We start from the raw sequence: 143,409 nt of genomic DNA, 5'->3' as shown, positions 1-143,409 counted from the left end.
CTGGTGTTTTGCGTTTGAGCCTGTATGTCGCTAAGTAGTTTGGTCTTGTGTCCGTTCACAGAGCAGATAGTATCAGCGCAGCAGAGGTGAGCAGGTTCAGCAGCTGAGGTGTTTAGTACACAGCAGCCAAAGGACATCAGCTGGAGGACATCTCGCTTCTACGTCACCAACTCTAGAAGTTGTTGTAGGTTTACCACAGGGTCCACAGACACGATGAAAACAATAATCTAACTGCTGTTTTAGTCAACAGAAATTAGCCCGGTGAGAGAAAAAGAATCATACTGAATATTTATCATATTGAATAGCCCCATTGCCATTCTGTAGGTAAGGTTGTACTGTTCCTCAAAAATCTGGGAACCGATTTCTTTCAAATCTCAAATTAAAATTTACCAGATAGAACAACCCAGGTGAAGGTCTTGTTTTAAAAAAAAAAAAAAATACAATTTGAGCGGCACATTGGATTACACAACGTAGAGGTTCCCTCCACCAGAGCAGAGACCCAGGGTTCAATTCATAGGAGTGGTATTTACCGGTAACTGTTTGCATAATCAGAAACTTGTTCGCTGGTTCTCCCCATTTTTTCCCTCTCTGTCACTGGAATATTTTCTGAGCTGCGCTGTAACTGTAAACATATAGTGGTCAGGATCTTCTTGTGGCTGAAAACAAAACAACTTTTGGGAGTTGGCGGACTAGGTCTGCAACTAATCACATTAATTATTGATTAATATGCCTATTATTTTCTCAATTAATCAAATAATCATCTGGTCTATCATCAGAAAATAAGTAACAATTACCAGCACCAATCACACCATTTACCACCACATTCCTAGAGCACAAGGTGATGTGTTCAAATAGTTTTTTGTGTCTGACCAACAGTCTAAATCTAAAAATATTCCATTGACTATTAAGTAAGACAAGAGGAAGAAAAGCTGCAAACTGCTATGTTTAAGAACCTGAAACCATTAACTTTTTGGCATTTTTGTCTCAAAAATGATTCCAAGGATTAATCAATTACCAAAATAAAACAAATTTTTCAAACTAATCACCATTTTTAAAAAAAAAATGGTATTTCTTTGTAAATACATTTTAAAAACTGAATATAATGAACTTTAGCTGCAGAGAGCTTTGCTCACTGACTTGGAACATAGCTCACGACGGCCGAATACAATCAGATATTAAAGGGTCTCCTGGATACCACACTATAGTACTAGTATAGTACAGTACTGCAAAATCTCTGACAGTAGACAAAATTTAGATTGTCTTATATTGTGACCATGTTTCCTATTCCAACGTGCATTATCCCCAAAATCTTTCAAACTACTGGGAGTCAAAGTCAACAACATGGTTAAGAAAAGGTAATGTCATCCGTATAAAGAGTATACGGATGTGTGTGAGCGTGTTACAAGAGCATGCCTGAGATTGACAGCAGCCAGCCATCCAGAAGAGGTTTAGCATAATGACTGGGTTGGAGGTCTAGGGAAAATTCACCAGAAGAATTCCCAACATCTTCCAATTTTCCGTGTGTCCAAAAGCATTTTTATCCGCTGGCTAATAAAGTAACTGACTAATAAACAGTTGACGGACTGACTCTTAGAGGACAGCACAACACTGAACGCAGCTGCAGCTCTGACCAAAGCCCTGCATCCAGAGCAGTTGTGACTCGGAGAGGTCTGGAGCCGTTTCTGTCTCCGGTGATTCAGTTTTTACTTCCTGGAAAAAAAATTATAATAAAACACTGATGTAGCAACAGAAGACAAAGAAGATGATGATGATTTATGAATTGGTATTAGGAAATACAATGAACCAAAAATTAAAAATACAAAAAGATATCTACCGCAAGTCGAATATTTAAGAATAGCCAAGACTTCATTCACTCCATTTTTCAAAATGGAACCAGCACTTCCATCAGATGCTTTGTACAGTTTTACGACACCAACTGTGACCAAAAGTAACCCTCCGGGAGCCGTACAAGTCAGAGACCAAATAGTAATCCTACAGTTAGACACCCTTTCATACCAAAGAAAAGCAGTATCACAGCAACAATAAGCCCTGAACGAGAGAAGGGTCACAAAGCCAGGTTAGATAAGACATTGGTGACCCATTTAGACACACAGAAAAACGGGTTTATCCAGGGTCACTGCTTTCATCTGAAAGTCATACAGGTGTGATGCTGTCTGAATCCAAGAGGGGCTTGACTGCCAAACAGCTGGCTGGGTGGATACAACTGTGATCGCATCCAGAGGGAGGCAATGGGAGGATGGGAGGATGAGAGGAAGGAAGAGAGGGAGGGGAGAGGAAAGGAGCAATGAGGACAGATTCTGAAAAAACGCCAAGAGGAGGAAGGCAACAACTCTGCGTTTGTGTGTGCATTTGTGAGGGTGTGTTAGTATGACTTCCCCAGAATGAAAGACGTACATGAAGCAGGAGACTTAAGGGTCCACTGAAGACACAAATACATCAGATCTGTGAGGAGCGATGACGAGACTGATACCACCCTCAAATTAGTACATGAAACAAAATAAAAGCCATATTGCGCCTTCTTCTTCTGCATTGGTTTTAATAGCAGTAGACTAGACAATTAGCTCCATCAGCTGTTTATCTCAATGAACCAATTCCTAATATTCGTATAACAGAAGGGATGAAAACGCACATTAAATTGTCTTTTGATAAGATTTTCTGGAAATTCGGTTGAACTTTGCACTAATTTTGGATGGAAACCTGGATTATGACCTATAAGAATGTCTGCTGTTAATTAGGTCAAAAGGAGCCTCATTTAAAGAAATGAAGGGGCTGCCCCCACCACATGCCCATCGGGCATTTCAGTAATTAAATCGAATATTTTAATGGACACAGACACACCTGCTTATACAAAATAAGATTTTCAGTGGAAAGACAAAGAAAGATGGCAAAAAGATAAGAACAGTAGCTTCGGCTACCACTGTGCACGTAGTGTTAATGTTTGGATCTGTTTATATAAACTCATTTTGCTCTAATCTGACTGAAAGCCCGTTCATTCTTGGTGTATCCTGTTACTGCTCACTGTTGCAGAAGCCAATGTCCACACTGGGACCGTTAAAGTTTCATCTAATCCATTATATCTGTTAACTCTACTTGTGTCTCACTCCATCTGCCTTTATCAATGCACTTCCTCCCATCCTATAAAAATATCTCCCTCCTCTCCTATCATTAAACCTCCTCCCAAGCTTCCTCTTTATAGGCTTTCATCTCCTCTGTCCTTCTCTCACACCTCCTTCCTTAATCTCCATCTTATCTTCCTCCCAGTCTCAAGGAGATGTGTGTTAGCACTATTTTGTTAATTAAGAGAGACATCCACCCTCACACATAGGACATAAACAAAGCATTATGGGCTTCAACGATCACTCTCTCAGAGCCAGGATTGAAAACAACATGTTCTGTCACTCACACCTCCAAAAACACCCCCCTACACACACACACACACACACACACACAGAGTTGACAAGCTTGGCCAGAGCGGGTATAACAGCTTGTCATGTGCAGGCCAGTGCCCTCAGCTTCAACATGACTTCATCCACACCCGCTGTGACCTGCTAAGAACCAGAGTGCTGCTCTCCTAAACACCAGGAACCCTCTCAAACCCTCCACTGCCACAGATACACAACAAATGGAGATTCAAAATTTGCTCCGTTTACGCCGCATTGGCAAACATCACAGTACGGCTTCAACTAATGGTTATTTTCATTACTGATTAACCTGCCGATAAGTTTCACGATTAATCGGTTAATTGTTTTGTCCATAAAATGTCGTTATAACTTACCACAACCCACGGAGATGTATGCAAAATGCCAATTTTATTAACCAATACAAAACCCAAAAGAAATTCAGCTTATGATTACTTGACAAACCAAAGCAATAAATCCTCACATTTGAGAAGTGGGAACCAGTAAATTTTATGCATTTTCTTGAAAAGTGACTCAAACCATTAACCGAGTATCAAAACAGTTGCCAATTAATATATTATTGATCGACTAACCGACTAATCGTTGCAGCCCTGAACCAAATAGAGCTGTCAGTGTGTCCTGCATCTTGTCTCTGAAAGCTAAGCCATCTCTATATCAGAGGGATTATTTTAGAAACTAGAAAATAGTCACCACCCACTGTCGTGTTACCTCTAATAAGCCTCTCAAATTTTTATTATTGATTAATCCCTCCTTTTTTAATCATCAAATTACTGACAAGCACACTGGTCTGTAGTCTGGATGAACACCGGGAACAGACAACATCAGAAGTCAACATCAGACCAAAGCTGGTAACAGCATCGGATCGGCAGACATCCAGAGAAAGATCAAGGGTGATTTCACTGGGGTTAAAGCGATAAATCGGCTGATATCAGCTTATCTCAGATGTAACGGTGCTGGTGTATATGTCTGCTGATAAGTAACAAGAAAGTGCGGTGCAAGAATGGCAAACCAGGTTGGAGGTCATTTAGAAACATTAAATATGTTTTCGACCAGACAGCAGTGATAAGCTAATTTTTACTCTGTAAAATGTCCCGCCTAGTATGTATCTAGGTCACAATTTATGAGAAAGGGAAAAAAAAAAAAAATCGAAAGGGCCTATATCCAAAATTGTTTGCTTCTGTTTTTTAACTAGTTTTGGCTGATCTATTTTTTATCTGATTTTTTTAAACTCCTATATATCTGTGTCAACCTCAAAAATACAGTATGGGTCAGGCTACAGCTTTCACATCCAACGCCAAAGACGAAAGGCTGACTGACACTGGTGAATGAACTTCCATGACCTAACCAATTAACTGTTCTGTCCATCAGATGTCAGAGAATAGCGATAGTGAGAATAGCGAGAATTAATATTCAATATACTGGCACGCGCTCATACAAATCTGAGATGATATTCCCAAAAAGTAAGACAACACGATTTGAAAGCAGCACACATGCTATCCTACAGTAAACTACTGATATACTGTAGGCTACTAACAAGCACCCTCGAGCAAAGTCTGACAGCCACCTGATGCCAAGAATACGAACAACCCTCTTGCTTCAAGTATCAAATGATTCATAAATAACCCTGGTACCCTCCTACTGCAACAGCACCTCCACAGGACACCTGAGGGAACACAAACCTTTTTCCAAATCCGCACAACACATGAAGGAAAGAAAAGCAAACTCCTGCGGCCCCTTGATTTGGCAGAGGGTAAGAACCTGCTCACTGCTGAGTTTCAACAACTGATCTACAGTCTCTTTACACTTAACAGCCGACAGACTTCAAAGTAAAATCAAGAGTCTAGCCAGCCGTTTAAGCCTGTCCTCTTTCCTACACCTTTCCATCCTCTATCCCCTTATCCTTGTCTTTCAGTCTGTCCGATCAGAAGAGACGACCGCCTGTCACTCTCTTGTCCTTCAGTCGGACTTGGCTGCTTCACTACGCTGGCCTCCAACTCACCTCAACCAGACAGACCAGAGCACAGCATGGCAGCTTCCTGGCACTAAGCGCACACACAAAAGGCAGACAGAGCTTTAATTCAGACAAACACTTCCTTCTTTATTTGTGTGTCTCGGAGGGCAGGAAGCCAGCGCGGTAATAGGATGTTCCTCGCTTGCTTGTAACGTCTCACAGACCTGGGTTAGAGCCAAAACCATAGACGCAGGGCAAAAGCAAAGGAAACAGGCTATACTGAATATACTAATGCTGTTTTGCATGCTAGATGCATGCTAAAAAAAAAAAAAAGTTCTTTTTTTAAATGATATACTACTGTTTGTAGTGATGCCAAATGTGGACCTACTGAGTACAGCTTATTAATTGATTAGTCCATTGGTTCGCAACATGGGAGCCGGGAAGATGATCAACAGGATTGGAAATAATTCTGCTACATAAAATTATGTCGATTTTTTTTCACCAGACTTTCCTGTAATCTTTGCTTTTTTTCCCCCTTTTGGTTTTATTTGAAAATGTTAAAATAAAAGATAGAGAAAAATCACTTTTTGTTTGGTATTAATGTGACATTATGAGGGTCGGCAAGAAGACATGGCTTAGTTTAAGGGTTTCAAAATTTGGGAATTTAAAGACATCAACATGGGTTCTGGGAAATTTTACATTTTATAGACCAAACAAGACCAAATTATTGTCTGATTAATCGATAATTAAGATAGTCATTAGTTACAGCCCTGACGGAATTAGATACACACAGTCAATTGATGTATATCTAGGATATTGCTACCAAGAACATATATTCTGCTTTATTATTCAGGTGTTGGTCAGTTACATGAAATCAGACAGACGATAATGTGTACCGACTGACATGACGCAGTCGTGTGTAAAACACAACAGCCATTCAACAGTTTGTCATTTTAATGGACTCCTGGACGATAATCTGTAATCTGACATCAGACAGCCAATCATGTGTAATCTGACATCAGACAGTCAGCACATTAATCTCATCTGTGGACCCGGGGGATTATGACGGTCCGTCAGCCGGTGTCTACACTCGGCAGATCACTGCCTGCTTTGGTTTACTGCAGCGCCGACGCAAAGATGGTAAAGAGATTAGTTTTAAACAGTTTGATGAGGGAGTGATTTTCACACTTCGAATTTTAGTTCATCATTTTCCATCATTGAAGTCATTCCTTGGGTTTATTTTATTGGATTTCTGACTGTGGATTTACTGCTGCTGTTGAATTTCAATCCAGTTGTTGTGTTTTTTTGTTTGTACACTTTCTGTAAACTTGAATTTTCTCTCCCAATGTTTCTTATGCCCTAAAACCTTTAAAAGACTGAATGGGATATTGAGTCATACAAAAAACCCCGACCTAAATTACTGGATTCTTCACACTGTGTGAACAAAACATAATGCTTATATTCTTTCTTCTAAGGCAACAGAAGGACACATATTAACCCCAACCATTCCAAAATGTGTAAAGATCTGATGTTTTCATACGTTTCTACACACTCTTAACAGAGGACTGAAACAATTCTGGTAGCTGATCGACATTTGCTGCTTTTCTCTATGTTATATCATTGTAAAATGAACATCTGTGAGTACTTGGACTGTTGGTCTGACATAACAAGCTATTAAAAAAAAGAATTACCTTAATTGTGGGAATGTGTGATGGGTTTTTTTTTCTTTTCTAACTGTTTTAAACGATTAAGTAAAAAAATCAACCCAACAAACTCCTCATACCGAGGACACGTTTAAATACTTTGACTCAAGTAGTAGAAAAGAATCTATCTGTTGTTTTTTCTGATAAATGAGCAGTCTGGGTCCAGTTAAGAGGCTCAAAAATATGCATTCAGTAAATCTAAATGTCTCTGCCAATATTAAACCCATGTTCACTAGCCAGTCTCTCCATCCGTCTAACTGGGAACTGCTGACTGGACTATACCCTAACCCCATAATTTGTACTCAGAAGTAAAGAAAAACTGAATGGAAAACATGAATGGAAGATATGATTTTAAAAAAAAAAAAAAACAAACAAAAAAAACCAAAAAGACAAAACACACAAATCCTGACAAATCATGTCTGTGCTCACGTGTACACTATTTTCAGTTATCTCTGTCTGTGGCAAAAAAAAAAAAAGAAAAGCTTATTCCAACTACAGATAACAGCCACTGAGGTAAACTGGAGGAGTAACATCCTAGGGAGGAAGTGCTCCCTCCACACACACACACACACACACACACACACACACACACACAGGGGGATGCTGCCGGTTGCCTCTCTGGTTACAACAGCTTGTGATGGCCAACACCCCAAAAAACAAGAGGCTGGAGCTCTCACCACCCATTCAGTTATAACTCACGTTTTAACAAATGTTCACTAAAATTAACCCGATGCTGCAACGAACATTTGATTCCCCCCCCCCCCCCCCATAAAAACAAAAAACGGAGACAGGAGCCTGACGCCCGAAGGAGAGATTCATTCACTCCCGATATCTACTGTGCCTGACAAAGAGCAGCGGCGGCGGCGGCGGCTCATGTTTGAGCGACTTGAGTAATAATCTGTTGTGTCCAATTTCGCCACTGCTTGAGTTTTAATGCCTAAGAAAAGGCTAGGGTGTATTATGTAGCGGCTGGTCCAGCTTATGAGCATGTGCCCCCCCGTATCGCACGGAGGTTAAGACAAAAGATCGGACAACTGGCAACAAAGGGACTCGTTATGCCGGTCAGTTAATGAAACATGCGGCTGTGAAATTAAGGGGTCGATTTGAAGGAGACCGAGCCGGAGGGTGATCGCTACCACCACCACCACCACCCCCCCGGATCCCACCGTTTCTCCACCCTGCTACCGGGAATCCCTGCCAGCTTCTCTTTGAAACAGGGTGTGACACACACACACACACACACACACACACACACACAGAAAGAAAAAAAAAACCCGTCAAGATGCAACTTCGTAACTTGCCAGTCAAACAAAAAGCATCAATTCAGCGGCATAGATATTATTAAAGTTGACATGTAGCCGGGGGAGAAGGCGGTGTTCGGACCCCCCTCCGCCCCCCGCTACCCCTTGCTGTCTTGCCCCGGCCGTGTGTCTGCAGTCTTGCCTATCTATTGTTCCGCCGCTGTCACAGCCGTTAAGGTGCACCGCGGATTAGCTTTAGCCTTAGCCTCGCCGGCTAACAGCGCAGCCAGCCAGCCGGCCGGCCGGCTAGCGTTAGCCGCTAAAAGGTAACACGGCACCTTTCTTCCACTCCATTTCCCAAAAGTCGGTGTGTTGTCCTTGCCAAAATAATAATGATAATTAAAAAAAACGAAGCAAACAAGCCAAACGGCCGGCCAGAAAGACCGTTTAAAGAGTTAAAACATACCCAGAGCTCCGTTCCCCAACTCATGTCGGATTCCCCCTTCTGAGTTCTCCCGTATTGGACGCAGTTTTCCCCGCTCAGGAGTCTCCTAAACTGCCGCTGGGACTCCGGTCCTCCTGACTGACTGTCTGCAGACTCAGCCCTACTCCTCCTCCTCCTCCTCCGCCTCCGCCTCCTCCTTCTACCGAATCAGCAGGGCCGCCCAAACCGGGTGCCCTGGACCACAGAGGCCATAAAAATGTTTTATTGTCAGTGGTCATCCAAGTGGTTTTAGAAAGACTGGTAATAAAGGAATGGATCAAATGGAGTAAAAACTGCATTTATTAATAATAATAATAATAATATTATTATTATTATTATGCAGTTTTAGACAGCAGAAAATCTGGCATACCACCTGGAAAGAACAAAAATACCAAAGTACTGTTGTAAATCAATAAAAAAAAGACAGAAAAAGACTGATAATTATACATAGTAATTTTATTTATTACTAATTTAAGTATTAATTGATTTTTTAAAGAAAAACACAGTTTTTTTAGATCTCATCTAAAGAAATGGTTAATTGGCATGTCCTTTCTTCTGGCTTTGCTTTAATTGTACCGGAGTGATTTATGTATTTTATATACTGTATGTGATTTTTATGTCTGTGCCTCTTCTTTGCATATTTCAAGTGTGTCTAATAATGCAGCACAATGTTATCTTATTTGGTCCATATTTCTATTAACGTTTATACTCATTCATATTTCACTGCTTTGTATATCTTGTATAACTGCATGTGCTTCCGTGTTGCATGTTTTAAATAGCACCTGAAAATGCAGTATAATAGTGTTCTGAAATATGTTTTTTTAAAACAAAATTAATAATCTCTTCTCTTTTGTTATTGCTCTCCATGCTTATAAATGATATCAATAACTATGTAATTCTAATTTTCTATTCTTAATTTCTGTATTTAGGGTGACTCCCCGCATTTCTCTTTATCACTTAAAGAGTTTATTATTTTTTTAGTTTTGTCATTCAAGTTATATGGAATTATATTATATATAAGCCTGCACTGTTCCTTCTACTTGAACTGATCAACAGGTTTTTTTTTAGCTCCCCAAAAACAACCAGAGAAGGGGGGGGGGCGTAATGTAAGAATCTACTCTCAGTTTAGGTTTAGGAAGCATGGGTAACAATTTGCCAAATATCTCATTCTAAAGTAAAATATATTCCTTTAGTGCAGCTAAGGTTTAGGTGAAGGTGAATGAGCAGCTCTCTCTAGCGGCCAAGATGTGTCATTACAACTGTAATCAATCACTAAACTATATATATATATATATATATATAGTGCAGGATTATCCATGGACATTACAGCTAAAACAATTAGTCAAATAATCACCTAGTCAATCATTCGATTGACAGATAATTACGTTTTTTGATAATCAGTTAACAATATTTTCATTTTCCAATCAAAAATGCAAAACATTTGATCCTACCATCTTTTCGGGTTTGAGGATTTTAACAAAAATAATTGAATAAATATTGTAAATTTAAATGTAATACTAAATGTCTATGGGGTTGGGCCTTTGGTTGGTGTAAAGATTTTACAGTGGCTGCTCAGAATTTTTAATGGGCTTTTTTTTTCTTTACATTTTATAGCCAAAACAATTAAACAAATAAACGATACTAAATAGAATTAGATTAACTGTTAACATTATCATTGAATATATTTATACTCACGGGCAGTGGTAGAGGTCATAATCTAGAGTTGTGATAGAATAATAGATACAAAGATCACTGAGAAAAAAATGATAACATTTTTACTTATTAGAATACTTAACAGAATGTATGTCCTCCTGTGTATATGCAGATAGTTTAGCAGTCTCTAAAGGAGGCAAAATTTAGCCTCATACAATGTCTTTAAGGGATCATAGCAGCATAGTTACATCATTCAGTAGAAATAGCACTGTAAAAATACTCAATTATAATAAATTTACTTCACTTAAATTGTTTAATTAAGTAAAATTAAACACTGTTAATATTATTAGTAATTTTTTTCTTAAATATCAAAGTAAAAGCACACATAATTCCAAAGAACTGTTATACTATTATATATTATTAGATTGTTATTACTGATTCATTAATGTGTAAGTAGAATTTTACTGTTGTGGTCGGTTGAGGTTGAGCTGAATTTATTAACTAATATATAAAGGGTTGCAACTACTGATTACTGCCAATGTCGATTAATCTGCTGGATATTTTCTTAAATAAATGACTATGTGCTCGGTTAAACCATCAGAAAATAGTGAGACTGGCGGTCGCAATTCTCCAGGGCTTAGAGTGACGTCTTCAAAAATGCTTATTTTTTTCCAACCTATAGTCCAACCCCCCCCCCCCAAAAAAAATATGTGGTTCTCTGTAATTAAAGACAAGGAAAAGCAGCAAAGCCTCACGTTTTTTCTAGTGAGGCTGGAACCATGGAATGTTTCACATTTTTGCCTGGCCCAGTGACCCAAATGATTCATCTGCCTTTTTCAGAGTCGTTGCTCTAGTCCATCAGTTGTTTCACCCCTAGTTTTATATACTGCTACTTTCATCTTCGACAGTAAACACATCTTCATACTTTAAAGGCTCATCGCATATTCGATGTCATGTCTGAATTAGTGGAATGACTGGTAACGACAGACGACAAAATAAATGTAATCGAGTAAAAAGCTATATACTCAAGTTAAGTACAAGCACCTCAAATCTGAGGTTTGTTGTCTTCCTGCCAATGTACACTTCGCCCTCCACGCCTGTAGGTGGCGGTAACGCGTACTGCAGCTGGAAAGCTGCTACACATTAGGGAAGAGCTAGACTTTCCTTTTGTGGGGTACTGAGCGGCGATATGGAGTAGCTCCGTTCCTTTCTGGTCATTCTTTTTTTTTTTTCCCCCTCTCTCTCTCTCTAAAGCTACTAACGTTGTGTCATTAGCCGTGTTAGCTTGGGGAGACACAAACAGACATGTACCGCTGCATGACAAGGTAAGAGGGGTTACGTCTTCTCCGTACGTGAAGCCGCACAATTACTTTTAGCTCTCCCCTTGACCTTTGGCACACATTTCCTACTGTCACCGGTGACCTAACGATTGATCCAGCTCTGAGGATTGTACGTGGGTAAAACAAACAAACGAAAAAACGAAAATCAAAAAAAAAAAACATTTCACTCGTGTGTTCAAATTAATATTAGCAAAATGCGTATGGCTATAACAGGCTGGGGAAGTGGAAAATGAAGGGGGTGCTTCTGCGCTCACCGTCGGTGTAAGTGCACGGCTATGCATCAAAGCTAAACCAGACTCCCAGTGACTGCAGAAGGCAGCAGTTTGACCTCTGAAGACTTTACCGGAGGCAACGACGACAAAGTTTTGGATGAAACACGGCAGGAAAGATGAGATGCCATAGACCTTAGTTCAACCGAAGGTATTGTTAAAAAACAAAACAAAACAAAAAAAACAGGACTCTGGATTCACAGAAGTCTAGAAACAAAATATTGAGGTGAAACCAACCGCTGTGGGCAGAAAAAACAGATAAAATACAGATAAATACTCTGTGTTTTCTTCTTTCCCACGCTTTTGAGACAATACTTAGCAAACTCGTAGGTGCTAAAATTAAACACCAGCAAGTGGAGCCGGGAAGTTACGGGCACAGTGTGTGGACATGTGGACAAATTGAGGAGTCCTTTGGGAAAAATTGGTGGTAAACCTCATTTGATTTATTAATGTCCAGCTCGACACCGAACCTCACTATACCACACTATACTGCACTATACCACTATACCATACTACAACATACATTATTTGTGCAAGTCTGTCATTACTATTGTTATTAATGTACATTATATACCATGGATGCAAGCCAGGTGTTTAGTTCTTGTGGCAGTTGTGTATTATTGCTATTGAAGGAATTGTTTTGTATGAGGCTAACTTGCCGCTTCTCCCAAATTGCATACTGTACATTTCTAAATTATTTTTTCCAAAGTCCAGGCTGGAGTTTATCCCAGCGTGCAATAAATTTCTGTCATGCAGCGAATCTTGAACTGAGAAGCTGGGACTAGAAAATATTTGGCATTTTTGATTAAAAAAACAGCCTGGATAGGGACTTAGTCAGCCAGTTAAAATCCATGCCATCGTGTTCACATGACCCAGCTGGCCGGATCAGATTCCAGCTCAGGATCTCTTATTTGTGAGGTGACAGGTGACTAATGTTACCCTTGTGCCGTCTCTCATTAATCACTGCATTTTATCCTTCACCAGTCATAATAGACACCATAAGATTAACAACTGTAATGTGATCTGTGTCTGTATGGCGGTGTGGAAAAGTTATGCACGGTTGAAGATCCACCTGTTTTTGTGTGTTCATACCTCTCTGTCTCTCTCTCTCTCTCTCTAAAAGGAGTGTGTGTAGTGGAGGAAGAGCGTGTCCTGCCTTGGTGCCTCCTCACACTCAGTCACCATTATGGATGTTAAGAAACACAACAGAGGAGAGACATCACAGGTGACTGCATCACACAAAACTCCTGGACTGTAGACTAAATGACAACCTAGTTACAGCAGATTATATGCTGGGGATTGGAACAAATATGTGACACACAAATTCAGCGACCAAAAGGGGTCAGAGATCTCAAATGTAAAGTCTAGTTAAAATAAAGAATAACACGGTTGAAGTTTTAATTTCAATCAGTAGCTATCTGATCAAAGATTAGGTCAACAAGATTATACATCTTAAATTTGATATTTACCTGTAGTTTTCCGTTCTTAACAGTTTTCGATACTCACATTTCAAGTACTCCTCTGCGGTTGTCACATCCTTTTTTTTTTTTTTTTTTTTATCATGTTGTGAACTAGCTGCGAACATGCTTGTCTTGTATGAATCTTGTGTGACAGGTTGGCTGAGCAGCGTTGGAAGAGTTCAGTCCGCTGTATGAGCTCTGCAGCCAGGAAGAGGAGACCTCTGCGCAGTGCCTTCCCAGTGCTGGAGCAGCCCCTCCAGCCCATCCACCAGCACGTGTATGAGGCTAACCTCCGAAACAGCAACGCCTGCCATAAGAAGTAGGTCCTGTCAACCGATTTCCCCCCAACTGCATAGTTCATTATGTAGATTCATGCCATTTATTATGTCTGTCTGTCTGTGTAAGGTTCATAGAGTTGGCTGAGAAGGTGAGGAAAGGTGGAGGGGAGAACAGCATCGCCAGGCACACAAAGAGAAACAAGAAGTTGCTGGTCAGGGATCGTCTGCGCCTTCTGCTGGACGATGAGGACTTTCTGGAGCTGTCACCATTCGCGGGTCTGGGTCTGCCCTACGGGGACATCCCTTCAGCCGGCTGCCTGACAGGTCAGAAAACACTAACTACAGTCCTGTATCTCTGGTACTAACTAAAAACTGTATGATCTGACGTCCTTTAATTGCCTCCAGTTTACTCACTTTACTCCACTTACTTCATTTATATCAGACATTTAGCAATTTATTTCCTACCTTATAATGATCTAAGTGTAACACACATAGCTTATGAACCTTTGTGCTATATGTGATGGTATGCGTATCCATCCAGGTATCGGCAGGATCAGTGGTCTGTGGTGTGTGTTCATTGCCAACGATGCCACAGTGAAAGGCGGAACAGCGTATCCAATCACAGTGAAGAAGCAACTAAGAGCGCAAGAAGTGGCGATTCAAAACCGCCTGCCTTGTGTTTACCTGGTCGACTCTGGGGGAGCTTTCCTACCACTGCAGGTTGAACACACACACATCTCGGGTTTAATAAGTGCGCGGAGCCAGAGGGGTCTCGTTTCAGGAGATGAATGTGAGTTGAATCCTCCTGACTGCTGTTGTACTTCGTAATTCCCTGTTTGTGTATAAACATCCAGTCAGAGATCTTTCCGGATAAGAACCAGGGAGGAAGGACGTTCTATAACGAAGCCATCATGTCTGCCATGAAGATCCCGCAGGTAAAGAAACCCGGGCAACTGGATGAATGTCAAACTGGCTGTGAATGAGTACATGGAACTGTAATGTATGCAATGTTTTCAAGTTCATTTGTTCTTGGGATAGTCAGGTTTAAGGTTCTCTCTATTGTGCAGGTTGAGCGGCATCAGATGTCCCAATAAGCAGAGTTTTAAGTACAAATCAAAACAAATTGAGTTCCTCAAAGTGAATTACTGTATATAGATGAAAAGCTGATGGAAAGCTTTAAAATTTTACCCACCAAGACCCAAGGACCAAAATGCTATTGATAAAGAGAGTACAAATAATCAATAGTGTGAAGGATTCTTTGATTCCCTGTCAGCCACATTTTTGATCCTATGACCTGTTACCGTTGCGATATAAAATGTAAAAGTGTCAGTCTTAAAATCTGATGTCCAGACAGAGAAGAGACAAATCTGCATTAGAGTTTGATACAGTCACAGCTCTAGCAGTTATAAAAATTGCACTCTTTCAAACTGCAGTGTCTATATAAAAACAAATAATGATCCTAAAGGTGTCAGTGGTGTGTGGGTCATGCACGGCGGGTGGAGCTTACATCCCCACGATGGCAGAAGAGACAGTGATGGTGCACCGGATAGGGACGATATTCCTGGGGGGGCCGCCACTTGTCAAGGCCGCCACAGGAGAGGAAGTGACACCAGAGGACCTGGGAGGAGCCAGGCTTCATGCTGAGTAGGTCCATAAATCAAACCAATCAAGCCTGTGGGAGGCAGATCAGTCTTGGTGCAGGATGTCAGATTGAGATTATCGTCTTTGGAGGTCTATGTTTGCAAAAAATAAAATGAATAACTAACTTGCACAGTTATAGAAGAAATAACCAAATAAGTTGGATATGAATAGAGTGACAAAAGCAAGTCAATTCATCTGCTGCTTTCAGAGTGAGTGGCTGTGTGGATCATTTCGCCTGGGAAGAAAAGGAGGCGTACGATTACACCAGAAACATCATTTCCACCCTCAACTTCCAACTGCCTGAGGAAGAGGAGGAGGATGAGGAGCGGACGAAGAAGAGGACAGCTGAGGAGCAGCCACTGTACAGTTCAGAGGAGCTTCTGGGCCTCGCTCCGCAGAGTTATAGCTACAGTCTGGACGTTAAAATGGTACAAAATGCACAAACACGAATTCAGTAGTAGTAATAGTAGTAGTAGTAACATTCAGGGAGAAGAGTGTCGTGTACATGTGACTGTCAAACTTCGGTCCATTCCGAATTAAACACGAAAAAAGACAACACAGTTTTTGACACAGTGGTTTCATGACGTGTTCTCTGGGGAGTCCCAACAAAACAGAAATGAAGGATTTTTTTAGATTATCGCTCCAACGCTGTTGGAAATTAATGACGGTTCATGCGTGGTTGGTTTGCAGAGAAGTTGTGTTCCTGTCATGGCTGTCTCGCCACTGTCCGACTGAACAATAATAACACGCAGTTGGTTTTTTTTTCTGTCCGTCTGTCCAGGTCATCAGTCGGCTGACGGACGGCAGCCGCTTCCAGGAGTTTAAGGCTCGTTACGGAACCACGCTGATCACTGGTTTTTCAAAGATACACGGGTAAAAGATAAAAAACAGACGCGCACGCGCTTTGGACACGAGGGCAGAAAAAGTCAACTTTTCAGCCAACAAATGAAAGGAAAAGTTTGTTAGTGATACTACAATAATGATTAAATTATGAATAATCGTTATCTATTTAGTTATTTATTTAAAAAGTTAACATTGTGAAAACACATATGAGCACATTTTGCCTTTTTTTTTTTTTTTTTTTTTTAATCTTGATAATTTTCCCGTCTTCTATCACTAACCCAGCAGCCACGGCAGCATGACTCCGGCTGTCGTCATGTGCCACAGCCTAGCATGGCTCATGATCTAAATTTCTGTGTTTTATGTGCTGCATTAGCCACCTGGTGGGAATAGTAGCCAACAACGGAGAGCTGTCACAGCAGGCCGCCCTGAAAGGAAGCCATTTTGTCCAGTTATGTGACCAGAGAGACATCCCACTCCTCTTCCTCCAGAACACAGCACCCACAGCAGCACCAACACTCTCCATAACACAGGTATCCACTGCCAGTGAAACACATCAAGGCTGTTTAGGTCTCTATGTGAACATTTTGAAAATACATCATAAAACTAAAACACCTGACCGAATGCAGCAGTATTTATCCAAAAGCATCGCACTAAGTTTTTCTACAGTTGGTATGGGACATCAGAGACATGACAGATGTCATGGTAAGATCCTGAATAGTGCTTCATGAGGTAGCGTACGCACGGCCTGACATGGTATCAGGCGCGTAGGCAAAGAGGCAAAAACAGCTGCGAGGGGGGAAGAGGCAGCAGCGCACTGAGTAAATGCTCCCAAAAAGACAGTTTATCAAGAACAATCACAACAGTTGAAGGTTACAATAATCATCACTTCAGCGTGTGGGTGTGTCTTCTTTTTTCCCCCCTAAGATTATGGATTGCCCTGAACGGCACGATGTTAAAACCTAATCTTGGTCAAATTGACTTTTTAAATGAGTTTTTGTTTTATACCTGTATTATACTCTCTCTCTGTGTGTGTGTGTGTGTGTGTGTGCGTGTGTGTGTGCGTGTGTCTCTTCCAGGCAGAGATGAACAGTAACCGTCTGAAGGCTCAGGGTTCAATGCTGTCCGCAGTAGCGTGCGCCTCCGTCCCCAAAATCACTGTGGTGGTTGGTGGTTGCCACGGTGCTGACAGCTACGCCATGGTGAGAGTCCCAGTAAACACTGCTGGAGTTATGTGATCATCTCTTTAAGAAAAACTTTGCCCACCTGGACTTTAAAGGTGGTCTTATCCTCAATGCAGAAATTTAAGTGTAATTGTCTCAGGGGACGTGAAGCGTATTGAAAATGTCTTTTTCCAGTTCTTTGTATGACAACATTGTTTTGTTTTTTTTCTGAACCAGCTGGATTTTCAAAGAAAACTTTACTAGTTTGTCTGTGTTTTTTTTTTTTTAAATCTTTTTAACTAAGAGCATCTGTCACGCTGTGGTTGTATAAGGTTTTTTTTTTGTTTTTTGTTTTTTTGGTTGCTGTTTGTTTCATAGTGTTACTTGAGTACCACTCTGTTCTCTACTTTATTGGATTCCTTAAAGAAATACTCCGCCGAAAACTCCAGCCAGTTTCACAGAAAAAAATCAAAATTTGCACAGGATTTTTCTTTTTTTTTTTTTTAACCAAAATATGCCTGAATGCGTAGTTACAAGTGCGGTCTCCTGAACTAGCAGACTGCTGGAGAAATTTTCCATATACATGCAGTCCTCACTATTCCGCAGTATTATCCCACAGTTTACTCGTGTGGGATTTAGGGTGCAGGGTTAATCCCGCAACAATTTGAGCCTTGTTTCCTTCTCTAGTGCGGACGGGCCTTTGACCCCAATTTCCTGTTCCTGTGGCCCAACGCCAGAGTGTCGATGGCGGCTCCGGGTCACGCTGGCTCTCTGCTTCCCCCCGACAGTGAGCTGGAGGAAGAGCAGAAGCAGCAGCAGGAGGACAACTTTAACAGGAGATTAAAAGAAGAGAGCTCAGCTTTCTTCTCCTCTGGCAGGCTCTGGGACGATGGAGTCATTTTGCCCCAGGACACCAGGAAGGTAAAACAGCACGCTGTTTTGTTCGGACCGTCTGGACGCACCTGACAGCCCTCACTACATGAAAACACAACAGTGGGCAATATGATTTGGACTTAACCTTTTCTCTTCCTTTTATGTTGTTTTTTGTATGAATGTCTTTCTGTCTGCAGGTTCTCAGAGACTGCCTGGACATCATCAAACAGCAGCAGTGTCAGCTTTCCACAGAAAAACGGCAATCAGCACTTCTACGTATGTAGAGGCCTCTCCTCCTCACTTTTTTATGGACACTACCAACATCTGTCCATCAGCGAGATTTAACGGGTGTCTTTCGTTCAGTCTGGCTGCTGTGGCCCACTGGTCACCTTCACCAGGGTGCGCTAAGAGGTTTCACACCGAGCTCCGGCCCGTATTCAGCATGACTGGAAATTGCAGGTGTCGGAATTATAGTTGCACTTGAAGAGAATCTTAACACCTTAAATAACACAGATTTAGTACAACGGTTGGACATGCCGAATACCGACATGTGTGTTTTTCAGACTAGACAGAAATTTCATTGCCAGTCCTCCTAAGGTCGTATTTGGGAGGGTGGCTAACGGATCAAACATCCTGTTTTAACCACAATGATGAACAACTCTCTTGGACTGGGTACAGATTATAGGAGATGAAGAAGATTATGCTTTATAAACTGTACGCATGTGATAATTTAATGTCTGCCGCATTTTTGCCCACAACAACCATAGTACCGTCAGTGCATGTTTGTTTTTTTTTCATCTCCAGAAACCTAAGCTTGACCCCGTGCACGCTGACTTTTTATTTTTATTTTTTTTTAACAATATTCACCACTCTTCTAGTTTTTGGGAACATCAGGAACTCCGACATCAAGACTTGCACTCACAGAACAGTCAAAACAAATTGACTGAAAGACGAAAGTTTATTTACAGCATTTACTGACTTTTTACTGTTGACGTGTTGTCAAAAATGATTACTAGAAGGAGAACCAAGTGCACTGCATACGCGGGTGGAGTAGTTCTCCCAGTTTTGTTGGCCTCTTGAGCAAAGACACTCTGGAAAGAGTCTCGACGGCTCAGCATTATTGCCTCATCAGGTTTTTTTATTCTCGCTTTCACGTCATGTCGACAGTTGAATGTTGTCATGTGGGTATCACCTACAGCAGCCCACTGGTGTGGTTCAGACTTAACCCAGCTCAGGAGAAAGATCCTATTTTTGTTTTTTTTTGTTTTTTTGTTTTTTTAAACAGATCTTCACGTGTCAAAAAATTAAAATCTGCCGCCCAAAAGCACCTTATCGGAGCTTTACCACACAACACTGATTATACCTGTAATCATGTAATTACAAATGTAAATGACTGTTATGTAGTTTTTTGTTTTTTTTTATTTGTATAAAATAAGATAAAAAATGTAAATACATTTTTAAATTGCAAAACTACTGTGTTTGTTATTAATTGTAGCTCAAGCTTCATAATGAGGACCCCACAAATATTACTGATGACGTGTTGAATGATGAATTCAAACATTTCCACTGCGGTGGCGATTCTCGGGTACTTTTACGAGGTGTGAGCCGCGGTCATGGCTTGTACATGCCGTGCAACGTCACGGGGATGATGGTGTCGACCGCCGCCCTGGCCAGCTCAGTCAGTTTCATGGCGTCCAGCACCAGCAGGAAGCCTGGTCTCTCTGCGCCCGGCTTCACCACGATACTCAGCAGCACACCTGCAACACCGAGGCACAGGGGGTGGATATGTGCGTGCTTCCATCACAGACATGCTCAACAATCGGTAGAGTTAACTTCAAATGAGGAGTTTGATTTACGTTCTATCAGAGCGTAACTCAAACTATGTGCTCAAACTCGGGATATTTTTCTTCTGCATCATTTTTGACCATTTTTTGTTAAGACTCCGCCTCTTACAAATCCCCAGGGGTTGACGGAAGTACGATACCAGTGTAAATCTCTCTAGTGCCCCTCTAAGTTGGAATTTGATCAGGTGCAGATTAGGCTAGGGGTTAAGTCAACCTTTTAACTTTTCGGTTTTTGCCGGCTTTTCATTTTTTTTAACTCTCTCATTTGTTTGATAACATGTTTGAAGCAGATATGAGAGGAGAAAAAAAAGAGAGAATTCAGATTCTACAATCTTCTCAGTGCATCATTTCGATTTTTATGTTCTGTTCCCAAGTGACGTGGCCTCTCTAAATAGGATCTGGTGTCATAAATGTTACAGTCATGGCTGCGGCTCCTTTATTGATAAGTTAGTAATTAATAATTATGTGCCACATAAGCACAAGCTGAACTGAAATAATACAGTGCGTGCGTGCGTGTGCGTGCTCGCGACCGACCATCGTCCTCCTCTGTAGCTCCAGGTGTTGGGACAAACAGCGGCTCCGATGGGTAACACTCCTCCTCCTGCCACACCCGGGTCTCTTTGGTCTGCACGTTCAGCTTGACTATCTACAGCAATGAACAACCGACAGCTTTAATCAACAAACGCATGAACACTGTCACACACTGTGTGGGCCGGGGAGCACGTGCGGCACGTGACTGTCCCGACGCTTGTCCTCGTCCTCCTCCTGTGAGTGAAACGAGCGCTCCTACCCTGTCAGGGATGAAGTGGTTGAGTCCCAGGCCGTAGGCGAAGGAGTACTTCTTCCCACGACACATGGAGTAGTTAATCTGTGGAAACTCAAAGGCTGAGAGAGAAGAGAGAGAAAGAGTACAGTGAAAAGAGAAAGTCGGCCATATGAGAATATTAAAACAAAGTCATCCACCGGTGATATAGAACACTGTGTGCCCTTTGGAATAGATACAGTGGCTCCAGAAAGTATTCAGACCCCTTCGCTTTTTGCACTCTTCACTGTGTTGTAGATTTATTTGTAACTGGATAAAAGTCCCATTTTTGCTCATCAATATACACTCATGTCATTAATGACAAAGCAAAAGCATGTTTTGAGAATTTTTTTTTTTTTTTTTTCTTTTGCAAATTTTTAAAAAATCAGAAACCGAACCCCCTCGTTTACAACCGTATTCAGACCCTTGGCTCAGTAGTTTGCAGGAGCCCCTCTGGCAGAAACCACAGCTTACTCTCTACAAGCTTTGCGCAGCTGGATTTTGGCAGTTAATCCCGTTCTTCCTTGCAGATCCTCTCAAGCTGGGAAGCGTCTGTGAAGCCGCCGCCGTTGTCAGGTCCCCCCCACAGATGCTCTATGGGGTTTAAGTCCGGGCTTTGGAAGTGAAGGGGGTCTGAATAGTCTCTGAAGCCACTGCGTATTTGCTCACTAACTACTCTGTATAAAGCCTATAAGATAAAGTACAATGTGTGACATCTGCGTAAAAGTGACCATAACCAGACAAAGTCAGACTTGAAGAGTCTATTGGCAGGTCGATAGGTGATTGCGTGTGGCGGTTAAAGGTGCATACGTGTGTGTGTGTGTGTGTGTCCTTTGCCAGCTCGGTGCTTGGGATCGGGTCGCCAGGAGAAATGTAACCCGAGCAAGATTTTTACTTGTTCCAAACTGATACTCAATAAATAAACCTTGGAATGAAAAAGACTCGTGAAATCAGCGTCTTCTTTTAAATCAGACACTTCTATCGAAAGGCTTTCGAACAACCTCTTTTAAATAGCCATGTCCTCTTTCATGTTTCCTCCGAAAGTGTATTTTTTAAGCATTTTTATAACCTTATTCAGCTGTGGTCAATTGGTCTGCATGTGTGTTTTTATAAATACGTATGCAAGTTGGATCATATGTTTTATGTTTTTCTTTTTTCTGTTACTTTTTTTTCGTTTTGTCCTTGTGAAGCACTTGGTCATTTCCGGTTTTGATAAGTGCGCTATAAATAAACATCATTATTATTATCATCCAAATTTTATTGATCATTGATTTTTTTTTTTTTTTGATTTGTAATGGGAAGACTGATGTCATCAAGAGACTGAGTCCTATCATTGCAAATCCGAGTGAGACTGCTTGTATCCGTTGCAGTGCGCCGCGTGGATGTACGCGTCTCACCCTGTCTCGGTCCAGAAAAGAGGACTTCAGGTTCGAGCCAGATGGTGCCGTCACTGTGAAGAACAGCAGTAGCTGTGGTGTAGGACAGCGATACCAGATTCTTCCCCTGCTCCTCCTGAACACACACACACACACACACACACACACACACACACACAGACATGAATACACACTCCAGTACGTAATACAGGAGAGTAAGAAAAGTGTGGTTTATCTGCATCTTTTATCTGCTCCTCCAATACCCTTGTCAGAGCCTTATCTGTAGGTTCTTTTTTTTTTTTTATTATCGGCTGTTTTATGATTCTTAATTTGTGATTTAGATAAAAAAAACAATAATCCCTACAATGATTTATTAAATAGATAATTTTACTGACATTTATGTCAAATTTTTGTCAATACTTCCCAGCTGTATGTAGTATATAACTCCTAGTAATATGATCAGTTAAGGTGACCAGGACCCATGTATGGAGTTTTGAACAGGCCTACAGGGCACAGGCCCAGGGGCCAGAGCCTCTGTATGAAGAGACTGTTAATATTTCTTGTTTGAAAGTCACAGAGCTCAGTTACAAAACTCAAAGGGCAGGAAAAGCTTTCCCTAAGAGACAGAAAATGACCACAAAGAGACGGAAAACAACCATAACTAGACACAAAGCAACCACAAATAGCTGCAAAACCATCCCTAGGAGACCCAAAAATGAAGACAAAAAAAAACAACCACAAAGAGACTCACAACGAACACACATAGATGCAAAGCAACCACAAAAAACTTGCGTGTGCGTGCACTCACCCTGTGTATGTCCAGCGGCAGTACGTATCGTCTGACCTCGGGCTGAGGAGCCCTCATCGCTGCTTTCTTCACCTCCTCCCACTCCTCCTTCAGGTTGGCCAGGTACAGGTAGTTATACACAAAGTCATGACTGCAGCGAGAGAGAGAGAGAGGTCAGAGCGATTACACGTCGAAACGCTCACACGGACACGCCCGCGGGCTCATACTCACCCTTTCCACGTGCAGAGGTCGACGACCAAGAATCCCTGGTCTTCATAGGCGTTGATGTGGTGGAAGAGGTTGAAAGCTGATGTTCTGAACTTGTGGCTGCTCAAATAACCCGCCGGCTCTTTGGTGGCCAGGTGGAACCATGTCTACGAAAACCAGCACATGCACTGAACAGCAATGCATACGAACAGAAGTGAAACGGCAGTCGCATGTAATAGATCAGACATTCGCTGCCCTTCCCGCCCCAGTCTGGTGACTGGGGCAGCAGATACAAAGAGGACGGCACTTTTGCCCCCGCCCTCCGCCTACCCCCATGCTGTCGTTGGATTCGAAGCAGTCCATGTACGTGGCTCCTCTGACGCTCCACGCCGACAGGAACTTGAGCAGGTTGATCTTCACCGGCTGCTCCACAAACACAAAATAGTTGTCTGTCATACCGAAACTACGGACAAGACAAGCAAGCGGAGAGATGGATACATAAACATAGAAAGAGTGCACAGTTTGTAAAAAGGTGAAGCACCACAGGGAGAGAGGGTGGGCTGCTTAGCTGGGTCTGGTGTACTGGTGAGAGAGCGCGGTACCTGTGCATGTAGGAGGGTTTTAACCTCTCGCTGCTGGGTAGCTGAACCAAGACCTGTGATTTCTCTATGGGATCTGATTTGTCTGGAGACACACAGAGACACACGGAGTCAGTGAGACACCGGAGGAAGCGACATTCACGCCGAAGGGTCGATATTAGCCGTGTCTGGTTTTCCCTCCTCCCAACAAAAGCTGCCTCCTAACGAGATAAAATGCCCAAACCCTCCCGTGGTTCGCTCCAGTATTCAGTTTCTTTCTGGTTGAAAAAAACCCGTCCCATGCAAGGTCCATTTAGTATCTGTTCTGGAGCTTTCAGGGGTATCACACAATCTTCATCAGCAGATTGGCCTTGACGCCTCTTACAGTTGTTGGCCTCTTCCTTTCCATCGGTTCACCCATCAATGTTTCTTTCTTTTTTCGGTTCTTTCCACCCTTCCATCTATCCGTTTCTCTTTCGTGGGCCAAACTCACCTTCCTGGGCAGGTGGGATCTTGACGATGTTATACGCCAGACTCATGTTCTTGCCGAAACAGTTGCCGATGTTATAGACTGTGCCGTCGGGGTCGGTGTGGGGGTGGGCAGTCACCCCGTTCACTGACAGGTACTTAGACAGGTCCACCTGATGTAAGTCCGCACACACAGGACAGAGAATGAAGGGAAGAAAGAGTCAGGGCCCGCTGTCGTGAGTTCGCCAAAAACACCCTTAAGGTGTACGAAGTAGTTTTAAATGGCAAAATTACATAAAAACATAACTACTGTAAACAAATAAAACCAAGGTGGAGCTCATCTGCGGCCTCTAAGTTACATCTGAACTATATTAAAGTGTTCTAATATTTACGTATGAGCTGAAATGGCAATATTTTACTCAATTTAAAATGTTAAAAATGTCATTTATCATTTTCAGCATTTAGAAAAAAACAAACTTTTAGCCCCCAGCAAAACAAGAGCTCAAGAAGAACATTGAGAAAGGGGGGGTCAAAAAATCCAAAGAAAACCAAATGAAACTTAAATAGAGAAATTTCACCAAGAAGCTTTAAAAAGTCAACCCAGTCAGCTCTCACCTTCTTTAACGTCTCCAGCGAATCGGGATCCACCTTGGTGATGTAATTGGTCTCCGTGACAGCGTAGAAGTCTTCGCCGATTGGGTAGACGTTCACCAAACAGTTATCGGTCACTTCAATGCCCCTGAAGTAGGTAAAGAATCTGAAGGGACACAAGTACGAGGGAAACCGACGGTTAGCCGACGTCCCAGAAACGATTCCCAATGAGCGGAGCAGTGTATTAATAACACGGCACAATAAAACCGAGGCGACGCTGGACCTTTTTATACCGTATGCACATGACAACACAGCTAGGCTATGAACATCGCCATCAATGCTATCCACAGACTCTGCCGAAAGCCCGAATACACACGGTAAACAAACACGCATTGTGATTAACTCGAAGGTTTGTAGCATAACGAAGTTCGGGCCTCCGACAAACAGTTGTCTTCATCATTGGTCCAGCTGGCTTTTCCTCACTCAGCCGATTAATAGTTGGGGCCTTAAAACGTCGGGCAACAGTCAAAAAACACAATTTCCCAGAGTGCGACCAGCAGTCCAAAGCCCAAAGATATTCACTCTGATATCATATCGGGGGGGGGGGGGCAACTAATGTTGGTAACAAAGACTGTTACAAACAAACAGATGTCTGCATCCAGAGTCCACTGTTTGAAACTTGATGAAGACTTTGTTCGGACTCTGTCACGTTAGGTTGGTTAATGACCAAAGCTGTGAAACCAATCAGTGATAAATCCACGCAGTTTTCTGCAACGTGGGAATTAAGTCTGCGTATGTAAAGTTCTTTTTAATCTCCTTCATAGATACCTACGTTTACTTAACCATCTTATTTGCGACTTGCGTTCAATCCTAGTGTCTTTTTAGGACAACATCAGCTGTAGATATCAACTGTGCGTCCAATGTTTTCTAAACCCAACACCGTAGTTGGCGGTGCCCGTTCTTCTCCCGGAGTGCTCGCGTCCACGGCTATTTCCTTGCTCTCCTCTGGACTGCGGTGGCCCGGCGGAAAGGGGACAGTGTTTAGAGAGGTTTTCGTAGGGAACTCCACCTGCAACACGTGTCAGGCTTCCATCTTCTCAAATGGGAATGTGGGATTTGCCGCTTTTTCTTTGCATCATTTGAATCATTTTATTTACGTTGGTTAATATATTTTGAGGATTGGACAAAACCAGTATTGTGCCACACAGCTGACAGACGGGGAAACAATCATCAGATCAGTCCGGAATGACGATAATCGTGAGTTGCAGCCTTACAGAAGATTTTTTTTAAAAATCAGCTGCACCTTGACCAACTACAACAGTAAAATGCTGCTCACACCTTAATGCAGCAGTCATAACAATCTAATAATATCATTCCCTACTTCTCTGCATCGAGTACTTCTACTTTTGTTGCTTTGAGTACATTTTGCTGATTATACTTCACGTACTTTTGCTTTAGGAACATTTTCAACGCAGAACTTTTACCTGCAATGGAGCCTTTTTAAAGCGAGGTATTCACACTTTTACTCAAGCAAAAGATCTGATTACTTCTTCCACCACTGTTGGAGAGTGAGATGCGAAGACCGATACCACCCGTTACACGTGAAGCCAGCGCCAGGAGGTGATTAGCTTAGCTTAGCATAAAGACTGGGGGCAGAGGGAAACAGCTGGTCTGGCACTGTCCAAAGTTTAAAAAAAAAAAAATCCGCCCGCCAGCATTTCAACAGCTCCTTAATTAACACATTATATCATGTTGGTTGGACACAACTGCGCCCGGCCAAGGAGCGCTCCCCACGGGCAACTCCAGTGCTTCCGGCACCGACGATATCTGGTAAAACAAAAACTCTGCTGGAAACTTCCTGAGGTGCTATTGGGAGTCAGGGTTCTGGGTTACCTGGAGAAGATGTTTTTGCAGGGGTCTGGGTAGGCTGCTGTGCCAAACTCGGTGATGACCACTCTGTTTTCAGCCATAGCACGGACGTACGCATCCGTCCTGATGAACCTGGGCATGAAAGATCACACACGTCACTCGCCGGAGAACCCCAAAGCCACGCGAAACCCCTTTCCTATCCGGTCTGTTGTCTCTGTTGTTCTGTGAGACACGGAACTGACTCTGCTCAGTTAAAAAAAACAAAAGAAAAAACAGACTTCTTGGAGTTCGACAAAGGATTTTTGTGATCTGTAGCGGCTGTGTGTCTGATTATTGTTTTTGTCTCCTCTCCGGCAGCGTGCCAGTTTGGATGAATTTTATTGTTTTCCTCGGCTGCACAGAACCGAATACCTCCCTGCCATAACAAAAACTGAAACTCTGCATCTGGGTTTGGATCTGCATCAAAATAATGAAAGTCAAAAACAATGGGATACGCGTCGAGCGAAGAGAAGAGAAAAAAGTGAAAATGTTCCCGAATGCCCAACATGGCAGAGTTAACAGATCCCTTAAAATTTCCTGGACCTGCACCTAGATCCAGATCCATGCAAAAAAAAAAAAAAAACTAATTTGTGGAGAACTTTTCAAAATAGTTTTTTATGTGTCTCACAGAACCAGACAAAAGAGAGGGAGAGATAAAGAACGGACGAGACTGGAAAATGTAAAGTTATCACCTCAGGATAAGATGAACCAAATGTGTCTTAAAGATGCGTTTCATTGGAAAAAAAAAAAAAAAAAAAAGTGCTCTGATTTTGTAAGGTAATGTGCAGCGTTCTTACTTCCTGTAGTAAGTCACCTGCCCGTTCTTCAGGTCAAACTTGTGCAACAGAGCCTGTCCGTCAAACAGGTGGTGGAAGGGTTCATCCCCCACCTCGAAAAGACCTGGCCCCATCCTGAGGAGACTGCCGCCCAACCACGATGGCATCACGCCTGCACACACGCGTCACACACACACACACACACACACACACACACGGGGTGGCACATACCGGTGTTTTATAGCTCAAACAAAACAGGGAGTTTTCTGATGATTATAACATTTTTTAAAAATTAACTCAGTATGGAAACAAACAAAAATCTGTACGTATGATGATTATTTGTGAGCACTGCCGTGTGTCTGAGCCTGTTTGTGTGTGTGGAGGCCCTCGGTCACTTTATCCTACCGGTGATCTGAGCAGGTATCGGTTCATCCAGCTCCTCCACCGTCTCAAAGATCCTCCTGTAGCCTGCAGCGGGGTGCTCTACGCTGGAGAGGACGAAATCAAATTCCGAATTAAAGGAGAGAAATTCCGCAACACGTCCGAGTCGGAGGACCGGTTTTGAGGTCTTGGTTTCTTTTGTGTTTGTGAGAAAACCTTTGCTGTGTGGTTTGTTCCTCATTTGAGCCACAGACAGTTGTACAGTGTGGTCAGTATGTACGTGGATCGATCAGTGCAGGAGATGCAGATACTCGGCTGAGACTGAAAGCTCAAGCTTAACCATCATAAACAGCAGTGGACAGAACGACCTCACAACAAACCCTATTTAGTTGCTGTTTTTTGGGGATCCTTTGATTATATCACAGTATCTTCCTCAGCAGACTGAGTTTGTTTGGTTATCACGGAATTAGAGTTGTTATAATTCACGGTTTTTGTGTTCAGTTTTTAAGCGATTCCTTAAACCATCCCAGAAAACAAGGGCATTTTGATTTATACAATTCCATGACTGCTGTGTGCAGCAAAAAAAAACCAAAAAAAAAAACATTGTGTAAAACTTTGCCTCATCTGAAATCTACATAGCTGACTCATTAAAACCTTTGTCTCTTGCAGGCAAAACAACAAACGTCACCGAAAGGCGTCTGCACGCCGCTGCCTCTTATTTCATTCCGGGGGAACCAATAACTTTGAACCTTGAAAGTTTGTTTTTGAAAAATGAGTTTCCTCGATCCTCCGAAGTGCAGAACCCTTCGTGAAAAAGACTGGGAAAGTTTTACTCACCGGCTGGTCATGCTGCTGTATGCTCTCCGCACTCTCTGCACTCACAACTTGCTTGCAACAGAGACTCTGGCTTGCATTTCAACCACAAAGATTTCCTGTGGCGAAAGATTGGAAACCGGGCCCCCTCCTCCCTCTATCCTCCCATCCACTCCCTTCTCTCATTTTCTCCTCCCCTTTTCCATCCTTTCTTGCTCCCTCTCCTCCTCTGTTCGCTCCTTTCATGCCTTTTGCTCCCCTGCTCCCTCCTTTTCTTTCCCCCTTCTACCCTTCCTCCACCTCCTGCTCCTCCTCCTCCTCCGGTCTTAACCCGAGCTGAACAAGCCGGCTTTGTCTCATCTCCTTTCAGCCCTCTGGCCCTCAGACTCAGAATGCTCTCCAGGCCCCGAAACATGTCCTTTGTCAACCTGGGAACACAAACAATCCACCAACGATGTGGGTCAAACTAATAAAGTCAACTTTTATGAGCAGCGTGTTTGTGTTGTTTGAATGTGGATGTGCATGTAGAAGGAATCCCACCTAATTAGTTCCAGACTGCTTCGAGAAAAACACTCAGAAACTATTTTAATTGGCTAAGTCTGGAGGGAAAGAGAGAGAGAGACCTGCAGGAAAGGGGGAGACGGTGAATGATTAACAGTTGCTACCTTTTTTGTCCTCTTGTTTTGATAAATGGACGCTGAATGCCGAATAGAAGGACGAAGGGGGCGAATATAAATGGATGGTGTCATCACTTGGGGTTTAAAAAGAGCAGTGAACTGTCATCCGCTGTGTCTCGAGGTTGCCGAGAGCAGGTTAAAGACAGCAAACGCTGGCTCCTGCCTGTAAATAAGCAAAGAAAACCCAAAAGGATGAGGTCCTGCTAATGGCCCAAACTGCCCGAAACGTTCACCTCACCTCACCTCACCTCGCATCTGATTTGTGTTGCACAGAGTGAACCATTTTGAATCACTTTGCCACTCTGAGGACCAAAAATGCAAAGACTCACCTCAGCATATAAAGTTATACTTAGTAATACAGCGTTTTGGACTTTTCTGTACTCTATTTGCTATTATGTCATTTTTAGCTGCGCTAGCGGGGTGGATCCTTCCTGCTGACCACTATGATCCCGTCCTCTCCCTGTAGCGTCATGAAGTTGCCACTTGTGGTTTTGAGTGAAATTTCTCCACAACTATTGGATGAATTGCCATGAAGTTTTTTTCAGATTTTCACGCGGCCTCAGGATCAACTGTCAGAACTTTGATGGCCCCTTACTTTATCCTCTAGCGCCGTATTCGTCCGATTGATCTGTGATGAAATAACCCCAAAACTGTGCTTTGTGCTAATTCGCCAGCGTGAGCATGCGAACATGCTAAACTTAAACGGTGAACGTGTTCATCGTTGTACCTGCCGAACATCAGCATGTTTGCGTTGTCATTTGAGCATGTAAGCATGCTAATGCCCAGCATTTAGCTTAAGGCACCGCTGTGTATAGGTACAGCCTCACAAAACTGCTAGCATGGCTGTGGACTCCTATCCCTGTTTGTGAACTGCATTGCCCTTATGACCACTACTCTTCTGGAAAAGAGATACTCTGATATCTTGAGACTATTCTAATAAAATATAGACCAAATAACAAATTACAGAACAAGTAATGAAATCAACAGATTCAAATGGGGGGGTGTAAGGGTTTTGCCAAAGTTAAGGCTATTACCGAAATCAACGTGTCCTCCATCTGGGGGAGGGTGAATATTTGAATCAAAAAAACAGCAATCAGGTAGTTACTTATTTTGTAAATGAAGTAAGTTGGCCTTGGAGTGGTGCTGGGGGGAAAAAAAACAAAACAAACTGTAAAATGACCAGGATGATCAGAGATCCTCTTTGTAACGGGGAATTCTTAACCTACCCATTAGATTTACAGCTACATTAGAAAGGTTTATAAATGAATATAGTGCTGTTAGGGTGACAGTAGAGGAAAGGTAAACAGGTAACCACGCTCAGTAGGGTTCATCCTCTGGGGATGAAAAACATCCAGGACAAATGATGGCAACCGAGCCATTGGATATCCTATGTGTAAAGAAAAAGGACTATGTGACCTGAGGCTGGCACTAGTGGAAAGATAAATGAATGTCCACAAAGGAAAGGGTTCATCCTCTGGGGATCATAAATGTGCTCAGTACATTTCACTGGCCTGGTAATGACACTGGAACAAAGTAAAGGTAGACCAAATCACTAGAATCCAACTCTACGCTACAAATGGACTCATTTACAACCTTTCAGTGTACTGTTAACCTTGTTTCAGCCCCTTTGACCCCACACCTCAACAATAAAGCTGGTAAATTAAATATTAAAACTGTCATAAATATTACTGATTAATATTTATGACAAAAAAAACACTTAATAAAGTAATGGCTTTTCAATATATACTGGAACAAAATATGTATTATTAAAGAAAAGCAGTTAAACTTTCAGTGCCTATACTGAAATTGTACATGTCCAGCTCTTACAGCAAGGTGCACACAACATTTCAGACATAATCACAGACAGAGACAGGACAAAGCCATATAAATAGAACAGCTGAACAGGTTTATTTCCCAGGACTTTGCATAGTAAACAATGTAGAGGAAGAGTTTAATATTCTGTACATGCCTCTGTACAGGTCTTTGCCAGAAACACTGCTGATGAGTGCATATATGGGTGCCCATACACACAAACACACTTTGATCTGAGGTATAGACAAACATGCATCAGGGTAGAACTAATACTTCATATAGCCTAAGACAAATAAAAACAGACAGCTTGACATTTTGAGTCAAGTTTGAGTTTGTTACATTTCCTCAGACACTTGACACAGCATGGGTTCCTTACTGCACTTCAGCTTGAAATCCATCACTGAAATTAATGGATGCCACTAGACATCAGCTACTCTCATTATAAGTAATACGTACAGCCAATAGCCACAGCAATGCCTTAAACAACTGATGCTGCTGGTGCTGAGGAAACATTCCATGAGACTTTAAGTACAAGCTGTGGCAACAGTTTTTCCCAAATTATGACAGATGTCTGGTGAAACCTTCTTTAAAAAGGAGTCTAATATGCATTAAATATGTATAAATTAACCATTCTGATGATTGACATTAGCTTGCTGGCCATTCACAGTGCCTAAAACCAGTGCAAAACATTGCTCTATCCAATAAACTAACCAGGGATGTATTCAAAATGAGACACACAAACACGAAAAAAGGGTGAGAGGATCTCCCAAATGATATTTAAATTAACTGAGTCGTATATGAAAAATCAGATTCTGAAAATCAAAAGAACTTTCCTGCAGAAAGCCTACCAAAAGAAAACAGTAAAAATCACACACACACGAAAGCAATAGAATAAAAAAGTAGGTCAAAAAGAGAAAGAATACACATTTTAAATAAAACTTAAAAATCTATGATATAAAATGTTTAGTTAAGTCTATTATTAAAAAAACAAACAAAAAAAAAAAAAAAAAAAACAAAAAAAACATTTAACATGTCAAGACACTTCAAGCAAAGACATTTCTAGAACTGCTCCCAATCTCATCATTCAGATAAATTAATCTATAATCTAGTTATTCCCATGTGGACCAGTGATCCCAGAATTGCATATTTTTCTCCCAAAATGCTCCCTAAAGCTACACTCATACATTGACACAAACACACACACACACAAGCGCCAGTATTAGCTAGCATTAGAGAAGTAAGGTGAGGTGAGAAGGAAATGGGTTAACAGATCGACATGAACACAGATTTTTCTAAAAAACATTTTATCAAAACCCTGTTTCATAAAAAACACGCTATAACTAAAACACGGTAATTAATGTGAACTGCTCTAAGGAGCTACTGTCTGAATCTTACTCAGCTGTCAACACACATCACAAACATTCGCCCAACATGAATACAGACTCTAACCATTGTAGAAGTCTCCCAGCCTGCATTAACTCTCATATAGCCACGTGGAGGAGACACGACAGGAATAACAGTGTGTGTAATGTAACAACATAAACTTAATGGCTGCAGAGAGAAGACAAAGTTTTTCAAATCGCCTCTCAGGAGCGCAGCGTCAGTGCAGTTATAGTGCAGCAAAAATGATGGAATGAATGTGGCTTCTACACGGATGACACCTGGTTAGGTCCTGATACTGAAAGCTTTGGTCTTCTTGATGTTGAGGAGGGGGGGTTTAATCTTTGGCTTGCTGTTGGTCTTGTCTTCCCTGTCTGGGGGGGTAAACCGACGACTGTAGATGTCTGGGTACTGCTTCTGGAACTAATGGAAACAAACAATAAAAGTCATGATTAAGCGAGTGTAAAACTACACTTTCCTTGCCTGCATTGCCACGATGGTCTGTCTTATGTAAATATCCGTGAAGGCCCCCCCTCTGTTCACGTTGTCCGTGCTGACGGTACGCGGCGGCTACACTGAGCTGTGTGCTCATGTCCACCTACACAGACATCCAGTGGATTTTAAACAGCTGCGAACGCGTCTGCTGCCCACGGCTGTTTTGGAGTATGTCAGCGCCTTAAAATGCATCTGAAAGGCAGCGTTTCGCTGCCTTTTCCGTTTCAAGTTTCAAGCTTCAAGCCTGTTTCACCAGGTGCTTTTTTTGCAGATTTTAACCGCATCCAACTGTGATGTCAGTGTACTGACACACGCTGGAGCACATTTCTACACCACCGAATCAAGGTTGAAAATTTGGAGGCGTTCGGTTACTCTTTCTGTCCTAGTTGAAACTCAAAAGTTCTGAATCTGAAGACGGCTGAACATACTGCAGCAAAATGTTCCAGATGACAATTCAACAATGAGTTATAAACAAAAATGTATATTTTTTTCTTTCAGCAAATGTTTCAGCAGTTGACTATTTCATTTACAGGTCACTTCCAGGCAACGTGTTACGTACACTGGTTAAAACAGGTGCTGGAATATGTGGAGCTGCAGGCAGTTGAGAGGGACGCAGCAGGATTTAATAGCTAAACACACAGCAATGGTGTAAAACTGTCAAATACATGTGGAACTGTGGAACACACACACACACACACACACACACACACACACACACACACACACACACACACACACACACACACACACACACACAGTTATACAGTAATGATCACAGAGTCAAGTGGATTCTGGAGCCCAGTCTGACTTAACTGGTAGACAAACTCGTACCTGGGGCAAATATGACCTTCTTTTGGTTATCAGTTCAACAGAAGACCGATACCAGTTAACACCCCGTGGATAAGAAGTCGACTGAGCATTAGAGGAGTGTTTTGTTACCTGTTTCAGTTTCTTGCGCCTGTCCTTCTCACTTATTTTTTGGTCTGTCAGCAGGATCTCCAGTAGCTCCTCCATGGCCTTCTGGGAAGATGCCAGCTTTTGCTCTTCAAACTCAGCACCACTAATCTGGCGGCAGAACGCGAACACAGGCATTGGAACGCAACCTGGATCGCTGCCATCAATATTAGAAACACTGTCGATGGGGACCTGGGGTCAGGAAAGTAAAAGAAAAAAAAAAAATTAACAACTAAAAATGTTCTTATTTACTTTATATTAAAAACAGATGAAGCCTAAACTCCATTTTGGTCAGAAATTCTCCTTCGGTTAATTGGCTCCGGCTTTTACATTGGTGGCATTTCCATTTCTTTACCACAAGTTCAAAACCTTGGAACTCATGTTTTAACTTCAACTGATGGAGGGGTCCACTATATGTTCCAGTACATTTTATAATCTTTCAGTTATTGATGGCTTGTAAGAAATCTCTGACAATGAAATACCATGTTGTTGAATGGACTGACCTGGTGTCCAATATTTATGCTATGGAAAGAATGACTCTAGAAATCTACCCAAAACCCAGTGTATCCTTGAAGCTCCCACTGTCTGTGTATGATTTTTTTCATGTTTTATGCAGTGTGTTCACTCTTTGCTTAAAAGTCAACAAAAAACAACTATAATAACCTGAACAAATCAAAGGTGATGTAAAACTCCTCTTTAGTCAGCTCCATGACTGAGTGTGGCTGACTTGTCTTAGAATCAGTTGACAGCAGGACTGTTAATTACTGAATAGTATGTCGTCATAAGATATTCTAACAGTGATTGAAGTGAAAGTTATCATTTTAATATAAATAAATTAATTAAAATTTCATTAAATAATCAACTAGACTGGCACTCAGTAGAGCGCTACCTCCGCCAAGGTGAAAAATGCCCGATCTCGTCATGTTAAAGAAAGTGACAAAAGATTCCTGGATTTGCCCCTTTAATCGAATCTGCCCCAGAATTTAATGAGTTCTTCCCTGGGCCATGCCCCATCCCGCCACAACATTAGGTGCAGATCGGTATAAACAAGCCAACGAACAAATAAACCAACAAATACACAAGGGTGAAAACACAACCTCCCCGGTGGAGGTAACTACTGCAAGAGAGGTTGTACATGTGGTTTGCATTTGACCATATGCACCCAGGATGCATATGCTGAAACAGCTTAAAGGGTGTACCTGCACTGTGCGCAGGTACTGTATATGGTCACTGATAGCACTGAGCAGGTACTCAGGAACTGAGAGGATGCTTTGTTGATGGTCCATTAGAAATGACACCAGCCTGGTGGCTAACAACTCGTCCAGATCGCAGTCCTCAGCGCTGCCCAGGACACAGCCTGAAAAGGTGTGAACCATCTGAAACAAGAATCACGGCAGATAGAGAGGTAAATAAAGACAAACAGCCATCCAGACACTAAATGTGATTTGGAAAAAAAAAAAAAAAAATTTAATTGTGACTGTAAAACAACTGAGTACAGTAAGATGTCACTGATCCCCAGGAGGGAAATTAGTATTACAGGAGAACATATATGTATGTTGTTTATAAGTTAGATCGTCACAACAGTTTAGTTCCTCACCAGTGTTCGAGTGCCGATGGCGGGGTGGAGGCGAGGCATGTCCACGTTCTGGCTGATGCGCGATACCATCCTCATGAGGAGCTGCAACTTCCTGCGGGAGGCCGGGGGGAGTAGGAGGGTGCAAAGCTGCAGGGCCTCGATGGCCACGCGCTCACACTGAGGCCTGAGAAGGCCTATACACACACACACACACACACACACACACACGCACACGGAGTTATACAGTAATGATCACAGAGTCAAGTGGATTCTGCAGTGCAATCCGTAATGAGACAAAAAGCAGTAGACCCACTCCTCATGACCACATTCATCCATCGCTGCTACACTAGATCGCTGCTACACTAGATCAGACAAATGATGGATGAATGGATTGACGGGTGGATGAACAAACTACAGCTATGGTGCAAGATGAGTCAGGTAAGATTTGTAAAAAAACAAAATACATTTTATGTGATGTAATATGCTATTAAAAAGCCATCCCAGTTCATAGCTCTGCTCCAAGACTGTACTATCCATGTGGTCCTGTATGGATATCTCGATAAACTTGGAGTATTTGGTGATGGATCAGGGCTACCTGGTTTATTGCTTTATTTATTTATAGCAACCACTATGCCACCACCTTCTAGTTAGAGGCTTGTTTTTCGAAGCTTCTTAAACAAAACATTATCTGTACATTTAGAAATCATCAAATGGTTACTAAAAACTCATGTTCTTTCAGTGTCTCTTTCATCACGGCCATTGTTATTGTACATTTCCATTTTGAATCCAGATATTCCAGTTTCATAAAAGAGGTGTATGGTGCAGAAATTTCTTTTCAGTCCAGGGTTTATGGTCTTCTCATGGGTCAACCTGACACTTCATCTGATGACAGAAAAGTATAATTCCTTATTTTAGCAGGGCCAGTTTGAAAAGTTGCTTTGCTTAAATTAAGGATAACTGGCAAAGTGGCCAATTTGCACTGCAAAAAAAAAACAAAAAGCAGCAGAAAGGAAATTTAACAAAACATGCCAAAAGAAAGCAACTTATAATGAGCTGCACAGCTTAATCTCTCTTAATATTTAAGAAGCTGTGAATGATTTCTGTGCTCCTGGAATCAGCACTCTCTTTTAATTCTGTCAATATGTTCACTGAAACAAGACCACCAGGAAGTGAAATAACTCACATCTCAGCTACACCCTTTGATTTCAACGGGAGTTGTATTTCTAAGTTAATACTCAGTAAGAGCTCTGCGTACTAGTTGGGGTTAGATGTTAGATGGAGTTAGTCTGATTAGATATCAACAGACAAGCAGAAAGACATGTAGAGGGGAAAGGTGCTTACTGTTCTCAGGTTTGGGTTGAGGGGGCTGGGAGCTGCTGGTGGGCACACACACAGGAGTTTTGAACAGTGACACAGGTAGAGATGGCTTTGACACATCCAGAGAGCTGATGCAGCGCCGGACAACAGCAGGGGCAGGAAGCGTCCAAAGATTAGAGGTGCTGGAGGCGGGTCTGGGCCCAGCGGGTCCTGTAGTAGTATGAGACCCTTGTGCTTTGGCCAAGGAAGAGGAAAAAGGATGACAGGAAGAGGAGGAAGGATGATAGGAGGACGACGAGGGAGGACGTGAAGCTGAGGAAGAGCGATACTGGTCTGCAGGAGTGTTTAAATTGAGGCAGCTGGCTGCTCGGCCCTGCCACTTGATCTCTTGAACATCTTCCTCCCTGGTTTCTATGACAATGTCCAGACAGCTGCCGACGCTGTGTGGCCGCAAGGGGCGCAACCTCTGTGCGACTGACAGTCCGGCTGTGGAAGCTACAGGTAGTCTATGTCTGTTTGCACCTCCTGGAGCGTTTCCACAAGTAACAGGATTTGCTTTGGATACAGATGTAAAGTCTGAATGACTGTGGGGTGTTGCGATGGCAGGACTGTCATCCTGGCTCCTGTTGCTGTAGGCGCAGGATCCCAGGCTGTCACTGGACAAGAAGAGCTGTTGCCGGGTGAGAGGGGCAGAGTCGTCGAGGATGGTTTCCAGTGAACAACTCCGGGTCTGAGGTCTCATGGAAACAGCTGTACTCAGGCTCATGCAGCTGCCAACTAACTGACCGTCACCTGCCCCACCTCCTTTCAATGCCGCCAGCCGTGACTGAAGTTTCCCACCGAGCACCTCTCTCATGGGCGACTCCGTCTCATCACATGTCCCCTGTCTGATCAGTGACAGGAGGAGACACTCTGTGGAGCGAAATGATGTCTTGGCCGGAGGGGGAACCGAGGGAAGGTCAGGCTTCTTGCGTTTCCCACGTTGGTGCGCGGGGGGCGCTGCAACGTACCCACAAAACACTGAGAGCGGATGCAGAAAGGCAGGCAGAGGCAGAGAGGGCCAAGCGGAGCAGGCAGAGTGTCAGTGCAAGCAGATAGTGAAGGGGAGGGAGAGGGTTTAGTTAGTTTAAACCTTTACTGCACACACAGAACCATCAGCTGGTCAGACAACACATAACAAGCATACACCAAAACACACAGAGAGCAAGTACAGCTGCTCATATCGCTGTTAGGACTCCACAAACAGAAGTGACAACAACCACTGTTAGAGGTCAAACCGGACAACCACATAGTGGAAACAGAATGTCAACGAAACTGACTAACAAGATCCTGAAAAATTTCCGTCATGGTGTTTGAGCATCATTTCCCTGTAACACCAACAGGTGGCTGCTCAAAAGGACATCCAGTTAGCTGCTTTTTTTATTGGACAGGAGTAACAGGAAGTAGTCCACCTACCCAGGATGTTGATAAACAATTCGTAAAGTTCGTATGTGAGTAACGGCTGTGGAAGGCTGTAGAAGTAATCGGACACTGTTTTGAAGACGTCTCTTTCAAAGCCAGGATAGGACGGCTCTGCGCTGTCATACTTCGGCCCTGGAGGAGGAGGAGGAGGAGGAGAAGGAGGAGAAGGAGAAGGAGAAGAAGAGCAGTGAAAGGTAATTGAAAGTTCTGACTTCTCAAATTACATTCATAAAGCCAACATAAACTATGCACAAGTTTTAATTCCTAAATTCAGAGAGAATTCGAAATATCTACAAAAAAAAGTGCAAGTGTTTATTTTACTGAATATTGCGCGTGATCTAGTATCATTGAAAACGGATGGGATTCCTAAGACTAAGACTGCATTACACAAAGTAAAGTTCTGTAAAAGCATCTATGTCAAGCTTTGGAAAGTCAAAATGTAGTCGTTGGAAAAGGAAAAAAAGAAAAAAAAAGTCCCCAGTTGCTCATTTCTTAGCAATGTTCATGCAGATTTGAGGCGTTTAAGTGGTTTGCTGCTACTCACAGTTGGCCAGGCTCTTCATGGCAGACAAAACCCAGTGTGGAAGGTCATCTAGAGAGATTACCGACAGTTTAGACTGGTCGCCAGTTACAGTATATTGTGCTGTTTTTAATAATTTAAGTCATGTGGTCAGTGCTAATATTTTAGCAGACTACATTTCTTTTTAGGTGGATATTATACAGTACATGTTAAAGAGAATTTAAGTATCCAGTGAAAGATGTGTTCAATTAGAGAGGCTGAACAGAGAAGACAAATTTAATTACCACTATAGTGTATGATGATTTAAATGCTTGCTTGTGATGTAACTATTTTTTGTTGAGAAATAAACTTACTGGTCTTGTCGTCCAATGTGACCACTCCATGCTTGTTGACTTTGGTCATATTATGGATGATGTTCTGTGGGTCTACATAATGCTGGTTTAAAACGTCGTCAAGAGATGCGACACCCAGAATCCTCTGCAGGCTGAAACATAACACACAAGAATTAGTTACACAAGAAGCACCTCCTCATCATCTACTTTCTGGACATCAGTCTTTGCTGGTGCCTTATGCATCAGATTTTTTCTACTTTTTATTCTATAGGTTATCTAAGGGGAAGAAAAATTTACACTTTGTGACATACTTGTAATTTCAATATGATAATCAAATAAGCCACACAGTAGAGGTGTATGGAACAAAAAAGGGGGAAAAAAAGACTCTCAGCTCAATGTGTGTGTTTATACTGGGTCAGGGTGATGTCTCTCCAGATGTCCTGTTCGTCCTCAACTGTCAGCTCTCGTCTCTGCACCTGCTGCTCTCCTGTTGGCTGATTCTCTTCCCCTGCTTGGAGGGCAGGATCTATATTTTCCTTAAAGGGACAAACAAAACATGAACATTAAATAATTTTCTTTTCTTTCTTTCTTTCACATTTAAACCATGCTTTCAAACTGCCAGGCAATTTGTCTAAACCTTTCTAAACCTTACTGATAAGTGATGTATACATAATAGTATGCATTTAATTTTCACACTGAAACATACAAATGAGAAGACTGACAAAATAATTCACAACCACTCCAGCTCACTTGTGTCTCCTTCTCATGCTTCTTGATACTCCTAAACCTGAAGAAACCCTCTTTGTCCCTGAATGAAGGTCTTTTCTTTACGGAGCCTCTGGCTGAGGCTGGAGCTGCACAGGGAATCGGTTTTAGAGGGGAAGTGGTAGGGAATCTAGGGAAAGAGAGAGGACACGGACTGCATAATTTGGCATGGGAGAACACAATCAACATCCTTGTTTTTCGTAAAAAATAAAATTTAATCATCTCCTTTTCAGGGATTTTGCAGCAAGTTTCTCCAAAATTCTGCCTACCTGTACAGCAAGTTGTTGTCCTCCAGATCCTCAGTGCCCCAGCGACCCTTCACATCTTCGATCACGTGGTTCTTCAGGAACTTCTTCAGGAGCTGCACCGTCTGTTGCCTGGTGACATCGGGGCCAAAATTGCTGTTGCTACAGAGCAGCTGGTGCAGCCAATCCACAGCGGCAGAGGCGGTGAAGCAGGAGGAGTAGTGTCGGAAATTTTGGCGGTGTTTCCTGAGGGGCATGCCAGCTCGAAAAAGACGAGTAACTTCATTCCACTGAAAGACAACAGAGTTTGGTATAGGCTAACCTGCCCACGTCAAGCTGACCTGATGTCACACAATCCAGTTTAATCTGATAGTTGAGACTATATATCTTGGAGGACAGTCCTGACAGCATCAATTTGAGGACCACTGGAGAGAGGAAGGATGAATTGGTGCAGTTTGGTTAGAGGTTGACAAAATCTTTTGGCTCAGAAACAAGACAATGTTGTCTCTGTCTGTAATACAAAGTTCTTGACAATCGAGACCAAGTTGTGCTGAGATTATTAGTCAATTGTCCTAAAGGGTCAAAACTCCAGCCACACTTACAGTATAAATAACAACTTTATTGTGAGACCAATAGCTTCAGCTTGTGGTCTCCATCAGGGTCAACCGTTGCCCAAACACTGAAACACAGTGCTTTCAAAATAAAGTTGTTCTTTCAACATTCCTTCTTTATGAACCCTGGAAGTACCTGAAGTTGTGCAAGAAGCCCCCCTACTGTAATGGTTTAGCATTTTGACAGAATCTTTATCAACAGCAATTCTGATAAGTGACTAATCTTTTCAGCTGAAGGCGATGTCTTCAAATGTCTCATTTTGTTTGACTAAAAGCCCCCAAACCATCAAATACTCAGCTTACGATGATATATGACAAAGAAAAGAAGCAAGAGTTCTTTTGAGAGACTGAAATCTGCAAGTATAGTTTTTTTCCCCTCACAGTTTTTGCTTGAAAAAAAACAACCATTCATCAATTAAATAAATAGTTAACGATTATATTTCCTTCTGACTAATGATTTAATTGACTAACCGTTTCAGCTCTAGCAGGTTCCAGTTTTTAAAATGGCAGATTTAGCTGCTTTTCTGCTTTTACACAATTGTGGATAAATGGATAACTTTGGGTTTTCAACCTTTAGTCGGGAGGGAAAAAAAGTCAAGTAAGGACATCAAATTGCTTGTCCTTGAACTGGTAAACTGTGGTGGACTGAATGATCAATCAACAGATTAATCGACAATGAAAAGGATTTTTAGTCGCAGAGACACGTCTGACCCGTGTCTGTCACCCTTACCCCTACCAAACGTGTCTCTGTTCACATTCCCGACCTACTGTTCAGTATCTGTCTGTTTTATCCGTCCGTAGCCCTCGAGTTTATTTCTTAGTAAATAACACAACAGCCGTGCGCCGTCTGACTCAAACTGGGTAAGGGTGAGGTTATATTATGGTTGAAGATTTGACAAAAAAAAAAAAAAAACGACTAAAACGACTAAAACTTCCGAGATCCGTTTACAGGACACGTTTGCAACACATTTAACTGATGTCTCGACGAGAAATCACTAACTGAACAACTCAATAAGTAGCAGGGACAGTGATAATACGAGGAAATGATTGCATTCAACAAGAAACCCCAGGAGAAAGCGTAAAGCGTAAACCGTTGACTATTATTTTCCACATGAATTAGCTGTTAGCCAGCTCTAGCTAGTTAACGGTCAACGTTGAAACTCACCAGTTTCGTGGCTCGATACGGCCCAGGGGTGATAACACGAGAACTCATGCTTATCACCAAAAAAAAAATAAAGGCAGCGCTAACGTCTTCACTTCACCAGCTGTGACAAGCGGTGGAAACCGTCCATTACCCGGGGTAGGGACCTATCGATGTTTCGCTGCCTGCTCCGGCGTCCGTCTGTTCAAAATTACGAGCCGTCGCCTCCTCGCACCGGATTGGCTGCCGCGCCGGTCACCTGACCGTACCCGGACCCGGGGAGGGTGGCGGACGACAACAAGCGGCACTCGCCGAGCGCTCGCCAGCTGGGACGGACGGCTTTTTTTGTTTTGTTTTTTGTCGACAGGTACCAAATAACCCACCGGCGCTCCGTGGATCAGCCGTAAGCCGTCGGCAGCGGCGACTTCTGGGTTTTGCCAGGTCGCGTAAAAACCTTCCCCCCATCGCGACGGTGCCCGCGCGGTTTAGAAAACAAGACAGGATTTGCTGAAAACAGCTCATCCTCAAAATGTTGACAGCTCCGTGTTTTTACTACAGATGTGCCTGAGAAATAAACATTTTAAACATTCCCCGCTCCCCATATGTTATTACACAGATGTTTGCAAAGAGAAACGTTACGGGGTAAATCCTTTATTAACACGGAGGTGTTGTTTTCCTTATGTTCTGAATCACCCTATAAAACGTTCATCTTGAACAGGGATGTAGCCTTTTGGCCCAAACACCCTCTCTGCCGATGGGGGGCCCACTGAATGTATCAGTTACCCCTTTATATATTTTTTTTGCTCCTTCTCCTCCTCGGACAGCCCGAGTCCGCCACCGGCTGCAAAAGCATCTGGACCAAAACCCGCCTATTAACTGCTTATTCGCCTTTTCAACTGCAGACTTAACAGGGTGATTTCGGGTGAACTGGGGGAATCTTTGGCAAACCCCCCTTTCGACTACAACAGTTTGTCTAGTCCATCTAGTCCAACTAAAGTGATGTTTTTTTTAATAAATTCCATTTCCTCTGTTTACGGCCCAGTGGATATTCAGCAGAACAGTTGTTCCGCACTGTCTGCTCTGCTCCAGTTTGCCCAAAGTAAAGCAAATTGCCGTGGCAGCAGTGCAACTAGGGAGTCAGCTCTATTGTATTCACTGATGCGTACGCAGTGGAATTTACATTAACATACCTTTACAGGCAAAGAGAGGGTGGTGAGGGTCAGGCAAAAAAAACAAAAACAAAGAAAAAAACAGTGGAGGTTAGAGACATTTCCAAAGGGACAGATAGTGGGAGGTGGGTCTGACTCTGGCCACTGCTATAGACATGCTAATGTCTGCAAACAGGACAATAACATCCATAAATTCAGCTTTCTGCTGTAAATCTGCTGAGGCCAAACCATCTGAGGGTGAGTTCACTCTCACTTGCTGTGGGGGTTCACTACACATCGAGACTCAAGCGAAAAGCACAGTATCCACTATAGTTATGGTTCTATCTTATTAGATCTCTATTCTACTTTTATTTTATTCTATTTATTTTATTTTATAGTCTATTGAGTTATTTAGTCTATTTATATACGGTATATAATTAATCCTTTAATTTTATTTGTTTTTTTTAACCTACATCATTGTTTTTGTGATTTATGTGAAGAAACTGGGGTAATTCTGTAATTTTCCTTTGGGATTAATAAAGTCCTCTATCCATCCATCCATCCATCCATCCATCCATCTATCTATCTATCTACCATGGCAAACAAAGGTTTGGCCGCCCCAAGAGATTTGAGCTCTCAGATAACTTTTACCAAGGTCTCAGACCTTAATGAGCTTGTTAGGGCTGTGGCTTGTTCACAGTCATCGTTAGGAAAAGCCAGGTGATGCAAATTTCAAAGCTTTACAAACACTCTGACTCCCCAAACCGTGTCCAAACAATCAGCACCCATGGGCTCCTCTAAGCTGCTGACCAGCTCTCTGAAAATTAAAATAATTGATGCCCAACAAAGCGGGAGACGGCTATAAGAAGATATCAAAGAGTTTTTTAGGTAGCCGTCTCTTCGGCTAATAATGTAATTAAGAAACGGCAGTTAACAGGAACCGTGGAGGTCAAGTTGAGGTCTGGAAGATCAGGAAAACTATGAGAGAACTGCTCTCTCTATCGTGCAGCGACACCTGCACAAATATGATCTTCATGGAAGAGTCATCAGGAGAAAACCTTTTTCCTGCGTCCTCACCACAAAATTCAGCGTCAGTGGCTTGCAAAGGAACATTTAAACAAGCCTGATGTATTTATGAAACAGGTCCTGTGGACTGAGGAGGTTAAAATAAAGCTTTTTGACCACAGTGAATCAAAAATGCTTTTCTTTTTTTACTTCTCAAAATACCCAATACGTAATCACCTCAATATCTGCAGCAAAAGCTTGTACTGAACCTGAGCCCACGAGCAAGGCTGCCCCCAGATGGTCACCATGAGTATCCTCAGTTTAGAAATCTCCAGCCACTCTCGTGTATGTATGAAATGATTAGAGGAGGCAAAACGGAGTCCATTGCAGTGGTCAAAAGTAATTGAGTACATTTACTCAAGTACTTATTTACAATTTTGATTTGACTTCATATAACTTGGGTCGATATAAACTGATTAACTGCAAAGTTTGTTAGAAATTTGCACCACTGAAGTCGCTGTGTTTTAGTTTTAGTTTTACAAGTGTGTGTGTGTGTGTGTGTGTGTGTTTTATACAGTATTGTGATCATTTGTTGTAAAGTTCTGTCTTATAGACTTGCCTCCATTATTTTTTTTATCATTTTTGTTTGTACAGTAATTACCACACAGAAAACATGTGAAAACGTAGTATTATCCATCGTTGGAGTCATGTAAGACTCTTACAACAGTTATTGTCATTGTCAATACATCCTTCCAATTATCAGTACATCTGACAGTTATTTCCTTCATTAATCGATTGGTCATCCAGTGTGTAAAATTTCAGAAAATTGCAAATTAATTTTCTGTCAGTCGACTACCGGATTGATCAACTAACCCTTTTCAGCTCTACGGTGCCGGTAGGTTTGTGGGTGTCTGGGGATATAATGAAACTGCCAAGCACAGTGAGGGTCAGTAGGGGCCCAGAGATAACTATTACCCCAGGGCCCCTGAGGAGGGTAATCTTGTCATGCTTGGCAGACCAAGGATTTTACACACGTCAGTTTGTAAACCGACTCATTATACTGGCAAAAGTAAAAGTAGATTTAGATCTTTTGCTTACAGTGTAATTTTACAGTGCAAGGCAAGTCAACAGTCTAAGACGGAACATTTTGAACGGCAATTTCTGTCCGTCAAGTCTCATTGTAAAGGGAACTTTGTGACCTAAAAAACAAACTAAGAAACACAAGAACAAAAACTGCCGTGACCCGGATTCGAACCGGGGTTGCTGCGGCCACAACGCAGAGTACTAACCACTATACGATCACGGCGAGCTATCCCTTGGACAGGTTTCACCCACTTTCTTCGGGCGTACTTCACTGCTGTAACGGCGGACACATTCTTTTATTCCGCGTGGGTGATCCAAAAACCACCGACCTAACGTTCACAAAAAACGGTGTAAAGTCAGGCATAGAAGTGAAGTTTGGACGCGTCAAGACACTTTCGGTTGAGACCGAGTGAGCGGTAACGTTCACGTTGACGCGGACGCGGAGATCGCATGAGCGGGGAGAAGCTCCTCTCACTTTGAGCCGAAATCGTGGACCACAATTCTAGCACTGCAGGAGACGGGAAGGCCACTCGTGCGAGTCAAACTCAACGGAAAGTGTTGAATGGGGAGTTCTCATTTCCACTTCTTGGCATTACTTTCTGCTCGGGTGTAACTTAGTCAAAATAGAGCAAGGGTACCGGAACCCTCCGGATCCGGTGGTGCCGAAAAACAAGACTATAGAGTGACACGGCTCGGTGCCTACCTTTTATATGGCTCTCAGACTGTGGGCGTGGCTTGTGGCGGTTTTTAAAAAAAAATGAAATCGGCAGATGATTGGCCGATAGCTGTGTATTCATACGGATCCGACGTGTTCTCGCTACCCGTTGGACGAGACGTGCCCGTCGCTCGCTCACGATTGGCCGACTGAACAACGGCGACGAAATTTCAAACCAGCTCGTCCCTCGGTGTGTTGTTGAGGGAAGCGTGTTTAACGTTTGCTAGTGGGCTAGTTAGTGTCGGGGTGTTTAGTAGTAAGCGGTCGACATTAGTAGCAAGGCAAAATGGCTTGCTAGGCGTTTAAAAAAAAAAAAAAAAAAAACTAACTGCGTAACGCGTGGCCAGCTTTTCAGTAAAAATGACTGAAACGGTGACTTCAACGCGGGGAGGATTTTTGGACTATAGTCCGGCAAAGAGGGGCGACGCGAACAAGGAGAATAATGTACCGGTTTTGAGTTTGATCCAGTTCTCGAAGGCTCCCTTTGTCACATTTGGAACCGTGAAGTTGGGGACCTCCAAGTCGGCTGTCCTGCGAATCGACAACCCTACAGAGGACGCGGAAGCGGAGGTCACTGTCGAAAAGATCCCCTCTAGTAAAGGCTTTTCCCTGGACCACAACACGTTCACGATTCAGGTATGTTCCCAGCTACCCTCACAGCTTTTTCTTTTTTTGCCACACGAAGGCACACATTCGTGTACGTCTGTCATAGAAAGGGCGACACAAATCAGTAGTCTTTGTGACTTAAATGAGTTTTAAACTCACGTTATTGAACTGTGACGACCCTGCGGTAGTTGACTCTAGCTACATCAGGAGTCAGGCACGGCCGTGTCCCGCGGAGCCTGAAAAATAAGCTCTTATCATGCTCAGGAGCTTTGTTTTGCCAAAATCCACGAGCCAAGCTGGCACATGTCTCTGCTTCCGTTGCGCCCCTTGCAAAGACTTGCAGCTGGTCCACGTCGTGCCCTGTGTTTTGTGTTCGCAGCCCGAGGGCTCCTTCAGTTTGACAGTAACCTGGACCCCAACAGAGGAAGGCGGGATCAGGGAGCTCATCGTCTTCAATGCCAATGGGGTCCTCAAGCACCAGGCTGTTCTGCTGGGAAGAGCAGAAGCACCAAAGAAGAAAAAGGTGAGGGAGACATAAGGGCTTTTAACGGCCATTGATCTGTCAGGTTTTTTGGAATAAGGAAAACAGAGTAAAAACTACCAATGGCATGGTTGATATATTCAAATTGCTTGTATTGTCAAGCCAGCAGTCCAAAGCTCAAAAACACTTAGTTTAGTATCACAAAAGTCAAAGAAAACCAGCAAAGTTTCACATTTGAGAAGCCGAAGTTTTGGGAATTCTTTGCGTAAAAAATAACTTCAAACGATTAAATTCACCATCAGAATATTTGCCAATTAATATTCTGTCTATTGCCTAATCGTTTCTGCTCGAAACTCATATACATGTGTGTTTCATTGCACTTCTCTTTGGTTTTAAAAAAATGTTGACAAAGTTTTCATTCACATGCGGAACATTAGCAGAGAGGCTTTTACGCCTACTTTCTCAATACTCTCTAATATTTCAATATCAATTCAGACTTTATTAAGGACACAGCTCATGGGGGGGGGGGTCCATTGAACAATAAAATAATCTAAGGGAAAAAAACTTTCATAAGATTGATGTCAAAAGTATGCCACTCCTTATAGAACTCCATTTTTGTTTTTTTTCTTGTGTTTTTAGAAAAGCTTATGGGACACGATCAAAAACAAAAGGGAGGGTGAAAAAGTAGCTGCCCCTAGGGGGAAGAAAATGGAGCCCCCCCTGAAGATGGCAGCCAATAAAACCTTCCAAGTGTCCCGAAGGCCTCAGTACAAACGGGACAAGCCACGCAGCCCACTTGCTTCACTCAATGAGGGCAAAGCTGTCAGAGAGAGGTCCCTCACGAAGCACAGCCCCGCTGACGATCCCCTCCGGAAATCAGAGGAGCAGAAGGCTTTAAATCCCAAACCGAGGCAACAGTCTCTGACCTTGTCAGACCAGGAGAATATCCAACACATTCAGAGGAACTCTCCTGTTGTCCTACTTGTCCCGGCCGTAAAGATGATCGACTCCGGCAGCACGTCTGCCAGCCCAGACGCCCCGGGGAGCAAACCTGGAAACAAAGATTTTACCAAAATCCTTAACAGGACTTGTTCACCTGTCGGGACACCAGAGAGGTTTAAGAAACTCATTCCTCGTATTCAGTCAGGAAGCCCAGTTCCTGACTCTGTAAAGTCTGCGGCTGATGCCGATGATTCAAACAGCGAGTTAACTAGAACCCCGGTTCTGTCTTTGAAAGATGCACTGGCCCTCATTGACTCTGACCTGAGCCACATTATCACCAGTCCTCAAGACACTAGTTCTAGCTGTGACTTTTCAGATTCACTGGAATCCAGGAGCGGGAGTCGTGGCTGCGGATCCGACAGAAACGCCCTCAAAGCGTTAACCGATAGCCCAGAGCTGTCAGAGTCAAACGAGCCGAGACTGACTTTCTTTGTCAGCAAAAAGGGTGTTGTGAATGAGGTTGTTGTTTCAGAGTCGGAGGCTGGTAAGGCTACGGAAATGGTGAAAAAGGCCTCCTTTACCTCCGCCACAGTGACCAAGAGCAAAGCACCGGTGGAGGAAAGCAGTTTGAGTGGAAGGAAAATAAAGAAGTCGAGGCGAAGGCTCTTGGAGAAAACACTCGAGCTGTCTGACAGCGGCAGTCAGTGTGAGTCAGGACCGTGCACTCCAAAACTCCCCGTCATAGGTACGGGCGCAGGAACTAAGGGATGGCAGAACCCTGACGGGACCGGCCTACTGTGCGACAACACGCACGGAGTCCCGGAGTTTACCTCTTCCAGCCCGACTCCACGCCTCTACGGCTCAGCTACACCCATCACATTCCCGGTCACCTCCCCTCCGCTTATGGCTCCCACTCGCTTCTCGTTCTCAGTCACCTCCCCACCACCCGCAGCCCCTGCTTCCGGAGCTTTTACGGTCGCCTCTCCGTCGCCCCTGGGCTCACCCTCTCCCCTTCACCCCAACCCCTCATCAGACCCTAACGTGCACGAGCACTCCCCAACCGTTTCTGCTCCTCCTTGCGTTCAGGAAGACCCATTTCCCATTCACATGGCAGTGAAGAGCAAGAAGAGGAAGAGCGAGGAGTATCTGAAGAGTGATGCAAAAGTAGAGGATGTCGGGAAAACCGACAGGGTCAAGAGGAGCAAGGTGCTGGCTGGAAAAATTCCGACCTCAAGATCAGCGCAGGAGAGGAGAAGTGCATCGCAGAGGCAACAGCAGAGAACAGCAGGTGAGCAAATGTGAAGTCAATTTACGTTGGATGTTTGAATTACAATAAGTACTTCAAAAATACTGTAGATGTTATTTCTGCAGGTTAAATTTAGTGTAAACTATGAATGTTAAACCTGCACTTTTATGTGTATTAATGTGTCAAGAAATATACTCAGTTGCCATTTTATTAGCTAAAACTAATTGAGTCTAATACAACAGTCTGGCAGTAAAGTCCTACCTTCATTAAGGTTATGAGGTTATTACGTTTTTGTCGAAACCGTTTTAGAGAGGTGTTGATTCGACTTTATGGTCACTCCGGAGGAAGTGGTTTGTGCTGCTGTTGAATTGTTTTGCATTATAATCACAGGTGTTTCTACTATATATTCATTCTTCACCCTATTGATACCAATGAGCGTAGGTTAAATGGTAGAAACGCCTCTCCGTATAACGCAATCAATTCAGCAGCGGCGCACACGGCAGCGTCAGAAACGGTTTCAATTAAAAACCGAACGTTTAAACCTTCATGAAGGTAGGATTTATAGCAGAGCTGTTGGATTAGACCACTTTAGTTTTAGCTTGGTGTACCTAACCACCTGCCGACTACTTGAATGGTGCACATATCAGAGTGTTTTGATTCTCATATCAGTTTCGATGTGTAATTGTGTGATCTGATATACAGCAGATGCAAGAAGTTAAAAAGTGCCCAATTTTTTGTTTGCTTTACAATTTAAAAAAAAAAAAAAAAAAAAGGAAAAAAAAAAGCTCTGGCATTAAGTAAGTGTTTTTGTAATGTAAGATCCTTAAAGGAGATTTTAAGAGATTTTCATCTTATTCTCTATTAAACAGCCTTTAAAGGTACATACCGCCAGGTAGCTACATCCTGGAGTCCGACATTCAGATCAGCCTCTGTACATGATGGAAGTTTTGCATTCACGCATCAAAGTCAATGAGAATTTTTGAATAGCTGTCAAAGATGTTTTGGTACTTCTGTTTTAAAAAATTCTCCTTACCTCTGGACCCTCTGTATTTACCATAACGCTTATTTTTTTTCTTTTTTTTATTTTTTCCCCCAGGCTCAGTGCGCTCAATAACTACATCCTCTCTAAAGAGCAGAAGGTCTGCTGTTCCTGCCCAGGCAAAGCAATCAAGCTCCAGAGTCCCCTCACGAGGTATAAAATGATGTGCCCTTTCTTTTCTGAAGGGGAATATCTCTCAAATAAGAGTCAGTGTCTGTTCTTATAATGTTAGTCAGTGAGTGAGGGTTAATGTGCATTCACAGGAGAGAGACGTTCATATCATAACAAAAGCCAGGGAGTGAGCCAGTGATGTGCATATGAATTATAAGCTGTCGCTAATTTTCCAGCGTAACTTGTTGCTGAAATTCAAAATGTCTTTTTCCTGTTTTTTTCACAGATGCTCCGTCTCTGAAGTCATCCGGTGCTTCATCCGTGAAGACGGCAAAAGTTGTTGCCGTGGCGCAGTCAAAGCTGACCTTTATTAAGCCGGCACAAACGGGTATTTGATGGCGGGACATTGTAAAAATGCACCTTTGTGACGTGTGAAGAGGAATTTTTGCTTTTGTTTATCTTTTGAAATTTTGATTTTTTTTGGTCTCCCGCCCTTTTCTTCCAGCCATACCCAGGCACCCGACGCCGTTTGCCGCCAAGAACATGTTCTATGACGAGAGGTGGATTGAGAAGCAGGAGACGGGTTTCACTTGGTGGATCAACTACGTCCTCACCCCAGATGACTTTAAAGTCAACACCGAAGTTGCCAAAGGTAACATCCATCCACTCAAACATTCAGCAGACAGACTCAGTCACTACTCTGGGGGAAAGTTTTTCTTAATTAAAGGAGGCAGGAGTGTAAAGTATGGTGTTTGGTTTCAAGAAATACAGCAATTATCATGCTCTGAGAGTAGCTCGGAGATCATTTATTGACTCACTGAACATTTTACAACTCAAATATATTAATTACTGCAGTGGACTCTTTATTTAAATGAGTATCTACGTTTTGCACTAGGGACTTTATAAGTCTGTACAAGTCCTTAAACGTTTTTCCTGCTTTTGTGGTGTAGTGAGTGCTGTGTCCCTTACCATGGCGAACGACGACAGCTTCAGCGTGCCCAAAGCTCCCACCAAAGAGGAGATGTCCTTCAGCACCTACACGGCTCGACGGAAGCTAAACCGCCTCCGTCGTTCTGCCTGCCAGCTGTTCACTTCCGAGGCCATGGTCAAGGCCATTCAGAGGCTCGAACTGGAGGTGGAGGCCAAGCGGCTGCTCGTGCGGAAAGACCGCCATCTTTGGAAGGACATAGGTCATTATGAAACCACCCCCCCCCGAAGTCGGGTTTTTAAATGCTGTGAAGTTCCTGTCAAACTCAGGATAAGTGTGAACGTAACAGTTTTTTTTTTTTTTTTTTTCTTGTTTCTCTTCAAAATTTTCAGGTGAACGCCGAAAAGTCCTTAGCTGGCTTCTTTCGTACAATCCGCTGTGGTTACGGATAGGGCTTGAGGTATTCTGATACGACAGTGCCTTCTCATGCTTTCTTAGCGTTCGCCGTTCCAAACAGTGTTGTTAGTTTCTTCGCCGTCCACGCTAAACACATCACTGCTTGTTCTCAGACGATCTACGGGGAGTTGATCTCCCTCGAGAGCAACAGTGACGCCCTGGGTCTGGCTGTGTTCATCCTGCAGCGGCTGCTCTGGAACCCCGACATTGCTGCTGCGTTCAGACACCCCAAAGTGCCTCACCTTTACAAAGACGGTAATTTAAGATTTGTCATGTTGTCTGAACCCAAGACTGTAGTGTGTTACTATCAGAGGTGCACAAATTATAGAAATAGCATGAGGTGGAGACTCTTTGGGAGCTACATGTAGTATATTTAAATCCAAAGTAATTAAAGGGATATTGTGTGGGTTATCAGCTCAGGTTCCCATTTCCTATGCCAACAAAGCCTCTTTTACCTTATCATAAACAGACAGAAATACAAACCCTAATGATGCAAACTGTAGAAAATTAAAAACCTAGGAATGAACTTTAATTAAACAACTTGACTAAACAAAACTTTTTAATTACCTGCCGACAACTATGACATTCTCGGCAGATATCTCCAAAATGGGGACATGTAGTCTGTGAGTCATGTAGTTTATTAGAAAGTGGATTAGTGTGCACGGCGCTAAAAATAATCTGCACATGTGATAAAAGTCTCTCCGAACAAAGGCAAGATGCCCACGCACGCGATGGGTTGCAGCTGTACTGATTTTTTTTTTCTTTCCCCAGTCAACTCGCAATGCTGTAATCGACTTGTTCTGCAAGTGCCTGAAATTTAGAGCTGCAACTTACGATTATTTTCATAATTGATTCATCTGATGATTATTTGGTCGTTTATTGATCATTCATTTGGTCTATAACGTGTCAGAAATAAAAAATAAAAAAACGTCCATAGCAATTTCCAGAACCCAAAGATATTCAAATTACGATGAAATAAAACAGAAAATCCTCACAATTAAGAAGCTGGAACCAAAGAACGTTTGGAGATTTTCCCTAAAATTTAACCAAAAACTGATTGACTGATTAGCAACATAGTTGCCAAATTAATTTTCTTTCGATTGACTAATCGATTGATCAACTAGTGGTTGCAGCTCTAGTAGAATTTAATGTTTTCTCAAAGGGATTTAAAGTCATTGTCATTTGATTTAAAATATCCCTAATTACCAGACTTAATTTTATTCCCGAAATTCAACTAGGAATATACTTCAGAGTTTCAGACCTCCTAAGAATTCCTTTCCTTTATTGGAAAATTAAAATGTGAAATAAAGAGTTAAAGGACCTCTTCGATAAGAGACAAGTTATGGTGGAAATAAGGGAATTTGTTTAAAACTAAAAGAATTCCCTCTGTTGTAGAACAAAACAAATGTGTTTCATATCATTTTTCAGAGAGTTGTCTCAGTTGTGTACATCCTCAGATGTGTTCTGTTTACATTTTCGGAGTTAGGCCACGAGGAGGCGCTCTCCCGCTTTACGCTGAAGAAGCTGCTCCTGCTGGTGTGTTTCCTGGACAAAGCCAAAGAGTCCCGGCTGATTGAGCACGACCCCTGTCTTTTCTGCGTGGACGCAGAGTTCAAGGTCGGCCAAGGCTTCCCCATGTCAACAACAAACATTAAATACATTATACATTTAAAAAACAAAAAACAAAACATTAAACCACTATCTCATTAAAGGTCGAAGGTACAGCCGTATCATAAATTTGGTAAATAACAGTATAAAAAGTCCAGTATTGATCTCTGACATTATTTCAGTATTTGCATCTTGTCTCACATCTTTCAGGATGTCATTATTTAGGCTTTTTTTTTTTTTTTTTAACTGCCTGACATCTTATTGTGCTTATTCCAAAATAAGGATAGTTTTTATTATGTAATATCCATCCAATGGCTTTTTATTTTTTTTATACATATTGGCCCAGATTTTTAAAAAACGACCATAGTGTGGACTTATTTTTGAGTTAAAAATGAGAACGCATAATGAATGTGTACATATTCTCTCTAATCTTGTATCAAAGACGTGAGCCTCATGTTCCCCACTCTCCTTGTGTTTTTGTGTTTTCTGGACTTTTAATGCATCTTGCATTGTAGTGATAAACTCTCACATTTTTTACTACTGTTTCCTCTCATTAAATATTTTTTGGGTTGCATTAACCTCTACCATGCTTCCTGCTTTTTTATAGATGAGTAAAGACCTGCTCCTGGCCTTCTCCAGGGACTTCCTGAGCGGAGAAGGAATCCTTCCCCGGCACCTTGGCTACCTCGGGTTACCCGTCTCCCACGTTCAGACGCCCCTGGACGAGTTCAACTTCGCTGTGAAGAATTTGGCAGTTGACTTGAAATGCGGCATTCGTCTAGTGTGAGTGAGCCGCGATGAATTTAATGTGGTGCTCTGATCCCCGCTGGGATCTTCGATTTTCCTCCGAGGTCGTTCTCAGCTACAAGGCAGCACCTCAATGCTCAGGACTCTTCAGCAGAGCCGCTCAGACGGGGGATTTCCTCCCTGGGATTCTCACTGAAGGATGTTCCCTCAAACTGTCCTGTTGACACAACATTTAGCCCTTATCATAGTTCAGTCTCATATGCATGCTTGTCTCTCGAAATTCATTTTTCGTTGCGTATTTCCTCCTTCAATGCACAGAAATAGAGGCTGAAAAACGTAGTAACAAAGACGCAGCAGGTTCTTGTAGAGTAAATGTCTTCTCCAGTAATTAGACCAGTATTCCTGGACTTTATTTTAAACTTCTTCCTGGGTTTTTCTTGTCTTTAGGAGGTGTAAGTGTGTAAAGGCCTCACAAAGCGATTTAAGGGGAAAAGAATCAAAAGAACGACATGATAAACTCTTCACAAAAAAAGGCAGACTGAGGCCCAGATATGCGCCCAAATTGATGTAGATGCAGTTCTGTTTTATACTACAGTGAGCGTCTGCATGCTTACAATTTTTCCACTCAGCTGCGGAAAGTACATAAAAAATGTTTGGCGGGAAGCTTGCAAAAGTAAAAGATGAGAAAAAGGAAAATGAAAAGCAAAATAATCGTCCTATTTGGCATAGGGTTGGACGACGACGACGTCTGTCATGAGACGACAGAAGTATCCAAACCGTCAGTCAGTTTAAAATAGAGTTTGTGCCGCGTTATCTGTATCCATGTGATATCCGTGTGACGGAGAGCTTTGATTTGTTAGGCGTTTCATGATTACACTAGCCACCTGTATCTGCCGGTCTCAAAAAGCCTTTAAAAAAAAATATATATATTTTCACCCGCCTTGAAGTGAAAATAACTTTTCAACGGTTAATTGATCCATTTGATGCCACTCTAATGGATCCGGGTTGCGTTAATTTAATTGGTGATATCATTTTGAATTATTGTTGTTATACTGCTGGGAAGTACTGGAAAAAACGTGAAGAAATAGAAATAGAATATATGATTTAAAAAAAATAAATCATTCTAGGCTGTATTGTTCCCTCTGGTTTTCCATCATACCTTCATACTTTGGCTGGTGTCATGAAACTCTATTAAATTGTATTGTATGTGGTACTTAAAAGGTCTTAAATTTAACCTGGTTAACTCTGCAGAAATCCTGTTATTTCATCTTTGACCCCTAAATGAAGCCAAATGTTTTCATGTAACTTTCCCTTCCAGGCGTGTAATGGAGCTCCTCATCCAGGACTGGAGTCTGTCGGCGAAGCTCCGCCTGCCAGCCATCAGCCGCCTGCAGAAGGTCCACAACGTCGACGTCGCCCTGCAAGTGCTCAAAAGCAAAGGGGTCGACCTCAAGGATGAACACGGTGATTACAGTCTTCCTCCCGGGCAAACGGCAAAAACGGGGAGACGCTCAACCTGAAAGAACGTTTGCCCTCAGCAAAATGAGATTCGGTGTTTTTCTCCACTGTAGCACACTTTTGGACATTTGGACATGTCATTGCCCACATCTTTCACTTAAGCATGAAACACACTGTACACATTTTATTGTGTATCTTTTGTGTTTGATCACACGTAGCTGGTGGAGTTGCACAGCTGCACAAGGACAGAAATTGGATTTCTTTTCCTTTTATGAGGCTGTGTTGGATGTTTAGTGAGCAGTATGTGGGGGAAAAAATATGATTGTTTGTGAGTGGCTAAGCAGAGAGGGAAGAAAATTACAGTAAAGTAGTAACTAAATTACAAAACAGACAAGACATAATGCTTCAAATTGTCTTTTTAAACCATGAAATGAGTTCAGTAATAGTTGTTTGATGCCCAAACGGGCAGTACAATCGTTAATGGACCAACATGAAGGTGACGTCTTCACATTACTTTTCTCCCCGTGATAAGGTCACACCCAAGGATATTAAATTTACATTGATGTGAAACGGAGAAAAGCAGAAAATCCTCATGAGAATGAGGGACCGGAGAATGTTTGCCATTTTTGCTCAATAAGTGACTTTTAATGCACTAAACTGATGTGGTTCAAAGGTATTTAATCATTCTGTCTTTATTTTCAGGCTGCGCCATTGATTCCAGAGATATTGTGGATGGACACAGAGAGAAGACATTGAGCCTCTTGTGGAAAATCATCTTCGCATTTCACGTGCGTATTAGACTTGGCCGGTAGTTCACAAAATTCTAGTCTCTTTACCTTTTGATCAGGGTTGACTGACTTGCTGTCATCAAATAATCGGTTAAGGTGGAGGCGGTTCTGGACGAGGATCAGCTGAGAGAGGAGATTGGATTCCTCAAGAGAACCTTGAGGACCAAACGGAGACTGGTGTCCCTGAGGGCAGATCGGGGGCTTCAGCCGAGTCCTGCGAAGACCAGGGTGCCATACGAGCACGGCAGCACCAAGATTACCCTGCTGATGGACTGGGTCCGCGCTGTGTGTGACTTCTACAATCTGAAGGCGAGTTGGACATTTTCGTTTCCGGCTCACGGGCCAAAGAAACTTCAGTGTTAGGTTTGAAATAGAACGAGAACGTGCTGGAGCTTGCTTGGTCTCCTAAAGCGTTGTCTGTACAAAACACTATTGACTTGCTATATGGAAAATGCACAAACTTCACTGTGGTCAAATTGTCTTGATATTTGACATTAATAGTTATCATCAGAAATGTCAAATGGCTAGAGGAAGACTGCATTTCTCTGGTCTTTAAAATACGGCAGCTTGAAGTTGTGGTTCGTTTGAACAAGGCGTATTTGCTGCGGAAACACATCTTTTGGCCACGCCTCCCCTGCGATTGTCTTAAGCCGTGTGCTGCGGCGGCTCTGCACGGATGTCCGCGGCGCGCTGAGTCGAGCGGGGATGCACCGAAGTTCAAATTTGTTGACCTTTGACCCCAGCTGCGCTGACTCCTGGGGGCGCATCTAATCGCTCTTGACCACTACTTGAACTGAAAGATGGGAGAAAAACTAAATATTTGTGTTTCTGAATTTTTCTCAACTGCACATTAACAAAATAGCCTCATCGTGATACCAGGAAAAAAAAAAAACAGTCTTCCTGGCAAAATATCAGAATGCAGAGGCGTCTGCCATGCCCACAGAGCAGAAGCAGAAATTAAGATAAATACTGTTTAAATATTGTTAAATGAATCAAAAACCACACTGATAAGCAGAAAAACAACACTATAGTGTTGTGTTCTCTGTGTGAGCACTGATACGTCTGTTTCTGCACAGTTTTGCTCGGATGCTGTGCAGTTTTCCTGTCAGCAGGTCACTGTGGCTCCGTGCAGACGTAGGTGCAAAAATCCAAGCGAGCGTTTTGCATATTTGTGCCTATAAAGAAATTCTCTTCTGGTTTTCTTGCTGTCAGTCCTATTCGGTCTGCTGCCTTTCAATTTACAGTCTCTACAAAGAATGTTTTCTAAAAACCTGCAAAAAGCCACATTCATTTCTCATTGTCCTCTGTGACTAAAAAGCCCCGAATTACAACATCCCTCCAACTAATCGTGAGCCTTAACAAATCTTTAACAGGTTAATTCAAACTAAACTTGAGAACAGGAGGTAGCCTCCCTGTCTGTGGTATTAGTTGCAAGATTGTCAACAAAATCTCCAACTTGCAATTACAATTGATATGATTTGAGAGCTCTTTTTTTTCTGTTAGGACTTTTATATTGAGTGTATTTCTGACATGACATCAACACAGCACATTTGACCTTGATCTAAACGTGGCAAAATAAAGAAGCGCTTCGCTGTTGTTGAGCTTATAGCCCTGGATCGCTGTGACAGTCTCAGAAGTTTCGTAGCTTAAATCTGCTGTCTGCCTGTGCAGGTGGAGAACTTCACCGTGACGTTCTCGGATGGCCGCATCCTCTGCTACCTTATCCACCACTACCACCCCAGTCTCCTGCCAGGGGAGGCTGTCAGTCACAGCACCACACAGACCGTCGACTGCTCGCTGAGGGGCCGCCTGGAGCTCAGCTGCTCAGCCAGTGACTCCGACAGCTCCTTTGACTCCTTGCCGACAGGCCTCCACGGTACATTTCTCCTGTGTGCTGTGCTGTTTAGATGCCCCCCCCCTTTTTTTTTTTTTAATGTTTATATGTCATTATGTTATGATTATGTAATTATGTTTATGTCACATGTACATCACATACATACGTACATTAGATTTGGGAAACACAGAATTTGGCAAGACCTCTGAGACATTTAGGGGGAGGGGGAAAAAAAAGAAATTCAGGGAAATCTGCGAAAGCTGACGCAGGAATAAACCAGAATGTATTGTCCAACATGTTTCATACAATCGGTGGTTTTATCCACAGGAAGCCCACCTGTTGTGAAATCTAGAATGTTTATTGGAAGTTATTAAAGTACGCTGATGTAGCTTTTGGAAATGCACTGAAAAAGCTAAAAAAAAAAAAAATCAGAGCCAAAATGTTAACGCATAATATTTTCCACCTTGAATGATGGAATGTCATGGCTAAAAAGTTAACTGTCATTTTTTTTAAGCTTGTCTGTACGACTTCTAAAGCAGGTGATGAAGAAAATTTGAGAGAGGGACTTGTGATGATAGTGTCTGTTTCATTTTGTGAGCAGGCCCGGATTCTCCCTCAGTAGAATTTAAAGAGCTCCTGGAAAATGAGAGAAACAACTTCAGACTGGTCAACACTGCTGTGGCTTTCCTGGGCGGGGTTCCTGCCATGATCAACCCAGCTGACATGTCCAACACCATCCCCAACGAAAAGGTGAGACAGGAGGTTTTTCTCCAACCCGCTGCAGGATCACAGGTCGGACTGCGTAGAGCAGCGCTTTTATGTAACTCGCGTCACATTCAGTGAGTTTATATGCACCTAAATAACCAGGTTACGCAGAGAAACCAAGTTACACTTTGTGACTGGAGAACATGTTCACATGCACTGTAGCAAGATGGCTGCCGTTACCTGTTACAACTAGGGCTGGAAGCAATGAGTATTGTCATTATCGAATGATCTGCCAGACATTTTCTCGAGGAGTCGATTAATCCCTTTGTCTATAGAAGGTCAAAAAATTCAAGGTCATTCCAAGGTGACTTCCTCAAATATCTTGTTTTGTCCAAAACCCAAAGATATTCAGTTTACCATCACATATGACAATGAAAAGCATTAAATATTTACATTTAAGAAGCAGTGACCAGCGAATGTTTGGTATTTTTGCTTTTAAGAAATGACTGCAACGATTATTCGATTATCACAGGTAGCTGACGGTTTTCTGTTGAAGAGCTCATCGATTCATGGACTAATCATTGCAGCTTTACTGTAAATCCACATATACATGCAACAGTGGTCAGATTTCTCCCGCTACTTTCCCTGTCTGCAGTCTCTTGATGCGCATGCATAATTGTAAAAAGCCAATCAGAAACTCAGTTAACTGTAAAGCCAAGAAATAAGCCATCTCCAGGAGAAATCTAGGCGGAAAAATCATGTTTTTTTTTTTTTTTTGTTTAAATCCCCTTCCCTGATTACAGACGCTTGGTTTTGTGACTTTTAAGAAGTCAGCTTATTGGAGAAAACTGCATTCTGGTTCTTGAGTGCATTGAAACACACTTTCTGTGTCTTTCAGTATAATCAATTTTTAGTGGAGCATTTATTCCTATATGAGCGCAGACCGTCTTGTTTTCCAGAATCGAGAATATTATTCATGTTCATATGTATTGTTTGAAAAGTCCAAAAATAAAAAATTTTGTATTCGTCTTTCCAAATATGAAAAATACACAGAATAATTTTTTTTTTTTGGGTAAAGCAATCAGGGTTAAGGGTGATAGTTTTTTGTGGAACGACACCATTAAAAGTGTTGCTCTAAATTCATCATTAAATCTTTTCAAAAGTCTTAAAAAGTCAATATCCACAGTGGGCGGAAAATATGTACCAAACAAAACCCAAAATGTCTAACAATTGGTGTCAAGATCAGCGGTAAAATACTGCAGCTCTTCCTTCATTCACAAGTGTTTATTTCCAGGTTGTGATGTCTTACCTGACCTTCTTATGTGCTCGTCTGCTGGACTTGCGGAATGAAACCAGAGCAGCCCGGGTCATACAGGGCGCCTGGAGGAAATACAGACTAAAGAAAGATCTACAGCTCTACAAGGTCGGTTCAGCGTTTGGTGCGACCGCAAATTGATTTAGTTTTATTGACCACATTCTCGTTATTGTAAAAACTAAAGGGTAAAACCAATGAACAATAGTAAATTTATCTTATTTGTTGATTTTTGTTTGGACACAGGAAAGAAACACGGCTGCTTTGAAAATCCAGTTAGTCGTGAGGAGCTTTCTCCAGAAGCGCAGAGCTAAGAGGCAGAGTCGAGCCGCTGTTGTCATCCAGTCAGTCTGGAGGGGCTATGTAGCCCGCAACAGGCTGAGGCTGAAGAAAGAGGCTCAACTTCGGGCTCTGCAGCATCAAGCCGCAACTGTAATCCAGGTAGGGTGTTTATTCCACGTGCGTGGGATGAAAAGGTCTGTCGGCAAAGTGTAAATGACCAAGTTGTACGTAATCTAGTGCTGATCATGTATCTAGACTTGATTTGAATATAAATATAACCCATAACAGATGTTACTGTAGAAATGAAAGAATATATTTCTCACCATTCTCAGGTGTTGACTTTTACTTGTTGCTGTGATTTAGTTTTTCTACCTCAAACATTTGTCCCATTCATTTAAAAGAAAAAAAAAAAAATTGCCCAAGGACACATAGATGTTGGCCCTGAATCTGCATGCCGTCTAGCCAACATTTGTGATTTTGCTTTTTTAACAATATCACTGTCTGTCCGTTTTGTTACAGCGAGGACATTTGCTGCATAATGAAGCCTGCCTTTGTAATTGTCCTTTTGAATAGACGGTTCTTATCTTTGTCGACACAGGCTCAGTGGAGGATGTTTTCGGCTACGAGGGCTTACCATCGCCTCAGATACTACACCATTGTCGTCCAAGCGCAGTGGCGAATGAGGAGGGCGGCCTCTGCTTATGGACGAATCTACCGGGCAGCAACGGTCCTTCAGAAGCACTCACGAGCATGGGCTCTTGCAAGAAGAGATCGTGAATGTTATCTCTCCCTTAGAACTGCAGCGGTGACATTACAGAGAGTGTACAGAAGATGGAAAGCCCGGAAAACAAAAAAGGAAAACTGCGCTGCCAAAGTGATACAAGCTGTGTTTAAGAAATGGTACGAGGAAAAAATGGCCATAAAAACTGCCGCTGCTGTAAGGATTCAATCTTGGTACAGAATGCAGAGGAGTCTCCATCAATACAGAAATGTCAAAAGAAGCATTGTGCTCATTCAAGCTCAGTACAGAGGTCATGCACAGAGGCGCTGCTTTAAGATGTTGAAGCTACAGCACCATTCGGCTGTTGTCATCCAGAGTGCCCTCAGAGGGCACGCTGTCAGGAACCAGGTGGCAAAGATGAGATGTGCTTCGGTCGTTATTCAGCGCCGGTTCAGGGCAACTGTGAAAAGAGACGTGGAAAGGCAAATGTTTGTGAGGACGAGACACGCTGCTGTCACCATACAGGCAGCTTATCGTGGACAAGTGGCTCGGGAGTTGCTGAAAAAACAGCGGAATTCTGCCACGGTGATCCAGGCAGCTTTTAGGAAGTACACTGCCCAAAGGCGGTACCTTGTCTTGAGAAAAGCTGTAGCTGTGATTCAACGGAAGTACAGAGCCACAATTTTGGCTCGTAAGACAATGAAAGATTTCGAAGCTCTTAGGAATGCTGCCCTCATTATTCAAGCTACCTGGAGAGGCAGAGCTGACAGGAAGAGGATAGAGAAGCAGCATCGGTGTGCAACTCTGATACAGGCGTACTACCGTCGGCACAAAGCGCAGGCAGGGTACAGGCCAAAGAAAGCGGCAGCGGTAGTCATACAACGTCACTACAGAGCCTATGTAGCTGGAAAGGAGGCGAGAAAAGCGTACCTATACGAGAGGGCAGCCTGTGTTACTCTCCAAGCTGGATTCAGAGGCATGAGAGTTAGGACGGAGCTCAAGAAAAAGCACCAGGCAGCAACCATCATTCAGTCTTCAGTTAGAATGTTTTTATGTAGGAAACAATATTTTCTCCTTCAGAGTGCATCAATTATCATCCAAAGTCGATACAGAGCTCTCCTGCTCTGCAGAACACAGCAAAATGAGTACAGAGAGCTGAAGCTGGCCGCCATAAAGATACAAGCTCTCTACCGGGGATTTAGAGTAAGAGAAGACCTAAAGAAGAGGCACAACGCTGCCACGTCAATCCAAGCTCAGTTCAGGATGCACAGAATACGTATGGCTTATCTTGCCACAAGGTGCGCTGCCATTATTATTCAGGAACGCTACAGAGCCAAAAGGCTCAGGGATCAACAGCTGCAGACGTACAAAACAATGAAAACTGCCGCCGTAGCCATCCAGGCAGCATATCGTGGACACATGGCCAGGAGGACGGTTGCAGAGATGCACCGAGCTGCTACAGTCATTCAGAGAAAGTTCCACACAATCCGAGGTAGAAATAGGTTTCTAGCTATCAAGGCGGCAGCTTTGGTTTGTCAGCAGAGGTACAGAGCAGTGAACCTGGCAAGGAAAGACCGCCTGGACTATCTGTCAAAGCGCAGGGCAGCCATTTGTCTGCAGGCAGCCTACAGAGGACATAAGGTCAGAGAGCAGCTGCGTATCCAGCACACGGCAGCTGTAACAATTCAGTCTCGCTTCCGAAAGTACCAGCAGAGAACCTACTACAAGAAGCTGTACTGGGCTGCTAATGTGTTGCAGTCGCGTTACAGAGCCAATAAAAAAATGAGAGACGAGATGCATACCCTGAGTGCCAAGAGAAAAGCCGCTGTTGTCTTACAGGCTGCATATCGTGGAATGAAATCCAGAAGAATCGTCAAACAAAGTCACCAGGCTGCCAGTGTTCTCCAGAGAGCTTACAGAGCCTACTCCGAACGCAAGCAGTATCTGAAATTGAAATTGTCCGTCCTCACCATTCAGCGAAAATATCGGGCAGCTGCAGCAGCTACAGCACAAAGAACACAATACCTGAAAATGCGCAGAGCAGCCGTCGTCCTTCAGGCAGCATACAGAGGGCGGCAGGTCAGGAAAGAAGTCGCTGGTTGGCATCAGGCTGCAATCGTGATCCAGTCTGTATTCAGAAAGCACAGAGAGGAAGTCAAATTCCAGGCCATGCGGCTGTCCGCCATTGTCATCCAGAGATCCTATCGGGCCCTTGTTCTTCAGAGGCAAGACAGAGAGAACTTCCTGAAAAGGAGACATTGCGCTGTTGTTCTTCAGGCAGCTTTCAGGGGTCATCGTGTGCGACGCAACATCGCCAAGATGCACAGGGCAGCCACTGTGATTCAAGCAAACTTCAAGAGGCATAAGCAGCAGTCGGCCTTCAGGAGACAGCGCTGGGCAGCCGGTGTCTTACAGCAGAGGTTTAGAGCTCAGAGACAGAGAAACGTTGAGATAAAACATTATCAAGAGGTTAGGAAAGCTGTCATTTATCTACAAGCTACCTTCCGTGGAATGAAATCCAGAAGAATCGTCAAACAAAGTCACCAGGCTGCCAGTGTTATCCAGAGAGCTTACAGAGCACATTGTGAGCACAAGCAGTACCTTGCCTTAAAATCCTCCGTCCTCACCATTCAGCAGAGGTATCGAGCCACTGTAGCAGCAAAGGAACAATTGCAAAAGTACCAGAAAATGCGCAGAGCAGCCGTCGTCCTTCAGGCAGCATACAGAGGGCGGCAGGTCAGGAAAGAAGTCGCTGGTTGGCATCACGCCGCCACTGTGATCCAGTCTGTATTCAGAAAGCACAGAGAAGAAGTCAAATTCCAGGCCATGCGACTGTCCGCTATTGTCATCCAGAGATCCTATCGGGCCCTTGTTCTTCAGAGGCAAGACAGACAAAACTTCCTGAAAATGAGACATTGCGCTGTTGTTCTTCAGGCAGCATACAGAGGGCGGCAGGTCAGGAAAGAAGTCGCTGGTTGGCATCAGGCTGCAATCGTGATCCAGTCTGTATTCAGAAAGCACAGAGAAGAAGTCAAATTCCAGGCCATGCGGCTGTCCGCCATTGTCATCCAGAGATCCTATCGGGCCCTTGTTCTTCAGAGGCAAGACAGAGAGAACTTCCTGAAAAGGAGACATTGCGCTGTTGTTCTTCAGGCAGCATACAGAGGGCGGCAGGTCAGGAAAGAAGTCGCTGGTTGGCATCAGGCTGCAATCGTGATCCAGTCTGTATTCAGAAAGCACAGAGAGGAAGTCAAATTCCAGGCCATGCGGCTGTCCGCCATTGTCATCCAGAGATCCTATCGGGCCCTTGTTCTTCAGAGGCAAGACAGAGAGAACTTCCTAAAAACGAGACATTGCGCTGTTGTTCTTCAAGCAGCTTTCAGGGGTCATCGTGTGCGAAACAACATCGCCAAGATGCACAGGGCAGCCACTGTGATTCAAGCAAACTTCAAGAGGCATAAGCAGCAGTCGGCCTTCAGGAGGCAACGCTGGGCAGCCGGTGTCTTACAGCAGAGGTTTAGAGCTCAGAGACAGAGAAACGTTGAGATAAAACACTATCAAAACCACAGAAGAGCAGCCATCGTGTTACAGGCTGCATATCGTGGAATGAAATCCAGAAGAATCGTCAAACAAAGTCACCAGGCTGCCAGTGTTCTCCAGAGAGCTTACAGAGCCTACTCCGAACGCAAGCAGTATCTGAAATTGAAATTGTCCGTCCTCACCATTCAGCGAAAATATCGGGCAGCTGCAGCAGCTACAGCACAAAGAACACAATACCTGAAAATACGCAGAGCAGCCGTCGTCCTTCAGGCAGCATACAGAGGGCGGCAGGTCAGGAAAGAAGTCGCTGGTTGGCATCAGGCTGCAATCGTGATCCAGTCTGTATTCAGAAAGCACAGAGAGGAAGTCAAATTCCAGGCCATGCGGCTGTCCGCCATTGTCATCCAGAGATCCTATCGGGCCCTTGTTCTTCAGAGGCAAGACAGAGAGAACTTCCTGAAAAGGAGACATTGCGCTGTTGTTCTTCAGGCAGCCTTCAGGGGTCATCGTGTGCGACGCAACATCGCCAAGATGCACAGGGCAGCCACTGTGATTCAAGCAAACTTCAAGAGGCATAAGCAGCAGTCGGCCTTCAGGAGACAGCGCTGGGCAGCCGGTGTCTTACAGCAGAGGTTTAGAGCTCAGAGACAGAGAAACGTTGAGATAAAACATTATCAAGAGGTTAGGAAAGCTGTCATTTATCTACAAGCTACCTTCCGTGGAATGAAATCCAGAAGAATCGTCAAACAAAGTCACCAGGCTGCCAGTGTTCTCCAGAGAGCTTACAGAGCACATTGTGAGCACAAGCAGTACCTTGCCTTAAAATCCTCCGTCCTCACCATTCAGCAGAGGTATCGAGCCACTGTAGCAGCAAAGGAACAATTGCAAAAGTACCAGAAAATGCGCAGAGCAGCCGTCGTCCTTCAGGCAGCATACAGAGGGCGGCAGGTCAGGAAAGAAGTCGCTGGTTGGCATCACGCCGCAACTGTGATCCAGTCTGTATTCAGAAAGCACAGAGAAGAAGTCAAATTCCAGGCCATGCGGCTGTCTGCCATTGTCATCCAGAGATCCTATCGGGCCCTTGTTCTTCAGAGGCAAGACAGACAAAACTTCCTGAAAATGAGACATTGCGCCGTTGTTCTTCAGGCAGCATACAGAGGGCGGCAGGTCAGGAAAGAAGTCGCTGGTTGGCATCAGGCTGCAATCGTGATCCAGTCTGTATTCAGAAAGCACAGAGAGGAAGTCAAATTCCAGGCCATGCGGCTGTCCGCCATTGTCATCCAGAGATCCTATCGGGGCCTTGTTCTTCAGAGGCAAGAAAGACAAAAGTTTCTGAAAGTGAAACAATCCACCATCATCCTTCAGGCAGCATTTAGAGGCTGGTGTGTCAGGAGGGAAATTAGCCGACAAAATCAAACTGCCATTGTGATCCAGTCGCGCTGGAGATGCTTAGTGCAGAGGCGTATCTACCAAAGGAAGAGAGAGGCAGCTGTGACACTTCAGCGGAGGATCCGGGCAGCGCAGCTCGGCAGGGTGGAGAGGAACAACTACACCCGAATGAGGCAAGCTGCTGTCACACTTCAGACACACTGCCGAGCCTGGACTGCCAAACGAAAGGTAATGGGCTTTATTTGATGTTCAAAAAAATGTTCCTCTCTCCCAGACAGCCTTTAGTTTACATACATTCGTTGAAACTTTCTTAAAACCGCAAACATCATGTCTATTTTATATTTTTGTGCAAGCTTTGTCATCAAGTGGTAATTTAAAACTTCCAGACTGCCTGTCTAGAAGGAGGCAAACCCTTTCAAAATGTGATTTGTAGTGATTGGGACAAAAACGGCTGAACAAAAATACGGTCATAATCCTTTGCATGCCATTACGTTTCAGGTACTAGAAGCCGCCAGGGCAGAGAGGAGGCTCCGTTTTACGTCAGCGATCTTTCATCATCTCAGTGCCATAAGGATCCAGCGAGCTCTGAGAGCCCACTGGGCTCTGGAGTCGGCTAAAAGACAAATCCATTCTGTCATCACAATACAGGTGCAGATAAAAGCTCTGAACGGCATCTTTCAAAACAGAGTTTGTCACTGAAAAGGATTACAGCGTTCTCTGGAATTAAATTGAACCAACTAGTGAAGTATTTCTTGAAATGATTCCCTTGTCTTCCCTTAGCGATGGGCGAGAGCGAGGCAGCAGAGGAGGCAGTATCTGGAGGACAGGAGGAAGGTGGTTGTAGCCCAACGGGCAATCAAGCGCTGGTTAGCCCGTCGCCACAAAGCTGCGTCCGTCATCCAGCAGGCCGTCCGGAAATTCCTCCGCCTCCGGCAGCAGGAGAGGGTTCAGCAGGGCATTGTCAAAGCTCAGGTACGACAGCCAGGGGTGACTTTGGCTGTGGCATCACAGATGACACGGTCTCTAGCACGTAGCCTAACATACTTGCTGTATTTACTCACTAATAGGTATTTGAAAGAGAGACCAAATATTTAATAGTCCCGATTAAATTGTGATTTACTTTTGATTTATTTAATTTAGGTGGTCATAGGGGGCCTCAACTGTGGCTTGTCGTGGTTTTGTACCAATAAACTCGGTCAGATTTTTAGATACGAGAGCTGCTCAATCCAAAGTGGGATGTATGCTGTCTCTCCTGGTCAGACCAGGTCTTCCCCATAAGGTCCGCCAGTTATCTACAAAGCCAACGTTTTGTTTTGTTTTTTTGTTTTTGTTTTTTCTGGACACCACCTCAAAAGCCAACGGTTGAACGATGACGCGGCCCCCCTTTGGCCCCAGGGATGCATTTGACTGCGGTCGCCGGTGTTGCTCACTTCACGTTTCTCAAAATAGAGCTGCCGATAACCAGAGCTGGTTTTTTTCAGCGGGTGGGTCGCTGAGTTGCGAGAACCTGTTCGAAACATGAACCGGTCGGCGGTGAACCGTAGGCTCCTGCTACGGACGGTCACCCGGCCATGCCGACTGTCATTCTGCTGCAGCAAACGCACGCTACTCTCAGATGCTGTCAGAAACTTTGTGCATGTAGGTGGAGTGCTGATGAAATGGTTCTCTTGGATCATCATTTTTGCTTTTAGGTGTCTCACATAGGTTTTGTCTATAAACATAATAAAAAAAATGTAGATAACTGATGAAATATATTCTTTTATTGGACAAAGTAGTCAATAGTCAGTATGAAGAGTCAACAAAGTGGTAAAAAATTAAAGTATTTCTGTGACTGTATTGTTTCTGACCAAAAGTAGTTAATACAAAACAAGTTGTATTTCCAACCATCTGACTGAGATGGGGAGCAAGACCCTTCGCCAGATCATTATATGGAAAACCTGAGAGCATAATGTAACGGCAAAATCTTTGCTTTGAACGGAGGGCAGTTGAAAGTGCACGGTCAAGAGAACGTAATTGAATTGATCTTCCCTCTCAGTCCCCACATACAGTGGTTCCCCAACCTTTGGCATAAATTGGTGAACATCGTCTGATTCGATGCACTAATGATTAACAACTAACTGTAGTTTCTTGCCTTTTTTGCCCTTTTTTCCCATCTTCTTCCTCCAGGCTCTGTGGAGAGGACACCGCTCCCGCCGACTGAACGACAATCCCAAGGTGGTGAAGCTGAGACACCGCTTACGTGAAGTCTCCGCCTGCGTCCGCGAGGAGGACAGACTGTGCAACAAGACGTCGTGTGCACTGGACTACCTCCTTCGATACAAACACTTCTCCTACATTCTAGAGGCCCTGAAAAACCTGGGTAAGGCTTTGCCATTTCTGCTAATTGACCCATACGAGGCAACCATGAAGCTTGCTACTGCAGCCGTAGTTTTTGGGCCACAAAGCGGCTTTAGTGGAAGAGTGATCGCTAAATTTATTTTTCTTTTGCCTTGTACACACACAAAGACACAGAAAACAAAGCAAAACACACAGACACTTAAAAACAAACGTCACTATAATTCAAGTAAAGTAAGTTACTTCACACATAAAACATTCTATTCCAACATTGATAATAAAACGTATCTAAATTGAAAATAAATATACTAAAAATATATTTCATCAATTAAATGTACATATTTACTGTCTGGAGAAGTCATACAAAACATTCTGCAGGGTTTGCACCAGTGAGCATTTATTTCTCCTCTTCTTCATCTATCAAGTCCACACTCTTCACTAAAAAAACACATCTTATTAAAACATACTGTTTTCCTTTTATTATATAAGTAACCTTTTCTAATGCAAGCCCACTCTCTAATACTTTGGTTGTTAGTTATTCCCAAAATAATGCCGCAGTCAGGCTTTTGGCGTGGAGTAAAGGAACATCCATCGTTGTTTGTTCCCGTTTTTTTTAACACAAATTTTTCTCAAATTATTGATCAATCATCTGGCCATTTTTTAAATTCCTATGTCTTTTATTTCAAATTTTATTTATTTGGCCATTTAGCATAGCAAAAAATAATGAATAAAGCCCATCACAGGTTGCTGAACCCATGGTGATGTCTTAAAATGTATTGTTTTGGCCAACCAGCAGTCCCAAACCTAAAGATAGTTAGTTAGTTTGCTGAATTTTTGCTTAAAAAGGCTTCAGTGAACACTTTTTATACAAAAAATTTTGTTTGCACGTTCCTTTAGCTCATGTATTATTGTAATTTATCAGATTTTTTAAAAGTGGAACATGATGCTGCCTTATGTTGAATTTAGTGTTTTATTATTAAACAACATTAAAACACAGTGATCTTGAGTCTGTTGTACTGTTGCTGTAACAGTTACAGATAGTTGATTTTTAAGTTTTGTGACTGGGCAAGTCATGAAATCCACATGTACTAAATGTACTAATCTAAAATCCAATTAAGTGTATGTACCTCCATGAACCAAAAAAAAAAAAAAGATGATTAAAAAAAGAGTATACCTGCTTATCTGAGCAAGATCTCATGCTAAAAGAAGGCTCCCTGTGTGTGCGTGTGCGTGTACAGAGACCGCCACCAGGCTGTCCCCAGAGTGCTGTGAGCGGCTGGTCGAGAGCGGAGCCACCAACATCATCTTCACCCTCATCCGCTGCTGCAACAGGAGCGTCCCCTGCATGGACGTCATCACCTTCTCCATCCAGATCCTCCTCAACCTCTCAAAGGTACCTCAGACCCAGAGCCGCTCTTCTTATGTAATGTTGCCACGTAAAGAGATCATGTTTTCATGCTCAGGGCATGAAACATGAAGATAATGTAAAATATTACGCACAGTATATACATATATACATATATACAACACAAAAATAAAAAATAAATGAGTGTTTCCTTTGAGTTAATGCACATCTATGTGCAATTTGAGAAGTGCTCCTATTTGCCAGCAGAGAGTTAGCTTAGCTTCACTTAAAGACTGGAAACAAAGCCAGGCTAGTTGGAAATAACCAGTCTGACTCTGTCCAAAGGTTCAAAAAAAAAAAATCCACCTACCGGCACCTCTGAAGTTCACTAGTCAACACGTTATATCTTGCATTGCGGCTATACAGAAGGTTTTGTCCGGGGCTGTTTCTTGGCCAAACGGTGATGACTTACCGTCAACTTGTTGTATTTATGCTTCACTTTTTGTACGGATTAAACGAAAAAGGTTACCGCATGTTAAGTTGTGAGCTTTAGAGGTGCTGGTGGGGACAGAGCCAGCCTAGCCACTTTCCCCTCCTCCAGCCTCTGTGCTAAGCTAAGCTAATTTTCTACCGGCTGCAGCCTCATGTTTACCATGCAGCCATGAGAGCAGCATCGATTTATCCCACCAAAGTCTCAGTGCATACCCAAAAAGTCAAACTATTCCTTCAACTTTATATTGATCGTTATATTTTATGTAAAAATATATCATAAACAAAGAAAATATAGTCTACTCAGTTTGATGCTATCAGTTCACTTCTTGCTACCATGTTACAGTAGCAATACTGCGCACAGCATTGGATAAGAAGTTACCACCAGCTACCTGTTGTGACATGAGTTAAACGTGTGTAATGCCAGTGAGTTTAGCTGACAGTGCGCGGAGCTGGTCAGAGCATTTCCTCAGCAGCTCTGATCTCAGACTTTCTCTTCCTTTTATATCCAGTAGTTGACATTCAAGCTCAGTTTCTCTTCTGCAAAATCCAAGGTCAAATTACATGCAACACCTTTTTGGTCCGTGTTTTTTTTTGAGTGGTTCCTGTTCCCAAAATTTGGTGAGCATGATTGCGGTACTTGCTTGAACATTCTGCAGTGTCTGCAGTTTTATTCATAGGAAAACAATAAAATAAACACACTGAAAGAAATATCTATATCTATATATATCTATATTGATATCGATATAGACATAGGTGTGTGTGTGTGTGTGTGTGTGTGTGTGTGTGTGTGTGTGTGTGTGTGTGTGTGTGTGTGTGTGTGTGTGTGTGTGTGTGTATATATATATATATATATATATATATATATATATATATATATATATATATATATATATATATAGATATATATATATATATAGATATATATATATATATATATATAGATATATATATATATATATAGATATATATATATATAGATATATATAGATATATATATATATATATATATATATATAGATATATATATATATATATAGATATATATATAGATATATATATAGATATATATATAGATATATATATAGATATATAGATATATATATAGATATAGATATAGATATATAGATATAGATATATATCTACAGTGTACTTTTATTCATGGAGAGGGGCAGTTTTTGTAAGAAGAAACAGAGAGAGGAGGGGAAAATGAGAGAATTCCAGCAGATTATATAATAACATAATGCCCAGCAGATTAGGGTGGCTTAAACGGAGACTTGCAGTCGCCCAGGCAGGATGTAATGAAAGCGTTAATGACATTTTTCAATGCTAAGATATTACGTTTCTGCAACTGGAGGAGTTTTCTCCAAAGCCGGAATTCCGCTCTGCCATAGTTTGGGTCCGCATTCTTGTGTCAAAGCATGTTTATTTTTTTTTAATTGATTTTTCACTCTGCTTTGTGGACTTCGATTGCTTGACTTGCAAAATAATTAACTAGGCTGTTTTGTTGGATTGACTTTGAACAGTGAAGAATAATGACAGTCCAGACTGATCACGTGAATCTCACCAGAAACTGGTGGATCGACTGACTCACAGACTGACATTGCCATCCATAGAGCGGAAGCGCTAGCGTGGCTACAATTTCCTCCCGCCACACCGGACTCTTATTGATGCCTTTGCAGACTGTTGTGAAGTCTCAGATCTTTTTCCCTCTGCTTTGTCCGATCAAGTTATTAACTGACTTTAATTCAGTGTTTGCACTTTTCTTCCCTGTTTGCTTTCTTTCCCTTCTACTTCCTCTCCTCACTCACTCACTCACTGTTGGTTTCCTCCCTCAGTACCACAAGACTATTGAGGCGGTGTATTCGGTGGAAAACTCTGTGGAGACGCTGCTGGACCTGCTGCAGAGATACCGGGAGAAGGCGGGGGATAAAGTGGCAGAAAAGGGCGGCGGCATCTTCACCAAGGCCTGCTTTCTTCTTGCTCTCCTGCTGCAAGACAAGCACCGTGCTGCGGTCCGTAGCTACTATAACATACAGACTTTTGAAAAATATTATTCCAGTAATTTAACTAAATTAAAACATGCTATAATACCAGTATTAAAATTCCAAAATAATACAAGGAATGATTGTAAATTGTAGATTTTTGTAAATGTAATGAAAGCTTTTTTAAAATTTCGTTTAGGAGGTTATGAAGCTACCCAAGGCCTTGGATAGGATACGCAGCATATACCGGCTCACTGCTCGCAAACAAAAGATGGACGCAGAGAGAACTGTTATCAAACAGAAGATAAACGCGTCGATCAACGGGAGCTTCTATGTCCAAGCAACGCCTCGAAAATCCCGACCTGCGCCAAAGTACGTGTATTTACTGACTGTGTCATAGATAGACAGATGCACGTGTATGTGTTTGCACTGGTAATTGACGCCCTGTTTTTTTTTTTTTTTTTTTCGCTTTTCAGGTTTGCGCCCGATTGGGTTCTCAGAAAGGACAAGCTCAAAGACATTGCGGACCCCCTCAGGGCCATTCAAATGGTCGCACACACGCTGTCCATTGTGTTGTAAATAGCCAAGCTTTTAAATCTTGATTCTTCATCTCACTTTTTTTTTTTTTTCCCCTTGCTGAAAATATTTTTATGTTTTTCTCTCAATACATTACCAAGTGCTCCATGTATATATTAAAATGCATTTGTTTCTTAAAGATGGGCCATGTAGCTTCATGTAGCTTTCTAATGTGTTTACCTTGTTTTCCTTGGCTAGATTTCCATAGGAGATAAACCAGGTTGTTTTACCAGTAATGTTTACACCTCTTGCTCCCGAGTTGCAGTTTTTTAGTAACACCACTAAATGTAATGTCAGCATGCCAACATGTTCGAGGTGACAATGTTAACATGCCGATTTTTAGCAGGTAATATTTACCATATTCTCCATCTTTACATAGTGCGTTAGCATTAAACATTGCTAATTAGCAGTAAATGTAAAGTCCGGCTGAGGCTGATGGGGAAAGCTGGTCTTGCAGTTCGAAAACCAAAGCATTAGATTAAATTATGAGGTAAAAGCGACGGGATCACTAGATTTGTTGCACTTCAATCCTGAGGGCCGCATGAATGTGCGTAGCAGGATTTATGGCAACTAGCTGCGACATTTCAGACAAAAGCACAAATTTGAACCACATGGTGGCGCTAGAGGAACCGTCAGGGCATCACCAAAGTCAGTAGGATTCACCCACAAAAAAAAAAAACAAAAAAAAAAACATAAGTGTGTCTGAAGTTTTTTGTCAGTCCATCCAGTTGATGTAAAGATATTCCTAGCTGAAAAGTCGGGGGTCACCAAAATCCACAGGATCCATCCTTTTGGGACCAAGAATTTCCGTATCAAATTTGGTGACAATCCATCCAATAGTTGAGATGCCTCAGTCTGGACCAAAGTTGTGGAATATGCTTATTTTGTTCTGCTACTTGATACAGTATTTATCAGTGCTGTTGAACTTTTTGGTTAAAAAAAAGTTGCGTTTCGAGCCACCTAATATAATTGCTGTATCGTTTTTAGAACTTGTAGCAAGGCTATAAGGCTAATTTAGTAAGTAAGGTAAAAGTTAAAGGGATACTAAGACAAAAAGTTCAATACATGTTGTTCTTTTGTTCCCTTTAAAAAAATATAATAATGTTGAAAAATCAAGGATTCAGAACAAAAATATATCAAATTATTTTCTTTTGAACTCTTGACTGGACGTTTTATTAGTACAGCTGTTTGAGTTGGTAACATTTTTAAAATCCACATCGGATTAACTGCTGAATTTAAAAAGAAGTTTATTTATAACGGTCTTGCCAGTACACAAAAGTGTGCCCAAAAAACACATCAGTACGTGAAATCACCGGGCACCACAGTACGCTAAATCATATAATCTTTGGTTGCACATGGATCTCATAAGTCAAATAACTTCCGCTCGTTGAAAACTCTTATTGGCACGAAGGCAGGAGCATTACACCGTCATCACACCTCACCCGCATGGTCCCCGTGCCAACGGGTCTTCCTTTGGTACACTTGAACTCAATTACATCGTTATGAGCTGCATACATCTTGTTGTAATCTCCATACTTGAATGCAATGTTATGTTGCATCGTGTCGCTCTCATTCACGATGCACGGATCTGCAAGAGATGATTTTTAATGACACGTTAAAACGTGCTGCATTCACAGCCATTGCCAGTGTTAGACTACTTGGATAAGTGTTTAGAGATAGTGGGTCGTTTCCAATGGGGTGAAAGAAGAATTCAGATCATTTTACTTAATGTGGCACTGATGAGTATTTTTATAAGGACAACGTATCAAACGACAAGGTGAATTAACCCAATGAATCTGGCGCGCTCCTCGGCTTTCTGGAGCTTTATGGTCAGTTTTAGCTCATTGTTAGGCTGTTCAGCCCACAGCTTTACTGTTTTGGTTCCCTCTCACTGCTCGTGAAGTGACAAATATTATCCCCCAGACGTTGGTAGAGACCAAAACAGAGCTAAAAGAGAGTGAACATTGGACACAAACACGACTCAGAATGAATGAAAATGTTGCTACATAACTGCTGGATGTGTAAATAAGCCGCCGTGACACCATATCAACTTAAAAGGTGATGATACGTCAGCGTTGTGTTCACGACTTGTTTTCACTGCCCCCATGTGCCCACAAAATTTATTGCAGGTTTAAGTAAAAGTAAAAACAACACAATTCAGAAATACTCAGTTAAAAGTAAAATTTCTACTTTCAAAATTTCACTAAAAGTATTTAAGACTTATTAGCAAAATGTAAGCACATACAAAAACAGTTAAAACTCTCACTATCCAGACAAAAGGGCCTCATGGTTCTATTATATTATTCGATTATTATTATTACTGAGGCATTCATAGGTAAGCAGCATTTTAATGTGTCTGGCTCCAGCGGAGCTAATTTTACCCATTTTACACACTGTTGGGTGGTTAATTTACTGTATGGAAGTGCATTGTATTGTACATGCTCGTTGTATGTTTTAAAATTTCTAATAATCTGCAGAGTAACTATAGCTGCCAAAAGACTAAAGGAATGAAAAGCACAACGTTCTCTGAAATGTGGAGTGGAAGTGTGAAGTAGCATAAAATCACACAGTGCCTGAGTAAATCTACTTAGTTACTTTAAATCACTGGTTCTTTCTATCATATAGAAACTTTATCCTTATTTTTGCCTGGTGACGTGATTTTAAAGCCTGGAGTTGGTGCGCGTAAGCACGCGTAAGCTATAAAAACAATAACTGCATAATAAATTACACACTACAGTAAAACCTTAACTGAACAGAAGGATGTTTGATTTATTAAAAAAAAAAAAAAAATCATACTGTGTCAAACTGTTACATCCAACCCCTGGAAACCATTTTGAATGTATAATTTGGATGAATTTTTCAACTACACAAACTTTTGCACGCAAGTCAATATGAGAAGCATGTAGATATGAGGAGAATTTTTACTTACTGAGGCATCTCAATCGTCCGGTCCATTCCCCGTTGACGCAGGTTCTGTACGGCTCACCCTCCATGGTGTAGTACTTCTGGCACATGTATTCAACCCGCTCATTGGGGCTGTACCGGCTTCTCATGGTGTACTTGATGTCTCCATCTGCAAGAGCTGGTGGAGTCTCACAGCCTGGAGGCTCTGAGAGAATGCGGGCAATGACGGTACAAGTATAGTTAAGTCACTTTTGGCTGTACGTACGTGCTTTATAAAACACATTTCGTGATCCCACTTCTCACTTCAGTCGATCAGTGTCACCCATTGCGCGGCTCGCGAAAACTGTGATTTTGGTGGCTCGCGTAGCAGCGAGTCATTATGTGATATTGCAGCCAATACACATGCGTAGTTCCTAAGATACTCGAAACAGCTGCACTGTTCAGACACGAGACGGCAGTATGGGCTACGCACACGGGACCTATCCTAGCTCCCTGTGGTGGTGGCAGTTTTGGTGGCCTTCTGAAAGGGCTGTTGGACAGCAAGCAGTGGGCGGGTGAAGGTTAATTAAAAAAAATAATACATACGCAGTACACTTCATCATAAGCATGCAACCTTTTTCACGTATGTCTGGGCTTTTACTAAAATTCCCTAAATATTGTGTCTGGAGCTTCTAACAATACGGAATAAGGCAGATCCCCCTGGTGCTAAGATAAACAAAGGCTGGTTTATAAGTTTGCACATGAAAAGTGTAACTTTCTCACCTCTCTGGCAAATTTTGCCTCTTTATTGTTTCAGGAAAAATAAATTCAGGTTTCAACATTTGATTAAAAGACTAATTAAAATGGATGTTTCTGTGTCCATCTTCAGCTACATGATGGCAATTGTACCGTCGTAACACTACGGTACAATTCCAGAGAATCATTCGTCTGAAATCTGTCACATTGCCCAGGAATCTTACCAGTCTGGGACAATGCAACGTCCATGTTCACCCACAGGACAAAAAGACAAAGAAGCAGAGAGAATCTCATAGTGATGGTCCAGGTAATCGAGGTCCCGTAGCCAGGAGCTCCTCCCGCGGAGTCAGCGCTTGCCTCTGTATAGTTTTACAGATGAAAGAGTTTCTACACAGTGGTTATAACTAAACTGCCGCAGAAGCTTTGGGAACTTTGCTAAGAGCCCTCCTCCACCAAACAGACTTTGTTTTACTAACTGGTCAAGATTGAACTATGTGCCTGTACTTTGTAAACAAACTTGGACGACAAGTAGATGCACCTGTAATGAAATCCAATACGACTGTTCTGCCATAAAGTCTACTTTTATGATCAGTTTTTGTTGACACTTTCATAGAGGTGTTCATTTATTTATATACTTTTTTTAAGCACTGAGGTCATAGTTAGCGATACTGGACCGGATTATATCCAGAGGTGTTCTATTCTTATATTCTGCCCCGCTCATGTACAGTATGTACTAAATAGAGAGGACAAAAGATGTAGAAACACCTCTGATATAATGTAGTCGTCTATTTACAACACCGCTTTTACCTGTGACCTCGATAATATACGTATAATAGAATTTATACATTTCAGACAATGTCACCAAGTAACTGGACATTATAAACCATGCAAAGCTAATTAAGGCAGTGCTGTCTTGCTGGACCACATTAGACTGTGCAGGTGTACATAATAACTGAATGTACCTATCTACATCTTTTCTCAATATCCACACAGTTGGACCTGTAGATTATAATTATTTTAAGTGTACAATAGCCGGTACCTCTGGGGGAACACAAATGGTCCTCAGTGTGTGTCTCAGAAATCTTAAAGGAGTGGTTTGACACATTGGGAAATACACATATTGGCTCTACCATGTATGCCTACCACCACCACCATGTATAAATATGTCACAAGTCTAGATTAGAAAACAAAAACACTGTCGGTATATATAATCCGGGCAGCAGTTATGTTTCCTCCGATACAATCTTTGGTAAAACAAAGGTATATCAATGGATTTTGTAGGCGACACGGCTGCAGTGACGATCTCCAATCAAACTGTCACATGCAACAACTGGAAACCATTTAAATAATGATTACATCACTACACTTAAAGCTGCTCTACGTACGTTTATTGCTATCGCTACATAGCCGACGTTAGCATTAACAGCTGTGTATTTACCAAGAGCAAGAATACGTTAACAAAACTGAGGTCTGTAAGGATGGATGTTATAGGAGGGCTGTTGGATTAGACTGCATTAGATTTTGCAGGTGTACCTAATAAAGGGGCAACATAGAATATATATATATATATACACATATAATATGATTTTCATAATAAATATTCATTGCACAGAATGCGATATGAATATTAGGTATGAGGACTGTAATGTATTCAACCCGCTCATTATGTTATTATTGTATTTTTTTTTTTTTTTTTACCTGTACATTGTTGAGAACTGATCCAACCATTTTTTTTCCACAGGTTATGATGACCCTACTATCTGACCAGTGAACACTTTAGTTCCCACTTTACCATTTATTTGAATTCATATACACATAAATATATATATATATATAAATATAATATATATCAGCTAATAAATACATATATATATATATATATGTATATGTATGTATATATGTATGTGTGCATATGTATTTAAATATATATACATGTATTTATATTTATATATATATATATATATGTATGTGTGCATATGTATTTAAATATATATACATGTATTTATATATATATATATATATATATATATATGTATATATATATATACACACACACATACACACATACATAGATGTGTGTTTATATATATATATATATATATGTATATATATGAAACTGATCTATGTAAGCAGATGTTTACTGGGGAACAGATGCTTTCTCTCATAATACATGTATGTGATTATGGAAGCTGAAAACAGACTGAGTGAATATTTATGTTTTTTTTTAATTAAAACTGCCACAGTTGACAACGCTGAGGTAGACACAGGAGATCAGCTAATGACTGCGCTTCATAACAGGTCTGACTATTTACTCTTGTTAATCATTTACATGTTTGTTCAGCCTTCTCATCATTTCCAGTTGACTAACAGCCTTTACTGGCAACTGGGCAGGACAAGCACACCATCAACACACCTCTGACGCATTGCCAGTGTGCCGACACGTCTTCCTCTGGTACAGGTGAACTCGATATAATCACCATGCTGTGCATATAGCTTTGTTTCATAGGTAAATCTGAGTTCGATATTTTGTTTGATCAGGACTTCAGTATCCACAGTGCAGGGTCCTGTGAGAGATAATGAAAAATTATTAGTATTTCATTAAAGTCGGGAATGACTGCACAGTCTGGTTCATGTTGCTGGTGTTTCACTGACCAGAATACCTCACCTTAACCTTTTCAAATACACCGTCCCACCTGTGGGACGCTTTGGCCTTCATAATGCTACAACGGGTGTGTTTCGGTCTGTACGGGACTCAGTCTTCACACAACCTTGACAACTTAAAAACTGTTTGAAATCTCTAAGTCCGATTTTCTGATTCCATCTCTGGAAAGAATTTAGGACCCTCATATTACTGCGACAGCTGACACAGAATTGGTTCAGACGTGTGACCCCAAAGTGTTTTCCACACAGAAGGTCTAACCACAGGCCTTATGTTTCCTCGTTCATGCCAAAAAAATAAGGGAGGCCAAAACAAAACTTACATTTCTACCATGCTTTGTGCCTCTGTAACTTTGGTTCAGCCTCTCTTGATGCTTTTTTTGGTTGTAAAATTTAAGGAGTTAAATGTAATCACTAACATATTATGTTAGAATACTATCACAAGTTTGGACGGATTGTTAAAAGGCAGGCCTGCTGCACATGTTAAATAGCTGTTGCTTATTCATTGCTCTTTACGGCTTTGGTTGCCACCTTTATGTCAATATGCTCTGACTCATTAATATAACATGGTAATATTAAACTGCTACGTGCGAAAAACTGAAATCCTTTCGTGCAACATGGAAAATGTAAAGTGGATTGAAACTTACTGAGGCATCTCATCTCTCCGGTCCAATCACCGTTGTTGCACGTTTTGAAGGGCCCACCCTGCACCCCTGCACTTGCAGACAGTTAGCCGTGCTTACAGACGGCGAAATATGCAGTTATTGTATTTTTGTCTGCCTGGGAAGAGGAGTTTTCTCCAGAAAAGCTGACATGACCCTTCCTCTCAGCCCAGTAAAGAGCCAAGATGGGACACGTAGACTTTATTGTCATAATAAGTGTTCAGGCAGAGTGAGCATATTGTAAGTTTTTACTGGATCAATACATGACTGAATTAGTACACGACTCTCACATCCAGTTGACAAAATAAACCCCTACAGGCAAGTCGGCAGTACTATCACACCATCAATACACCTCTGACGCATTGCCACTGTGCCGAGACGTCTTCCTCTGGTACACGCGAACTCCATATAATCAAGATGGGTTGAATACAGCTTTTTTTCATAGGTATATCTGAATGCAATATTATTTTTGTTCATGACTTCAGTATCCACAGTGCAGGGTTCTGCAAAATATAACAGATACACAGCATTTTCTTAATGTCAGGATTGACCAGCACACTCCATATACTTATTGTTAGTCTCGTTTACAAAAACCATATATTTTGTGCTTGAAAACTAAATACATCTACCCAGATGTAATCAGTAACATACTCTATTGCAATGCTCAACATTTAGAGCAAACGTTACCGGCCAGTAAACTTATTATTATTATTAAAGTTATTTTGCCTTCGTTTTATGACCTAAATAAGTGCAGACACTGCATTCTGCCTTTAAACAACACTCAGAGGAAAACACTGTATCTGCAAACAAAATCTGTTCTTTCACCTGTCCATTGGAACAGTTTTTTTTTAAGAAAAAAAAAGATATTTCACAGCTACAGATTTACAGGTAGGAAAAAGTCAGTAAGTGAATTTAGCTTAAGCTAAGGCTAGCCATGGCTATCTCCCCCAGCTAGCTTTCACATGCTACGGCTGACCAGTTGCCCGTCTCTCCGTGACGATTGTACATCCTGTCTCGCAGAGATTTCATGTTTCGGTGACACGGTTATTTTTGTAATATAGAACAGATGTTGAAAAGTCAGCTTCCTGTCTTCACTCTAATTTCACCAAACATTCAGGTTAGTTAATGCATTTGGCTTTGTAGAGTGTTGTCTCTATTGTCGGCATAATTTCTGACACATTTTTGCCTATTTTTTTATTCTTTAGTGCTTGTCTGCCTCTATGTTGTAATGTGCAATGACTGCACTTTGTCATGGCACTGTACACTTAATATGTTAACATTACTCTTCTTGTGTTCGCATGTAGCAGACATGCAAACGCTGGGAACCAAAATTAGTCCCGCCTATGCACACAGATGGCAGAATTAAAAAATACAAATGTAAACAACTACATGCGAGACTGAAATCATTTTGTGCAACATGGAAAATGTAAAGTGGATTGAAACTTACTGAGGCATCTCATCTCTCCGGTCCAATCACCGTTGTTGCACGTTTTGAAGGGCCCATCCTGCATAGTGTGGTATTTCTGACAGACGTATTCAACCCGTTCATTATGCGCGTATCTGTACTTTTGAGTTTCCCTGGTGTCTCCATTGTCGAGAGGTGGCGGTCTCTCACAACCCAAAGGAGCTAAAAGAACGTGGGCCGTGACAGAGAGTACGAGTTTAGGCGTTATTGTGCATTATGACATTTTCACCTGAAATAACAGGTCTTTGACTCTGCTCTGTCTTCACATATTTTGTGGCCATTCAAGTCAATGTAATAATATTGTAAAGACAATGATGTAAAAATTTCCAGAAAAACTCCCCAAATCTTTTTCTTATATAAGTTTGTATGTATGTATATGGATCCATTTAGAGTTTTTGTGACCGTATTTAGATGTTGTGCTACAAAGTGCACGGTGGTGGTCACGTGACAGACAGAGACTGCCAAAGACAATCAGTTCAGCAGACGTGCTATTGCCGTGAATATTGAAAGAATGTAATCAGTGCCAATGGAGAGACTTGTTAGCACTGTGTTGGTTTGGCCAGCCCCGTCGGTCACATAACCTTTGTCTTACAAATCATACTGGTCCCTTGAAAGTGTCCTGAAGCTGCATAGGCTCTGCATATTTTTCATCTGCAGTGGAAGGGTTTCCTATATATAGATATAGACTAATACAGACTGTGTTTACATACAGCACAGCACCACAAAGGGTAGTTGCCGGGGCCGATGGTGAACATACAAATCGCGGGACTTTGAAAGCAGAGATCAAGATTCGTACCTTGGGTCCCCTGTGTGGTTAGATTTCGGCAATAAAACAGTTTGGTTAAAGTTAGAGAAAGATCTTGGTTTCGGTTAAATTTCAAAACGGTAAACATGTAGTTTCTCGAGCTTCAAGTCCATGCAGACTTTCTCTGTTTCAAACGGCGATCTGTCCTTGACCTGAACGCTGCCGGTGCCTCAGCATAACCATAAAGAAAAGGTTATTAACGGTTTAGTTGCAAAGGGCAGATATTGCGTTGCGAAATTGGATAATTTGGTGGAAAACACATTGTGAACCAAACCACCTCCAGATGTGGTCTGGTCGATCTGATCGCATTCTGGTTTCTCAGTGTTCTGCGTGCACTGTCCTACATTTATTCTTATCCAGATAAAGGATCCAGATACAAAGTGCATGTTAACAGCAAGGGACAACGGGGTCTAAGTTACAGTCACAGGTTATGAAACCTCAAACACTCAGAAACACTAAGTATAACTATTATGATACTGGAAGAAAAAACTATCAGCACAAATGTAATATGTATCAAATTGGCATCTTTCTCACAAATAAACAGCTGGGTTGAGCTTGAAGTGACCTCACAGACCAGAGATAACAGTTTCAGAATGAATTGGAATAAATTGCTCCACAGACATTTGCAGTTTCAAGGCAAATCAAGGCGTCTGAGATGACAATGCATCGGCTCTTGTCCCATCATTTCTCTAAATAAGTAGCAGGAGGACAAAAAACAAAAAAACAGCACAAAAAAAAAAAAATTGACATACCGCCACATGTCGGAAAGGGATGACTCCACTCTCCATTTTCCAAACACTCAACTTCTGCTTTCCCCTGAATAAAGTCACTTCGCAGGCGGCAAGAAAACCTTAACTTCTGTCCTGGTGTTAGTTGATTGCCTGGTGCATGTGTCCTGAGGTGTACGTTGTCTGGTACTCCTGTGACTTTGCATGTGTCTGTTTTGAAGAGGAGAATCTGTTTTGTCAGCAGGTTAATATAGTATAGACACTAGCACAAAAATATTTTTTAAATAACAATGGATCAAATGACTAGTTTTATCAGCTGGTTAGGAACATGACTCCAAATGAAGGAGAATGTTGATCTGTGTTTGCTGGACGTGTGACTCTTTGGCAACAAGTTTGCCATAGCAACTTATAGAAGGATAATCAGTGTCAGTGTCGTATTCACAGTTTGTTTCTGCTGCCCTTTAAGGGCCAAAAAAAAAACAAACAAAAAAAACTATAATTGCAGGTTTAATTCCACTCAATCCTGCAGATCCGTGTCAGTAAAATTGCTTCAAAGCCTTAATAAATTACTCCACAGCCACTGCAATTATAAGATCTTCTAAAATTTTGTACACTGTCACATTGATCCTTACCTGTGCAAGAAGGGAATGGATTATCCCACTGTCCGTCGTGACCACATGTCAGCACTGAACTGCCATTCAGATATTTTCCAGGACCGTCACAGCTGAATCTGAGGACGTGGTCAGGAAGTATGGGATTGGCATGTTCTGGTAAACCTCGCACGGTAACCCCTGCATCTGCAGGTGGGAGGTCGCAGTTTGTCGCTGAATCTAAACACAAACAGTCGTTAAATGACGACACGAAGAAGAAAAAGCTGAGCAAGGGGAACAATTCTGATGTAGAAGTACGCGCACTTCATCGGCAAGCGTGACAAAGTAGAGTTGCAACACAGAAAAGAGCTCGTGCTGTAATCACATGTTGCAATTATGTCAATAATTGGTCAATTTACTTATGAACTCCTGAGTTAAAACAAATTCTTGAACACTCACGTCCTTCTCATGGAATCGTGTAATATTATTGGCTTCATCTATTTGTTAATATATTGGCTTTTTGGCATTCAAACATGAGTCTGTTACATAAATGTTCCATAATGTATCCAACATGACAGGACCATTACTGAGACAGCTTCAATGCCCGTGCGATATTTGATTCCTGTTTTTGTTTCAGACTTCTTCTTTTCCCCTGTGCTATAAGGGAAAAAAAAAAAACAACAATGGATGAAAACACATATTCGGAGACTCATCTGTGTGTGAATGAGTCAATTTTCAAACTGGTTTTTATGTTAGTTTCTGTACAAGAGAAGATATCAAATAATAATAAAAACCGTTCTGACAGTTGCAGGTGGAACAAGATGCATATTCAACGTCTCTCCTGTTTGTTTGGCCTTGTGGTTCTGTGGACTTCAAGAGTGATGTGATGGCATTCAATCCAGACTTTAACCATGTTTGAAATGTTATAGAAGTGTTACCCGGTCGGACCTAGACAGACTGACATTAGAACTGTGACTCTAGCGACTGGGTTTTGTTTTTTTGTTTTTTAAACGATGAACTAATACTTGAGAAAATTTCTCTGAAAAATGTCTGAAAGACACTTACGCCTTTCCCCTTAAGAAACCCTAAAATGGAAATGGATCTTTTAAAACTATTATGAATTGAAGACTGTAACAGTTTCCATTTTTTGTAACCCTAATTACTGCAACCCGCTAGGTGATTCAATAGATCCAAGGGACACCAACGACAGTAGTCATTGAGTTGCTGACTGAAGTCGCAGAACAGAAAGCTGATCAACTTACAGAGGCATGCTCCCTGATGGACTGCCAGCCAGCCCTCGTCCGAGCATACGTATTTGATGGTTGAACCCGATGTGTATCCAGATTCACAGGTGAAATGTATTATGTTTCCTTCTTGGTACTCAGGTCTCTTGGTCTCTTCTGAAATGTAGGCATGAGGTACATCCGGGAGCGTCGCACATGCTAACAAACAATGACACGGCAACATGGGAAAGGAAGAGGAAATTACACACATTGTCTCATCAGTTGCGTGGCAAATGTGTAGTTATTTAAAAAGGCTCAGGCAAAGGTCTTTACTGTAAGACGTTAACGACGACCACAACACTGAAGGGCTCCCAATCACTTGATCCTGATCAAGCTCACCATTTCTGATACCGTGCAGTTCACGTTCTTATATAGCTATTGTGGGAGGTGAGCTGGCATACACCCCTTGCTATAATAGACATATCAATAAAAAAATTCACTTGTAGATGTTATTTTGTATTTCTGTAGTACTACAGCAATAAGAAAGCTGAGGCCCTAAGATCTTTACTTGGGAGCCCTTCAACGCTGCAGAAATTCTTCTCTTTTCATTCTCCACTGTTGCGGATAACTGAAGGGCTTGGCTATGGTTCATGATCCAGTGTAAATTTTTGTTTTGACTTTATCAATAAACCAAGTCCTCACATACATTTCTATTTCACACAGGCTTTTCCCTCCACCCCCGGCGCTATGGGCTTAACCTTTCATCCTAGCAGATCCACAGACTGGTATATTGAGACAGCCAACCAGGGTTGAGAGAGCCAGTTATGGGCCCCTTAAAAACGAACAAGTTCACTAACCACTGCATCCACTTTTAATCGACTTTTGAGCGCAAAATGCTACACACAGATCCCCGGGACTACTTCAGGACTCATTCAATGGTTAAATGCCCAAACCACCCAACACAGCAACTGGCAAAGACAGTTGTGAAATGCTTGGTAAAATGTATTACCTTGCTTTGTGTCCAGCATGTCAAAAACAATGGCATCTTTGCGGTTACTTTAGAGGAAAAACTTGCTCTCCCCCTCTTAGGCTTCTTCTAGGAGTTGTGTCATCTTTGGAATCTATCAGAATGGATGCAACGCATACTACATCTGGGCTACCTACTTCGGTCTTCCACCGGGATATGGGAGATACTTATACCCTCCCAGAAAGGAGCGGCAGCTCTGTCTAGTGAACGTGTGGAACCGAAAGCGAAAGTCAGTGTTGGTGGTTCCAGCAGAGGACGGGGAGAGGGACCGTTACTCTGGATATTTTCTGGTTCCCAAGAAAACCGGAAACATGAGACCCATCCTGGATCGTTGCCTTCTGAATGCTTTAATTGTCTGCCTTGGACTGCGTTTATTACCACTGGACACACCAAGATGAGACCGTTACTAAACTGAGGCAAATATTTAAAAAAAAAAAGGTCTTATTGATGGTTTTAGTGACCCTGTCCATTTCCCCAGAGTTTATACTTAGTACCACTAAGGGGATGGGTGGAACGGGAGGCCTAGAGGCTGGCATAACAAAAACAGGACCCACACTAGGCAACGTAGATGGCTCCTTCACTTGCTATGACACCACGTGCTGCCGTCAAGCCACTTCCTGTCGCTAATTGTGGTCCAGGTCCCGGTGGCAGCATGCTGCTGGCAGGGTAGCCCAGATGTCCCTCTTCCTAGCCACATCCTCTAACTCTTTCTGGGGCATCCTGAGGTGTTCTCAGCCTGCTTTGAAAATGTAATCCAAATGTTCTGGGTCACAGCTGTGGTCTCTTCCCAACTGGACATGCCCAGAACACCTCAAAAGGGAGGCGAAGGATAGAGGCGATCACTGTAACTCCTCTCTCCATTCTTTCCGTTTTATACTTTGAGCTTCTCTGTGTGGGTGATTTGGGGCAGTTGTAGCTCAGCTGGTGCCGGGGGCTTGACCATTACTGGCACGGTTGGTGTTTTGACACCAGAAGTCTTCCTGTCTGCATCTTTAAGACTTCTTTACACTGAACCCCAAATTATTCCCATTGCATGTGTATTACAAAAAATGCTGAATCTAATGCTATGAATTTTATGTTCAAGGTTCATCTTGAACATAGATGATTTACTACACCCAAATTGCAACACCAGTAGACATTCAGTCAAGATGAAAGAGTAGAACAGAAAGCCATTTAACTCACAGTAGCATTTTCCCTGACGGACTGCCAGCCAGCCATCACTTGTGCATAAGTATTTGGAGGTTTGAGCCGACTTGTAGCCCGATTCACAAGTGAAATTTATCACATCTCCTTCTTGGTATTCGGGTTGGGCGTAGGGAACATCTGGGAGGTTTGAACAAACTAAGAGACAAAAACATGGCAGCAGGAGAATAATTCCAAGATCTTACAGTGTTTTTAATCAACTGTTTGCTTCATATACAGATGAAAAAAGATGTGGGATGGCGCTGAACACAGAACACTACTATAAAATTCAAGGATGTCTGCAACACGGAATTGCTCCCAAAATAATTATAAAGACTGCGTAAAAAAATCTTTTAATTGCGTGATCTTCATCAGGTAAAGCATTTTTTGACACACTTCACCTTCTTACACAGGTGGTGTACATCTCACTATTAGTTAGCTAAACCAGTTTTTATGTTCAAATGGTTTAAATGGAGCATTTATAATCTACATTAATCCAGAAAAATCCTCAGCCACAAATCTTGAAAAAGCATTTATAAGACATTACAACAAGATGTGAGCTCATAAAGTCGCTCATAATGCTAATAAAAATAAATATTAGAATGGAAGTAATAGATCAAAAATGAGAACTAGAAGTAAAAGTTATCGAATTTACTTTTTGTAATAAAACATTTAATAAAAACAGATCACATGAACTGGCCTGTGTCCAAACTGCAACACTTTCACACTAGTTAATGACATAACTGTACACAAACATGGGCATTTTAAAATCCAACATTGATACCCATGCGATATAAGAAACAGGTAATTCTTCTCAAGTCTATGAGTCACGTCGACGTAAAAGATTAAGAGTTTTTTTCATCGGGAGCCATTCAGTGCGTTAAAATCCTTTAATGTCCATAGTGCACAAATGCCCACACGCATATGCCCCGATGATTCTGTTTTACTACTACGAAACAAAACCTGCTATTTACACAGGAGCTTTTTTCTTCTCTTTGCGTACAGTGTCCTCCATTAAACTAAACCCTGTCTATATTCTCCACAAAGCTAAATCGTAAGACTTCAGTATTTAAAAAAAAAAAAAGAAAAAAAAATTCTTACCATTCTTTGATAAAGACACTTCCACATTCCCCCACAGGTGGAGAAACAAAAGGATAAAAGATAAATGCATGCTCCTTTGACAAACGTTGAGCAGAATTCCTGCACATTTGTCCCCAGCTCGAGTCCCCAGGGATCACTGATATTCAAAACAGGGACTGCCCCCTGGGACTGTGCAACGCACGTTGCATTGCAAAAAAACAAACACACACTGTTTGCGATATTAAAGGTTCCAGAATTTCCTACAAATAGCATCCTTTGTGTGTTCAGAATCAATTTACATACTCTCTCATACTAGCATCCTATCAATCTCATTCATGTGATTGGCTGTGAAGGAACATGTTCTCAGCCTGATCATTTAAAGAGCTTTGGTTTTTAAGTTCATTTTCAGTTAGTATTCGAATATAAACTTACGATCACCGATTGCTGCCTAGATTATGCTCACTATCAATGTTTTTATTTTTCCAATTCAAGAGACGTCCTACGGAGTGGGTCAGGGTGGATGGTTGGGGGTACAAAGCACAGGACTTTGATGGAGACCAGGTTTCCCATCCTGTGTTCCACATAGTCTTGTTAGGCTTAGGTCACTAAAACAGTTTTTTTTTTTAATGTTGGTTGTGGTTTCGGTTTCATATCGAAATAAATCGATCACATTGTCCTTCAAGTCAGTGTTGACTTTTTCAATACTTAAAAGATAATTCTGGTGACATTCTGTTCGTTTTTTCACTGTCAACAAGTCCCACACAGAAACCAACAATAAATTGATCCTGCTAACAAGTATTGCCTGTGTGGCCAAAGCCTGATATGTTACTGTGTTCCTCTGCGCCACAGAGTTCCCTTTGTTGTCCGAAAAGAATTAAAAATGTGTAAGTTAGCTACACCTTTTGCACCGGCTGGCATGCTCCTTCATTGTGGTCAACGTGCGCACTGTAGTTTATTTTGAGTCAATCCTAAACAAACCGTCCTGCTGCCATAGACATTCACGAAAGCGCCAAATCCGTGGCTGAAAACGGTCCCCAACAAATGCACTCTTTACTCCGGTTTGGGAAATAACGTCGTCTTCAGTAGGAACGAAAGGACTTGGGGTAAAGAGCGACAGACAGGCCGAGGGTCCTCAGCCTCCAGTATTCAGTATTCAGGGATGTACTCACCAATTGTTGGTTTTGGTCTTTTTACGGTATTTGTTGAAAAAAATAGTTGTACAATGCCAGCCTTATCCTTTAAGTACAGTTCTTTAGTACACCCATAAGGAAGCAACATCGCCTAATATCTCAGGGTAGGAAAACAGGTCTGAGTGGTCCAAAATTTTTAGACTGACATATTTTAAACTATTATTGGGGTTAGGATTAGAAAGCATGGTGGCAAAATCAGAAATTATAGAGACAGACTGACATTTTGACTGTTTTGGCTGGAAGTTGACAGAACCAAAAATACGGAACATCAACAGCTTTACCCTTCAGCCAAGATCACAATCTTTCCCTAATCACATCCAAGTGGTTTCAGTTCCCTCAACATAACTAAACAAAATGTTAAAAACAAGTATATTGAACAAAAATGTTGAACATGTTGCATTGAACATTCATGAAACAGTTTACAGATAAATTCCATATAAACCTTTTCGCCTTATGCTGATTACCAAAATGTAATTTGTGCATTAGTTCTTTTCTGTATATTTTCAAAACATATCTGCTAAAAAAGGAACAGGGCATCATTTCCCAAAAGCATCACAAGGTTAAGATGATTGTAAAAAGGCCATTTTATGAATCTTTTTAAGCTCAAGAGGTGTTTCCCAAAAGCATCGTAACTGATGAAACTCTTAGAAATGGATGCGACTTAGGAGCATCTTAGGAAGTTCCCGAGTCTGCTGAAGGAACCAAAAACAACACGTTTTGTTTAAGTTTTTATTGTTTTTGTTCATTTTAAATCTATACTTTTGTCACGAACATTGATGTTTTCTCTCAAGCGTCTGGAAAATGCCTGTTACTTATGGTGCGCACGCTACAGCAAGGATCCCCGAATGACGTTCACGCCAGATGACGTGCATAGTTAAGAAACTTCTAGGAACTGCCACTGCTTCATTTTAGGATTAATACAAATAAAGGTCTGCCTCCATAAGCGGGTAAATCAATCAAAGTTTACTTCCTTAAACTACTTCCACCCAGGAACGTTAATTAAAAAGGAATGCAAGCTGGAAGCTGTATTCTATTTACACAGCATTAAACTTAGTTTTCATACAGAACCATTCCAAGTATAAAGCATCTTTTTGTCATTCAGAACTCTTTGTTATGCACGTATCATAATATATAGCGGGACTTGCAGACAGTTAGCCGTGCTTACAGACGGCGAAATATGCAGTTATTGTATTTTTGTCTGCCTGGGAAGAGGAGTTTTCTCCAGAAAAGCTGACATGACCCTTCCTCTCAGCCCAGTAAAGAGCCAAGATGGGACACGTAGACTTTATTGTCATAATAAGTGTTCAGGCAGAGTGAGCATATTGTAAGTTTTTACTGGATCAATACATGACTGAATTAGTACACGACTCTCACATCCAGTTGACAAAATAAACCCCTACAGGCAAGTCGGCAGTACTATCACACCATCAATACACCTCTGACGCATTGCCACTGTGCCGAGACGTCTTCCTCTGGTACACGCGAACTCCATATAATCAAGATGGGTTGAATACAGCTTTTTTTCATAGGTATATCTGAATGCAATATTATTTTTGTTCATGACTTCAGTATCCACAGTGCAGGGTTCTGCAAAATATAACAGATACACAGCATTTTCTTAATGTCAGGATTGACCAGCACACTCCATATACTTATTGTTAGTCTTGTTTAAAAAAAACATATATTTTGTGCTTGAAAACTAAATACATCTACCCAGATGTAATCAGTAACATACTCTATTGCAATGCTCAACATTTAGAGCAAACGTTACCGGCCAGTAAACTTATTATTATTAAAGTTATTTTGCCTTCGTTTTATGACCTAAATAAGTGCAGACACTGCATTCTGCCTTTAAACAACACTCAGAGGAAAACACTGTATCTGCAAACAAAATCTGTTCTTTCACCTGTCCATTGGAACAGTTTTTTTTTAAAGAAAAAAAAAGATATTTCACAGCTACAGATTTACAGGTAGGAAAAAGTCAGTAAGTGAATTTAGCTTAAGCTAAGGCTAGCCATGGCTATCTCCCCCAGCTAGCTTTCACATGCTACGGCTGACCAGTTGCCCGTCTCTCCGTGACGATTGTACATCCTGTCTCGCAGAGATTTCATGTTTCGGTGACACGGTTATTTTTGTAATATAGAACAGATGTTGAAAAGTCAGCTTCCTGTCTTCACTCTAATTTCACCAAACATTCAGGTTAGTTAATGCATTTGGCTTTGTAGAGTGTTGTCTCTATTGTCGGCATAATTTCTTTTTTTTTTTTTTTTTTATTTTTTTATTCTTTAGTGCTTGTCTGCCTCTATGTTGTAATGTGCAATGACTGCACTTTGTCATGGCACTGTACACTTAATATGTTAACATTACTCTTCTTGTGTTCGCATGTAGCAGACATGCAAACGCTGGGAACCAAAATTAGTCCCGCCTATGCACACAGAAGGCAGAATTAAAAAATACAAATGTAAACAACTACATGCGAGACTGAAATCATTTTGTGCAACATGGAAAATGTAAAGTGGATTGAAACTTACTGAGGCATCTCATCTCTCCGGTCCAATCACCGTTGTTGCACGTTTTGAAGGGCCCACCCTGCATAGTGTAGTATTTCTGACAGACGTATTCAACCCGTTCATTATGCGCGTATCTGTACTTTTGAGTTTCCCTGGTGTCTCCATTGTCGAGAGGTGGCGGTCTCTCACAACCCGAAGGAGCTAAAAAAAAAAAAAAAATGTGAGCAAACACAGAGATTACAAGTTCAAGTGCTTTTGTCCTGCAACTATGACATTTTTACAGAGAGTAAGAGATCTTTGACTCCAATCTGCTGTTTAAAATATTTTGTGGCCATTGAAGTAAATCTGAATGTTAACAGCCACAAAAATAAATATAACTGAGTAATTTCCAGAAAACATCTTTTTCTTATAGAAGTCCGTATGTGCACATGTGGCTGTTGTGACTTTTTCTCACCACATTTACGCCTGGTATTCAATTTTGCTGTTTATCTGGGAATGTGATCCAGAACATGACACTTGATCACAGGGCTCTGCATACACACCAGGTATTGACAAGCCTTCTTTTTATCTTAATTCGGTCCGCATTGCGATGGGGTTCTCAGCAGCTGAACGACAGGGAAGCACACATGTCAACGAACGCGATGCATTTCACGTCCAGGGAAGCAAAGCTAACCTTATTGGCAATAGTGCTAGCTTGGCTACACAGTTGGTCACGTGACCCTCTTCTTGTATGTTGTAGTGGCCCCTTGAGATTCTCCCGATGTGATGCTGCTGTAAGGGCCGGTACTTGTATTTCCTTTGCACAGGAAAGGTTCATCTCTAGCTTTTTGCTCAACCCTGTCCCCTACACATTCCATTTACATAGTAATAATTTGTTTTCCTAATTATGTTGTGGTGAGAAGCATAATCGCTGTCTGAATTATGTTCACAGGGACAGACATTGTTTTTTGGTCGAATACAGACTTTGTTCACATACAGCACAGGACCACATAGGGTAGTTGTCAGGGTGGATGGTGAACGTAGCGGGACTTTGAAACCAGAGATCAAGATTCGTATCTTGGGTCCCCTGTGTTGTTAGGTTTCGGCAATAAAACAGTTTGGTTAAAGTTAGAGAAAGATCTTGGTTTCGGTTAAATTTCAAAACGGTAAACATGTAGTTTCTCGGGTTTCAAGTCCATGCGGACTTTCTCTGTTTCAAACGGCGATCTGTCCTTGACCTGAACGCTGCCGGTGCCTCAGCATAACCATAAAGAAAAGGTTATTAACGGTTTAGTTGCAAAGGGCAGATATTGCGTTGCGAAATTGGATAATTTGGTGGAAAACACATTGTGAACCAAACCACCTCCAGATGTGGTCTGGTCGATCTGATCGCATTCTGGTTTCTCAGTGTTCTGCGTGCACTGTCCTACATTTATTCTTATCCAGATAAAGGATCCAGATACAAAGTGCATGTTAACAGCAAGGGACAACGGGGTCTAAGTTACAGTCACAGGTTATGAAACCTCAAACACTCAGAAACACTAAGTATAACTATTATGATACTGGAAGAAAAAACTATCAGCACAAATGTAATATGTATCAAATTGGCATCTTTCTCACAAATAAGTGACTTCACAGACCAGAGATAACAGTTTCAGAATGAATTGTTCCACAGCAGGAATAAATTGCTACACAGACATTTGCAGTTTCAACACTCTGTAAAATGCAGGGTGAACAGAGCAAATCAAGGCGTCTGAGATGGCAATGCAGCGGCTCTTGTCCCATCATTTCTTTAAATAAGTAGCAGGAGGACAAAAAACAAAAAAACAGCACAAAAAAAAAAAAAAAATTGACATACCGCCACATGTCGGAAAGGGATGACTCCACTCTCCATTTTCCAAACACTCAACTTCTGCTTTCCCCTGAATAAAGTGACTTCGCAGGCGGCAAGAAAACCTTAACTTCTGTCCTGGTGTTAGTTGATTGCCTGGTGCATGTGTCCTGAGGTGTACGTTGTTTGGTACTCCTGTGACTTTGCATGTGTCTGTTTTGAAGAGGAGAGAATCTGTTTTTATCAACAGTTTTCTACAGTAAAAGCACTAGAAAATCGGACTCGAGTTTTTGGGTTTTTACCGAAAGTAATTTCAATGCTTATTTAGAGTAGAGGGGTGACATTATTTACCAAAGTTTCAATCTACGTGTTTCTTTTTATTAATTAGGCTGTAAGCACTATTTCATATCGACAGTGGATCACATGACTGCTTGAATGTGAAAAGGTTAATGGTGATGAACCCGCAGAGAATTATCACTGGACTCTGCTCCCCTCAGCTTGCGGTTCCGTCTCACATTTCTCAAGGTGTTGTTTTTGGCCGAAGCTGTTTTAAGGGGGGAAAAAAACAAACAAAAAAAACAAACCAAAAACAAACTCTAGCTAAATTGGCCAGGTTGCCAGAAACACCGCTACAAATGAATGCTAGAGTTGCTCCGTATCTGCTGCACGTGTAAACAGGCAGCTCTTCACTAAGGTGATTGCTATATCAGTTTAAGGGATGATAACTGTCAGTGCTGTTGTTCCCCAAGTGGCCAATAGTCAATAATAACAGGGTTAATTATTGGTTTATTTAAAGATTCTGGAATCTTTAAAATTCAACTTTAGCTTTGATAAGATGTCACGGTCTGGCTGAGTGAAATCTTAACATATTTAAATTTTGCTCCTCATCTAATTGTACTTAGATTTTACCGTCCTCTTTGAGTTGCACTGTGAATCTCACCGATATTCACGTTTTCCTAAATAGATGGGCGAAAAAAAAAAAGCCAATAAAAGCGAGTGGGGGAGCTCAATGGAAATGGTTTTACCCTCCAATGAAAGTGAACGTACCAATGCAAGTCGGAAAAGCGGCACTCCACTGCCCAGTTTGTAAACACTGAATTACTTCAGACCCTTCCAGTCTGTACTCATCGTTGCAGCGGAACCTTAATCTGTGGCCAGCCTTCACGTTTTCATTTCCTGGTACTAATCCATCTGCACTGAGATTAGGGTGCATCGTGCCAACCATACAAGTTATGTCTGAAAAGAATAACAGGTAGTATCAATTAAAAATTCCGTGGCGTTCAGTGGGAGAACCGTTTACGTCACCACTATAGTGTATGCAGTCATTAATGAGTATTGCAACATGCTCAAAAATGATTTTAAAAAAGTATCATACAAATATTGTGTAGAGTATTACTTGTCATCTTAAAAGATTTACCTTCACAAGAGGGGAATGGATTATCCCACTTTCCGTCTTTCCCACATGTCAGCAAGGAACTGCCATTCAGATATTTCCCAGGACCATCACAGCTGAATCTGAGGAAGCGGTCAGGAAGTATGGGCTCTTCATTTTCTGGTAAACCTTTCACTGTAATCTTGTCATCTACAAGTGGGGGGTCACAGCTCAAAGCTGAGTAAACACAGAACAGTCACTCAGGTCACTGAGGGGAGACGAAGCTGAGCGAGGCAATAATTCGATGTATAAATAAACTGCTTTTATCAGCCAAAATTCCCAAAGGGGGGTTTGAACAGAGAGCGCTGCCTCCCCACAGAGTCGCAGTGGGAGAGGTCCCTGGTTCCACAAGTGTTTTTCCTGCATCAATTTTTAGACATTTCCTCAGTGTTACTTAAATGTCGAAACACGTCTTTATCCTAGATAATGTAACAAACCTATAGGTTATGATGGCCAGTGTTAATCTTCTCAGCCTGGTGTGTGAGACACCATGCTTCGTCTGTCATTTTGGCATGTTGGAGAGGTCGAAAAGGCACGAACCACGATTGTAGCAGTTGGGAACAAAACACGGCACAGTGGTTGCTGAATTCATCCAAAATTGAACCAGAATTGAAAAGTTTATCGATTTAAACTACTGATCGTCTTAGCAGTTTTCACTACACCGTAATATTTTTAGCTTCCACACTCCATTAGCAACACACACAACGGTGATTGGATGTTTCTTTTCCGAAATGCAGCTTAGGAGTCATAGCTAACCAGGCTTATACCTTTCCCTTTTGAAAAGCAGTTGTAAATCCTTTCTACCAGTTATTCAACCAGGAGAATTCCTGTTACTTCCGGAACCGGGGGTGCCTAAAATAGCTCCTCCTACTTCACAACACTAGTAACTGAGATTCTGAAGAGTTGCCCTACGTTGTTCTCTTGTTGCATGTTTACATTCACAAAGACGCTTTGTTTGTGCAAAAAAAAGAAAAAAGAAAAAAAAAGACAGTAATTGATAGAACTTTGAACAAAATTGCTGCTCTGCTGTTGCTATGACTTACGATCACATACTGGCACATGATTGGTCCATCTGTCCAGCAAACAAGTACGGACGTCCTCTTTACTCACCATTTGATACCTGCAATGAACACTACGGTAAAGCCTTCCATTTTCAGAAGAAAAACACCTGATTACAACACAGTCAATCAGAAAAATCAAACTATATCTCTTGGTAGACTCACTCATGCATCACTATAAAATAATCATACTGGGTCCTAGTTTCCATAAATCATTATAGATCCACATACCCTTCATTACAAAAGTATTTGATAGTTGCTCCAAAAACAAAGTCGTCACCATGGATAATTTGATAATAGCCATTGGGAGTGTCATCAGGAAGTTGACATGGCCTTACTGAAAAGAAAGAGAGAAGATGATTTCTGTGTCGGATTTTAGGTGAAAGCACAAGCGACAGCGATGTGATTTTGCTTTGATAATAACGCTGTCGTGCACAGCAGCCATGTTACCGGTTTGTCGCTCAGGAGAGGCAGCTTTAAGTCTGCTCACTAGAAATCGTCGTCATCGGCATTACTGCAGTCCTGCTACAGGATCTACTATACCCTAGATGCAACGAAACGAAGAGCAGGGGAGAGAGCCGTCAAACTTACAGTAGCAGCTTCCCTGACGGACTGCCACCCAGCCTTCTCTTGAGCATGAATATGTGATGGTTGGACCTGATATGTAACCAGTTTCGCAAGCGAAATGTATCTGATCTCCTTCTTGGTACTCAGCTTTTTTGGTCTCTTCGGACACATGGCCGTTAGGAACATCCGGCAGCGTCGCACATGCTAGCAAACAGCAACATGGCAACATGGGTAAAGAAGAGGAAATTAGACGTCTTCTCAACGGTTGTGTACAATACATGCAGGTTTTCAGAGTCTAAACATGTATAAAGGAGAAGCTTTAGTTATGTGACTGGGCAGGAACACAGTTTTGAGAAAAATATACAATAATAAATCTAATATAGCAATACCGCAATACAAAATATACAATTTACATTAAAACTATGGACTGTATGCACTTAGCACAAGCTAAATGATAACACTTCAGTATTTTAAAAAGTCCATCTTACCGTTCTGTGATAAAGAAACTTTCACATGCCCCCACAGTTGGAGGAGCAGAAGTATTAAAGACAGTCGCATTTCGGCGAGCGGGTGTGCAGCAGCAAACAGGGTCCAACTGAGGCGAACTCCAATGACAAACTCTGTTTTCTGAGCAAAATTCCTGTGTGTTTGTCCCCAGTTCTCAGGGAGCAGCGGGGGTCACAACATGGACTGCCCAGTGGGACTGCGCAAGGCAGTCCCAACACAGCATGACGTGTGGTAAAGCACACAGGCACACACTGTTCAGGCAGGGTTTACTGAAAGCGCTTTTCTGAATAACAATCAGTTTATAGACCCTGCGTAATGTATTTCTTCGGTATCCTGTCAAACTAATTTATAAAATGCAGCGAGGGAGGCGACTCTTTGTCCGACCGACTGAGGCCGCTGGAAAAGAAAGCATAGCTCTCTGCGGGCTCAACATAAACTTGTTTAGGAGGAATTCATCAAAATTAATTTGAGGAACATTTATGATAAATGAAAAAAAAATTTGACCTGACAGGTCGGTCCAGGGAAGACTCAGTAAAAACGTCACATCAAACAAGTCTGTCACACACACAGCAGCATTAAGGCAAACATAAACCGTTTTGCTTGAACGTACCTCCACAATCCTGTGGCAACAGTGTTGATACTGCAGAGCAAAGTCCAATGTAAAAATCGTTCAGGGGAATAATCAGTCAGTGTAGGAATTTGATTCGCTTTTTTTTTTTTTTTTACTATAACGTTTATTAACACTTTATTGATTCATACTTTAAAACACATGGAATTGGCGACACTGCCGAGGAAATTTCAGATTTGAACTCCTTAAAAACACAAGTCACCGTCACTTGTTTCTCTTAATTTGAGGACACTGTGTTGAGCTGCACTCATCCCTAAACCCGCTACACGCTGAACCCCAATTCTGACCCTGAGCCACTTACCCTAAGCTTGGTTCAAATTTTGACCAAAAACCTAGAATGAACCCTAAGAACCCTAAAGAAAGAGTCCCTGCTCTGTCACTGGGTTACAGAGGGCAGATGAAAAAATTTAGCCCTACAGACCTTCTATTTATCAGTTGGCTTAACCATTCCGTTTTAAATTGCAGTTTACACTAAATTGTGTAGGTAAGGTAGTTAGGTCTAGCTGACAGAATTAAATGAACAACAACACTACTTTTGTGCTCATGAATCCTACAGTTCAAGGTACCAAACTGAAAGCTGTCAGAGGTCTGTAAATGTACCGTTTTAATTTTCCATTAATGCACTTCCCCTTCCCTGGGTTATAGAAATTTGCGAGATTATCCTGAAATTCAAACTTAACATAAACCAGTGTGCCGTCCTGTTGAGAGAGACCACTGACGCAGCATATTTTCTTCTAAAGTGGAATCTAGTTTTGAAAGGCTGACACCACTTTGGATTTTTTTTTAAAATTTGGTTTTGTGGATGTAAAAAAAGTTCTGCACCCCCCAAAAAAAAAAACCCATAAAAACCAAAAAACCCAAAAGGTCTGTATAGTGTAAATTTAGGCAATTACATATGTACTTTGGCTTTTCAAAACTTTTTATACCGGTCAGTGCCAACACACAGATAAATGCCCCTCCCGATAACTTTTGAAAACCCACATAAATAGGCCTGGATTTCAGAATAAAAACACTAAATAAAACCACCACACAAAGCCGGTTTAATGCTCACGGCGTTTATTCAATAGGCCAAAGCTTCATAATATCAGATCACTCTATCACACAAATGATTGTTAGATTCAGTCAGTCAGTGTTACCCCTTTCCAACAGTTACATGTATTGGTATCGTGTATTATATATCAAGATGACATCAGTATGAATAATGCACATGGAAAATGCAGTTTTCTTTTTTCCCTGTTCTGAACAAACAACCAAGGCAAAAAGAAAAAGCGGGACAAAACAAAAGCATAGAAAAGTACACTTTTGGGGCATTTTTACCGAGACTTCTATCGACCTGGTAGAACATCAGCATAACTGTCCAGAGCGGGAGCTGTAGGAGAAGATTTCTGTGTTCAGAATAGCATCTCAACATACAGAATCTTGGAGAAACTGGAGTCCTCTTAAAACTTGGTAAAAATAGCGACTTGGTGAAATGCGTTCAGATGTACGTACCTCTACAGTTAAAGTCCCTCTTCTCCCATTCCCCATTGTTGCATGTAGCTGTGGCCTCTCCCTCCATTGTGTAATTATCGCGGCAGAGATAAGTCACTTCGGAGCCAGACAAATATTCCCTCTGATATGAACCCACAACAACAGCATTCTCCACTTTAGGTGGGGGATGGCATGGTTTGACTATGGCTGAAAAACATGTGCAATATTAGGTTATACCCTGTAATCTCTTTATGAAGGCTTACATCTGGTAAAGTAGGACTGAAGATGACTCACGTGCACAGATTGTTTTGAGTGATTTTCCATTTGAATGCCATTTTCCCTGGAGACAAGTTAAGTGATCAAGCTCAGCGTTGTATCCTTCGTTACAAACAATCGCGAGGGTTTCCTCTTGTCTTAGGTTATCATGTTGATGTTTCACTTCTCCATTAGGAATCACAGGAAGTTCTCCACACTTGCTTTTCTCTAAAGTTGGTAACAAATATTATTATTTTTTTTTTTTTACATTTTTACTACCCAATAATGTTAAAATAAACAAAATTTCTCCATTCAAAATGATCCTGTATCAGGGCTGCCACTTTTTCAAAAAATGGTTTGAATAAAAACACACAATTCATTTAGCCAGTACCAAAAACACGCTGTGGCTGGGGTCACATCGGATGCTGCTTTGTATGAGGAATGGGGCAAAATACGTTTGCAGCCAATGTACAGCCGGTTTGTGATAGTGGGTGAGACTGAAGTCTCTGTTAAGAAATACTGATTGTTTACATCCTTGTTTGTACAACGGAATTGCAAAATACTGGCCCGAATGATGACATTTCCTCCAGGAAATTAGGTTTGAAAAAGGTGGGCTTGTCCTTTATTGGAGGACTAGACAATTATGTGTTCGCAACATCAGAACCATAGTTAAATAGACGCAGAACCAGTTTAGCACGGTCTTCTACAAAGACTTTTGGATTATGGGTTGTTTTGTAGCCTTAATCTTGCTAGGCTAGTAAGTATCTTCAGTCCGCATATAGTGAGTCTTTCAGAGTTTATCACCCCTAAAAGTGTTTCTTTGTTAAAGAAAAGTGTTGGTTAGCCCAATTTAACCAGTTTCTGAAGGCTTGTCTAACAATGCTGCCACATAGGAAATAAATTAATTCTCCTGATGTCTTTACTGCAGAAATGAACGAGGGAGAAAACCGTCAACCGTCTAATCAGGGTTGTCCTATATTCAGGCCAATATGGTGATACAAGCAGTAGAGAAAGAGGGACACTGCTACGATGCAGAGCGTGCGAGGACATTAGACAGCAAACAAACGTTAAGACTTTTACTGTACATTTTTCTTGTCTTACAGGTATTTTTATAGTCATTTTAATACAAGAAAATCTTGAATACTGATTCCAAAACCTCATTTGATCTTCCAAATAAAAATGTTGATATTCTGCATCGACAAGCCACTGTGGCCAATTTGCTTTATGCTGGTAAACAATAGATCTGTAAGGCATTAAATATTCATTACCGATGCATTTTTCAAGTCCAGTCCACGCGCTGCCATTACATTTGGCTACACTCCACCACCCTTTGGTGAAAAGCTTATAACCTTCATCACAGGTGTAGTACAGAGTGCCATTGTATGGGCCAACTGTAAATCCATGTAAAATTTCAACGCTTGGACATCCTGTATAAATAAAAAGAGAAAAAAGTTACATGCAGGTGGCATCCATCAAAAGATAGGAACAACACATTTGTAGCCATGCTAGTGGTATGGCTCGAGGGATGAAAGTGCCGGTCTGTTCATCCACCACTTTGTTGGAGACGCAAATATTTAAAAAATCACTGGATAGATTTCCATGTAATTTGACATTTGTGGTGCTCAGAAGATGAATCCTAATGACTTTGGTGTTTGCCACCAGCAGGTCAAAGTTTGCCCCCACTGTATGGGTTCACGCTGGATTTTGCACAGGCATTCACGGTCTGCAGTAGATGATGAATCCTACTGACTTCGGTGCTCCGCTGTCCTTTCATCCAGCGCCACCAGCGGCTTTGCGTATGCGGCCTCTAGTGACTTGGAGGGATTGGTATGAAATTTGGTACAAACATTCATGTCCTCCCCAGGATGATTTGTAACCACCGTGGTGGTCCCTTAACATTCAATCTTAGTGCCACCACGAGGTCAAAATTTCAGTGACTCCAACACTTTGGTTTTTGACTTCAAACCTGAAAGCTAACCACCTAACGACATTCCCATCAGCCTCAGCTGTACTTTGTGTACAGTGAATGCTGGCATTAGCCTTTAGCTCAAAGAACTGCTGCGCCAAGGTACAGCCTCACAACGCCACTGGCATGTCTGTAGACTCTCAGTCTTGTTAAAACAAAAGAGAAGACCGCACTCATCCTTTAATCTGTCTCGGTAGTAGGAAAAGAGCACAAAGTAGAAAATGTTCAATTGTCATCCTTTAAACTATAATTAAACTAATAATGAAATTTCAGTTTTACATCAGATAGTTAGATAGTTATTCTGTTTTATTTGCTATTACTATTGTTATTAAACCACAGAAAAAATAATCCCACTCCTTTAAACTGTATTTGCCATATTGTTGTAACTGTATGGGTTGTACGGTCTTACCTGTGCAGCTCTTAATCCCAGCCCAAACACCTTGTACGCAGGTAACAGTAAAAACCTTTTCTTCACTGTGTGTGCATCTATACTTGACTTTTTCACCGTGGCCGTAACTTTGCTTGTCATTGCTGGTAATGTATGCATCGCTGATGTAGGGTTTTATACACCGCCTCCCTGAAAGAAATTAATTGAAATTGTTAAGAGTAATTCAAAAGTAATACCGTGAAATATACTGTATATATTCACATATATATGCACTACACTGTGAAAAATAATTCGCACAGTTTGACGAGGGTGTAATTTTTTTCCTGCATCCCTTGAGTGGTTCTTTATCTACAGCATTTCAGAAAGGCATTGCCTTACAGGCGTTTATAAATTCAAATATTTTGAAACTATTTCGTATCGGAAGGATTGTCTTCAAGGAAGTAAAATACCTCCCCTCCTCCTCATCCTTCTCACCTCACATCCTGCAGTGCTCCAGAACGAGCACATTAATAAGGAGCATTCACCAATCCTCTGAAAATATAAACCTGTGCAACCTTTAAAAATGTAAAAGGCAAGGCTGCTTTTGCTAGACAAATAGTAAAGATGGAAATTAAGCATTAAACCTGTTGTCCCCCAGTATCAGCCTATGAATAAATCTGTTTTAATTTCTGCACGTTTAGAATAATAAAATAAGACGCATGCAAACCTCAAACCTCCACAACTTTTACTTCTACCACTATTCTTTAGCAAACCTTTTTTTCCCCCAAAAACACAGAGTCTTTGTGGTTTTTTACTCACGGTGATTCATTTCCTAATTACCGGAAGTAGCTGAGACTGTTTTATCATGTTTGGAATTCATTGGGAGTTATCAAGCACGACAGGTTTGGGCAAGCCAGTTAAAAGCATCTTTAATTGTGGGGTAGGCATGAAAAATAGAAGTTCACAGAGGGGTTCACACAGTATTTATCCTTTTAACTGTACAACATATTGTATTTTCTTACCTGTACATTTCCTAGACCCGATCCAGCCTTCTTGCTTGCAGGTCAGTGAAAAACGTCCCTGAAAACCACTCTTGCAGACATACTCAACCTGGTCATTATACTTGTACACTGACTGAACGTGTCCTTCGATGTCTGCATTATTGAAATATTGTACGTTGCATGTTATCTCTGGAAAAGAAAAAGATGTAGTGACTGGTGACTGGCAAGTGGAAGCTGCATTTGGTTTAGACAAAGGAGCTGATCAATCAGATTCTGATTTTTATTTAGTTATGCAAAATATTCAAAAATTTCACCTAAGTAAAAGAAGCAAGACCGCAACGTGAAAGCAATTATATATAACAGTCCTGCATATTACAAGTTTTACTTATGTAACATAAAACGTAAAATAAGCAAAATGTTCCAAAAGATCTAAAGTATTCGTTATGATAGGCCGTGCATTTGAAATAATTCCTTTGCCACTAATTATAATTCTAAATTCCACTGCACATCGGTTATACGTGCATTAGTCTTGAAACTATGCACACACCTTGTGTCAAATGGACGTACACAGGGGATTAAAGCCACAAAAAGCTTATTGTTTCCCTGTATCCATGATTTAATCAAAGTAGCCATGAAGGATCAGCATGTGTCATGGCTTTGAGCATTGGTGAGGCATGTTTTGGACATTACAGGCTGAAGGTTGAACATATATCTGTACTGCTGCCTTCAGACCACTGGTCTGATTTCATCAGCTCAAAGGGAAGGCTTTCTTATAGCGTAACATCACCTGTCAATGACAGATGAATCGCAGTAGTTATGGGTTTCATCCTTTTTTGTGCTTACATTCACTGTTTTCTCACTAAGTGATATAAAAGTCACCGTGTTTCTGCATTGAGTTGGAGTTAATGAGTTTGACAGTTTTTGCCAAGATTACATGCATGTATTTACAACCAGAAATAAACAGACAGAAAAAAACCCAAAACAGAAAACAACAAAACAAAACAAAAAAATGTGCCAAATGTTGTTCTCTATTTCCATACCTCTACATGGTGGATGGCTGCTCCAGCCATATTCCGTACAGGTTATATGAAACTTTCCTTCATAACCTTCGTTGCAGACATAATTGACATATTCATTGAGTCTGTATATCTGCTTCGGTTTAATAATGTCTGCATTGTGGATATCAAGTCTGTCGCATGTGATCGCTGAAAAAAGAAAAAAAAAAGAAAAAAACAAAATGCAGTCATCCGCTATTGTACACATTCACTGGGTTACTGTCAGCAGTATGATTAAGTGCTTCTTCAGTATGAAATAAGGAGGCTACATTTTCTTCACACTCGTTGGTACATGTATAAATATGACCTGCTGTATAGATACAGAAATGACTGTCGGCAATTTGGAAAGCAAGGGTTTGTAAGCACAGAAATCAAGAGATTTCGTGATTGATTTCGAGATAACGTGATTGAGAGTAGTAGGAGCATGGGTTCAGTTGGTCCACAGTCCAGCCACCTGAGATCCATATCGCACCCTGTCAGAGCTCAGCTCTGTCTCCGTCAGTATCACAGCACTGTCGACGCTCACAGCCTTGTCCTGACACATCTGCTTTCAGACAATGAATTCTTTCTTTTCTTTGACTTTGTGATGTAGCTGTGGCCATCGCATAGCAGCAGGTTTGATGTGTGTGTTTCCAGAGGAGCTCTGTGCAAGTTATGCACGGGGCACAGTCACAGTCACTCATTATTAGATCTTCTGATTTTATGGTAGCCTTATTAAACTAAATGCCTTTCTGCACAGCAAACAGGTAAGCTGTTTATACAGTGGAATTATTTGGAACAAAGTGGTTGTGCTCAGGATGAGTCAAGCACCGCTGAAGCTCTCGCCACATAGTTATTTTCAGCAAAAGTCCAAATATTGTGTCCTCTTGAGAATCACAATATTTTTTCCTGGCGTATTAAGTGGATAATAACAGGGAAAATCCGTTTTGCTGATTAGATGCAACAATATTTACAGTAGTGGTAGTGTTTTGTCAACCATAAATTTAAAGCAAAAAAAAAATTGTTTTCCACTCTCAGTGTGTTTGGATGTCTTTTGGGACTTCACAGTAAATAAAAAAGTAAATAAAATAAAATAAACATGAAAATGTTCTAGCCTCGTCATTACAGTGGAGGTGAATGGTACAGCATTAAAAAAATACGTTTAGAAAATTCAGCAGCAACCTCTCTTGACGGAAACAGTGCCATCGTTAGTCTGGACAATTTACATCCACAGAACACAATGTCACAGTGTCTAAAGTTTTCTTTGGAACTACTTTCTACTGAAGAAATATGAAATCTATCCAAAATGTGGTGTATGAGCTTCCCCCCAACCCCACCCACAAATTCCCCAATCTCATTGGACAAGGGCTCCCCCTCCTCACAAACCCCCATTTAACCCCTGAGGAGGTAGGAGCGGTAGAATTGCTACGAGATGTTAGGTTTCATTTCGCTCACTCACTCCCTTGCTCTCTTGTTCTTCCATTCTGTCTCGATAGATGTTGATAGACATTACAAGAAATTTCGTTCTGTAACCCTAATGTTTATTTTGATGGCTCCCAGAGCTTGTAAATTGTGTGAAAGATTACTTTAAAGTTGTAGCAGCCTTGAGAATTGTGCTCGACTGAGATGTTCATTCAGAGATATGCAGCACTGCGAACTCTGCCCAGATAGTTCTGGTCCATCGACTGCTCCTGCATCAAGGAGTGGCCTTTTTACAAACAGAAACTAATAGCTGAGAAATATAATTGAGACCCTGGTTCTTCCAGTGGAAACGTAACTAAAATTTCTCATTGAAAAAGATTTTTGAGTCCCTGGAGAAGTTTCTGCAGTGAAAAAAGGGTTGTTAGATGCTTGATAAACATGGTAATTGATTTGATGTCTTTTTCAATGTGATTACCAAAACTCATTTCTGTATTAATGTTGTGGAGTACCAGGCAATGTGATACATAATTTGCAGATTTCTTTTTTGGTCTCTAGTGTCTACAGGGCAGCATTACAAAGGCAAATAACTACCACTGCAGTGAACACTATAGACTGCGACCAGGACAGATAAAAGATATAATGAAGTGACTGTATATAGTGCAAAAACGACTTTTTGTTCCTGATTTTAGCGGCTCTTAGTTTCTGGGACTTTTTTGGTGGAAAACAGCCATTAGAGTAAAAAACATCGATCCTGACTGGACCAAAAGCTCCTTCCCCACTTTCATAAATATGCATAGAAAATGAACAATAATGACATTAAGACAAGGCTAACTTCACAGTACCTTCACAAAGTGGAAATGGCATCCAGCCATTTCTGGTGCATGTGGCAAAGGTGGCACCATCTTTCCTCCTGTAGCCTTGCCGACAGTTATAATTTAAAGTCTGACCCAATGTTACTGGTTGTTGCCAAGGAATATACCATCTATTTACAAATTGAGGTCGTTGAGTGGTGCACGTAACCTCTAGAATAACAAGAGAGCTTTGTTAATCTCAGGTAATCAAGATAAGATTGATGATCGAATGCAGTTTTATACCTTTGCACAATGGCCTCGTACTCCACTCTCCGTCCTCTTGACATGTTACTTCTGCTGAGGTGTCCTGGACATTAGAAATCCAGTATTTCGCTCCACATGATACTTTTAGTAGGTCACCAGGTGAAAACACATTTTTGAAATCAGGCTCATACGTTGTTCCGTCAGTGGGCGGCAGTATTATTTTACATCTTATTGCTGCATTTGTTGGGAAATTAAACATATTTTCTGTTAGTTTGTTGTAAAAAGACAACCATGAAATCCATACATACAGTACCAATTTTCACCTGTAAGGGTGATGTAACCAATATATTTGGATTACTGAGTTTATACTTACGTTCACAAGAAGGTGTGGGGCTCCAATCTGCGTGTGATCCTATTTTTGTGCATCTTGATTGTCTGCTCTCGCTAGGCTTATATTTTGGTGCACATACAAAATTCAGGAATTCGTGTTCGTTGTACTCTTGGATATTTCCAGGCACATAGCCATTTTCAATCACAGGTACTGTGCATTTTATCACTGTTGAAGAATAACACACAATTAACAGTAACCACTGATTAACCTGATTTGAAAGTGACCATGAGTTTGCAATGTCCCCAGTTTGAGAGCAGTTGGGGACCTTTATTGTTTGTTGTCATCTCTGCTCACTTTTTGCTTATGTCCTGTCACATCTCTATTGTTGACTATCAAAAAAAATCCCTGAAAAAAGTACCACTAGATAATTTTAAAGTGAATAGAGGAAGGGTAGACCTTGCATCAACAACAAACAGTAGCGATATCCAAATTGTTTGGGTAATTGTTGGTTTTATTTTAGTTCCACCTTTTATGATTACATTACATTTTTAGTACCGGATTTTCTGCTTATCCATACAAAAAACGATCTGTTTTATATTTATTAATTCATATTTGGGAGCTTGATTTTAAAGTCAGGATGGGGATTTTAAAGGGGTAGGTTAGGCATAAATATGTGCTAGTTCTATGTTTTGTCTGGCTAGGAATGTTTTTTTTTCTAAAAAATAATAATAAACTTTATTTATATAGCTACTTTCTTAACAAAGTTACACGGAGCTTGTACAAGTAAAACAAGAGCCAAGATTATCAAGTAAATGGGATCTGGAACTGAGAAGGCTGAACAGGAGAATCTCTGATTTATCTGCGTATAATTGGAGGAAGTTCTGAGACATCCACCAGTGTATGTCAGCTGGGCAGGCCTTAAGGAAAGCTAGACAACTGGAGTTGGTGGATTTGAATGTAACATACAGCTGCGTATCATCTGCATAACAATGAAATTGTTGCTTATGGATGACATGACCTAAGGTGAACATAGAGATTGAAAATAATAATGGGCCATGGATAGACCATTGTGGAACGCCACAAGTGAGATGGGCTAACAAAGAGGAGGCAGTTCGGAGAACAACGGAGAGGGTTCTATCTGAGATGTAGGAACGCAGAAGTTGGAGGGAGATGCAGCCAAGACCTACCCAGGATTCTAAATGCTTCAACAGTATGGTGTGGTCCACCGTGTCAAATGCTGCTCTTAAGTCTAGAAGGACCAGGATTGAGGAGTCACCAGCATCCATAGTCAGGAGTAGTTCATTGGTGTCCTCATCGGTACTATGGAGGGCTCTGAAACCAGACTGAAACTTTCGAATGGGCTATTGTTTTTCAAAGGGGCAAGGAGCTGTGCGGAGATCAGTTTTTCAAAAAATTTGGATAAAAAAGATAATTTTGAAATGGGTCTGTAAATAATGGGAAGATGGGGTTCAAGAACAGGTTTCTTTAGAAGGGGCTGGACAAAGGTATGTTTAAATTAGGAGGGATCAAACCCATAGACTATGGAGTTATTTATAATGGAGAAGATGATGGGACCAGCTGTTTGAAATACTTCCTTTAGGAGAGTTGCATGAATAGTGTTTATTTGGCAGGATGAGGATTTCATTTGAGGTATGGTTTTGGTGAGAACTGATAGAGTAGTGGATTCAAAACAAGGTAAAGCTGGAGCATTAGGTGGAAATGAAATATCAAGGGGAGTTATGGTGATAACTAAAATGATCAATTTAAACAGGGTCCTCGGGGTTGTTACTATTATTGTTGATGATTTCAGAGTAATACTTATTTTAACGTTCTTAACAGCCTGTTGAATTGCTTTAGACAAGTAAGGAAAACATGCAATTTATTTGCCTTCCATTTACGTTCCACTCTTCTACACTGTCTCTTGATGGATTGGGTATATTCATTGAGCAAAGGCTGAGCTTTATGTTTAGGCATTCTAATTTTAAAAGGTGTGATGGAGTCCAGGATAGACAGGCAGTTACTGTTAAAATTGTTGATCATGTCATCAATGGTAGGATACAGTTCAGAGGGACATGGGTGAGAAGCGACTACAGAGGGATCACGAAAAGCACTATTAGATCCCAGTTAAAAATATGGGATCTCATAGGAACAGATGGTTTAGGAAAAGGATGGGGAAGCGGTGCGTTAAAAAACACAGCTTTGTGGTCTAATACACAAACATCAATTAGGTCCACATTTTGGAGAGCTAGACCCAGCAAGAACACTAAATCAAGAGTGTGACCCATACTGGACTGGTCCCATTCACAAACTACGTAAAAATCAAATGACTCAATAAGACTAATAAAATCAGCAGAGGGAGAGTGGGAGGGGCAGCAAACATGAATATTAAAACCTCCAAGAAAAGGAAAAATATGAGAGAGAATAAGAAAATAAGAAAATTCCTCTTTATGTATTTAACTCTTCTTTTCAATTAAAAAAAAAAACGATGGGATCGGGGTCCGGGACCGGAAGTCCATGAAGATCATTCAAAGGGCCTTACAAGTTCTATTATCATTCATTCATTCATATCATCATTTTCATTTTATAACTGCATCTTTATTACTCTATTCGAATTTAGTTTTAGCTTAAATTTGACTACCAAGAAAAACATTTTGCTATTTGGGGCACACTGGACATATTGGGTCCAACATGCCCCAGTACCTTCTGAAAGGGAGCATTTCACATAATCCCTGATTGTCTGCTTTTAGTCCAAGTTCAACAAGCTGTGGTGCGATAGCAGCCCTCTAACTAGGTGGTCTCTAACTGATTTCTGTTGGTTATGGTGTAACCAGGTGGCCAGTAGGTGGTTAGTGGATTAATAGTGGCTGATGGTGTTTTATGCATGTATGTGTGTTTTTCTGTCTTCCCTTTTCCCTCTCTTTTCTTCCTTTCAGTCTGCTGTACCTTTGCACTTTGGAGCTTCATCACTCCAGTCTCCATTTTCATTACAATAGATCTGTGATGGCCCAAATAGGACTTCACTGCCGGACTTGCAGGTAAATTGAAGTACGTTGCCAAAAATTGCCTCCTCGGGGTCCCCAATCACTTGAACATTATTGTTCACATGAATCACAGGGCACTGTTGGGCTGGAAGGAAAGACGAGATAGAAAAATAAAAACTTTCTTATGTATTGATCTATATGCAGGGAAGCAATATATTTTTTTTTAATATTTCCAAAGGGATGGCGCCAAGGGATGAGCACAGAGTGACATTTCCAACTGTGTGTGAATATTTAAGCTCTTACCTTCACAGACAGGGAGGACACCATCCCAGCCTTCTGCCATGCAACGGCGGCGGTTGGTCCGACTGACCATTTGATAACTGAAACGAGTATAATATAAAAAACAAACAAAATGGATAATGGAAATGTCTAAAGTGAAGATAAATGATCTGGCCATCATGCAATAGAAGGTTTGTCTTCATTTCGAAGTTATTCATCTAATGTGTTTTGAACAGAAGCTAAGTGTGTATCTGTGTCGTTGAAAATGCGGATATTGCACAAACTCAATCCTCAGAACATTTGTCACCAATTTGAGAGAAAACAAATGAACAAAAATGGATCGTGGAAATGTATAAAGTGAAGACAGACAGATGACCTAAAGGTAAACAGGAGCCAAATTCAAATTGCTCAACTTGTTAAGCAGGGTAAACTACAGGGATACAGTATTATACTAAAAAGCACAAAAATATATAAGAAACAATACCAATATATGATTATGAATATTTCTTTACCCTTTGTGGCAGGTGTATATAACTTGTGATCCAAAGACAAAATCGTCTCCCTTCTCTAGTTGAAAATCTGAAAACTGTGCATCACCGGGATGACCACATGATCTTGCTTAAAACATATGAATGAGAAAATATTAGGAAATATATTGCAGTGAATTACATCAACCCAAACTCCAGTAATGAGACAAACGGTTCTTTCATTCAATAATAATACACTGTATTTTACTGAATACATTTGAAAATTAAATTGAATATAGTATATCATATAATATAAATTATATTATATTATATGATATAATATAAATTCAACAGTAATAACAATCAAATTTGGCCTGCTTCTGTATCATGCGCTCATCCAAACCAAAACATTGTGTACATTGAACAGAATATATACTGATACAGCATGACATGTTGCATGTTATGTACACTGGTGTTCAACACACATAATGGAAAATATGGTTACTTACGCTGACATTTAGAGCCTCTGGACTGCCAATTACCCTCGACACAGACCAGTTTGAAAAAGCCACTGAAACCAACATTGCAGCCCACTCTCACTTGTCTTCCACCAGAGTAGGTAGCATCCAGAGTAGTTGTGTCAAAGTTAGAATCATACAGGGGCCCATTTAAAAATTCTTCAAGTGTACAGTCTGTGAGATAACAATAAACGAAAATAAATGTCATTACTTTTCCGTGTTTAGCCCAACAATGAAACATCAAAGAATAAATGAAATAACACAAATTACATGAACTATGTGGTCTTACCTTGACTTTTCACTAAGGTCAGTGTATGCATCCACAAAAATAGGACCAAGCTTCGGATTATTATGTGCATTTTATCCTCGTTACCCTGGACCGCCAAAGAGAAGTAGAAAGGGGGACTGAAACACTATTACACACGAAAAGAGCTGTGGATTTCACAGGCCAAAAGAGATTGCTCAATGATTTACGCAAGTCTGTTCCAGCTCCAGATATAATCTCAGGCTCACAGGGAACAGAAAATAGAGGAAGTGACCACACACAAAACCTTATATAACACACTGGATCCTTAACAAAACCTTGAAAACTCTAGGATGTATTCCTTATATTATATCCCTATGCATATGAATAGGTTTTACATTGCAGAATAAGCTCAAGAGTCACAGAAAAGATTAAGCAAAATAACATAATTCGACAGGTTAATTTTGTGAAGCAATGCAATTTGTGTTTCGGTGGTTTCATGCTCCTGTGTAGTCAGGCTTTGCTTTATTTATCATTCAGTGACAAAAAGCAGTATTCCTGTAAAAGTTTATTTGTGTTTTTTCTTTCCTGGTAATCATTTGCAGCAATCAATTGAGCAAATAAAATATGCTGCATTTCAGCAAGTCAGCTCAGGCTCTTCTCACCTAAAGTAAATATGAAATTTTTTTTAAAAAAGGAATTCCATTTTGTCACTTCAAAACTAAATCAAAAAATGAGAAACTAAACGTTTCTTTTAGTCACTGTTTAGGCTACACTTTGAAACAGTTTATACAAATGTATGTCTGTTGGCCTTGTTGAGAGTCTGACCTCAGTTTGGAAACCATTGAAACAAAATCTAGCTGTTATGCAATAGAAGGTTTGCCTTCATTTCTCAATATAGCTTTATGTTATCATTTATTGTCACCATTTTGTGAAAAAACCAAAAAAACAAACAACCAAAAAAAAAAAAAAAGATAAAAGAAAACAACAAACAAACAACTATTACGATATGCAGTGGGATCTGTAAGTCAGACACCAAGGAAATTCAGACAGAAATGTGTAGATAAGTCTGGAATACATTTATTGCTGTATGCTATATATATATATATATATATATGCTGTCTTTCAAAAGTTCCCAGTAGCTACTAGGTAGTTTCAAACCAGTGACGTACTAAATTGTAGTTCTGTAGTTCGATCCAATCAACTGTGCGGTCACTGGAGCGTCACAAGCTGTAACATATCTGACAAAAATTATGGGACAACTGATGTACGGTGCCTTCAGAAAGTATTCAGGCTACTTCATTTTTTTTTTTCCCATTTCCTTATCTCGCAGACTTATGCCAAAATGATTTAAATTCATTTTTTCCTTCTTCACTCGATGACCCATAATGACGAAGCGAAAAACAGAATGTCAGAATTTTTTGCAAATTTATTGAAAAAGAAAAAACTGACGTATCACATTGACATGAGTATTCAGACCCTTTGCTGTGACACTTGAAATTTAGCTCAGGTGCCTCCCATTTCTCTTGATCATCTTTGAGATGTTCCTACACCTTGATTGGAGTCCGCCTGTGTCAGGATCTGTATTCATTTTCAAGGCATTTCCTGTTTTATTTTGAAGTCTTGGTTCTGTTGTGTTACTGTTTGTTTTACTTCCTGGTTTTTCCCACCTGTTTTGATTACTGTCTCCACCTTAATGTCTTTCACCTGTGTCTTGTTTTCTGTGTATTTAAACCCCGCCTCATTTCTCATGCCTTGCCAGATTGTCGTTGTTACCCTTGTGTTCAAGCTCTCGCATTTAGTCCCGATTTGATTCTCTGTGTATGATCTGTTTTTCTGGTATTTTTGTGACCCTCGGTTCTGCCTGTTCCTGATCTGCCTTGTTGCCTGGTTTAACTGACTCCTGGTATTTTGACCTCTGCTACGTCTCTCGGATTAAAGATTTGGATTTTGGACATTGCACTTCTGCCTGACTCTCTCTCTCGTGCACTTGGATCCACACACACCTGCCCTTACAGCCTGTGGTAAATTCAACTAATTGGACATGATTTGGAAAGGCACACAACTGTCTATATAAAAAGGTCTCACAGCTGACAATGGATATCAGAGCAAAGACCAAGCCATGAGGTCCATGGAACTGCCCGCAGAGCTCAGAGACAGGATTGTATCGAGGCACAAATCTGGGGAAAGCTACCAAAACATATCTGCTGCTTTGAAGTTTCCCAAAAGCACGGTGGCCTCCCAAATTCTTCAGTGGAAGAAGTGTGGAACAACTAGGACTTGTCCTAGAGCTGGCCAACTGCCCACATTGAGAAATTAGGGGAGAACGGCCTTGGTAAAAGAGGTGACCAAGAACGTGAGGGTCACTCTGGCTGAGCTCCAGAGATCCTGTGTGCAGATGGTTGAAACTTCCAGAAGTACAACCATCACTGCAGCACTGGAGGTCTCCCGTCAGTGAAAGACACATGAAAGCCAATCGGAGTTTGCAAAAAAGCACCTAAAGGAATTTCAGACTGTAAGAAACAAGATTCTCTGGTCTGATGAAACAAAGATTGAACTGTTTGGCCTCAATTCTAAGTGTCATATCTGGAGGAAACCAGGCACCGCTCATCACCTGCCCAATACCGTCCCAACGTTGAAGCTGTGGGGGGTGTTTTTTCAGCAGCAGGGACAGGGAGACTGTTCAGGGTTGTCGGAAAGCTGAACGGAGCAAAGTACAGAGAGATCCTTAATGAAAACTCGGTCCAGAGCGCACAGTAACGGCCCAGTCTGAGGTCCTGATGTTCCAACAGGACAATGACCCTAAGCACATGGCCAAGACAACGCAGGAGTGGCTTAGATAACTGTGAATGTCATTGATTGGCCAAGCCAGAGCCTTGACTTGAACCCAATAAAACATCTCTGGAGAGTCCTGAAAATAGCTGTTCACCGATGGGCCCCCCCCACTTATCTCAATGGGATATTTCAATACTTTCTGAATGCAATATACTAAACTTACCTGCCAATCCTTTTGTAGATATAGGTACTACTTTTGTAGTACCTGTAGTACCTGTATTCACACAGCTTAAAATGAGTGGGAGTGGGGGGCAGATCACGTTGACCGACAGTTAGTCTGTACTTTTTTACCAGTCTACATTGTTGTTAAACAAGCTTTCACTCAACCTTGGGGAGACTGTGTGCAAAGGGGGATCAGGTGGATGATTTGGGGTTTTTAGATGGATTAAGAAGAAGGAACGGTTTACTTTTTTAAATCTTTGTCATGGTTCCTATAATTTTGTTATGTAAAGCAACAACATTTTGTGCAGATCATTAATTGTGTATATAATATAGGTGTATATGTATAGTCTGTCTGTCTGTTCATATCATCTTTTGTTTCCTGTTCCATCCTGTCCAGCCGAGGCTCATGGCATGTTTCTCCATCAGTGTAGCTCCCTGGAAAGACATCAGTCAATAAAAACATGGTTCCAAAAACAACACTGTCTGGTCAATAGCTAGTATTTATTTTATCCTTACCACATCACAGAAGGTCACAGCTGTCCAGGATTGTTCAGCAGTGACCTCCTGAGGAGCTGGGTAGAAATGAGAGGCTATTACAAACCAGAGGGCCAGTAACAGTTTTCTATAATGTAATATTTTTTTAAAATTACGTTAAACTTTTCTATGCTTTTCACCACTTTATTACAGTTTGTCCCGCAAAACACTAAACTTTGTGCTTTACTGTTTTTTTGCCTGTCTTGCCATGCCATTTTTGCCGCGTAATTAAATATGAGCATCAACCGTGATGCATGAATAATTCCTGTTTTAGATTAAGCAAATGTTTTCTTTAATCTGGTTTATAAAGTCAATCATTGGGGCAGCGAGACAGACGTGCGGGGGTTAAAACAGATGGCACTGAATATTCAGATTATTTTGCAATTACATACAGGCAGAATGCAACTAACATGTTAGGTTCTCTACCAGAAACAGTCCATCTGCTGGGTGTTCATCTGAATGCAGTCACAGAAATGATTTTAGTAAATAAGTCCATGCATTGCATTTGGGACACACGGCATGATTTTGTAGTTTCTTAAGAAAGAAAAGCATATTCACTGCCACATGGTGTGGGTCTGCTTTTGCTGTCAACATGTCCTCCTAAATTAAATGACAAAATCTCTGTGTTGTAATAGATAAAGTAACTTTTTTTTTTATAGTGCTTTACTTTGACCACCCGTAGCCTCCATGATTACACAGATAAAAATGAAAATAAGGATTGATCAGTTAATTTGGTCAGTCGATCAGCCGAAAACGAACTGCCAACGATTTCGATAATCAACAAATTGTTTAAGTAATTTTGTCAAGCAAAAATATCAGTACAAATTGCAGTTGCCACTTTTTCAGATGTGAGGATTGTAGGGGGGGACAATACAAGCAATATGAAGACATCACCCTTGGGCTCTGGGAACATGTGGTGGGCATTTTACAGACTAAATGAATAATCTACCCAGGTATAAACAGAAAGCGTTCAGTATGTATTTCCTCAAGTAACGTAGTTATGTGTTTTTTAAAGGACTTCTACAATGGTTCGTATTCCAACTCACATGGGTAACTCTGTCCAAAGTTTGGTTATTAGGTAAAACAGTGAAATTATGACATTACTTTATTAAAACTGTTCTTTAAAAGTAATACAATTTTCCATTGCAGTACAATCTAATAAACAGCTATGTACTAGGCTTCCTGTAGATTCTCGTTGACACTGTCACTGAAGCGCTGATTCAACTCCAATATTAGAAACAAATGCACAATCTTAAGGAATACGTGGTTACACTTTTTTTTTTATAATAAGCTTACAGAAAGTATAACTCAGTTGAAAATTATTATGTTTTGTGGGTCAGTCCCGTTCAAAGCGCAGCTGGGAGGCAACTGCGAAAACAGTGCCAGGTTTGATCCCACTGGACCACGCGCACTCTATCCAATTCCCGTAGCGGCTCACCGTGTTAGATGGATGCATTTTACCGTAGGTCTATGGTGATGGTGCATTGGCTAAAAATATCCACCCACGGTACATACGGATTACTGAAAGGGTCATACAGGGCATGTATGCCATGGCTACGGACCAGAAAATGGGTAAAAACTGTAGCAATACCTACAATACAAAAGCATATGAGTGTGTGTAGAGAAGGAAGATTATTTGGCAAAAACTCCACAATGCCGCTGTTTAATCACAGAGGTTGTCCAAGACATTATTTTCACATACTGGCTCTTGATAAACAATATATTTTTTTTTTTTAGAGGACATCTGTGGGGTTTTCTGCATCCTCTCCGTATTTCTCCACTAGAGGACAGAAGCGATCCATAAGGATTCTAGAGCAGCAAACTGCAGGTAAAATGTGGAACAAAAAGGCAACTAAACAAGAGGTAAATAAAACACAACAATCAATTGAAATATTTCAAATTACAACATTTTTATTATTAAAGCATAGTTAGATGGACACTAGCTGGTTTTATTACTTCCAGTTACCCTATTATTGACCTGAGCTTTCCGGCTCAGCCTGTTGGTTTTGGTTGCATGTTAAACAATATGCAGGAGGACATAAAGAGAAAGCAATTTCTGCTTTCTGACCTTTTTTTTTACACCGTTACACACTGCAGACTTTCTCTGCTCTGTTTCAGCAACTCTGTGCTTAACACTCCTTTTTTTTTTTTTTTACAGTAGTTCATCCACACAGAGGAGACGGACAGAAGACTGAGAGCTGAATTCTGCCGACTTAGGCTATCTCCGACTGCTGTTGTGTTGACTGCTGTATCTTTTTACCACATGTGGACTTCCGCTCTGCACAATAACTACAGCAAAACACATGTGATTGAAGAAGGTCTCCTCCTGTTCAATTTTCTACCAAATTTGAAAACAAAATACATTTAAAGTAAAAACTGACTCAAGGAAAGCATGATGATATTAATCTTTTTTTTTTTTTTTTTTTTAATCTTTTTTTTATTCTTTTCAGGCATATATCACGAGTTTAATATATACAATTATATATAGGGTGATGTGTACAATTCTTCATTGATAGCTGCCAATATGATAGGAAAGAAGAAAAGAGGGGAAAAAATACAAGCAGTATACAAACAAACAGAATAAAGGGGGAAAAAGAAGAAAAATCTTACTGTTTTTAAGACAGTTAGATACACCATTAGTAAAGTTATACAGATATAATGTACACCAAGCATTATCAGTGTCATATAAATGACTGGAATATCTTTCAGTTATCTGATATTCTTATTCTTATTATTATATTATATAATATTATATATATATATATATAAATAAATATATATATATATATATATATATATATATATTTATTTATATATATATATATTATTTATTTATTTATTTATTTATTTATTTATTTATTTAATTTTTAATCCTTAAATTACCATTAGCAATGGTGTATTTGTCTAAAAATGATAGACCATGCAACATTCTCATCAGCAAAGAAGGAAGCATTTCTAATATCCATCATCTAATTTGGACAAACTTCTACCAAGTCATAATTTAGTACAAGTAAAATATAAATGATGTTCAAATATTAAGGATATAAATAATTGATGTAACTGACATAATTAACCTAAAATTTTTTAATATAAATAATTCTGCAACTTTTAATTTTGTGGGAATTTCAATTCATTTATTTATTTTTTAACATGAATGAACGAACAGATTTTCTAGAGCAAATACTGTAGTGCTCCTACTGAGCAGGGCTTCTTAGTGGATCGTTTGAGGTTGCTGCTGAAGCAGTTAGCATGTTGTCTTTGGCTTCTAGGATTATCTGAGCCTGTTTATTCAACAGGATGAGCAGGAATGTTCGAGCTCACAGCAAACAAACAGCCAAGTCATCCCTGAGGATTTCAGCTTAATGCTAATGATATACAGTAAGCAGTGACAATTTTCTCTCACAGGTTAATGAACTGGATGTTTTTCAGGAGAGCGGGAGATTTTCTTTTTTCAACACTGCGAAGGCTGATGGGTGAAAAATGACAGATTGTCACGATAAGCTTAGTCTTAGCTGTCAGTGGCTTTCTGCAGAGTCGAAGCTCATATATGTTCCAGTGCTTCTCCTACTTTGATCCCTACGTTTTCTTACAGCAGACCGTCAAGAGAGGCCCTGTTTAAAACACACGGCTGACCGACTCACATCCGATCTATCTCATTCTCTGCAGCTGAGGCTTCTGCAGCTCTCTGCTCACCAAGGAATAATGAATGATTCAGAGCGATGAAACAGGAGGTCGCTCTGCAGTTCGGGTCCTTGTTTGAAAAAGCCCAAATGTGGCCCACCAAGGCACCGGGAACATTACTTATTGAAAACATTTGGACAGACAAAGCAGTGCATTCACCACCAGAGTCACGAGTCAGATCTAACTTCAGGATGGGCGGTGAAGCAGATGACAGTAAAGGTAGAAAACCGGTGGGATCACCAGTGAATTCCGCCTCGCAGCCAAATCTGCACTGACTCCATGCCGATTTATATTCGTGCTATGGTTTAGACTTACATCGCTGATAAACAGGTCAAGATATTTATTACTCATTTATTGACCAGTCAGCATTGTCCATTGCTAATACCATAAAAGAGCCTCGTTGACAACAGCAGCCAGTCTTCAAAACCTGCGATGCAGTGTTTAATTTATTTGATATTTATTGACACTGAATGGCGTTGGTGGAAGAAGTATCCAGACCCTTCACCTATGTGAAAGGTATCAATACCGCAGAGCACTAATACTTCATTACAAGTGTCTTCAAAGAACCCATATCAGTCAAAACCGAGTCTGCCTCTGTCATTCTGCTCTGTCAGCGGCGGAGGAACCTAAAAAAGTTTTGCAAAGCTCACAGCTTTCAGAGTTCTCGGTCTACCGAAGTAATTCAACAATGCAGCACGGCGAGCTGATGTAACCAAATGCACTCTGTTTCTCGAAGGCGACCGCTTTGACAGACGGGAACTCCGTATCATTTTGCAGCCTGAAAAGAATTGCATTCTGTAGGGGCCATACTGACTGCAGGAGAAGAGAGAGGGTGGAAAAAAAAAAAAAAGAAGCTTATTAACAAACTTCTGACACCCTGGCTGGTCACGGCCTGCTATAAAACTTAGGTTCTGAAAGTCAAAGGTTGGAAATCTTTTGGCATAAATAGATAGAAATTTAATATAGAAATGACTCCTGGGACCTGAAAATAAAGGAATGGCAGCCTGAGACCATCTTGACGTCCATGAACTAAACCCACAATCCGAGCCATGTCAACCCATCACCCCTGAAGACGCTACACGTGCCCTTGAGCAAACCCCTCATCGGTTGCCGTGTGATCAGAAAGCTTTCAGGATTTGACCATGTGGGCTCCATATCTTAAAACACCCCTATGTTTTGTGATGCTTTTGACTGACTGCAGTTGCTGTTTACAGCCCTGTAATGAACAGGACCTATGAACAGAACTAATACTTGCTTTTTCAAAAGTCACTTCCCAAAATAAAAACCGATTTGTAATTGTACTTTTTAATTTTTTAGCATAATACATAACATAAAATTCTTTGTCATTTTGTTTTACCTGTAGGTGCTAAAAGGCCTTGTATGCTAGTTTTGTTGAGTTACTGTTTAACCCATATTTCAGATTTAATTAGTATTACTTTTGAGTGACACTTACATAAAATCATAGACTGTGTTTTTTTTTGTTTTGGGTTAATTTACACAGGTTACTTAGACTGTTGTGGAGGGATGGGGGGGGGACTAACTCAGAATCTAAATTTGCACTTTTTACGTCATCCATTTTCCCTGACGATCAGGAAAATGTACATATCGTGCTCCTCTCTTACAGCAGATTGTGAGGACCTTTTTTTAATTCGACTGTCTTTTTATTGCTCGCAGAGCACTTGCAGTTGACACTGGGGCATAAAACACCGAGCTGCAGTCTGAGTGGAACTGTAGAATTATCATCCTAGGGGAAAGGTTCGGGATAAGACAGTCCGGGATTTAGTGGCCTAAACTCACGTTTAGATGAATGGTGCAACAGAAAAAAGAGAAACAAAACAAAACGTACCGTTTCTGCATCATTGTCACCAGGAGCTGTTGAAAGTGACCAAAATCTAGAGGACAGTGATCTTGTATGGTTCGAAAGTAATACTTCAGTTGCGGGATGTGGAATGACTTTGCAACTCAAACAGCAGACTGATTTTGGTTCTGGCCTATACCTAATCCCCGGTACAGTCAATTAACTTTAATTCCTCAGTGAGAGAGACAGTGACAGGGTTTTCCTGTGGTCGACTAACCTCAGTAATAACTCTTCATTAGTTCAGAAGGGGCTGAAAGGGAATGAAAGGATTGCTGTGTGTGATTCTCCCACTGAGCTTAATAACGTTGTCCCTGGTTCGTGTGATGAATGCCTCATATACTGTATGTCCGTAAGAAATACTTGTCACTTACCTGAGGATTGCGGCTTTGTCACTGAGTTGTTAAATTGCACTCAGTGGATTTATGTGCACAGGAAAGTTGTGTTAAATGACTGTGGAGTAACACGTCAGCAAAACGTGAGTCGTGGGCCCAATTTTCCAACAACTGCTTTGTAGTTAGTTGGTCAAAAAACAGAGCAAAATTTAACGAAGCCGTTGGCCTGCCACTGCAATGGATGATTTGCTGATCAGATTGATATGTGAAAAATATTTTTCAGATCCAGAGCTGCTGCGGAAGAGGAAATAATTGTATAGGTTAGGATTTTCTGGGGGCAGCTAAATTGTACAAGGCAACCTTCACCATTCACCGATGATGAAAAAAAATGATGATCCAAATGTGCTTTACGTGGACAAAGACATGAACCTGCTGTTGACAGTGTTTCGGAGTTATGGTTCAAACTCAGATACAATGAATGCAAAAACTCTTGACCCAGCAAGATCTTCGTATCTCATGTTTTTTGAGTTTTTCAACGCCCGTTATATAGCTGCACAGTATTAGCCAGAAAAACTGGACATTGAATATGAACTTAGTCACTAACGTTATTTCCTCCTCCTCGGATTTAGAAACGTGTATATAGCTAGAACTCCTGGTTTTCTCTAAAATGGCTATCATCAATATTTTACAATGACAATATGTCAAATAATACCGGTGAAAATGTGAAAGTGATGAACCTACATGGAATTATCACCCAAATCTGCATCTCCCCTCAGCCTTACGGAGCTTCATAGTGAGTTTCAGTTCATTGTTTAGCATTGTTAATTTAATTTAATTTAATTTAATTCCAGACGCGGCCGGCAGCTCTAAAAAGCCACTGTAAACTGCCTGCTCAGCACCAAAAGAGCAGTGCTGAGCAGACAGACCCAGTTAGAGACTAACTGGTGGACATAGTGGTGCATTTAGCATTTAAAGAGGCAGATATTTCCCCCAGGAGCTGTTGAAGACCAAAAACAGAGCCAAAAGAGAATGAATATTGGACTTACATTCTCCAGGTGGACACAAACAACACACACACGAAGGGCTCCGAATGAATGATAATGTTCCTCCGTAACTGCTGGATGTGTAAATAAGCAACTGTTTGCTAACAAGTTTGCAATATCAGCTTAAAAGGTGATATGTCAGTGCTGTATCCACGATTTCCACTGCCCCGAAGTGGCCAAAAAGAAAAAAGAAATCAGTTACTGCAGATTCAAGAATCTAGTTAGGAGCTGATAATTAGTCACAAATACAAGGGGGAACCTACTGCCGTTCTCCATTTGTTTAGCAACACAAATGGTGTCAGAACCCCCCCCCCCAGAAAGCTCCAGACAGACAACAGTCAACCTACTACCCTGATATTCAGAGCGAATTACCAGTTTGTAACACTTCACTCATTTGCCCTGACATTATGTTCATTTCAGGAGATTCTTGCATTTGGCAAATCGGAGATATGGGTGGTTTTATTTAGAGACGTTCAACGAGGCGGGTGTCGCTCAAAAGCCTAACTCTGGTTTTCTCTTCTAAAAAGAACCCTAGGGTTTCGCTACCCTCTCCGGTTGAGAGTTCAAAGTATGTTGCACCCCTGACGACACCCGGCGTCAGTGATGCGGGGCTCTGTCTCGTCACAACATAGCGCAGCACATAACACAACACGTCTCGTCACCAAAAGAAAAGAGAAACATCTTCCCCAAGTTTCAAGCTGCCCCAGAGACAGATTACTGAATAGAATGACTAATGTATTCATTAAAATGGGATAAAAATAGGTTCAGAGTAGGTAAAGGCCAACAAACAAACAAATATAACTAGGAAGGGAACAAGTACAGCCTCAAATTACAATAACTTATCTCCGTAACTAAAACGGGAGAAAACAAGATTCACATAACTGGCAGCCCAACCCCACAAACTCCAGCAGGACAAAGACCATTTAACAGTTGGAGTACAGATAACTGTTGGTTGGAAGAGGAGGGAGATGAGTTACGCTCTGCGCAGTTGTAGCGCCTGTCAGTGACCAGTGGACCAATTGCCTCTGCAGTCGCGTACACGTATTTGCATATGCGCTCTCTCTGTCTCTCTCTCTCTCACACACACACACACACCTGTCACAAGTCACACCTGTCACAAGTCACACCTATTTATTTGTAAACTAAAGGTGAAAACACGCAGCAGAATACAACCACGCTTGTAACACATGGGTCCGGTCGGAAGTAAGCACTGTGCCACCGGCAACCGCAGCCAACAGTGACGTCCCAGTGTACCGACCGCACCCTGATGTGCGCATCTGCATCACTGCAGCAAGGTTGAAAAGATAAAAAACTGGAGGTCCGCTAGTGTAAAGTTGCTCTTTAGAGGTTTCTGCACAACAGCGGGTTCATCAATAGGACTGTGAATGTGTTATTTGGTCAAAATTAGCAGCAGTAACAACTAATTTGCAACAGCAAATACGTTTTGAAGGAAACATAATTGCCACTGGATTAAGTTTTCTATTAGCATAATGAGATGTTGCTAATTAACGTATTAACGGCAAGTTGCAAAATGTTGATACCGAATGTATCAGTAAAAATTTAACAGACGATGTATTTGTTTTCCGACACCTTATCAGATCTTGCAGAACAATATCAACTTGTAGTGACTACAGCGTTATTACACTCACAGCCCTTGGTTGAGGTTTGGGAAAGATCGGGATCTGCCTCAATAAAGAAGATGTTCGCAGTGACTTGAGACACAACCGGTTTGTTAAAATTCAACCAAAATCGCGATCTTTCCCCAACCTTTAGCCAAAGTGCTTTCGTTGCCTGAACAACAGAAGGGGTCAGGACGCGAACCCTGGCCTCTGGTGCCACTGTTTAACACTCTGTACGCCTGCCATCCACCCTGCGACTCCCGGTGAGTCCAGTGCAGTTCATTCGTTCAGAAAAAAACGCCTCTGAACGTCACGCCACCAGCGATTTTTACATTTGACCCCACAAGGTAAGTGGGGAAAACGGTTCCTAAAAAATGTAATTGTAGGAGTAATTTGTAGCACTTGGTTTTTTGCTAAAGCAGCACAGCAGTTTTAGCATCATAGTAGTAGTATCTGCCTGGGACTCCTATTGGCTGACTGTTGCTGATCTAATAGTACTCTGTGCGGCTGGCTCGCGTACAGGCATGTGTGCCTTTTGCGTGATTCAGAAGTGTTGCGCTCTCTTCCTTCAGAAACCACGTAATTTCCTAATACCCTTGAGCAAGGTACTTAACCCGCCAGCTGCTCCAAGAAGCAGGGGAATTTGTTCGAACCTTACTGTCAATATACATTATTCACTGAAACAGTGCAAGTGTGGCTCTCCAGCGCTGCCAAAATGTGTGTTTGTGCGCTTGTATTCATCCCTTGCTCTGTAAATAAAGGCTCATGCAGGCTTCCCGGGGGGGGGGGGTCAGGTCAAAGGGGGTGACAGTCCATTTATGTTTCTGTTCTCGTTTACCTAACAAACCTGATTATGTCCTGAAGCCTTTGCACTTTTGCCTGCTCATACAAAAGAAGGTATTAGACAGCAGTACCTTTTTTTTTTTTTTTTTTTTTTTCAATGTTGCAGATCCCACGACACCCATGATGAGAAACCCGGAGTCCCACTGTAGCTTTCAACCTCAAAACCTCTTGAACAGCACTGAACAACCTCTCCCTGATGTCGGTTTCGGTGGCTCCCCTGGAGGCTCGGTCTAAAATCAGTCACTCTGTGGGGTCAGGAAAAAATGGTGCCAACTCACTGCTTCACTATCATTTATGGATGGCCCTGTGCTCGAGCTCAGCTGCAGCATCACACAAAAACCGGGTCACCGCATATGTGCATATTCATGCATCCTAACCGACGTTGTTGTTGTTGTTGTTGTTGTTGTTGTTGCTGTTGTTTGTTGTTAATGAGCTCAGGCAGGGAGACGTGCACTCAAGTCATCGTCGGTGCTGCTGTGTGATATAGCAGGAACAAGTAAACACTTTAATGGAGCACAGGTGCATTTGAGGTGAAGACATACTGTCCTGATGGATCGATTTGAATGTGATTTCAACTAGAATTCTTTGGTTGACTAAATTTTCTTTATGGATAATGTACTGTACATACAGGGAGTCAGTTTTTCAACCATTGTGATTGGACCCTATAGATACAGAGAAGGTTGATTTTTGATACAAAAGTAGAAAAAAAGAGCAAGGTATGTGCGTTCTGGGTATGCTGTCGTACTTTTTGATCTCAAATTCAACTGTGAATTTGAGTAGATTTAAAAAAAAAAAAAGGTTGTTTTTAAGAAAATGTAATTTTCACTTGTCACCTAATATTATTAAAGAATAATGATATAAAATACCAAGAACCAATGCCAAGAATAATGAGGCCTTAATATGACTATTTGTAAAACATGAAAATATGATTTTAGGAACCACAGTTATGATGAACAAAATAAAAAATCCTTTTGTAAATATACCTTATCATCAGCTTGCTACTGTGGCTCAAAATGAGGGGGTAGCAGCTGATGATGAGACTGAACCGAGACAGTAACCTGGTCAAACAAATGGGCTAGTAGACACCGCAAGGCTCCATAGAGCTGAGGGGAACTGCGAACGAAGAGTCATTCGATCATTCGTTGTTGTAAAAATTGCGATAAGTGCAGCTTGCATGCTGAGAAATAGTCTCTCTCTCCCTGGGACCAAACCGCATGGCTAAACAGATGCTGTTAGGTTGCTGTCCTGTGATCACCAAAACACGCCGCTATTCACTTCACTAGAACAACGACCCGGGCTCAGTGGTGCTACCAGTGCAGATGTGCCTTAAGCTGATGTGACGAAGCACAAATCCCTGTTGTTTCCTCGTGTACTGTCATGCAGAATGATGGCCTTTTAAGCAGTTAAATGTCCAGACTATTGCTTGTATTCTCATCAGCAGTTATAGCGTGCGCAGTACGAAGAGCGCGCTGGTTGAAAACAGAGCTGGAATGCATTGTCTGAATTACATTGAAAATAAGACCAGGAACTCTGCCTTTATCCTGTGGAGATTTTTTTTTTCTTTTCTTTTTTTTAAGAAGGAATATCTTCCCCAGAAAGGCAGAGGTGAAAAGATTAATGAAATGTTTAACTCAAGCAGATATACTGTTAACTCAGCTGAAATCTTCCTCAAGCTGCTGTAAGAGCAAGCACCTAGAAAAGTGCTTGCAAAATAATAGTAGTCTTTAGGCTTCTTTTTTTGTGACTAAGCCCAATAACAATCTTCTTTCTACGATCACATTTTGTCGAACAGCTGCAAACTAAAAACTGTCCCATACATTGTAGTTCATTTTAGAGCTTGATGTGCTGTTTGCAAACGCTGTGCGTTTTAATTTGTGTCTCCTTGTCTTGATCTATATTCGGTTTGATTCTATTCTCTGAATTTAGCTCCAATAGTTTTGAAACTGTGACTAATATTTTCACTCCACGTGTGTATCCAGTAGTGTTTGCTTCTGTCTATGGATAATTGACCTGATGTTTTTTAGAGACACTATCTGTTATGTTTGCATTTGGTGCCCCACAGCTAGGACCCCACAGCTAACACTGGCATTTTACTTTCTGGTCTTTGATGGGTTTGTTTTTCAAGTTCTTTCTCTTGGAACTTGAAACAAGTCTTTGTTACTGTCACCTAAATCCAACCCGCGTTATCTTGGAGACTGCGATGTCACTTCTTATCTGCTTCTATGCTGCCGGTGATCAGCAGAGTTGGGTTGAGCAAGTCTCTGCCAGACCGTATCTCCTGAATGCCACGACCGTATTGTCTGCAAAGGCACGAAAGACCTTGCCATGAGAGTGTGTGTCAACGGCGCCATGTGGTTTTAAACGGCACAGGAACCCTGCCCTGAAGGTTTAGTTTTTCCTTTTAAATTTCAGTTGCTGGTGACGCATTTGATGAAAACAGGGATTCAATTTGAGTTTCCTTTTTTTTTTAAAAAGTTTTTTGCAAAATAGGAAATGTGTAAAAAAAAAAAAAAAACGATAAAGAAATTCACATTTCAGCTCTTTCACATTTCAACATAAAAAGTGGCATGGCTTTAGGGATGGATGTCGGTCCGTCTGCCTGTTGAGGGAGCACGACTGATGTCTCAAAATTTATTGGATGACCATTTTCCTCTTAACGCCTACAGCAATTCAAACTTTTTAAGTATCCAGTAGAATATATCATCATCTACAAGATGGATTGCCATGAGATCTTGTGGTTGTCAGAGGATAATTCCAATTAACTTTGGTGATCCCCCTCTAGCGCCACCTTGAAGTTGACATTTGTGGTTGTGAGGGAAATGTCTTGACAACTATTGGATGGACTGCCATGAAACTTCATACACTCATTCATTTTTCCCGGAGGACAAATTTTAATAGCTTTGGTGATCACCTGACTTTTCATCTAGCACCCTCATCACGTCAAACATTTTAATTTGTCCAATACTTTGATTTTATGACCAAACACCAGCAAAGCTAATGACATTCCCACCAGCCTCAGCAGCACTTTGTGTTTCATGCTAATTAGCAAATGTTAGCCTGTTAACAAACTAAAACCCAAATATTGAACATGGTAAACATTATACCTGTCAAACATGTTACCATTGTCACTGCGAGCATGTTAGCATGCTGAAGTTAGCATTTAGCTCAAAACACTGCTGGCACGGGCCTCACAGCATGACTGTAGACTCTTATGTCTTGTTACATTTTAATATTCCTCACTTCCCCATAACTAACCCCTGTAGAAACTCTTCTGCCAAGTCCTGCTCAACAATGTGCCATATTCAAAATAAGAGTGTAGCATATAGTAGGCTACTGGGATTTGTCCAACACGAATGACAAATCCAGCAAAGCTAATATAAAAAACGAAGGTAAACATACAAATGTCAGTACAGAAGTGGAGAGGAAGGAAGGGAAAAGCCTACAGGTTCCATTAATACTGTATAATTTATGATTTTAAAATAACGTGTTACTCATAGTTAGATCTCATCAGGTGACGTGCCACTAAGAAAAGAAAATTTATGGGGTGCCGGTGGGAGTAGAAATGATCTCCTCTAAATTGAAATTAAATTTTTCTCATTTCAGTAATCTCACAGCCAGGAAGTACATACAAATAGGAGCTGTTGGATTCCACTGAAGCAGTATTTTTAAGGTTTATTAAAGAATATGACACATTACCTGGTGCAGTGCGAGACTGTCCTCCAGTATAAAAGGTCCATAGGTTGTTTGTGCAAGTAGCTTATTGTGACCCATAGTTGTTTTACTGTTAGGCGACCTCTGTAGTAATTGTGATGGGGGGCAAAAAGGAAGTCAGGTGACGTAATATGAAGAGCGACAAAGCTCATGATAGGAGGGGGTTGGGGTGGATGGATGGTTTGACAAAACACAGGAGACTGCTGTTGCTTTCCCGTGAGAAACCGGTGGTCTGTTCCACAACTTTGACCACATGTTTATTTTTGTAACCATGAAGACGAAGGTCCTCTAACCTTAAGGAAGTACTTATGATCTTTTCCGAAAACCTAACCAAGTTGTTTTTGTGCCTAGACCTAACCAAACGGTGACTGTTCCATGAGCTTACTATTAAAACCATGACAACGAAGGTCCAGTAAGCCTGCCGCCCTTGGGGCATTATTTCAGGGGGGGGGGGCTCCTATGGGTCGTATCAAAGGGGTAGTCAAAAATGACCTACATGGGCGTTCAGGTTGCAGGACTTGTTGTGCAATGTTGCAGGTGTCCTGAATGTTAATAAATTCAAAAATGGAAAGAAACTGTAGATGGAAAGAAAGTGTTTCAGTGAAGAGAGGGCAACACAGTTAACAGTGTTTTAGATTAAAGGTTCAGTTCACCGAAATTCAAAAAACAAACAAAACATACACCAATCAGCCACAACATTAAAACAAGTTACGGGTTTTAATTTTGCGACATGCTTATATACAGCACCGATATGTGGTGTTAAGGCTTTGACCTTGTCACTCCTGATAAGGCAGCATCGAGCTCAGCACCGCAGAGTCTTTGGAGTCACAAGCTTGAGTTGACTGCCTCAACAAGCTTGCAGGCTTATGATTTGCTGAGATTTTGAGGTATCTGCCTCTGAAACTTTTTCCACCACCCCAGTATTATGGAGATAAAGGGAATGTTTGATGTGCTCAAAGTGTTAAAGTGACATTTGCAAAATTCCAAAGCAACATCTCTTTTGAACAAACAACGCCTCAATTACTCAGGATAGTCCTCAAACTCGCCGTCAACAGTTTTGTTTTTCGTCAGTGGAAAGTAGTTTTGTTTGGAAGTGTTCACATTGAACTCTGTGGGTTTTTCAGAATAACCAGGACATTGTGTCTGGGGAAAAAAAAGTTTCTGTTGATTTTTAGCCACACAGGATGCAAATGTGGGTCAGTTGGTTGGTCCATAACGCTGGTCCAGGCTGAAATATCTCAACAGCTATCGGATGGATGTCATGACATTTGGTTTAGACATACCGAAGTTGAATCATAATGACTTTGATCCATTGACTGCCAATCTAGCGCCACCATGTGGTTCAACCTTTTGGTTTAAAGTGAAAATCTCGACAACTATTGGATGGATTGTCATGACATTTGGTACAGATGTTCAAATTCCCCTCAGGTTGAATTGTAACAACTTTGGTGATCCCTTCACTTTTTTCATCTTTTGCTGTAATGAGGTATAATTTCACTTTGGTCCGGTACTTTGATTTATGACCAAATACCTGCAAAACCAATGAATAATGACGCTGCACTTTGTGTTTAATGATAATTAGCAATTTTTAGCATGCTAACTTGCTAAACTAAGATGGTTAGCATGGTAAACATTACTATATAAAGTACCTGGTACACACCAGCGTCTTAGCATTGTCACTGTGTGCATGTTGGCATGCTGATGTTACGGCTTACCTCATTTACATTTGTCTTTAGTACAAGACTCGTAGTCTGGTAATTTTTAAGGGTTTGGAGTACGGTGAACGACATTCTTTTCACCCCCACTTTATAGGGCTGGCAGCAGAAACAACAACTCAAAATCTCAGCTCATAAAATCCAAACTATCTACAGTTACAGGTAATTGAAAGCATATCTTATCCTAATTTGGGTGAACTGAGCATTTAACACAGGTAAAGTTTGTTAAAATAAAGAAATATGATGGGGGATGCAAACCAACGCAACACAAGTCCACACTACTTTTGTCAAACTATTGTAATTCTTTCAGCAGCCCCCGCTGTGGGATCCAGTGGGTCATGTGATTAGTTGTGCTGCCTTGGTGGAAAACATGTCCACCTCTCGTCCCGGTTCAGTGCCTTTTGTTTACATCTACCTACTAACATCTTGTGGTCAGCACATCATACCCCTGCCAGGGACCGTCAGCAAAGGAAAAATACAGAGCCTCAGAGAGCTTGAATACATTTGTATGCAGCAACATAACTGACGGGGCATGTATACAGTAACAATCATTTACTATGAGTGTGAGAGAGCGAGAGATACATGAAAAGCTGGTGAGTCTCATCCCTCCTCTCCTCGCCTCAACATGTACAGAGCTTTCTGTTCCCTCAGCTCAATGCCTCTGCTTTTGATCTTGTCAGCTCCGAGCAGCTCTCTCGGACGGGTCACCGGATGAGAGCTTTGGGCCTGGCTCATCCACAGGGAACAAACCTGGACCTCAAAGAGAGGTCAGAAAGAGAAACTCAAAACCCCGGGTCCTTGGGGATAGGAGACAGACTGCTTATCAGGGGCTTATCAAGGCATGGAAGGGTATGCACAGTCAGGCCTGTGAGAATTGGCATTAAAACTGAAGAGGTAGGTGCGAGAGTGAAACGGAAGGGAGGAGGGAGGATGGGATGGGATGGGAGGAAGAGGGGGTAATGGGTCAATAAAGGGGGGTTGGGTGTCTGAGGAAGAGAATAAAAGGGATTAGTTTTAGATTAGATGAGCTTCATTGTCATCAAGTCAGAAATTTCCTTCTCTCCTTAATCAGCTTCTCCCCCTCTTTCTCAAAACACAGAGACAGAACAAGAGAGAACTGTTGGGATAAGATTTAATTCTATTCTAGGACTATAAACACTTGAGGGGCTATTTAATTTTCATTAGAGGCCCTGATTGTCATCAACAAATTCAATATGTTTGTAGATCATTACAGGGACTCAGTGGCTCACACTGGCTCCTCCTAAAAGGGAGGGAACGAGGTTCAGTTTGCAGTCTGTTAAATCTGGAGTTTGCATGTTTCCTTATTTTTCAACTGGATTCAAGAAAAGTCAAAAGAATATGTGGATTGAAAAACAATCTGTTGATGTGACCTGACAGACTGGAGGGAAAGGCATAGATGAGAGAAAATACAACACATTAGCAGCGTGTAGGCCATGTGCGTAATTGCTAGGGGGGCCTGGGGGACTCGCCCCCCCAGTGTAAGACAGAGGAAAATTTGACCCCCCGGAAATGGTCATCCATCGATACCGGTTCAAGCTCATACTTTTCTGTGTTTAATGAGTACGTTTGGTCGAGTGGAGGCAGCATTCATTATACTAAGCATAGTCAAAAATGAAACAAAAGAAGATCATCCTCCGCAGGCGCGTGTGCTTGTGTATCCGTGTGCGCACGCCTTCCTGTAAAAAGAGACAATGGAGGCAAAAGACGAGACAGAAAGTGGACTGATAAGATGCGGGTTGGAAGTGAGCACCATGACACTGTATTACTCCAACAACACTTGCATGACAATGTTGTCGGCAGCATTTCGCGTTTTGTATTGAAGTTAATTATTTCAGGGTTTGTCTGGGACAAGAAGAAAAAAAAGGTTTGTAGATGTCGGCTATCACTACTTTATCACTACTGAACACTTTAACGTTTTTAAATCACGCTGAATTTACTGCACTGAAATGTTTGACTGAAAACCACCTTTCTGAATTAATGTGGTCTGAATTTTCTACTTTCAAGTGGCCGCAATTCAAAAACTTTATTTCCAGTACAGCTTTTAGGGTCCTCAAATTCAGATAGAAATTTCACCTCCCGAGTATTCAAAAGCTATGCTCAAGTCGCCTGATTAGCTCAAAGCAGAGGGAAAAATTCACAAGAAGTCATAAACTCAAAAAGTGGTTGCTCAAATATGCTTGGTTAAACTCAGATACCAATATTCAGATCTGAACATGGCATGAGACGGATGGCATGTGAAAACAGAATTTGAAAACCCTAAAATAAATATATACTGGAAATAAAGTTTTTGGAATTGCTATCTCTATTTCCACTATTCATTTTGGTTTGGGCCATTAATAGGTACACAACTAATATTTAGACTCAGTTTAGACTTCTTTTTAAGTTGGGGTTCAAACAGAAATCAAGATTTATCACTGGATTAATTTAGGTATGTGGTTAAAATATGATGTTATTTTGTGTGTGTGTGTGTGTGTGTGTGTGTGTGTGTGTATCTATCTATATCTCTATCTCTCTATCTCTATCTCTCAATATGTACGAGGAGTGTAAATGGCCATTGAAAACAATTAAACATACAAAATAAAGCATTCTAGAGTTGAGGCCCCACACCTTATACAGATACGATTTTAAACATTTTTATTTATTAAACAAACAGATACAGTTATTAGCTTTTCATTACAACCCTGCTGGCCACAACACACTCTGAATATGAGCACAATGAAACCAATGCAGATCATGGATCCTACTTGCTGCTGTTTGGCTGTCTGCTGCTGCTCAACATAGCTTCAAAACCTCTGCCGCCTCTTTCTCCTGTTTCTCCATTTGCTAGTGGGTTAACAGCCATGCTGACTCGGGCAATGCGTATGTGTGTGGGCTACGCTTCTGCAATCTTATGTTGCACTTCACGATGAGATGGAAACTCGATCCTCTGTATAGGCATAGAGGGACAGAAAACAAGCGCAGCTGAGAAACACAGACGCACAGAAAGCTCTCTGTTAGCCAGCACTAATGAGGCCTGATTGGCTGTGGCAAAAAGATACGACGATAACTGTATTCGGGCCAATTATATCATCTTTCCAGCAGGGAAACTGAAGTATATATTGTGCTTGAAGAAACCAGCCAGAGAAAAAATGCCTTACAGATACACAGATGTGAACATCAAATTGCATCAACATCAAGGCTGGAAGAGTGGAGGCCTCTGAGTCCTACGGGGTTTCAAAGAGACTGTTTTAGTAGCAGAGGAAAACAAACATTCTCCTTGCGAGGAAGGCAGTGCACCAAGAGCTCAAAATAGAGACATCATTCCATATCCCCCCTCTATTCCACACCAAAAAAAAAAAAAAAAAGATGCAGTTATGGCTCTGCAGTGTTTCTGCAAAGTGATTTAAATGTAAAATGTTCTGATGAAGCAGGAATTCAGGGTTGACCAAAAAGTGTCAAAGCTGTCTTTTGCAGTTACGACAATAGCTTGTCCCAGTGTGTTCCTGTTTGCTGGCTGCAGGGTTTGGGGTATTACAGAGCTCACTGTGCTTAATCCAACATGCTAACCGAGGCAGTCACACCAGAAAATCCTGTAACTACAACGCCTACACTGCAGACTTATTCCAGTCAAACCTTTTATATTTTCCACTTGACAACTCTATTTTGTCTTTTTTTTCTTTGTTTATCCTTTTAAGACAATTTTATTGTTGCTGTTTTACGGTTCATCATAAATAGTTTTTCAGACTTTGTGTGAATATAAGAAAACCTTTTAATCTCTTGTGAGTGAATTTATCAAGGTGTCAAAGGCATTTGGACACAGACTTAGACATGAATTACAAAGCTGAAAGTCTAACCTTGTATACCACATACAACACAACCAATATCCAAGCTAATACCATTTTTTTTAATGATTTGTAAGTTAGATAAAATAATTTTAAATATGTCAAAGCCACTATAGTCCAGATATTTTCCATGTACCTGTATGTCACCAGAATATTATACAAAGTTTCAAAAGAGGAGGCACTTGTGTGTGTATATATGAAAGATGTTGGTATGACGGCTTAATAAAACAGACTATGCTGCCATACAAAGGCAGAGAGCGGCAACTACATAGGCAGTGAAGTTGAGATAAAGCAGTTTAAAGTTTTCAAGTTGTTTGGCAAACTGGCACACAGAAATAAAGGTTGTAAGGCCTTCATTTTGTGCCTTCATTTTGTACCATCATGAGGCTTTTTATGCTTTTTAGGCGTAAAGAAATTACAACGACATTATTCAGTTGGAGTCATGGTCATGTTTTTGGTGACCTGGTGAATGCATGTCCAATATTTTGGCTCTGTCTTTGGTCTCTACCAACCTCTGGAAGAATTTTTCTCTTTCTTTTAGCTGCTATGCTCCACTATGCTATTAGCAGCAGTATCTGTAACAGTATCTGTCTGCTGTTCTGTGCTGAACAGGTAATGCTCTGGGTTTCTAGTGCTTTTTCTCTGAAAACAGCTGCATGCTTCGACTGAACACTACGAGAGTGACCCAATCTAGCAAAGTCGTGTGCTTGACAGATCTGCTGTATCTGCTTACAGTTGGTAAGCTTTGAAAGGTTAGTCACTCTTCCAGGGCGGGGTTTATCAGTAAAGTCACCCCCTACAGTCACATGCTGATGATGATCATTAAATTCTCCTGCCCTCGTAGAGACCTTAGGATTTTATTCAGCTTTAAAAGATGTGTTTCGAAAGCACAGAGATTGAAACAGATGAGATTTTGTTTAAATGTAACCAGTAAATGTGAGAAAACGCAAACGGCATTTGACAGAGCTGGTGTTTAAGCAAATGATTTAAAATGAGTAATTACAGTGCCATTTTGGTTAAACATAGGCGCTCACCTGGACTTAATGTCAAAACAACTGTGTCACATTTATCCTTAATTGGGGTTTAATTGATACCTGCTGCAAATGAAATCAGCAGGAGCACAATGCAGCTCTAACTGTCAGATGTCAGATGCCACAAAGAGAACAAAGAAACAACAAAAAAGCACAGACTCGAATCCTCATTTCATACAGTATATTGTACCTCATCCTGCCCTTCAGGACTTACAACCTTGGCAAATTCCTGTTGAAATTGCAGGCTGTTTATTTCACAATGTTAAAAGTTAAGTTCAGTATTGTGGCCATGGAGCTGACCTTGCCTTTTGAAAATCAAGATTTCTATATCGATATTTCAGACGCCGAATCTTTCTGACAGACCACAAAGCTATGCGATAAACCCCAACACTACAGATAAGACTGCAATAGGTTAACATTTGCTTCTATCTGCTTAAATTACACTGCCAGTGCAAATAGATATGGCAGGAATAAAGAATTAAATTATTTACACAAAGTGAAACATCAAAACACCTTGCTAATGAGAGAGCCAACAGGTGCAGGAAGGCGGTAAAGGTCATTCCTAATGTGATTATGTTTTACCATTCATGTTCCCATCATCAAAAAGCCTCGGTGTCCCTCAATCAGTATTCCATCTGGCAGCGGCGCAGCAAATCAACCAATCACAATTAGCGAATGAGTCGTTGGGCTCAGCAAAGTGGGTGTTTCATCTTGTTCCTCTGTCGCCGCTAATATGAATCCTCCCGGTGTAACTTTTGCTGAAGGTATGACCGAGCGGGATGTTATTAAGCACAAGACGGTTTGCCTTCTTGTGGTTACTGTAAAAGCGTCGTGCCCCCGCGGTCAGTCTGTCTTCCAACACCTCAACTCTGCCTCTATGCGAATTGGCAAATCTAAAGCTGGCCAATACGGGCCAATGGTTAATGCATGAGAGTCGGCACTCTGGGCGACTAGCTGCTGCAAAGCTCAAAATCAGGCCAGATGAAGAGAGAAAGTAGTGAGAGGCAAAAATTGGAGGCAAAGGGGAAAGAAAATGACAGTGAAAGAGCAGCAGAAAAAAGAGTTAGCAGGGATGATGTGTGGGCAGGGGCGGGTTTGGAAACTTTTTAATGGGGGGACCGGACTGGGGCACGCTTTTAAAGATGGGGGGCACATTTGTAAAATGAGTAAAAATCTGTTTAGAACTGTCTTTAAAGGCCTGGTTCTTGAAAATATTAAACTGAACGTTATTAATAGTCACAATGTTTATTAGGAAAAATCAATGAATGCCAAATAAACTTCTTCAAATATTCTAATTTGAAATAACAAAAACAAATTGCTACTATTTGTAACTTATACAAATAGCCTACCGCCATGGACAGATTATGAGACGATGGACCCCTGAAGACAGGAACGTAAAAGACCCCCACTCCTCATACATAGTAGCAAGACCATTTGAGGTCAATTTATCGTTGTTTTGTTTCTTTTTATGGGGATTTTTGTTGCTTTGTAGTCCTTTTGCGTTGCTTTGTGGTTGCTTTGTGTCTCATTGTTGGTTTTTTATACCTCTTTGTAATCATGCTGCACCTCCTTTGTGGTTGTTTTTCATGCCTTGTGAGTCATTTTCTGTGTCTTTGTGTTATTCTTTCATCTCGTTGAAGTCCTTCTGCATCTCTTTTGACTAGTTTTTTGCGTCTTTGTGGTCATTTTGCATTTATTTTTTTTGTCATTTTGTGTGCCCTTGTAGTTATTTGTTCACTTTTCAACAAAAATGATGGAATGAAATGTCAGGCAGGCCTTGGGCCTGTCCCCTGTCGGCCTGTTTGGGATTCCCACCCACCCCTCTGGACCTGTTCCTGTGTGTGGGGTGAAAGAGAGACGTGATATCAGTCCACACCAGTCTCCCAGGTCTGACCTTGTTCAAAGGTTTCAGGTCACTTGGGGGTGAAAGGCGTCACATCTACAGAGGAAGCACGTTATAAGGAGTGGGTGTCTGACAGATGACCTGCATTAGAAACTGTGTTACAAACTTGGAGCCAAAAAAGGGGGGTGGTGGTGGGTTTGATGGGGGTTGAGTTGGGGGGGGGGGGCAGGAAATATTCATGACTCACAAACTAAATGACTTTAAGGAAACCTTTTTACACAGCAGCATTCATCAAGTGTTAATGAACAGCTGAAAGGGTACAAATGCAAATGCAGGGGCTGGGAATGTGGAAAGAGAGAACCAGATGGAGAGATGGAGATACAGACAGAGAGAGAGAGAGAGAGAGAGAAGGGGGAAAAAGAGAGAGAGAAAACTATCATCGCTGTGATGAATGAGGGTGGTGGCAGAAGCCCTCAGGCGATCACTCAGTCACTGAGACAGGCTTCTGTGGCCCTAACTTCATTATCATGACACAGTCACATCAACACAGTCCTTCAGATAAGAGCACAGCAGAACTCGGCTCCAGAAAGGATCAGTTAAACTGGTTGGGGTTCAGTGGCTTGTCACAGATGGAGAAGATGGCTCGGTTCTATTCAGGCTTTAGAAACCTGTCAGAGCTTCCTGTTCGCTCTGTGGAAATTCTGATATACTGCATGTCGGGGTTATACTGATATTGGCTTTTCAAAAGAAGTGTCAGAAATTATGATCAGCGTCTTGTAAAAAAAAAAATGGATGAAAGATGTTTCCCCGGCACAAAGGGGTATGTAACGTTCTGGGAAAACTGTAATGAGTTTCCCATGATGATGTAAATGCTGCTTGGAACACTGGGGCACTTTACACAGGCAAAAATTACATTTAAAGGAAAACAGGTGGTGTGAATTGTTTGGCATATGAATGGTCGTGTCCAAAATACTAGTTTCAACCATGTACTGGTTAACAGGTCCCCCGCACCAAACAACAAAACAGCTCCTCTGTCCTTGCCTTCCAAAATTACCCAAATTATTGTTTTCTACTCTGGTGTCCCTGTTGCCAGGAGGACATTGTTTGTTAGTGTCTCCCACGTAGCGTAGAGCAGACTGAGAGATGGAAAGAAAACCACGAAGTCAAAACAATGAGCTGACAAATGCCAAAACTCTGCAGCGATGGGTTATAATTGAGTGCGGGTTTTTTTCACTATGAGCGACACCTTTCACGTTACACGTGGTCATGTTTTCCGTTATCAGTAGGGAAATATTGATTAGCGCTGCTCTTAGGTCAGGGATCGGCCTCATGGTTAGAGGAAACCAACACTGACCGCTGGTGAGAGGTGGGATGCAAACAACACCCTCCAGTATCAGTCACATCCTTTGCCACCTTAGCTCCCACCATAAGAGGTTTATGACAACAGTCATAATTAGTGCGCCCACAAAAAGTTCCTGTCCAACCATGCCTCCTAGAAATGACGTTGATATACAACTAAACTGCTTTCCCCTTCTTGTTGTTGGTGGCAACGTAAAAGTTGGCTGGATCACGTTCAGCTTTTTTTTTTTTTTTTGGAAGGAACGAAGCGCTACATTTATTAACGCATGCAGAGTCGCCAGGCTGTGCTTGGGGTGTACAAAGTGCATGACTGTCACACCAATGACAAGGGTTCGCATCCATAGTCCTGTGGATTAGGAAACAAAACCAGATGCAAAAACAAACAACAGAAGCACTTTGGTTAAGGTCAGGGAGGGATTGTGGTTTTGGTTCATTTAGATAAAGATTTTGTGTCTGTATTTTGGCGGAAAACAAACACGTTGTCTGTCTTCAGTATCAACATATTTGCAACTTGCCAGATACATAAATTATAACCTATTATCAGTACGGTCATAGAAAACCTAATCCTGTTGCAATTACATGTCCTAAAAAATGTATTTGCTGTTGCAAACTTAGTTGTATAAATGTAGTTTCTTGGAAAAAGGGTTGTCTTGTCAGGTAAACCTAAGTATGTTTTTTGGGTTTTTTTTGTTTTGTTTTTTAGTTATTTGAACAAATGACCAATGCTGTCGTTTTTCTTGTGGGGATAATCTTGCAGTGGCAGCAGCAGCTTTGGTACAAAGTGTCCAATCCAGTGATCAACGCCTACAGCGTGCAGTGTGGAATTTTATACCTTGGGTTTTAGAAATACCGGTGTCGACCTATGAAATATGTGAGCAGCCACCAGCAGAACTTCACTTTACTTAAAAAACACACAACTTTTTATTTTATTTATTCATTTAACTGTTCGATTGTATTCTGTTAACCTTTTATCTCCCCACATTATGGTTCAAATGTTGTTTCAAAGCATCTTCTGGCCCTCAAATCTGGTGAGGACATACTACAGTATATTTCTTTTATTTTGATCAATTTATTATATTTATTCTTTTTTTTTTTTGCCTAAAATTTGCCATAGAGAAACAGCCTTAAAAACCTCCAACATGTGTAATATTTTGAAATCATAGGATACAAACTTCTCTTAAGTCCCCCCTCTTAAACAGCAGGTGCCAAAACCTGTCCCCCGACAAATGATGAAGCAAACTGATTTTGGATCTGGTTGTTTTAAGGTGTTTTGTGCTTTCCTTTGTGTACTTTCTTCATACTACTTCATATTACCGCAGGCCATATTACAGTACGGCCGGCGGTATCATACCAATTTTCTGCGTCTTATGAGGTGCTCTGATAAACAAAGCTAGTTTACAAGATGAACATGAGTAGTTTTTATTTCTTATTGGCCATTAGACCACTCCGTATTCCATGTCAACCCATGCAGAACAGTTCCACATGGCGTCCCTCAAAGAATCCAGTGCCAACAAACAAGCCCTTGAGCCTTGAGCCAGGTTATTTATCATAATTGGAATTCATATCAAAATTTGTAGCAGTTTTTTCATCTTTGTCAGTTTTGTCCGTGGATTAATTTTGCTTTACATTGATTCCCATCCTCCCGGGCGATTTGCAGCAATCTGTGTCTGATTACTCCCGGTTTGATTGATGAGGTGCTGTGGCCTCCTGCGCCTTTGGTCTTACAGTGAAACCGACACAGGTGGTACTGTTTTATATGTGAAGGCACCTAACAACATGTAAAACTGTGACCACTTGTATCGTCAGAAATTCAAAGCCTGCTCACAGCCTGTGAAGTGTGCTTAACGTGGTCAAGAGGGGTGGCTTGAGGAGGCTTTCAAAGGTTAATCAACGGGAAAAGCAATCTTACTAATGCTTTGTGTTGCCTATTTTTATGGAAGCATAACAAACATAAAAGTAATGGGGGGAATAGTTTCCATGGTGGCTTGCAAAGCTGTAAATTATGAGCCCATAGATACATTTTCCAGTTAATTGAAATGTGGGAGGCGGGAATATAAAAGGTCCATATCAAATATTTATGCTGTGAATTAGCCTCTTTTCATATGTGAATGAGAACATTGCATAAAATATGCATGAGAGGATAGGTCATTAGGAAGCAACTTACACCATTTTTTAGCGTACTGGGAGAATACAATGGAAGAGAGAGAGCAAAAAGGATGAAACAATTAGTGTTGAATCTGAAGAGAAGATACACCCAAATAGAAATGCATCATGCAGTGTATGTTTTTATGTGCACCTACAGCCACTGGGTAGAGGAACTACAGAGAGTTAGTGTGCTAATATGCATTACATTTTGCTGTCATCTAACCCTCAAAGAGAGGACAACATCAATGGTGAGGTGATGAGGGGAGACTTCATTTACACACACCCGTCACTGATTCCTGATGCTGCTGGATACCAAAGGGACCTGACTAGCACCAGAAATGAGCAGATGTGACAAAACTGCCTCCCAAATTACTGACATCTGTGAAAAGCAGGAAAAGGATATCTCAGAAAACATAATCATCATAACGTCAATGAGCCGTCCAGACCACACAGCTCACTGGCTGGGGGGAGCCGGGTCGAAATGTATTGCCAGTGTTTTTTAGAGCAGGTGTTGTTCGTATACGCATAGAAAATTAAAGCACTCTAACTAATGTGGGGACTGCGGTGGGTGCTGAGTGTACAGTGTAAAGCAAGTGTGCTTTCTACGGCCTAATGCTGAAAGATCTACAGTTTCATTTTAGAGTTGCCTGCTTCAAGAAATTGAAGAAAGGGTAAAACGGGTAGAATCATGCTTTAATTCGGCCACGAGAAGAGGAAAATCAATCCCGCTTTTAAAAAGACAACAAGAGCACGACTTAATAGCCTCAACTGTTGCTGTGAGGCTATGTTTAGGCAAAGCAATGCTTTGAGCTAAATGCTAATCTCAGAATGTTAACACGCTCACAATAAAAATGCTAACACGTTGATCTTTTCGACACTGTGGCCAGCTGCGGTCCCGTAATGATAAAATCCCCTGTGGCCGGAACAGCATTTTCCTCTTGGACCAACATGTCTGTAAAACTGATTTGAGGACACCTCGAACAGCGAACGAGGCCAGTTATTAATCTTTGTATTATGAATTTTTAATCCATGAAGGTTTTATTTCTGCAAAACTATCCCCGGGGGGGGGGGCTATGTATCAGACTGCTTCGTAGTTTGCCTTGCACCTTGCAGAGTAGTAGTAAGGGCCCATGCCACTTGTAAAACCCAAATACGCTGTTTTTAAGCTTTGGTTTCGCCTCAGAGGTGCTGGTACTTGGATTTCGTTACTTTTGGACCTGTCTTTATGCTAAGCTAGGCTATCCGGCTGCTGGCAGTAGCTTCGTGTTTACTGTATAAAAAGAACTCTGGGAAATGCGCTTAATTAATTCCCGCAAAATTGTCAAATTATTCCTGTAAGGGATCAGCCGGGTTATTACAATGAACCAAATGTCATGGTAGGGCATCTTACAGTGTTGGACCGCGTCCGACACGGCCATCCCTAGAGCCGCGCCGCGAGCATGGCTAAAAACAGGATTTTAAAAAGTGGAGGATAATCTCTACGCAAGCAGGGGCTCTTCAAGATGTGACAAGTAAGACATAAAACAGTGATTACTCAGATCACAAAACCCTGTGGACAGCAATCCCAAGAGGTCTGAGCCACTCTAAACGGAGTTAAAAGTCCGTTATTAAAGCACGAGGGACCAATGTCTTTCAGTTGCCCTGACAAAGAGTCTCCAGAGTCCAAATTCAGTGGTTCCCCACGCTTTAATAAAAGACTTTAAGCGTGCATCAAAGTCCCACCGATCTCTTGGGACTGCAAAGCTAAACATAAACTGAGCAATCATTGGTTTATCTCTACAGTCCTGGTCTTAGGTGCCTTCCTTTGGTGCACCCAGCAGACCTGCTAATACTCGCAGCAGACTTAGTATTGTGGTGAATCTCATATTTGTATCGGAGGCCTGTAGAAATGCTGAAAAATAAGTGATGGAGGATTTTTAAAGCCCAGACCAATCCCCCTCGGCTCAGGGAGACTTGTGATTTACTGTTCAACTGTAACTTGAATGTGATTTGACCTCAGTGACAAGTGCCCTGCAGATCTCATGACCTACAACATTAGGTTAAGGTTTTCAGTCAGACACAAAAAACAGTTCACGAGGCTGGCTACCGTAGAAGCAAAGCGTCTGCTGAGATATCAGACACTCACTGACTGCTGGAGAATTTGACTTCAAACAATAAATATGACGGTTTTATTGATGTTTATTTTAATTTGTCTGATACGTTTTGGCCCCTAAAATCGGGGGCCCGTGTATAAAAGGACTGTAATTCATATTCTGCTCATCATATGTAGATGTAAACACCCTAAAATTAAAATGTGGCACTTCGGCCTCCAAGTCGTTTCACTACAACCATTAGAAACAACATAAAATGTGTCACCGTCCAAATACCTGTGCATGTGTCTAATGACCAACGCACCAACACATACAGCGCACGTGCATACATACAGCTCAAGTAAGATTTTATCCGATAAATACACAAAACAGATGACACTGAACGGACAGATAATTACCTGTAATTTGTAGGAGCACTTACATTTCCCACACTTGCATTTCTTTGTAAGATGCAATAAGAATTTATGTCGTTAAGGAAAAACTCTGGCACCGAGGGGAAGACAAAATCTGAAATTCTTCAAATGCTTGATCAGACTGAACAAGCCCCACAGGACGTTAACGCTGTTTCGTTTTACTTCTGAAAGATATTCGATGATGTGATGCACGACATCCCAGGTGGGAAGTCAAACTTTCACACATGGAGGAGCAAATTCTGACTCACACACACACACACACACAGAAGTTGACACAACTATAAATAAGACAAAACTGAAGTCCAAAACACGGCTGGAGGAGTGTCTTGTTTTTCTGTCTGGTTTCCCCTCCTTGCACGGTACCTGCCTTTTTAATGAAGTTGACGAGACAAGCTTGTATAAAAGTTTATCCCCGGCTATTTGCTTTTATAAATGTCCCTTCGCGTGTGGGAAAGAGGATGTTGAGAGGGAGGGAGACTGGGCGTCCTTCATGTTTTTGAAGGGCACGCAGAGTACACTATAGTATAAGAATAAGATGATTTTGTTGTGTTTTGTTATATGTCTTCATTTTTGAGACTATGATTGGACTTCAAGGCCAGATTTATCTGTTTGGGGAAAAGTAAAAATCGGCCGTCAGGCTCCAAATGACACCACAAATTGAAGAAATGCAGCTGTTTTTCTCTTGTTTGTTAACACAGAATACACGATGTGATCTAGCACAGTCATCTGCCCTGCAAACCCTCTGCTTGTGGTGATTGTGCTATCACATTGAAGTCTATAAAATGCTTACTTCAGCTTACCGCTGGGCGTTTGCATGTAATATTGGCTCGGTATATGTTGGCTTGGATTTGGAAATACAATATATCGAACTTTTCAAGTTTGGGGGTTTTTTTTGCGTCGTAGCTTTGTGCACCTCGCACACCTAAAGAGTGCTAACAAGTAAAGCGATTTGAGCTTCGTTAGATTCAAAAATATCGAGTCGAAAGGTACATAAAGCTGATAACTTATGAAATCATTAAGGGTTTTAATTATTGTGGTAATTGTATTCATTCTATTTGTGTAATTTCTTTACATTAAATGAACAAATACGTACCGTATTTACAGTGTGTTGTATTATGACAGTAGCAGAAAAACAAAATTAAAACAGACTAAATAAAAGTATTTAAATTAATATGC

General features: G+C 41.4%; 7 protein-coding genes and 1 non-coding gene across 11 annotated transcripts in view; 2 read left to right on the top strand and 6 right to left on the bottom strand.

Moving 5' to 3' along the window:
* Positions 1-8,940, bottom strand: part of fnbp1l (formin binding protein 1-like) — a 52,463-nt gene extending 43,523 nt beyond the window's left edge. For both annotated transcript variants that reach the window (XM_040129223.1, XM_040129224.1), the window contains exon 1: positions 8,802-8,940. In XM_040129223.1, coding sequence (XP_039985157.1) covers positions 8,802-8,825 — 24 coding nt within the window. In that variant the 5' untranslated portion in view covers positions 8,826-8,940. The remainder of the gene's footprint in view (positions 1-8,801) is intronic.
* Positions 8,941-11,623: 2,683 nt separating this feature from the next.
* Positions 11,624-19,182, top strand: si:ch211-198n5.11 (methylcrotonoyl-coenzyme A carboxylase 2). Of its 2 annotated transcripts, none has more exons than XM_040128727.1 (13): positions 11,624-11,797; positions 13,205-13,306; positions 13,696-13,860; positions 13,947-14,143; positions 14,361-14,539; positions 14,674-14,754; positions 15,285-15,463; positions 15,669-15,888; positions 16,242-16,333; positions 16,677-16,833; positions 17,380-17,502; positions 18,151-18,384; positions 18,534-19,182. In XM_040128727.1, exons 1-13 carry the CDS (start codon positions 11,778-11,780, stop codon positions 18,618-18,620), a joined length of 1,836 nt encoding a protein of 611 aa, XP_039984661.1. In that variant the 5' UTR covers positions 11,624-11,777; the 3' UTR covers positions 18,621-19,182. The 2 variants fall into 2 exon arrangements, with proteins under 2 accessions (XP_039984661.1, XP_039984662.1); XM_040128728.1 differs by lacking the exon at positions 11,624-11,797 and adding an exon at positions 11,911-12,232.
* Positions 19,183-19,759: 577 nt separating this feature from the next.
* LOC120790833 (retinal Mueller cells isomerohydrolase-like) lies at positions 19,760-28,977 on the bottom strand. The gene is made up of 14 exons (XM_040128729.1): positions 28,892-28,977; positions 28,079-28,161; positions 27,695-27,845; positions 26,883-26,990; positions 25,014-25,155; positions 24,424-24,571; positions 23,955-24,036; positions 23,683-23,815; positions 23,377-23,519; positions 23,167-23,296; positions 22,380-22,494; positions 20,971-21,065; positions 20,715-20,826; positions 19,760-20,093 (listed from the first exon to the last, which is right to left on the bottom strand). Exons 1-14 carry the CDS (start codon positions 28,900-28,902, stop codon positions 19,948-19,950), a joined length of 1,599 nt encoding a protein of 532 aa, XP_039984663.1. The 5' UTR covers positions 28,903-28,977; the 3' UTR covers positions 19,760-19,947.
* Positions 28,978-32,358: 3,381 nt separating this feature from the next.
* On the bottom strand, positions 32,359-42,373 carry depdc1a (DEP domain containing 1a). The gene is made up of 12 exons (XM_040129765.1): positions 42,178-42,373; positions 40,426-40,691; positions 40,142-40,286; positions 39,803-39,927; positions 39,413-39,543; positions 39,084-39,131; positions 38,534-38,671; positions 37,103-38,098; positions 35,783-35,955; positions 35,385-35,561; positions 34,171-34,377; positions 32,359-33,159 (listed from the first exon to the last, which is right to left on the bottom strand). The coding sequence occupies exons 1-12, from the start codon at positions 42,223-42,225 to the stop codon at positions 33,022-33,024; spliced, it is 2,592 nt and encodes an 863-aa protein (XP_039985699.1). The 5' UTR covers positions 42,226-42,373; the 3' UTR covers positions 32,359-33,021.
* A 3,167-nt stretch (positions 42,374-45,540) lies between these two features.
* Positions 45,541-45,612, bottom strand: trnah-gug. The gene has a single exon. It is a non-coding gene; the product is annotated as a tRNA-His (tRNA).
* Positions 45,613-46,224: 612 nt separating this feature from the next.
* Positions 46,225-73,665, top strand: aspm (assembly factor for spindle microtubules). Of its 2 annotated transcripts, XM_040128310.1 has the most exons (27): positions 46,225-46,740; positions 47,090-47,233; positions 47,831-49,421; positions 50,476-50,571; positions 50,816-50,917; positions 51,035-51,181; positions 51,480-51,719; positions 51,850-51,917; positions 52,027-52,168; positions 53,400-53,530; positions 54,129-54,304; positions 55,587-55,732; positions 56,429-56,514; positions 56,611-56,823; positions 58,186-58,390; positions 58,950-59,098; positions 60,348-60,476; positions 60,612-60,806; positions 61,246-63,426; positions 64,522-66,525; positions 66,796-66,945; positions 67,078-67,269; positions 68,464-68,656; positions 69,870-70,024; positions 72,304-72,480; positions 72,650-72,822; positions 72,927-73,665. In XM_040128310.1, the coding sequence occupies exons 1-27, from the start codon at positions 46,465-46,467 to the stop codon at positions 73,027-73,029; spliced, it is 9,564 nt and encodes a 3,187-aa protein (XP_039984244.1). In that variant the 5' UTR covers positions 46,225-46,464; the 3' UTR covers positions 73,030-73,665. The 2 variants fall into 2 exon arrangements, with proteins under 2 accessions (XP_039984244.1, XP_039984243.1); XM_040128309.1 differs by having other exon boundaries at positions 61,246-66,525.
* Positions 73,666-74,930: 1,265 nt separating this feature from the next.
* Positions 74,931-89,585, bottom strand: LOC120790692 (complement factor H-related protein 1-like). The gene is made up of 9 exons (XM_040128500.1): positions 88,107-89,585; positions 87,006-87,164; positions 84,836-85,015; positions 83,616-83,813; positions 83,008-83,193; positions 81,433-81,612; positions 80,302-80,488; positions 76,890-77,032; positions 74,931-76,135 (listed from the first exon to the last, which is right to left on the bottom strand). The coding sequence occupies exons 1-9, from the start codon at positions 88,174-88,176 to the stop codon at positions 75,948-75,950; spliced, it is 1,491 nt and encodes a 496-aa protein (XP_039984434.1). The 5' UTR covers positions 88,177-89,585; the 3' UTR covers positions 74,931-75,947.
* A 144-nt stretch (positions 89,586-89,729) lies between these two features.
* LOC120790691 (complement factor H-like) lies at positions 89,730-111,679 on the bottom strand. The gene is made up of 23 exons (XM_040128499.1): positions 111,223-111,679; positions 110,925-111,107; positions 110,461-110,566; positions 109,973-110,049; positions 109,632-109,814; positions 106,731-106,913; positions 106,397-106,591; positions 106,145-106,324; positions 103,887-104,051; positions 102,868-103,035; positions 101,888-102,055; positions 100,781-100,939; positions 99,552-99,740; positions 99,279-99,464; positions 97,141-97,329; positions 96,677-96,856; positions 96,317-96,422; positions 96,071-96,147; positions 95,013-95,204; positions 94,643-94,831; positions 93,623-93,808; positions 91,807-91,986; positions 89,730-90,862 (listed from the first exon to the last, which is right to left on the bottom strand). Exons 1-23 carry the CDS (start codon positions 111,290-111,292, stop codon positions 90,672-90,674), a joined length of 3,702 nt encoding a protein of 1,233 aa, XP_039984433.1. The 5' UTR covers positions 111,293-111,679; the 3' UTR covers positions 89,730-90,671.
* Between the last annotated feature and the right edge of the window lie 31,730 nt (positions 111,680-143,409).

Source organism: Xiphias gladius, chromosome 6, assembly GCF_016859285.1.
Source record: "Xiphias gladius isolate SHS-SW01 ecotype Sanya breed wild chromosome 6, ASM1685928v1, whole genome shotgun sequence".
In the NCBI taxonomy this organism is placed as follows: Eukaryota; Metazoa; Chordata; class Actinopteri; order Istiophoriformes; family Xiphiidae; genus Xiphias; species Xiphias gladius.
This window is presented reverse-complemented; position numbering and strand designations above follow the sequence as displayed.

Bases quoted from the DNA above. Each gene is read 5' to 3' on its own strand.
- si:ch211-198n5.11 (XM_040128727.1), top strand. From the start codon at position 11,778: ATGTACCGCTGCATGACAAG. The intron at 11,798-13,204 runs GTAAGAGGGGTT...TCTCTCTAAAAG, and splicing joins ATGTACCGCTGCATGACAAG to GAGTGTGTGTAGTGGAGGAA. The intron at 13,307-13,695 runs GTGACTGCATCA...CTTGTGTGACAG, and splicing joins ACAGAGGAGAGACATCACAG to GTTGGCTGAGCAGCGTTGGA.
- LOC120790833 (XM_040128729.1), bottom strand. The intron at 23,297-23,376 runs GTGAGTATGAGC...CTCTCGCTGCAG, and splicing joins GACCTCTGCACGTGGAAAGG to TCATGACTTTGTGTATAACT. The intron at 20,094-20,714 runs GTCGGTCGCGAG...TCGGTGTTGCAG, and splicing joins AGCTACAGAGGAGGACGATG to GTGTGCTGCTGAGTATCGTG.
- depdc1a (XM_040129765.1), bottom strand. From the start codon at position 42,225: ATGAGTTCTCGTGTTATCACCCCTGGGCCGTATCGAGCCACGAAACTG. The intron at 39,132-39,412 runs GTAAGTTTATTT...TAATCTCTCTAG, and splicing joins CACATTGGACGACAAGACCA to ATGACCTTCCACACTGGGTT. The intron at 38,672-39,083 runs GTGAGTAGCAGC...CTCCTCCTCCAG, and splicing joins CATGAAGAGCCTGGCCAACT to GGCCGAAGTATGACAGCGCA.
- aspm (XM_040128309.1), top strand. From the start codon at position 46,465: ATGACTGAAACGGTGACTTCAACGCGGGGAGGATTTTTGGACTATAGT. The intron at 47,234-47,830 runs GTGAGGGAGACA...TTGTGTTTTTAG, and splicing joins AAGCACCAAAGAAGAAAAAG to AAAAGCTTATGGGACACGAT. The intron at 51,918-52,026 runs GTATTCTGATAC...GCTTGTTCTCAG, and splicing joins GGTTACGGATAGGGCTTGAG to ACGATCTACGGGGAGTTGAT.
- LOC120790692 (XM_040128500.1), bottom strand. From the start codon at position 88,176: ATGCATTTATCTTTTATCCTTTTGTTTCTCCACCTGTGGGGGAATGTG. The intron at 87,165-88,106 runs GTAAGAATTTTT...TTTGTCTCTTAG, and splicing joins AGTGTCTTTATCAAAGAATG to TTTGTTCAAACCTCCCAGAT. The intron at 83,194-83,615 runs GTAAGGATCAAT...TCTTCAAAACAG, and splicing joins TCCATTCCCTTCTTGCACAG to ACACATGCAAAGTCACAGGA.
- LOC120790691 (XM_040128499.1), bottom strand. From the start codon at position 111,292: ATGCACATAATAATCCGAAGCTTGGTCCTATTTTTGTGGATGCATACA. The intron at 110,567-110,924 runs GTAAGTAACCAT...ATATGTTTTAAG, and splicing joins CAGAGGCTCTAAATGTCAGC to CAAGATCATGTGGTCATCCC. The intron at 106,592-106,730 runs GTAAGTATAAAC...CAACAAATGCAG, and splicing joins CCCCACACCTTCTTGTGAAC to CAATAAGATGTAAAATAATA.